The sequence below is a fragment of the Oncorhynchus tshawytscha genome, linkage group LG05, assembly GCF_018296145.1.
Source record: "Oncorhynchus tshawytscha isolate Ot180627B linkage group LG05, Otsh_v2.0, whole genome shotgun sequence".
In the NCBI taxonomy this organism is placed as follows: Eukaryota; Metazoa; Chordata; class Actinopteri; order Salmoniformes; family Salmonidae; genus Oncorhynchus; species Oncorhynchus tshawytscha.
The window spans coordinates 57561010-57679896 of NC_056433.1; the positions used below are offsets into that span (position 1 = coordinate 57561010).

The window sequence follows — 118887 nt, forward strand, 5'->3', positions numbered from 1 at the left end:
ATTGCAGTAGTCTAACCTAGAAGTAACAAACGCATGGATGAATTTTTCTGCATCAATTTTGGACAGAAAGTTTCTGATTTTTGCAATGTTACGTAGATGGAAAAAAGCTGTCCTTGAAACAGTCTTTATATGTTTGTCAAAAGAGAGATCAGGGTCCAGAGTAACGCCGAGGTCCTTCACAGTTTTATTTGAGACGACTGTACAACCATTAAGATTAATTGTCAGATTCAACAGAAGATCTCTTTGTTTCTTGGGATTGTCGTGTCTTTGGCTATGCCGGATTAAGTGATATGACATGCTATTCTATAAAATAATTTCTCCGTAATTAATATTACCTGATTGAGCTTATCATGTAAATGTAATTAAGTAGAGAGTCGGGCACCACAAAATAATATTTATAGAGCTGTTATCTTCCGAATAAACTCTTATAGACCTAGTAATATTTTACATCAATGGCAGTCAACATTAATCGTCACGTTAATTCAGTCTCATCTGAAAGTTGTAAATTCTTAGTTATCTGCACAAACCCTGGCTAACAAGTTGAATCAGCAATACAAAATTGGGTTTAATTATTTATTTACTAAATACCTAACTAATCACACAGAATTACACATACACATATTTAAATCATAACTTGATTACAAATTACGTCATAAAGGAAAACATCCCTAGCAGGCGGAACAGATATGACAGCTGGTTACACAAAAGAAAAGGGCTGGGTTTGAGTGAAAGAGCGGGAAGACTGAGGAACAAAGGCGAAGCTGTGCTATCATAAATACAGTATCTTATGTATTCTAAATTACCAAATTACCATTTGGAAAAGGAAATTGCAATAAATATTTACTCTGAGCTGCGCTTCGGTAGGTTGGTGGTAGATGGATGGCTGTTGCCCAACCCGAGTCCTTTGTCCCTTGAAGAATGTCTCTGGTGGTCAATTGGATACGTTGTCGTAACGTTGTTGTGTGGTAGACGGGATACTCTGTCTGTTCCTTCCTAACCCTCGTTTGCATCTGCTGTTGCTAACTCAACGGCTAGGTGGTATCACTTCTGTAGTGAATAAGAGTTCAAAGTTCATACCATTCGCAACCAAAGCTCACGCTGATGTTGGCTTTGTTCTGTAGTTATTATCTCAACCATTCTGACATAGGACCGTCGTCCTCACATCATCGGAAAGGGAGGTTATATTGTCGTCAAGGGCTTAAATAGGAAGGGAGAGGAGGGCGTGTTTGAAAAGTTTTATAGCCCATGTCCCTTCACAGGGGTGGGCCACTGATTGAGTAGAGCCCTATCTTATGAAAACCCAAATCTCACATGTGACCCTTCCCATTGGAGGTCATGCCAAATAGAGAGCTGGGGAGAAACACCAGGAGAGGAAATCAACAGATTGTTCACCTAGTCAGCTCGGAGTTTCGAACCACCGACCTTGGACTACTGGCCCGGCTACCTGACACCCTTTTTTTTCTTGGCTAATATTATTTAGTGTCTGTTATGTAATTGAACGTGGTATTGGCAGCAGTGACAGCTGCTTTGGCAGAGTCTAAAAGCTGCCCAATGTAATCTGAAACACACAAAAATAGTGTGTGTGAATAACATATGTTCATGTTGTGGCACAGAGTGTGTAAACTGCAGATGTTATTCTCATCCGTTCCATGTTATCATTAAAACACCAGCATAATCTTTCATATTGTGTCCACAAACTTCTTTGAATCTGTAACTGCAAGAGCATCTTTTCTCATCATGTCTCTTTTCTTCTTTATCTGACTAACACATTGCTTGTGGGTGTCAAATTTGGCTGAGATCTGCGTGTAAAAAGTTTGTGGATAAGTGGAATATACACTGAGTATACAAAACATATACTCAGTGTATACTTCCATGGCATAGACTGACCAGGTGAATCCAGGGGAAAGCTATGATCCCTTATTGATGTCACTTGTTAAATCCACCTTAATCAGTGTACAGATGAAGTCGGAAGTTTACAAACACTTAGGTTGGAGTCATTAAAACCACTTTTTCAACCACTCCACAAATTTCTTGATGACAAACTATAGTTTTGGCAAGTCGGTTAGGACATCTACTTTGTGCATGACACGAGTCATTTTTCCAACAATTGTTTACAAACAGATTACTTCACTTATAATTCACTGTATCACAAATCCAGTGGGTCAGAAGTTTACATACACTACGTTGACTGTGCCTTTAAACAGCTTGGAAAATTCAAAAAAATGATGTCATGGCTTTAGAAGCTTCTGATAGACAAATTGACATCATTTGAGTCAATTGGAGGTGTACCTGTGGATGTATTTCAAGGCCTACCTTCAAACTCTTTGCTTGACATCATGGGAAATCAAAATAAATAAACACCATGGGACCACGCAGCCGTCATACCGCTGAGGAAGGAGACGCGTTCTGTCTTTTAGACATGAACGTACTTTGGTGCGAAAAGTGCAAATCAATCCCAGAACAACAGCAAAGGACCTTGTGAAGATGCTGGAGGAAACAGGTACAAAATTATCTATTTCCACAGTAAAACGAGTCCTATATCGACATAACCTGAAAGGCCGCTCAGCAAGGAAGAAACCACGGCTCCAAAACCGCCCTAAAAAAGCCAGACTACGGTTTGCAACTGCACATAGGGACAAAGATCGTACTTTTTCGAGAATTTTCCTCTGGTCTGATGAAACAAAAATAGAACTGTTTGACCATAATGACCATTGTTATGTTTGGAGGAAAACAGGGGAGGCTTGCAAGCCAAAGAACACCACCCAAACGTGAAGCACGAGGGTGGCAGCATCATGTTGTGGGTGTGCTTTGCTACAGAAGGGACGGGTGCACTTCACAAAATAGATGGCATCATGAGGAGGAAAATTAAGTGGATATATTGAAGCAACATCTCCAGACATCAGTCAGGAAGTTAAAGCTTGGTCGCAAATTGGTCTTCCAAATGGACAATGACCCCAAGCAGACTTCCAAAGTTGTGGCAAAATGGTTTCAGGACAACAAAGTCAAGGTATTGGAGTGGCCATCGCAAAGCCCTGACCTCAATCCAATTGAATATTTCTGGGCAGAACTGAAAATGTTTTTGCGAGCAAGGAGGCCTACAAACCTGACTCAGTTACACCAGCTCTGTCAGGAGGAATGGGCTAAAATTCACCCAACTTATTGTGGGAAGCTTGTGGAAGGCTACCTGAAGTGTTTGACCCAAGTTAAACAATTTATAGGCAATGCTACCAAATACAATTGAGTGTTTGTAAACTTCTGACCCACCGGTAATGTGATGAAAGAAATGAAAGCTGAAATAAATCAATCATTCTCTACTATTATTCTGACATTTCACAATCTTAAAATAAATGATCCTAACTGGCCTAAGACCTGGAATATTTACTAGGATTAAATGTCAGGAATTGTGAAAAACGGAGTTTAATGTATTTGGCTAAGATGTTTGTAAACTTCTGACATCAACTGTAGATGAAGGGGAGGATACAGGTTAAAGAAGGATTTTTAAGCCTTGAGACAATTGAGACATGGCTTGTGTATATGTGTGCCATTCAGAGGGTGAATGGGCAAGACAACATATTTAAGTGCCTTTGAATGGGGTATGGTAGTAGGTGTCAGGCGCACTGGTTTGAATGTCTAAAGAACTGGAAAGCTGCTGGGCTTTTCAATCTCAACAGTTTCCCTTGTGTGCATCAGGAATGGTCCGCCATCCAAAGGACATCCAGCCAACTTGACACAACTGAGGGAAGCATTGAAGTCAACATAGGTCAGCAACCCTGTGGAATGCTTGCGACACCTTGTAGAGTCCATTCCCCAACTAATTGAGGCTGTTCTGAGGACAAAAGGGGGGAGGGGTGCAACTCAATATTAAAGGACTCTTCCTAATGTTTGGTGTACTCAGTGTATGATAAAATATCAGAATCAGAAGGAAATATCAGACAGAGACACTGGAATGTGTTTTATTGAGTGGCATACAATATACTGTAGTGTGAATTGGCCTCAATCCCTCCATTAACAGGTTCAAAGTGCAAAGCTTTTTTCAACATCATAAAGCAAAGGATTTGCCCCATATCATTTAGCAGGTTGGCATTCATTGTCATGAATCTTGCCCTGGATGAAGTTCTGCCGAGTGGTCACTAGCTGGCACAGCCACAAAGTCTAAAATCTGATTTTAAACCTAATCCTTTTTAACCTTAACCACACTGCTAACCCTAATGCCTAACCCTAAAATAAGAGCAAAAAGCACATTTTTGTTCTCATGAATTTTTACAATATAGCTCATTTTGACTTTGCAACTGGCCCATCTAAGGATACATTGCTCAGTTCTGCCTCCATGATAAGACTCATGACAATAAATGTCAACCTGGAAGGATTGAGAATGGGTCAATAACATCATACATTTTGGTGCAATTTTTGTTTCTAATGTAGCTTTAGTGTCGTTAAAAAGCAAGAATTAGGATGATTACTACAACTTTAAGGTCCTTCTCGGCATTCATGGCCTCTGTCTGTAAGCTTCTTGCATTATACTTTAGCTCCTCGGACCTGTTGGTCAGACCTTTCTCCTCCACATCCTGAAATATATCAAAGTTAAGAGATATGTGAAATAATTTTGCATGGTATGTTAACTATTTTCCATGTCATTGTGGATTTCAGTTCATGGTGGCTGTAGCATCCGGACCAGAATAATCACCTTCAGAGCTTTTTCGGCTGCCTCTTTGGATATGTTGGCCGCAATCTCTGCCTCTTCAATGGCTTTTATTATTCTGCTGTAGGCTCTCACGCTTTCAGCAGCATGCTGAAGGTCAGAGATGTTGGTGGCATTGTGTACTGCCCTGCAATAACAAGGAATACAACGCTCACAGTGGTCCAACGCTGGAATACAACGCGGAATACAACGGAATACAACGCTCACAATTATCAAAGCACAAGGCGAGATTCAGATGCAGACAAAGGAGGCAGATGGTTGGATTCGTACAATGTTTATTAATCCCAAAAGGGGTAGGCAAGAGAATGTTTGTGTACAGGAAAAAGGTCAAAACCAGTTCAGAGTCCAATAGGTACCGAAGGGCAGGCAGATTCAAGGTCTTGGCAGGCAGGATGATCAGGCAGGCGGGAAAGTAGTCCAGAGTAAGGCAGTGGTCAAAACCGGGAGGACTATCAAAAGAGAATAGAAAAGGAGTACAGGGAAAAACACACTGGTTGACTTGACTAAACATACAAGACGAACTGGCATAGAGAGACAGAAAACACAGGGATAAATACACTGGGGAAAATAAGCGACACCTGGAGGGGGTGGAGACAATCCCAGGTGACAGGTGAAACAGATCAGGGCGTGACAGTCCATACAGTCCACACAAAGGTCCCGACATAGGAAACATCTGTGGGGTATGAAGAAGTAGGCCCCCACCTAAGAACAACCTAACCCCCTCTTTGTCTACCTACATTTGTAGTTCCATTGCCAGTCTGTTTAGCTCCTCGTCATGCTCCTCTGCCATGACAACGATGCCCTCTTGCTTTGCTTTAGCGATATCATTCAGTGTCTCAGTGAGATTGGGCTTGGCTCCCTCTAACCCTATTACAGGGGCTGAGTCACTGACGTGATCTTCCTGTCTGGGTTGGCGCCCCCCCCTTGGGTTGTGCCGTGGCGGAGATATTTGTGGGCTACACTCAGCCTTGTCTCAGGATGGTAAGTTGGTGGTTGAAGGTATCCCTCTAGTGGTGTGGGGGCTGTGCTTTGGCAAAGTGGGTGGGGTTATATCCTGCCTGTTTGGCCCTGTTTGGGGGTATTGTTGGATGGGGCCACAGTGTCTCCCAACCCCTCCTGTCTCCGCCTCCAGTATTTATGCTGCAGTAGTTTATGTGTCGGGGGGGCTAGGGTCAGTCTGTTATATCTGGAGTATTTCTCCTGTCTTATCCGGTGTCCTGTGTGAATTTAAGTATGCTCTCTCTAATTCTCTCTCTCTCTCTCTCTTTCTTTCTTTCTTTCTTTCTTTCTTTCTCTCTCAGAGGACCTGAGCCCTAGGACCATGCCTCAGGACTACCTGGCCTGAGGCATGGTCCCCAGTCCACCTGGCTGTGCTAATGCTCCAGTTTCAACTGTTCTGCCTGTGGCTATGGAATCCTGACCTGTTCACCGAACGTGCTACCTGTCCCAGACCTGCTGTTTTCAACTCTCTAGAGACAGCAGGAGCGGTAGAGATACTCTGCATGATCGGCTATGAAAAGCCAACTGACATTTACTCCTGAGGTGCTGACCTGTTGCACCCTCGAAATCCACTGTGATTATTATTATTTGACCCAGCTGGTCATCTATAAACATTTGAACATCTTGGCCATGTTCTGTTATAATCTCCACCCGGCACAGCCAGAAGAGGACTGGCCACCCCTCATAGCCTGGTTCCTCTCTAGGTTTCTTCCTAGGTTCTGGCTTTTCTAGGGAGTTTTTCCTAGCCACTGTGCTTCTACACCTGCGTTGCTTGCTGTTTGGGGTTTTAGGCTGAGTTTCTGTACAGCACTGTGATGATGTAAGAAGGGCTTTATAAATACATTTGATTTGATCTATCTTGGCTGCAAGGTGCTCGTATTCCTGAAAGATTTAAATGACATTTTTAATGCCTCCTTCATTACGAGATAAATAATAATATCCACTGGAAACAATTTGAATTCATCTGCTTCATACCTTGTTGTGCTCCTTCATAATTTCCAAAAGGTTTGTGATATTCCTCAGTTTATCTTTGGACATATTGATTGGATTGAATCACGTTTCCTCTCCAGCTCATCTTTTAATTGCTAGTAAATTATTTGGAAAAAGGAGGGACATTTTTTGTGTTGTATCTACAACATTTCATAGATGTTATTCTTCAGTATTTGACATTACCATCAGGTCTCTTAGGAAGTCAGTACTGCTGGAGTTGAGGCTCCATGTCCTGTTTACCATATCCTCTGCTTGTGCCACAGCCTCTGCCAGATTCATCAACGCAGAGCCCCACGTCATCAGGGACTCTGCCGCCTCATTGGCTACAGCCAGGTTGTCATCCAATGGATTGTCATATTGTTCCTGATGAAGTCCAATACTGAGAGGGACACGTGTATTACCCTTTGCACCTTGAGTCATATCTATCAAGAACTTGTGTCACATTGATGTATGGAATGTCTCATTCAAAAGAATGCTAAATAAAGTGCTGCCCTGTACTGTAAGTGACTTTAGTCTAATCCAAAATGCCCAGATCTCACGTTTGTGAGCCTCCTTTTGCTCCCTGGAAGCCTCCTTGTCTGGTTACTGCAGCCAAGTTCTCTCATCTCCTGCACCATGCGCTGCACCTCCTTCATCATCCTGGCCACCTCCTCCACTGCCACATTTATGTTGGTTATACTAGATTTCGCCTCCCTCAGGTGATGAAGGAGATCTGAGAGTGCAAGAAAAGAGGTGGGGATTATCATGACAATGATGTATCATTATATTATCATATTGAAATACTTTGAGTTATGGTTTACCTTCTATATGCATTAAGAGATAGAGCTTCAGGGATAAGACACCCACGACAGGTCCTCTGGGCAGCATTGCCGTAGTTACCCACTTTGTAGTGCTCACATCGATGCCCATCAGTATTGTACTGACAGTTCTGGAAAATAAAGTGTTCTCTCTGTTTATCAATGAAGCAGGCTTGTGGAATGTTGGTGGTATGGTTCATGATGTGAGAGGTAATGTAGTCTGGCATGAATGCTAATCTGTGGATATGACTGATATCCATCTGGATCAGCAGGTTTGGAAAAAGCAGTACTAAGCCATACAGTATGTTTACCTTACTGGTGAGTCAGAAATGATCTATCCTGCTGTGTGTGTTGTGCCTTGCAAAGGTATTCATCCCCCTTGGCATTTTTCCTATTTTGTTGCATTACAACCTGTAATTTAAATGGATTATTATTTGGATTTCATGTGATGAACACACACAAAATAGTCAAAATTGGTGAAGTGAAATTAAAAAAGAACTTGTTTCAAAAAATAAATTAAAAATTAAAAAACTGAAAAGTGGTGCGTACACATGTTCACCCCCTTTGCTATGAAGCCCCTAAATAAGATCTGGTGCAACCAATTACCTTCAGAAGTCACATAAGCCTACGCTAGCGGGACAACTTCCGGTGAAACTGGAGGGCGCGCAATTCAAATAAATAATCCCAAAAAATATGGATATTAAACATTTAGGTACATAAGTGTCTTATATCGGTTGAAAGCTTACATTTTTGTTAATCTAACTGCACTGTCCGATTACAGTAGCTACTACAGCGAAAACATGCCATGTGATTGTTTGAGGACGGCGCCCCATTTCGAAACATTTTTCCACAGGCACAGGTTTCATAAATTCACAAATAGCGATTAAATATTCACTGACCTTTTGAAAATCTTCCTCTGATTTGTCATCCAAATCTTTATATCCCAAAAAGTCGGCGCCATCGAGTTGGCGCCATCGATTTGAGCAATCCACTCGTTCAACATGCAGAGAAAGGAATCCGAAAATCTACCCTTAAACTTTGTTTCAACAAGTCAAAATACATTTCTGTTATTTCCTGAGATACCCTAAAATGTAATCAAACTATAATATTACTTACGGAAAGAAGTATGTTCAATAGGAAACCGATTTTAGTAGGTGCATCCTGTCTTCATGGTGCGTGCAAACACACATTTCCAAGACTGTGTCCCTGTACTAAAACTGCTATTTCTTATTCGTTTTGAAAGTTACAAGCCTGAAACCTTGAACATAGACTGCTGACACCCTGTGGAAGCCATAGGAATTGCATCCTGGTAGCTAATTTTCAGTATGGCCTTATACTTGCCATTGTAAGAGGATGGTCTCTCACAAAAAAATTAATTCCGGTTGGTTTTTCTTTGGATTTTCTCCTACCATATCTATTGTGTTATATTCTCCTATATTATTTTAACATTTATACAAACTTCAAAGTGTTTTCTTTCCAATGGTACCAATTATATGCATATCCTGGCTTCAGGTCCTGAGCAACAGGCAGTTTATTTTGGGAACGTCATTCAGGCGGAAATTGAGAAAAAACGGGCCTAGCCTTAAGAAGTTTTAAAATAAAGTCCACTTGTGTGGAATCTAAGTGTCACATGATCTCAGTATATATACACCGTTCTGAAAGGCTCCAGAGTTTGCAACACCACTAGGCAAGGAGCACCACTAAGCAAGGAGCACCACCAAGCAAGTGGCACCATGAAGACCAAGGAGCTCTCCATACAGGTCAGGTACAAAGCTGTGGTTGAAGTACAGATCTGGGTTGGGTTATAAAAAAATATCTGAAACTTTGAACATCCCAATGAGCACCATTAAATCCATTATTAAAAAATGGAAAGAATATGGCACCACAACAAACCTGCTAAGAGAGGGCCGCCCACCAAAACTCACAAACCAGGCAAGGAGGGCATTAATCAGAGGCAACAAATAGACCAAAGATAACCCTGAAGGAGCTGCAAAGCTCCACAGCGGAGATTGGAGCGTCTGTCCATAGGACCACTTTAAGCCACACGCTCTACAGAGCTGGGGGGTATGGAAAAGTGGCCAGAAAAAAGCTATTGCTTAAAGAAAAAAAGAAAAAGGCATGTGGGAGACTCCACAAACATATGGAAGAAGGTACTCTGGTCAGATGAGACTAAAATTGAGCTTTTTGGCCATCAAGGAAAATGCTATGTCTGGCACAAACCCAACACCTCTCATCACCCCAAGAACTTCATCCCCACAGTGAAGCATGGTGGTGGCAGCATCATGCTGTGGGGATGTTGTTCATCGGCAGGGACTGGGAAACTGGTCAGAATTGAAGAAATTATGGATGGCGCTTAATACAGGGAACATCTTGAGGGAAAACTGTTTTAGTCTTCCAGAGATTTGAGACTGGGACAGAGGTTCACCTTCCAGCAGGACAATGACCCTAAGCATACTGCTAAAGCAACACTTGAGTGGTTTAAGGGGAAACATTTAAATGTCTTGGAATGGCCTAGTCAAAGCCCAGACATCAATCCAATTGAGAATCTGTGGTATGACTTAAAGATTGCTGTACAAAGCGGAATCCATTCGACTTGAAGGAGCTGGAGCTGTTTTGCCTTGAAGAATGGGCAAACATCCCAGTGGCTAGATGTGCCAAGCTTATAGAGACATACCCCAAGAGACTTGCAGCTTGTAATGGCTGCAAAAGGTGGCTCTACAAAGTATTGACTTTGGAGGGTGAATAGTTATGCACGCTCAAGTTTTCTGTTTTTATGTTTCATTTCTTGTTTGTTTCACAATAGAAAAATATTTTGGTAGGCATGTTGTGTAAATCAAATGATACAAACCCCCCAAAAATCTATTTTATTCCAGGTTGTAAGGCAACAAAATAGGAAAAATGCCAAGGGGGGTGAATACCTTTTCAAGCCAATGTATGTGTGTGTGTGTGTGAAAGAGAGTGATAGAGGGATAGATTGATAGATGGAGAGAGAGAAACCCACCAGATATCTCCCTGTTTGTTCGTCACATTCATTGGACAGGCTGTTACAGTTGCAGGGTACACACTGGCCCCTAGGAGGCCTTGTCCTCTCTGTATTATCTAGGGTCACACCTCTGTATGTAGGGGAAACGTCTGATGAGTTAAGGCAGCTTTTTGAATGCAAAAGTGTTTACTCTATAAAGTTCCAATAGAAAATACAAATCAGTTTTTGGACTCATGGGTTTGTGGTTTATTTGTATGACATCAAAGTGGTATTTATTATAATCCTAAACGTCTCATCTTTCGTCTCTTCTTGATTTACAGCATTTCCCTCATTCAGACAACAACAAATGTTCAAAAGTAGCCCGATTAGTGGGAGGGATGGGGGCATCTTGTTGTGCTCATGTTGATAACAGCTGTCAGTGACTACCCAGACAGTGTTGTGAAGTGGAGAAACTGAGCTCTGATTTTATGTATAGCATGTTTAAATGTAGGTGTTTATACAGGATGACAGGGGCTGTGAGTGGAAAGCAAGGACTATCAGGACTATAGTCCTACGTGTTTTTGGCCCGTCCTGAACTTTACGCAGCACATTATTTAATTGAAGAAAGCTTGGACAGGCGGAAAGAAAGGTAAAACACGACCCTAGTTAGAAGGACATGCACTGTTTATCTCTATTGTCCTGCTATTCAAAATAATGATTTAATGTAAATATGGACTTGCCAAGCAACCCATTTTTATGTAAGTCACTCAGACACAATTTTGTTGTGAAAATTCCAGAGGTTTCAATTCAAAACCATTGCTTGTTTGAGTTGTAAATCAAGGTGTGGTATATTGCACGACTAAATCAACACATGACCAAAGAACAATGGGGATCATTGTGACATCAATTGATGTAAAAAGGGCTTCAGAAATACATTTGATTGATTGATTTGAGGACACACCCCCTGAATATGAAAGTATCAAAAGTTCTGTCGTTTGGACCATTTGGTCCCTTTTCAAATGTTTAAGGCTAATCTGTCTTTGTTTGTGTACCCTGTGTGTAACAAATTAATACATATATTTGTGTTCAACATTTTCTTACTTAAACATCTACATGTAGTTTGTGGACATACTCCATTAATATATGCAATTAGCAGGCTTTTTGAAATTGGTGGACTAAATGTTTTGCATGTCTACAGTGAAAATTAAACTCAGACAGAAGCCCCTGACAACTATTAACAAATCAGTTACTCAACAACCTTAAACACAAGATCTGTAATCTAGTACAGAAATACCTGGGTGATGGCTCCAGCTGACTGGCTGTTGAATGAGGGGTCACAGTACTTCCTTGGGAGCCAGAGATCCTTACTGCTCTGGTGGCTCTGTGCCAGATAGTTATACCCACAGTTTGGATGTCTCTGTGGTCCTCTCTGGCCCTTTGTGTAGGGGCCAAATAAAGCACACCGCAACACTAATCCTCATACTCCTCCAATCCAGGAAAAACTCCCTTGCGTCATTTTCATACGTCTGCAAGACAGCAAATCTACCTCCCGCACTGTAGAGGAGCTCGGCTGTGGGAACTATGATGAGTAAATAACTAGGAGCTCCACCCCCTGTAAAACTAGGGCCAAATAGAATGCCTGTATACAAATTGACTGGTATACCTACAGGAAGACTGAGCATATCAGTATGCTTAGTTTGGAGGTTGTTGAGGCTTAAAGATCACCTGGGTACCACTTGCTTTTTCTCAGAGGTGTTTGTGGAGCAGTAAGTTGGCATGGCATAGATAGTATTTGTACTATGTACCACAGGTCACGTTTCACAGTTGTGAAACTATGTAAGGTGTACCCCTATGAACCAGGTGAATTAAATAACAATATAATAGAAGGAAATAGAATACAAACCAAAGTATAGCGTTGCTTACACACTGATTATGTTCCCAATCCTACGTCCCCTTGTTTGACATTCTTGCAGATTGAAAGGGATTTTTCAAGAGGCCTCCCTGTGCAAGGAAATAGCTTCAAAGCAATCGGATACCTTGATGCACAGTATCTAGTGCTATACCCAGTCCTGTATTTAACATTATATACAAAACATCCAATACTAACATCAATATTCTAGACGAACCTGCCACAGTCGGCCGAAATAGAAAAACAATTGCAGTCAAATGTCAATTCAATTGAGGTTTATTCTCCATCACAATGCAATACAGCCATAGCATTACTCAGAGTGGTACAGTATAAAAGACAGAATACCTGGCACCATCACCCCCACAAATAAACCAAATCAATACTTTTTATTAACCTCTGAACACCTATCTACCAAGATGATGTGTTCTGTCTCTGATACTTTATCAACTATATGGTTCTTAAAATAGGGTAGAGCGCATAGCTTGCGATACCACAAGTGTTACTGCCATTCCGGATCATTCGCATGTAGCCACCCTCTCCCTATCCAGTACTCCAACTGGGAAGAAAAGGAAAACAGGCACAGATTTATATAAAAAAAATCCCCTTAATATACAGTACCAGTCAAAGGTTTGGACACACCTACTCATTCCAGGGTTTTTCTTTATTTGTACTATTTTCTCCATTGTAGAATAATAGTGAAGTCATCAAAACTATGTAATAACACATATGGAATCATGTGGTATCCAAAAAAAGTGTTAAACAAATCAAAATATATTTTATATTTGAGATTCTTTAAAGTAGCCACCTTTTGCCTTGATGACAGTTTTGCACACTCTTGGCATTCTCTCCAGCTTCTTCATGAGGTAGTCACCTGGAATGCATTTCAATTAACCTTTCTAGCGCTAGGGGAACACCTCAACAACATTCAGCTGAAAAGGCATCGGCGAAATTCAAAAATATTTTCTAGAAATATGTACAGTGGGGCAAAAAAGTATTTAGTCAGCCACCAATTGTGCAAGTTATCCCACTTAAAAAGATGAGAGAGGCCTGTAATTTTCATCATAGGTACACTTCAACTATGACAGACAAAATGAGGGAAAAAAATCCAGAAAATCACATTGTAGGATTTTTTTATGAATTTATTTGCAAATTATGGTGGAAAACAAGTATTTGGTCAAAAACAAAAGTTTGCCTCAATACTTTGTTATATACCCTTTGTTGGCAATGACAGAGGTCAAACGTTTTCTGTAAGTCTTCACAAGGTTTTCACACACTGTTGCTGGTATTTTGGCCCATTCCTCCATGCAGATCTCCTCTACAGCAGTGATGTTTTGGGGCTGTTGCTGGGCAACACGGACTTTCAACTCCCTCCAAAGATTTTCTATGGGGTTGAGATCTGGAGACTGGCTAGGCCACTCCAGGACCTTGAAATGCTTCTTACGAAGCCACTCCTTCGTTGCCCGGGCGGTGTGTTTGGGATCATTGTCATGCTGAAAGACCCAGCCACGTTTCATCTTCGATGCCCTTGCTGATGGAAGGAGGTTTTCACTCAAAATCTCACGATACATGGCCCCATTCATTTTTTCCTTTACACGGATCAGTCGTCCTGGTCCCTTTGCAGAAAAACAGCCCCAAAGCATGATGTTTCCACGCCCATGCTTCACAGTAGGTATGGTGTTCTTTGGATGCAACTCAGCATACTTTGTCCTCCAAACACGACGAGTTGAGTTTTTACCAAAAAGTTATATTTTGGTTTCATCTGACCATATGACATTCTCCCAATCTTCTTCTGGATCATCCAAATGCTCTCTAGCAAACTTCAGACGGGCCTGGACATGTACTGGCTTAAGCAGGGGGACACGTCTGGCACTGCAGTCCCTGGCGGCGTAGTGTGTTACTGATGGTAGGCTTTGTTACTTTGGTCCCAGCTCTCTGCAGGTCATTCACTAGGTCCCCCCGTGTGGTTCTGGGATTTTTGCTCACCGTTCTTGTGATCATTTTGACCCCACAGGGTGAGATCTTGCGTGGAGCCCCAGATCGAGGGAGATTATCAGTGGTCTTGTATGTCTTCCATTTCCTAATAATTGCTCCCACAGTTGATTTCTTCAAACCAAGCTGCTTACCTATTGCAGATTCAGTCTTCCCAGCCTGGTGCAGGTCTACAATTTTGTTTCTGGTGTCCTTTGACAGCTCTTTGGTCTTGGCCATAGTGGAGTTTGGAGTGTGACTGTTTGAGGTTGTGGACAGGTGTCATTTATACTGATAACAAGTTCAAACAGGTGCCATTAATACAGGTAATGAGTGTAGGACAGAGGAGCCTCTTAAAGAAGAAGTCTGTGACAGCCAGAAATCTTGCTTGTTTATAGGTGACCAAATACGTATTTTCCACCATAATAATTTGCAAAACACTGCCATTTTTCCAGCCAAAGATAGGAGTCACAAAAAGCATAAATATAGATTAAATTAATCACTAACCTTTGATGATCTTCATCAGATGACACTCATAGGACATCATGTTACACAATATATGTATGTTTTGTTCGATAATGTGCAAATTTATTTCCAGAAATCTCTGTTTACATTGGCGCCTTACGTGCAGTAATGTTTTGATTCCAAAACATCCAGTGATTTTGCAGAAATACTAATAATAAACATTGATAAAGATATTAATGTTATTCACAGAATTAAAGATAGACTTCTCCTTAATGCAAGCGCTGTGTCAGATTTTAAAAAAAACTTTACGGAAAAAGCATAATCTGAGAATGGCGCTCAGAACCCAAAACAGCCAGAGGAATAGCCTCCATTTTGGAATCAACAAAGTTAGAAACAACACCATAAATATTCACTTACGTTTGATGATCTTCATCAGAAGGCACTCCTATGAATCCCAGTTTGACAATAAATGACTGATTTGTTCCAAAAAGTTCCATCATTTATGTCCACTCCAGTAATCCATCTTCATGAAGCGCGAGCATTTCATCCAGACAAACTCGAAAAGTCCCGTGAGAGTCCTTTAGAAACATGTCAAAGATGTATGGAATCAATCGTTAGGATGTTTTTTAAAAACCTCTTGAAACTAGGGGGCACTATTTTCATTTTTGGAAAAATAACGTTCCCAAAGTAAACAGGCTCTTTTGTCAGGACAAGATTCTAGAATATGCATATAATTGACAGCTTAGGATAGAAAACACTCTAAAGTTTCCAAAACTGTAAAAATATTGTCTGTGAGTATAACAGAACTGATATTGCAGGCGAAAGCCTGAGAAAAATCCAATCAGGAAGGGACTCTTATTTAGAAAGCTCTGCGTTCCTATGCGTCCCTATTGAGCAGTGAATGAGATATCAACCAGATTTCTTTTTCTATGGCTTCCCTAATGTGTCTAGTGTCACAATACATAGTTTCAGGCTTTTATTTTGAAAAATGAGCCTGAACGACAACATTGCGTCAGTGGTCAGCTGGAGGCTCTCAGAGTGTTTTGTGTGTAAAAGACAAATGCGGCCATTGTTTCTCTCTTTCCTACTAAGAAGCCAGCTGTCCCGGTTGATATATTATCGAATAGATATTTGAAAAACACCTTGAGGATTGATAATAAAAAATGTTTGCCATGTTTCTGTCGATATTATGGATCTAATTTGGAATATTTTTTGGCGTTGTCGTGACTGCAGTTTCCGGTGGATTTCTCAACCAAACATGAAGTACAAACGGAGGTGTTTCAGCTATAAAAATAATCTTTATGGGACAAAATGAACATTTGCTGTCTAACTGGGAGTCTCGTGAGTGAAAACATCCGAAGCTCATCAAAGGTAAACGATTTAATTTGATTGCTTTTTTGATTTTCGTGACCAAGCTTAAGGCATAATGCTATGCTAGGCTATCGATAAACTTACACAAATGCTTGTCTTGCTTTGGCTGTAAAGCATAATTTCAAAATCTGAGATGACAGGGTGATTAACAAAAGGCTAAGCTGTGTTTCAATATATTTCACTTGTGATTTCATGAATATTAATATTTTCTAGTAATATTTTTTGTCCGTTGCGTTATGCTAATTAGTGTCAGTTGATGACAATTCCCCCGGATCCGGGAGAGGGAGTTCCAAGGGTTAACATAAAACATCAATAATGTTTCAACCGGAGAATTCCTTTGTCTTCAGAAAGGCACCGGAACGAGATGTAACTCTGAGAGCCCCTCCTTTATAGTAGAATCCTCATTCAAATTGACATCTAGGGGAAGCCCTAGGAAGTGCAACCTCATCCATATCTCAATGTGTACTCGGTAGGCCAAGCTTTGAAAAACTACAAACCTCAGATGTCCCACTTCCTGGTTGGATTTTTCTCAGGTTTTCGCCTGCCATATGAGTTCTGTTATACTCACAGTCATCATTCAAACAGTTTTAGAAACAGTTTTCTATTCAATACTACTAATAATATGCATATATTAGCATCTGGGACAGAGTAGGAGGTAGTTCACTCTGGGCACGCTATTCATCCAAAAGTGAAAATGCTGCCCCATATCCCAAAAAGGTTTTAACAGGTGTGCCTTGTTAAAAGTTCATCTGTGGAATTGTTTTCCTTTTTAATGCGTTTGAGACAATCTGTTGTGTTGTGACAAGGTAGGGGTGGTATACAGAAGATAGCTCTATTTGGTAAAAGACCAAGTCCATATTATGGCAAGAACAGCTCAAATAAGCAAAGAGAAACGACAGTCCATGAAGGTCAGTCAGACCCAGAGTTACCTCTGCTGCAGAGGATAAGTTCATTACAGTTAACTGCACCTCAGAAATTGCAGCCCAAATAAATACTTCACAGAGTTCAAGTAACCGACACATCTCAACATCAACTGTTCAGAGGAGACTGCGTGAATTAGGCCTTCGTGGTCGAATTGCTGCAAAGAAACCACTACTAAAGGACAACAATAATAAGAAGGGACTTGCTTGGGCCAAGAAACATGAGCAATGGACATTAGACCAGTGGAAATATGTCCTTTGGTCTGATGAATCCAACTTTGAGATTTTCTTTTCAAACCACCGCGTCTTTGTGAGATGCAGAGTAGGGGAACGGATTATCAACACATGTGGTTCCCACCGTGAAGCATGGAGGAAGAGATGTGATGATGCTTTGCTGATGACACTGTCTGTGATTTATTTAGAATTCAAGGCACACTTAACCAGCATGGATAGCACAGCATTCTGCAGCGATATATTCCATCCCATCTGGTTTGCGCTTAGTGGGACTATCATTTGTTTTTCAACAAGACAATTACCCCAAACACACCTCCAGGCTGTGTAAGGGCTATTTGACCAAGAAAGAGAGTGATGGAGTGCTGCATCAGATTACCTGGCCTCCACAATCACCCGACCTCAACCCATGGTTTGGGATGGTTTGATCACAGAGTGAAGGAAAAGCAGCCAACAAGTGCTCAGCATATGTGGGAACTCCTTCAAGACTGTTGGAAAAGCATTCCTCATGAAGTTGGTTGAGAGAATGCCAAGAGTGTGCAAAGCTGTCATCAAGGCAAAGGGGTGGCTACTTTGAAGGATCTCAAATATAAAATATATTTTTGGTTACTACATGATTCCATATGTGTTATTTCATAGTTTTGATGTCTTCACTATTATTCTACAATGTAGAAAATTATAAAAATAAAGAAAACCCTTGAATGAGTAGGTGTGTCCAAACTTTTGACTGGTACTGTACATGAAAAAGTAACCCCATTATGATATTTTGTTAGAATGTAAACCATGTTACTCCCACCTGTGATTCACCCACCTGTTTTGATGATCCAATAGTCTTGTCCCTCTTCAGAGCCATAGCCAACCAGCAGCACTGCATGACTGAGGTTGTTGGGGTTACAGCTTGGCTCCTCATATATTCCTGTTTGACCAATAATAGCACTGGTTACAATGAGGCAAGCTCAGATAGGGAAAATGCATTTTTTTAATGGAATCAAAAAACGTTTACCTGGACTATCAAAGTTAATATTATGTACAGGAACAAAAAAAACACTACCTTTAGTTGTCAAGCTTCAAGGTATGAAGACCAACCTGAACTGTAGAACATGAAGCTTGGGTGATCTGCATCCACAGCGATGGTGATTGGGCCAATGGTTGCCACAGCATCCGTCAGGGCCTGCTCATCTCCAGTGGGTATGAACCTCTAATCAGTAATCCTGGCAACTGACTGACTGCTTTCATAGAAACAGGGCTGGGAATTGGGAATCCTAGAAATACAGAAAGGTGTCTCACCCCTTGTACTTCTTAAATCATATGTTTCTATTAACATGATGTAACGTTGGTCTACACGGACAGGGATGTCCCCAGTCAGACTCTTACCACTGATGTGTAGGGGTAGGTGTCTGTGGACTGAAGCCCATTCTGAAGCACATAATCATAGGCATTAGCCATGCAGGTTCCACTGCAGCCATTGGTGCCATAGCGCTTGGAGCAGTCCACCAGGTTTTGCTCACTCAAGGACACCAGCTGACCTGTCCTCTTGAACATTTGTCCTTCAATGGCCCCCGTAGTGCTAAACGCCCAGCAGGAGCCACAGTCACCCTGTGAGGAGAAATCAACAGAACTCAAACTTCCTAGTTTGCACTGACATTCTACTTCCAGAAGTTTTTAAAGAAAAGCCTCACCTGGTCTTTCACCTCAGTGACATAGCCCATGGCTCTGTAGTCAACGGTAACAGCCTCTAACTTCCGAGCACTGGCACGGAGCTTTCGAGCTGATGCATTCTTCCCTTTTTTCTTTATTTTGCTAAGAGAAACTTATGATAGGACAGGGAGTACTTCTCAAGGTCTCCCTAATCTCAGGGGAATGGAACTGTCGGCTGGGTAGTGATACACAGTGGTGAGAACTCTGGAGAAGGATACAACTGACTTACTGTTTGTGTGTATGAATGTGCGTAGGATACCTACTGTTTGTGTGGAAGTATGTGCGTAAGTAGGGAGCAAGTATAAAATGGATGTCTTTGTATAATGGACTTCAGAGTGCTCTCGTGAATAAACATTTTGACTATTGTAAGCTGGGAACTCTTGTATGTTTCATTCAACCAGAACCTTACAAACTCTGTGTTGCAGACTGAGTAGATTAATTGAAGTTTATGAACATTGATAACGAAATTCTCATAACAACATCCTTGTCCCTCTGATAAAACTGTTATTATTCTCCTCAATCACCCTCATGTTCTCCTCCCAAATGGCCTTCCTCTCAATGTCATCCGCTTCAGAATGAACAAACAAATAGTTGATTATTGTGAAGGTGTGTGTCTGGGAGGGAGAGAATTAATTATTGAAGGTTTACAATGCGTCTTCATGTAGGCCTATATGAAGTTGAGTAGCCTTATCCAACAGTAACTATTGAGGCGTGTTTGTGAATGCAGGCTGTGTCTATGAGTACGTGTATAAAATAACATATAACCTTCTTGTCGTACGACACACCGTTGCTCCTCTTCCATGTTTGCCACTCTGATGGCCCCTGCACCTCCTCATCCGAGTCTGACACCACGTGGAGAGGATCAGACAGCAGTATAGAGAGCAGCACAGCTCTCCCCATGAGGCTGGCCCATTGAACTGGAGGGATGAATGATCAGAGTATAGTATTTCACCAAATGTGTTCTGTCGTAAATTACTTTACTGCAATTTATACCATTCTGGAGAGAGAATTCTATGGACACACTATAAATGCTCTGAGATTTTGAATATAATGTTATAAAATCAATGCAATCAAGTTAGACTAAATTAATGTCAATAACCTGGCACCACCTGCTGGAAAGTTGGGCTGTCTTGTGTTCATGTTCTGAGACTAATTCCACACTCTGACCGTAACCGGTCATCACCACCTCTTTCATTGCCTGTGATGAAGGGTGTGCTCCCCACGGGCCTGTATGAATCCCCATCACCTACACACAAGAGGGACATGCCAACAGGGGAGAAAACAACCCTTATTAGACAATCCCAGGTCACAGAGTGTAAACACAGTAAGTCACTATTCAAAGTAGCCTACATCAGAGTTTTTTGACACTCCTCACAACAATAGCTTAGCGGTGGCAAGAAAATATGCTGGTCTACTCGAAATACAGCCCATCTCTAAAAACCTGCCAATTACCTACAATTAAACAGATACAACAACACTTCACGGCACAACGTGAACTGTGAAGAGAGACACACACAAACACACACGCAAACATACTCTAACACACACTTTACACACATTGGAGTATTGCACATTGTAATTGTTTTTATCCTGTTTGGACACCAGGAATGATAGCTGCTGCCTTGGTAGCAGGCGAGCAGCTAATGGGGATCCTAATAAATACTAAAACATTATGCACCCTGATATTTTGGTGTCAGGCTGTGCTTTTGTGTAGGCCCAGGCACCCATTGCATCATTGAAGCTTGTGCTTATCTCCTGAATGACTAGCGTAGCCTGTGAAAACAGTCATGTTTCTTCTCCCAAAGTTCGTCACAAACTAATACCTTTGAAACAGTTGTGGCAGCAAAAGCTTCTTAACATGCAGGCATGCAGGGTAGCATGGGTCACAGTACAGACACTATTGTAAGATCCGAGTACAGGTGTATGGCTGAGGACTGGATGGAGTCAAATAAGTTTATTCAACGCAATGAATGGATTAGCCATTAAGAACGCAGATAGATAATTAGTTAGGTAAATAATTAAGTAAACACATTTTTTTCCTCAAACACAGATTCTGCTTGTAAATGCCTTATGTTGTATATTTATTTAACTAGGCAAATCAGTTAAGAAAAATATATTATTTTGAATGACGACCTAGGAACAGTGCCTTGTTCAGGGGCAGAACAACAGATTTTTACCTTGTTGGCTCGGGGATTCGATCTTGCAACCTTTCGGTTACTAGCAACACATCTGCCACGCTGATCCTCAACACTGGAGCTCCCCAGGGGTGCGTGCTCAGTCCCCTCCTGTACTCCCTGTTCACCCACGACTGCATGGCCAGGCACGACTCCAACACCATCATTAAGTTTGCAGACGACACAACAGTGGTAGGCCTGATCATCGACAACGACGAGAGGGAGGAGCCTATAGGGAGGAGGTCAGAGACCTGGCCGGGTGGTGTCAGAATAACAACCTATCCCTCAACGTAACCAAGACTAAGGAGATGATTGTGGACTACAGGAAAAGGAGGACCAAGCACGCCCCCATTCTCATTGACGTTCCTTCGTGTCCACATCACCAACAAACTAGAATGGTCCAAACACACCAAGATAGTCATGAAGAGGGCACGACAAAGCCTATCCCCCCTCAGGAAACTAAAAAGATTTGACATGGGTCCTGAGATCCTCAAAAAGTTCTACAGCTGCAACATCGAGAGCATCCTGACTGGTTGCATCACTGCCTGGTACGGCAATTGCTCGGCCTCTGACCACAAGGCACTACAGAGGGTAGTGCGTACGGCCCAGTACATCACTGGGGCTAAGTTGCCTGCCATCCAGGACCTCTACACCAGGCGGTGTCAGAGAAAGGCCCTAAAAATTGTCAAAGACCCCAGCCACCCCAACCATAGACTGTTCTCTCTACTACCGCATGGCAAGTGGTACCGGAGTGCCAAGTCTAGGACAAAAAGGCTTCTCAACAGTTTTTACACCCAAGCCACAAGACTCCTGAACAGATAATCAAATGGCTACCCGGACTATTTGCATTGTGTGCCTCCCCAACCCCTCTTTTTAGCTGCTGCTACTTTCGGTTTATCTTATATGCACAGTCACTTTAACTATACATTCATGTACATACTACCTCAATTGGGCCGACCAACCAGTGCTCCCGCACATTGGCTAACCGGGCTATCTGCATTGTGTACCACCAACCACCCATCCGCCAACCCCTCATTTACGCTACTACTACTCTCTGATCATCATATATGTATAGTCACTTTAACCATATCTACATGTACAAACTACCTCAATCAGCCTGAATAACCGGTGTCTGTATGTAGCCTCGCTACCTTTATAGCCTGTCTTTTTCTGTTGTTTTATTTCTTTACCTACCTATTGTTCACATAATACCTTTTTTTGCACTATTGGTTAGAGCCTGTAAGTAAGCATTTCACTGTAATACCTGTTGTATTCGGCGCACGTGACAAATAAACTTTGATTTCATTTAGTCCAACACTCTAACCACTAGGCTACCTGCCGCCCATTATAGCCTATATTAAATAATTAGTCAGGAAAATAATCCTACACTAACGTTACCTTGAATAGAACAAAACCTTGTGTCATATATAAAACAATAGCCTATGTTGCCTCAGTGTAAGCCAACTACTATCTTGGTGTTAATGTATATGACTACTACCCACAAAATGAAATTGTAGCAGAATCAAACTCGATGAATTTGTTTAAACAAACGACTTCAATGAATTAATTCAGTGAGCAGACAGAGCGCCAAACGGAATTGATTCAGTGAGCAGACAGAACGCCACACAGAATTGATTCAGTGAGCAGACAGAGCGCCACACGGAATTGAGTCAGTGAGCAGACAGAGCGCCACACGGAATTGATTCAGTGAGCAGACAGAACGCCACACGGAATTGATTCAGTGAGCAGACAGAGAGCCACACGGAATTGATTCAGTGAGCAGACAGAGCGCCACACGGAATTGAGTCAGTGAGCAGACAGAGCGCCACACGGAATTGAGTCAGTGAGCAGACAGCGCGCCAGTCTGTGTGGCTGGAGCGGCACTGCAGAGAATATACACAGACTGCGTGTTGTTTTTCCTTCCGCGCGCCAACACCCCTGGAGAAGCCACAACAAATAGACCAAACAAATACGTTTTAGACAGTTATTATAGTAATATAAGGGCATCGCAATTTTTTGCATACGCAAGAAAGATGAGTCACGAATGAGGTCTTCAGGATGTCGTTCAAGGTAATCTCCACATTTTCCTGATGTTCTGCATAGGCTACTCTAACCAAGCTTGAAATGAAAAGAGAGTAGCATAATCAACTCACTACGAATGTTAACTTTCTTTGCGGCCATCGCTCATAATGTGTGTTATGAATAGGTCTATGATGAAGAGTATGCGAGTGTAACCTGCAGGCGGCTTGCGCGCAATAATGATGTATTTATGGAAATTAGATCTGCTGCTTGACCTTCAGTCAGAGTCCTGCCCTTTTGACCTGGCTAAGATTAGGTTGTCATGTCACTAGAGTAGAGTGACAGGTGTTGAGGTAGTTGATCATCATCTGGCCATGAGCAGCCTACCATTGCAGACCATGCCCCACCCACATGCAGTATTTGGAAATATCCACCAAAAATGAGTAAATCCCAATTTCTATTAACTTTGACACTTTGAACTGTTTGGCCCCATTGAATTACAGTCAAACTTACTGTTTCCATAAAGAGGTCTCATTATTGCAGTAGAGTATTCCATACTTATCTTTCAAACCATTTAACTGGACTTGGTCATGATTTGATTGACACATGATCAAATGTATTATTTTGTCTTGTCTGTGTTAGGTTTACACAGATTTATTTGGACCAATGTTGGTGGGTGGGAGCTAGACTGTTAGAGACCACACAACCAGACCAGAGACCATACAACCACACCATACACAATGCAAGAGCATAATCAATGTGTGTGCATGTGCAAAGAGCCTCTGTCCATATTGATTCATATTGATTGTGAACAGGAATTGCCTGACTGCAACTCATTTGAAATGGTTATGTCTATAACCACCATTGTCTGATCAATACTAAACAAATTGCATGCCAAATTTGGAATTCTGAGATGATACTGTAGATCTGTTACCTTTTATTCTGATTACAGGTCTGTTTTCTGACACCAATGTCTAGTCGATGTTGTATCATGTGCGTTTGTCCTGCAGAAGGAGACTCCCCTTGCTAATGCCGTGTTTTGGGCAGCTCGTAAGGGGAACTTGGCCCTGCTTCAATTACTGCTCAACAGTGGTCGTGTGGATGCCGACTGCAGAGACAGTGTACGGACACTGCATGCCCTGGCGGCTCAGCTGCACGCTTTACCCATAAACCACCTGTGGTAGGAGAGAAAGAGAGAGCTACAACCCTTCTGTCTGTCTCTGTGTGTGTGTGGATGTATACATGTCTTAATAATGTGTTGTAAGTCCACTTATGTGCTTGCTGTTTTCATGTGTGTCACATCTAATTGTTTATTGTTGCGTGGTATCTGAAATATAATGCTTTGTCGAGTCTCTGCTGACAAGTTCAACTATGTTTCACTAGCGATTATGGCATGTGAATGATTGGAAAGAGCATCAGGCAAGGAGTGTTATTTATGGAGGGGTGTGTGTGTAATTAGATTGTCTTTAGGAGAACCAAAACACTTGCAAAACTTTTTAAAAAACATGTGCACCATGTTTCTTTCCTGTGCAGTTTTAATGACGTGTAAACAAGGATCTGACTGGACTTAAGGACTGAGGTGTTGATTGATTGTGATGCCTCGATCTCTTTCCAGTTTGGCACCACAGCCCTGATGGTGGCGTCCTACAGCGGCCACTATGACTGTGCCAGGGAGCTGATCATGCAGGGAACTGACATTAACCTGCAGAGAGAGGTACGGTAGATGACCACTTTAGTACACTTTGCTGTCGATATAAGACTTACCTCGGTTTTAGTGTTGCTCGTTGATAAACTGCAACCTTCCACTTTTCCATAGAGTACACAGTTCGGTGGTTGAAACGGTCGGTGCATTATTGATGTTGCCTTGAGACTAATGTGGTCAAAGTAGAAATCAATAAGCAGTAAAGATGTTTTGAATCATTGAGAAAATGTGAACAGGTATGTCCGTTTAAGATCTTTCTGACATTGAATGCATGTTTCTACCCTCAGACAGGCTCCACTGCCCTCTTCTTCGCTTCCCAGCAGGGACACAATGAAGTAGTGAAGCTGCTCTTTGAATTTGGTGGCTCAACTGAATTCCAGACAAAGGTATGCTGTGTCACCTACTTGGAGACAGAGAGTGAGAGAGAGAGAGAGAGAGAGATTACAGTGAGAGAGAGTCAGAGGACATCAGGGGGAGACGGACAGAATATACTGACAGCAGGGATCCAGAGTGTTTGATGCCTGCTGTGTTAAGTCATATTCCATGGGCCAGTCACTCCAGGATATGTGGCTAATCTGTATTCTCATGGTTTGGCAGGACGGTGGCACAGCCCTCTCTGCAGCCTGCCAGTACGGCCACTCTAAGGTGGTGGACACTCTGCTGAAGAACGGCGCCAATGTCCATGATCAGCTGCATGTGAGCATCCCTAACACCTCTCACACACTGTTCTTTTCCACCACTCCTTTTCCCTGCAGAACCCCACTGACAGTGTCCACTGCTGTAGTCCACAAAACAAAATCACACACACTCATGTTACCGCTGAGTCAGACATGAGATCCATTTTGTTTTATGCACTGTTAGGGCTGGGTGATATGGTCAAAATATCACATTACAATATTTTCAAAATGGTTGATGGTATTTGAGGTTACATTTAGCTAGCTAACAATAAGAAATAATAAAATATAAGAATACAAACATAGAGGTAAATGGCAGTAGAATATAAACATTTTAGCATAAGTATAATACAGGAAGGCACAATTTATAGTCATACATTGTAATACGGGGCATTCGGAAAGTATTCAGACCCCTTGACTTTTTCTACATGTTGTTACTCTACAGCCTAATGGATTAAATTAAATGTTTTCCTCATCAATCTACACACAATACCCCACAATGACAGAGAAAACAGATTTTTCTAAATGTATAAAAAATAAAACACAGAAATACCTTATTTACACAAGTATTGAGATACAGTGGGGCAAAAAAGTATTTAGTCAGCCACCAATTGTGCAAGTTATCCCAATTAAAAAGATGAGGCCTGTAATTTTCATCATAGGTACACTTTAATGAATTTATTTGCAAATTATGGTGGAAAATAAGTATTTGGTCAATAACAAAAGTTTATCTCAATACTTTGTTATATACCCTTTGTTGGCAATGACAGAGGTCAAACGTTTTCTGTAAGTCTTCACAAGGTTTTCACACACTGTTGCTGGTATTTTGGCCCATTCCTCCATGCAGATCTCCTCTACAGCAGTGATGTTTTGGGGCTGTTGCTGGGCAACACGGACTTTCAACTCCCTCCAAAGATTTTCTATGGGGTTGAGATCTGGAGACTGGCTAGGTCACTCCAGGACCTTGAAATGCTTCTTACGAAGCCACTCCTTCGTCGCCCAGGCGGTGTGTTTGGGATCATTGTCATGCTGAAAGACCCAGCCACGTTTCATCTTCCATGCCCTTGCTGATGGAAGGAGGTTTTCACTCAAAATCTCACGATACATGGCCCCATTCATTCTTTCCTTTACACGGATCAGTCGTCCTGGTCCCTTTGCAGAAAAAGCCCCAAAGCATGATGTTTCCACCCCCATGCTTCACAGTAGGTATGGTGTTCTTTGGATGCAACTCAGCATTCTTTGTCCTCCAAACACGACGAGTTGAGTTTTTACCAAAAAGTTATATTTTGGTTTCATCTGACATTCTCCCAATCTTCTTCTGGATCATCCAAATGCTCTCTAGCAAACTTCAGACTGGCCTGGACATGTACTGGCTTAAGCAGGGGACACGTCTGGCACTGCAGGATTTGAGTCCCTGGCGGCATAGTGTGTTACTGATGGTAGGCTTTGTTACTTTGGTCCCAGCTCTCTGCAGGTCATTCACTAGGTCCCCCCGTGTGGTTCTGGGATTTTTGCTCACCGTTCTTGTGATCATTTTGACCCCATGGGGTGAGATCCTGCGTGGAGCCCCAGATCGAGGGAGATTATCAGTGGTCTTGTATGTCTTCCATTTCCTAATAATTGCTCCCACAGTTGATTTCTTCAAACCAAGCTGCTTACCTATTGCAGATTCAGTCTTCCCAGCCTGGTGCAGGTCTACAATTTTGTTTCTGGTGTCCTTTGACAGCTCTTTGGTCTTGGCCATAGTGGAGTTTGGAGTGTGACTGTTTGAGGTTGTGGACAGGTGTCTTTTATACTGATAACAAGTTCAAACAGGTGCCATTAATATAGGTAACGAGTGGAGGACAGAGGAGCCTCTTAAAAGTAGAAGTTACAGGTCTGTGAGAGCCAGAAATCTTGCTTGTTTGTTATTGACCAAATACTTATTTTCCACCATAATTTGCAAATAAATTCAAAAAAAATCCTACAATGTGATTTTCTGGATTTTTCTCTCTCATTTTGTCTGTCATAGTTGAAGTGTACCTATGATGAAAATTACAGGCCTCTCATCTTTTTAAGTGGGAGTACTTGCACAATTGGTGGCTGACTAAATACTTTTTTGCCCCACTGTAAGTATGAGACTACAAATTGAGCTCAGGTGCATCCTGTTTCCATTGATCCTCCTTGAGATTTCTACAACTTGATTGGAGTCCACCTGTGGTAAATTCAATTGATTGGACATGATTTAGAAAGGCACACACCAGCCTATATAAGGTTCCACAGTTGACAGTGCCTGTTAAAGCAAAAACCAAGCCATGAGGTCGAGGGAATTGTCCGTAGAGCTCTGAGACAGGATTGTGTCGAGGTGCTGTCCTGGGGAAGGGTACAAAAAAACAATATGCAGCATTGAAGGTCCCCAAGAACACATTGGCCTCCATTATTCTTAAACGTAAGATGTGTGGAACCACCAAGACTCTTCCTAGAGCTGGCCGACAGGCTACACTGAGCAATTGGGGGAGAAGGGACTTGGTCAGGGAGGTGACCAAGAACCCAATGCTTACTCTTACAGAGCTCCAGAGTTCCTCTGTGGAGATGGGAGAACCTTCCAGAAGGACAACCATCTCTGCAGCACTCCACCAATCAGGCCTTTATGGTAGAGTGGCCAGACAGAAGACAATCCTCAGTAAAAGGCACAACCCGCTTGGAGTTTGCCAAAAGGCACCTAAACAAGATTCTCTGGTCTGATAAAAACAAGATTAAACTCTTTGGCCTGAATGCAAAGCAGCCCATCTGGAGGAAACCTGCTACCATCCCTATGGTGAAGCATGCTGGTGGCAGCATCATGCTGTTGGGATGTTTTTCAGGGCAGGGACTGGGAGACTAGTCAAGATCGAGAGAAAGATGAGCGGAGCAAAGTAGGTCCTCAGACTGGGGCGAAGGTTCCACTTCCAACAGGACTACCCTAAGCACACAGTCAAGACAACGCAGGAGTGGCTTCTGGACATGTCTTTGAATGGCCCAGACAGATTCTGGACTTGAACCCGATCGAACATCTCTGGAGAGACCTGAAAATAACTCTGCAGTGACGCTCCCCATCCAATCTGACAGAGCTTGAGAGGATCTGCAGAGAAGAATGGGGAAAAACTCCCCAAATACAGGTGTGCCAAGCTTGTAGCATCATACCCAAGAAGACTTGAGGCTGTAATCGCTGCCAGAGGTGCTTCAACAAAGTACTGAGTAAAGGGTCTGAATACTTATGTAAATGTGATATTTACGTTTTTTTATTGATGAGGAAAAACACTATTTAATCAATTTTAGAATAAAGCTGTAATGTAACAAAATGTGGAAAAAGTCAAGGGATCTGAATACTTTCCGAAAGCACTGTAGGGTCTGTTACTATTCATAGGACAAGCCATACAGTGCATCGCTTTGTCATTTACTTTTCTGATGTGACTTGTTTCTAATATCATGTTTTAGGATGGTGCCACTCCACTCTTCCTTGCTTCCCAGGAGGGTCATGTGACTGTCATACGTCAACTTCTGTCATCTGGAGCCAAAGTTAACCACCCTAGGGAAGTGAGGCCACACTCCCATACAATAATAGAGGACCTCAATAGAGGGACTGACATCGTCATCTCTCGTCTCACCCTCTTCCTCCTTTTATTTTTATCTCCATGTAACTTTCCCCCTTCTGTTTCTCCTCACTCCACTCCCTACCGTACCCCCCCCTCTCCAGGATGGCACAGTCCCCCTGTGGATGGCAGCCCAGATGGGACACAGTGAAGTAGTGAAGGTTTTACTTCTGCGTGGTGCAGATCGGGATGCTGACAGAAAAGTATGTAGTCCTTTAGCAACCCAGTCGGTGCCCAGTGGGTTGACAAAGACAAGATCATATTCCTCCATGTGGTTGCTTTATCTTTCAAATCCTCTTTCAGGGTTTACTCGTGGAAAAACCATTAAAAAAATACATTAATATATATATATATATTAAATCAATTCATTTATTTAAATGACTTTCTTTGTGTAAGTTTTTAAATGTTAATGTATCATGTTTCTTTTGATCTCATTGAAGGACGGGTCAACTGCACTATTCAAGGCAGCTTTCAAAGGACACAACGCTGTCATTGAGGAGCTCCTCAAGTTCTCCCCTTCATTGGGCCTTCTCAAGGTAGGATAGATATCAAGATAAAGCTTGCGCTTTGGCATCTCCTGACTTGCCATGAGTAGTTTTTACTCAGAAGTATAATGTGAGACATTGTATTGTAAAACATTTGCAGTGTTTTAGTGATAAGAAACCGCTGTTAGTTACAAGTGTCTTAACTGTTTAATTTTTCCAGAATGGTTCCACAGCCCTCCACGCTGCTGTCATGGGTGACAATCATAAAAGTGTAAACCTTCTGCTGGGGGCCAACGCAGACCCCACACTACCCAACAAGGTACATCACTGTAGTGTGAGCTAGGGATAAGAAGGAAAGCAGAAGAGGATGCATTTCAGGTTGATCATTTTTTCATGACTGGTTATGTTTTCTTTGCAGGACAATGAACTGCCAGCAGATCTTACAAAGAGCAATCGCATCCTGAGGGCTCTGCGACCGCACATCTTAAATGGAAGTAGTTGATAAAACCCTAGTTGTCCATGGTTAGACCATGACCACAAACCTTAGACTATGGTTGTTTTATGGAGAGAAATGCACTGAGGGCTCCGAACTACAGAGAACAAACCAACAGGATTCAGTCACACAACAATAATATTAATATGGTGCTTGTTTTCAATTGCAGCTTCAGACAATGTTATTTGGAGTAACCATAACTGGATATAGCTAAAAGGATGGTTATATATGTAGCCTACTACAAAAATACATCCGTTTGTGGCAATAGTTATTTTGCCATGTGTGCCCTTAACTTTGAGGTGTTGTTATAACTTTGCTGTATAGTTTCTGTTTATAAAACGTTTTATCCCTGGTGCTGTAATATTTCTAAATATTTAGCCTTTCTTTCTTCCATATTAATAAATGTAAACTGTAAATGTGTTAAATAAAATAGGAATGTGAAATAACTGTCATATTTTGTCCTGTGACTCATTCAATAACATGTGATGTTTTGGGTCAGCCTTTGGAATCAGTTCAATTGCCCTGGGGGGTACGAACAAAGGATCCGATTCGGGAAAGCTGTATTCCTGGTCGTAATGCTGGTGAGTTACTGCCGCTCTGATATCCAAAAGTTATTCTCAGCTGTATGTAATAAAACAAAATATTTTCTGGCCTAATAATGTAAGAAATAACACCCCCAAAAAACGAGGGCCTAGGGGCTAGAAGCACGGCTGCCCTCTGTGCCATTTTCTTCTGGTGCCAGGAAAATAGCCTCTTACTCAACGTCAACAAAACAAAGGAGATGATAGTGGACTTCAGGAAACTGCAAAGGGAGCGTCCTCCTATCCACATTGAAGAGATCGCAGCGGAGAAGGTGGACAGCTTCAAGTTCCTTGGCGTACACATCACTGACAAACTGAAATGGTCCACCCATACAAACAGTGTGGTGAAGAAGGAGCAACAACGCCACTTCAACCTCAGGAGGCTGAAGAAATTTGGCTTGTCACCTATAACCCTCAAACTTTTACAGATGCACAACTGTACCGCCCGCAATCGCAGGGCTCTCCAGGGGTTTGGTGCAGTCTGCCCAACGCATCACCGGGGGCAAACTACCTGCCCTCCAGGACACCTGCAGCACCCGATGCCACCGGAAGGCCAAAAAGATCAATAACAACAACCACCCGAGCCACTGCCTATTCACCCCGCTATCATCCAGAAGTCGAGGTCTGTACAGATGCATCACAGCTGGGACCGAGAGACTGAAAAACATCTATCGCAAGACCATCAGACTGTTAAATAGCCATCACTAGCACATTAGAGGCTGCTGCCTATATACAGACTTGAAATCACTGGCCACTTTAATAAATAGAACACTAGTCACTTTAATAATGTTTACATATTTTGCATTACCCATCTCATTTGTACATACTGTATTATATTCTACTGTATCTTAGTCTATGCTGCTCTGACAGTGCATATTCTTAATTCCTTTACTTTGATTTGTGTGTATTGTTAGATATTACTGCACGGTTGAAGCTAAAAACACAAGAATTTCGCTACACCCGCAATGACATTGCTAAACATGTGTGATTCAAAACATGTTTTGATTTACTGTACTCACCAAGAAACAGAATCCTTGCAAATCTGTCTGATCTTTGTAACCTTATTTCTAGCATATACAATGCACATACATGTTTATGGTTTGTTAATCAGAATTTCAAAGTACAGATAAAAATAGGCTGTGAAATTGACCGCATGAAATTGACAGTAAAGGGTCAGAAAAAGCTTTACTCGTCTCCTTTCTGTTGCTGTCACGTGTACATCCATAGGCGGAAGTGACACTCGACATCTTGATGCGGAAGAGATTCCGAACAATTGAAGATTTCACCAAAATGATAACAAAACACTAACCAGAGCTAATAACGTCGTGTTGTAGCTAATTGTACGTTGATCTATTGAGACTAGAGTAAAGTTTTATTTTGGCAATTGTACGTATCCAGCAACCATGGCTAATAACAATTTACAGGTGAGTGAGTGTCCAGCCAGGGACAACAACAAACGAAATTAGCCAGCAAGCTAGGCTTGCTAGCTAACACTGTATTCAAGTCTACTGTTGTTTCAGATGGCGTTAATCCTTAGATTTGTCTAGTAAATATGACTATTGACGCTGGTGCGTGTGTATGTGAGAAATGTTTCATTATTTACTCATTTCATTTTGACATACCTTTCTAAAATAAACTTCACCAAATGACAGTGATGATATCTGGCAGAACAAGATGTCATGCTAATGCCCTTCCCTCTTTTGTTATGGCTCTTCTATAACATTGCCCATGCATTGTGTTACAGAAAGCCATAGATCTTGCAAGCAAGGCTGCAGAGGAGGACAAAGCTAAAAACTATGAGGAAGCTCTCCGGTTGTACCAGCATTCTATTCAGTACTTCCTTCATGTTGTGAAGTGTGAGTTGTCTTGTAAACAGCAAGTGGAACTTAGATATGTCTTAATTTGAGAAATACAATGCAAACACAGAACATCCACATACATTGTTATTCTATTCACTTTAATTTGGTAATATACACTCACATGACAGTTTATTAGGTACACCCATCTAGTATTGGGTCGGACCCCCCTTTGCCTTCAGAACAGCATGAATTCTTTGGGTAATTCTACAAGGTGTTGGAAATGTTCCACAAGAATGTTGATCCATGCTGACACGACGGCATCATGCAGTTGCTGCAGATTGGACTTTGCGTCACCATGGACCAACATCCCTGTGGAACATTTCCGACACCTTGTAGAATTCCCCGAATAATTCAGGCTGTTCTGGAGGCAAAGGGGTGTCCGACTCGGTCTAGATGGGTACATTCATGCTGCGAGCAGCCCATTCCATCTAATCTCAAAGATGCTCTATTGGGTTGACGTCTGGGGACTGTGCAGGCCACTCAAGTAAACTGAACGTGATGTCATGTTTCAAGCAGTGTTTTTCCACTACTCAATTGTCGTGTTGGTGATCATGTGCCCACTGGATACGCTTCTTCTTGTTTTTAGCTGGTAGGAGTGGAACCCTCTGTGGTGGTCTGCTGCAATGGCCCATCCGTGACAAAGATTGACGAGTTGTGCGTTCCGAGATGCCACCAGAGACTGCACACCACTTTTGCACTGTGCTGTTATTTGTCTGTTTGTGGCCCTCCTGTTAGGTTGCACAATTCTTGCCATTCTCCTTCAACCTCTCTCATCAACAAGCTGTTTTAGCCCACAGGACTGCCACTGGATGTTTTCTGTTTGTCGCACTATTCTCGGTTAACCCGCACTGTCGTGCGTGAAAAGCCCAGCAGGGCAGTCGTTTCTGAAATGCTGGGTCCGGCACGCCTAACACCGATGATCATACACCGATAACACCACGCTGAAAGTTCCTTAGATCACTAGTTTTGCCCATTCTTTTTATTTTAATTTTATCCCCTTTTCTCCCCGATTTCGTGGTATCCAATTGTTAGTAGTTATTATCTTGTCTCACCGCTACAACTCCCGTACGGGCTCGGGAGAGACGAAGGTCGAAAGCCATGCGTCCTCCGAAACACAATCCAACCAAGCCGCACTGCTTATTAACACAACGCGCATCCAACCCGGAAGCCAGCCGCACCAATGTGTCGGAGGAAGCACCGTGCACCTGGCGACCTGGTTAGTGTGCACTGCGCACGGCCCGCCACAGGAGTCGCTAGTGCGTGATGAGATAAGGATATCCCTACCGGCCAAACCCTCCCTAACCCGGACGATTGTGCGTCGCCCCACGGACCTCCCGGTCGCGGCCAGCTGTGACAGAGCCTGGGCGCGAACCCAGAGTCTCTGGTGGCACAGCTAGCACTGCGCCACCCGGGAGGCCCAGTTTTGCCCATTCTAACATTCAATCAAACTAACTGAATGCCTCAATGCGTGTCTGCCTGCTTTATATAGAAAGCCACGACAATCACTGTCTGTAGGAGCAAACCATTTTTGTGAATGGGGTGGTGAACCTAATAAACTGGCCGGTGAGTGTATGTGTTCACCTTTGATCTTAAAGTTTGGAATGAACTTGGAATGACCACAGGAGGACCTCTGGGTAAACATATATAATTTCTTAAAGAAACTGTTTTAAAAGTTGTTTCACTTTCACATTAAATGCCCGATGTGTGAGGTGACTTGGGGCATAATGTGATGTGACAACCTGTGGTCCATTTCCTTTTCCTATAGATGAGGCCCAGGGAGACAAGGCCAAGCAAAGCATCAGGGCAAAGTGTGCAGAGTACCTGGACCGAGCAGAGAAGCTGAAGGAATACCTTAAGAAGAAGGAGAAGGCTCCTCCAGCCAAGCCTGTCAAAGAGTCTGGGTCTGATGACAAAGGGTGAATAGGGCTGTGGTGGTCATGAAATTATGTCAGCCGGTTATTGTCGTGCAAAAGTCTGCCGGTCTCACGGTAATTGGCCGTTAATTAACATAGGATTAGCATTTCCAGGCCTCCATGCATACAAGTCACAGATGTGTGCTTTTGTAACATCTAGTTAAAAATATACAATAAATCCATGATTTATTTTAGTCAGGTTTAAAGAAACAATATGATATGAAGTAAATGTATTTCAGAAGAACATAATATGAGTTGGTCTACTGGCCTACAATGTAATCTTGTCTTTACTAATATGTAAAACTAGTTTTGATTTAGAATGGCACATTTTCAAATGGGCAGAAAAAGGGAAAAAAGACATGGCGAACATAGTCCGCACGCTTTCCCAACGGTTCGTTTTGTAGGCTACTTTGGTTTTATAATGGAGCATGTGCTTGATATGAGCAGCTGGGAAATAAGAGAACACTTATTTCACTCCACGCATCAACCCCTGTTTGAAGTATGTGGACACCTGCTTGTCGAACATCTCCAAAATCATGGGCATTCATTTGCTACTATAACAGCCTCTACTCTTCTGGGAAGGGTTTCTACTAGATGTTGGAAAGTTGCTGCGGAGACTTGCTTCCATTCAGCCAGATCGGGCACTAATGTTGGGTGATTAGGCCTGGCGCGCAGTCGGCGTACCAATTCATCCCAAAGGTTTTCGATGGGGTTGAGGTCGGCTCTGCAGGCCAGTCAAGTTCTTCCACACTGATTTTGACAAACCATCTGTATGGACCTCGCTTTGTGCACGGAGGCATTGTCATGCTGAAACAGGAAAGGGCCTTCCCCAAACTGTTGCCACAAAGTTGGAAGCACAGAATCATCTAGAATGTCATTGTATACTGTAGCATTAAGATTTCCCTCAACTGGAACCTAGGGACCTAGCCCGAACCATGAAAAACAACCCCAGACCATTATTCCTCCTACACCAAACTTTAAAGTTGGCACTAAGTATTGGGGCAGGTAGTGTTCTCTTGGCGTCCGCCAAACCCAGATTCATCTGTCGGACTGCCAGATGGTGAAGCGTGATTCATCACTCCAGAGAATGCGTTTCCACTGCTCCAGAGTCCAATGGCGGCGAGCTTTACACCACTCCAGCCGACGCTTGGCATTGCGCATGGTGGTCATAGGCTTGTGTGTGGCCATGGAAGCCAATTTCATGAAGCTCCTGACGAACAGTTATTGTGCTGATGTTTTTTTCCCCAGAGGCAGTTTGGAACTCGGTAGTGAGTGTTGCAACCGAGGACATGCGATTTTACGCGTTAAACGCACTCGGCGTTCCCATTGTATGAGCTTGTGTGGCCTACCACTTCGCGGCTGAGGCGTTGTTGGTCTTAGACGTTTCCACTTCACAATAACAGCACTTACAGTTGAGCGGGGCAGCTCTAGCAGGGCAGAAATTGACAAATTAGCTTGTTGGAAAGGTGGCATCCTATGACGGTGCCACGTTGAAAGTCAATGAGCTCTTCAGTAAGGCCATTCTACTGCCAATGTTTGTCTATGGAGATTGCATGGCGGTGTGCTCGATTTGATATACCTATCAGCAACGGGTGTGGTCCAAATAGCCAAATCCACTAATGTTGTATATACGGTGTAGTTAGCAAGTTGAGTACTACCAAAAAATGTGCAGAGTCATAAAAGGAGATTTACTGCGGTCATGACTCATGATTGCCAATGTGGCGGTACTATGGTCACCACAACAGCCCTAAGTGAGCATAATGAATCCTGAGATGCGTTATAATCCTCACCAATCCTTCATTTGGTTCTGATTCTTTAGTCTTTTGGACTGTTTATATAATTTTTGTGTGGCCTCCTTATCAGTACAGTGAGGTCAAAATGACTTTTCTTTTTCTTTTGCAGGAATGAGAGTGATGAAGGTGAAGGTGACCCAGAGAAAAAGAAGTTCCAAAATCAACTCTCGGGTGAGTTTTAGCATCAGCTATTTCCCTTTTCAGCATTTTTTGTGAGGCTCATACAAGCTTTGATGTTGCCTTTTGACACTGAATCTGCATTTGATTTGTATGAAAAAAATGTACATACGTCATACTACATTTCAACCACTTCTATCTATCTACTATATGTCATACAGGTGCCATCGTCATGGAAAAGCCAAACATCAAGTGGAGTGACGTAGCTGGGCTTGAGGGTGCAAAAGAGGCCCTTAAAGAAGCTGTCATCTTGCCCATCAAATTTCCTCACCTCTTCACAGGTATGGATTATGTAATTCAATCAACACATAACATTCTAGATAATAACGCATGTATTGTGACTTGCAGCAATGCATCTGAAGAGTAAATAGTTTTAGTCTTGGATAGTATTAACTATAGAAGTCATGTAATTAAAGAATACATGAGTATGTTTGTCTTTGGTGTCCAGGAAAGCGGACTCCATGGAGAGGGATCTTGCTCTTTGGCCCTCCTGGTACAGGAAAGTCTTACCTGGCCAAGGCTGTGGCCACAGAAGCCAACAACTCCACCTTCTTCTCTATCTCCTCATCTGACCTGGTGTCAAAGTGGCTGGGGGAAAGTGAAAAGTGAGTGATGGGGCAAAGAGGATGGGCTATGCAATCAAATCAAAATAGTATTTGAAGGATTGCTCATACATACCCATCTCTATCCTCCTCTTCATTCTTCTCCCACACCATCCATTGGTCTCCTATTTACTTGCCGCCACTCTTTCTGTCATCAGGTTGGTGAAGAATCTATTTAGCCTAGCCAGGGAGAACAAGCCCTCCATCATCTTCATCGATGAGATAGACTCTCTGTGTGGCTCCAGGAGTGAGAACGAGAGTGAAGCAGCCCGCCGCATCAAGACTGAGTTCCTGGTCCAGATGCAGGGTGAGAGTTTACGCAAAGCTTGGCCTCAGATCCTGTTTACCTTGTACCTTGAGTATTGACACAACTGCTTCGTCCACTGTGTTGTTTAGCACTGAACCTTTTTCTTTCTAAGGTATCACCAAAACAACTAAACTACACATTTCTTGGCTTTCCATTTGACTGGACCAGCTGTCTATTTTAAAGCGTTTTCTCTCTCTTCTCCCAGGTGTTGGAAATGACAATGATGGAGTCCTGGTTCTAGGAGCCACAAACATCCCCTGGACATTGGACTCTGCTATTAGGAGAAGGTCTGTGTATATTTATCTTTTGATGATCTCAAGTCCTTTATCTTATTGTAAAGATGTATTATTCCTTGGATATTTACCCATTGACTCTTATTAGACAGATTGTTAAAGATTAGAAACTAAAGAATGAGATTCCCTCCTGTCACTTGCTGCATCACCATATGTCCTTCCCGTATCAGATATCACAGCTGTCAGGTTTCTGTGCCTTAGGTTTGAGAAGCGGATCTACATCCCTCTGCCTGAGGAGCACGCCCGCTCCTTCATGTTCAAGCTACATCTAGGCTCCACCCCCAGTGAGCTCATTGAATCAGACTATGTGACCCTTGGTAAGAAGACAGAAGGCTACTCTGGAGCTGACATCAGCGTCATCGTGAGGGACGCCCTCATGCAGCCAGTCAGGAAAGTGCAGTCGGCCACTCACTTCAAACGGGTAAGTGACATTCAACAGAGGCGGGGCTCAACTAGGTGCAGCAAATCTTAATTGATTTAATTTTCAGCATCTAATAGTTTTGAAGGAAGCATTGAATGCTCTGTCAATGAAAAGTCAGTAATCACAAATCCAGTTCCGTCCATGTCTTCTCCTGCATACACCCAGGTCCAAGGATCGTCATGGAACCATCCCAACCTCGTGGTAGACGACCTCCTGACCCCATGCTCACCAGGAGATCCAGACGCCATAGAGATGACCTGGATGGATGTTAATGGGGAGAAACTCATGGAGCCTGTTGTTTGCATGGTGAGAAGAACCCCAAAAACATATATTTTTTTAAATATGAGGGAACAAGTATGTGATGCTAACTGATTGGACTGGGATGATATCTGTATCACGATTCTCGTTAGTATCGTGGCAAAGAAACAAAACATGAAGCGGATGTAACTTTTTGGGGGGAAAACAGCCCTAATGTTGGGAACAAACATCATTATGTTGCCATCCAGAGTCACATTTTAGTTATGTTCCAAGCTATATCACACTATATTTTACATACAGCAGGTTTTTAATATCCAAACAAAGATTGTTTGATCTGCTTCGCATTTTAATTTTTGCAAAAATATTGAGATTCTGGTATCGTCCCAGCCCTACTAATTGACCTTTGTGATGTGCTGTTTACAGGCTGATATGCTGAGGTCACTGCACAACACCAAGCCAACTGTGAACGAGCAGGACTTGGATAAACTCAAGAAGTTCACAGAGGACTTTGGTCAGGAAGGCTAACACTCAACCAGATAATGCAAACCCAACTTTCCTTTTTTTTGTCCTTTTCCTCCACTGGTTCTCAGGCTTGTATTTACTACTCTACTTTCTCTCCAAGTTACAAAGGGGTTTCATGTATGTTGATTTGTTTGCTTATTCTGCGAATACATACCCATAGTACATTACTTGTTTCTTTTTTTTTACGAAGCCAGATAAGGTTGACTGTTTAAGATGGTGATGGTCTCAAAGAAAATGGATTCAAGCAATGTATTCATAGTTTATGCTTTAAAACACTAAAGTGTCTGTTTTTGCCTTGATGGCATCAAACTAACAATGCATGTCATGGTGCATTACAGCAACTCCTCCAAAAGGCCTTTACTCCTTGAAGTACATCTATGACTTGGCAAGATATATGAGGATTGCAGGTTTTGTTGTACTGTATGGTGTTAGGACCTAGTTAGTTTACTTAACTAGGACCTTAACTAGGACTAGGACCTAGTTAAACTTGAACTTTAACTAGGACCTAGTTAAGTTTTTATTTATTTATTCATGTTGTATCCAAGAAGGGCTAAGTCTGTAACGTTCACTCTGTGTTGGTGGAGTAGCACTCATTGAAGCGGACCATATCATGATTAAATATCAGCAACTTTAATTTGATTTCAACTTCCTTTCATTGTCTTTTTTTGTACAATATTCATATTATTTTGCTGTAGCAAGTAAAAGTACTTTGGGATGGGTGGGTGGGGCTATGTTATAATGAAATAAAACCCAATGATTGATCTGAATGATGAATCAGTAATTGAGTGTGCAATAATGTTTGGTCATTTTTTTAACCTGTACCCCTTCAATTGTACTTCATACATTTTTGCCCACTTCAAATGTTTTGTACAAGTTGTGCCTTGAAAGAGAATCAATGTATATCCTCTCTCACTTACTACTAAAGCCGATGAAAGACACCCTATGAAAGAGACACATATTCAGACAGTTACTTACTTATGATTGTATACAGTTCTTTCTATAACCTCTGACTTAAAAACACAAAAAATGCTATAAATCTCAATGTACAGTATAGTCCATCATTCTCATTTGAGCTGTTCACAAATATTGTCTGGTCATTGGTATGAGATTAGTGTAGCGTTGAACAATGCTGAGAAGGGAGGGATTTTTCTTCATAAAAGAAGAATGGTCATTATGTTTTCTTTTGAAAATACTGTTAACATCTATGGCTGTGGGGTTTCCTAGAAATATATATTCAGGTTTTTTTTCTGGGATGTTCAAGAGGTATCCAGTTGTGTTCTAATCTTGGTGTATATGTAAATAAAAATATTACCTGTATCGAAATTACTGATGTTTGATTTTACTTTACACATCTTTGGATGGTTGTATATTTCAATACACTACCATTGAAAAGTTTAGGGTCACTTTTCAATTTTCTTGTTTTTGAAAGAAAAGCACTTTTTTTTGTCCATAAAAAATAACATCAAATTGATCAGAAATACAGTGTAGACATTAATGTTGTAAATGACTATTGTAGCTGGAAACGGCGGATTTTTTAAATGGAATACCTACATAGGTGTACAGAGGCCCATTGTCAGCAACCATCACTCCTGTGTTCCAATGGCACGTTGTGTTAGCTAATCCAAGTTTATCATTTTAAAAGGCTAATTGATCATTAGAAAACCCTTTTGCAATTATGTTAGCACAGCTGAAAACTGTTGTCTGATTAAAGAAGCAATAAAACTGGCCTTTAGACTAGTTGAGTATCTGGAGCATCAGCATTTGTGGGTTCAATTACAGGCTCAAAATGGCCAGAAACAAAGAACTTTCTTCTGAAACTCATCAGTCTATTCATGTTCTGAGAAATTAAGGCTATTCCATGCAAGAAATTGAAGATCTCGTACAACTCTGTGTACTACTCCCTTCACAGAACAGTGCAAACTGGCTCTAACCAGAATAGAAAGAGGAGTCGGAGGCCCCGATGCACAACTGAGCAAGAGGACAAGTACATTAGTGTCAAGTTTGAGAAACAGACACCTCACAAGTCTTCAACTGGCAGCTTCATTAAATAGTACCTGCAAAACACCAACGTCAACAGTGAAGAGGCAACTCCGGGATGCTGGCCTTCTAATCACCAAAATGAAAGCTAGACAGTCAGAGAGCATTGAAAATGTGAAAATTATAGCAAGATGACTATTTATTTGCACATTTTGATGGCAAAGAAATACATCACTTTTCAATGCGTACCTCCGGATGTCATTGGAGACAATGTGTCCCACCCTGATTTGACACCCCTGATATAGCGTGTCATTCACAAAACACTGGGATGTGACCACAATGCATAAGAGAGTAATATTCTGATATTAACAGTGGTGCGAAATACCAGGGAACGGTGTTGAGACAAGCGGTTTGTCCAGAGACCCAACATACAAGGCACTGTCATGCCAAAATGTCTAAATAATCTATGGAATGTGTGTATGAAGTAGTCTCCATTTCATACTAACTGGCACTGTTATTCATTTGCTTTGGACTATGTTAAGAGCATATCATGGTTAAAAGTGATTCCTTTTTCAAACACCATGTGACATCAAGCGGCTCCCCTTGAGCCAAGGTGAAACTCAGACGTTGCTAGGATTCACAAATAGTTTCCATAGTGAATTCATGTGGATTTAATAATTTAATAAGTAAATTGTTAAAATGTCATACAATTGCTAAAGAGCAATAAACACTGCATTAATTCTGCATAACAAAATGTTTTCCATTTGAAATGTAAGGTATAATGGTTTTGTGATTACATGAAAGCAGTTTGCCCCATAAAGCTCTACTTCATTTGATATCAAATAAATATAATCTGTTATCAATTATTGTATACAACGGTCATGTCTAAAAGGGAAACACAATCTAGTATTCCAAATGTCTGTACAAGGTGGTGTAAGAGTTAAATAAGACTTTGAAATTGAATATAAAATGTGAAAAACCAGTGGCTGATGTGTTCAGCGACAAATAGAGGCCACTCACATGTTAACTAATTAACATATCCAGTTCAACAAAGAGCACATAATGTAATGACTCAATAAATATTCATAAATATCATTAACATGAAAAATAGACACATATTTAAAAATGATTTTAGGAGTGGCGTAAAGTCAAAACAATTTAAATGTCAAGGAGTATCATTCAGTTCTCTGTTGTAGCAGCTTTAAATGTAAGATTAGCCTGGATGTTTGTGCATACTCTAGTTTACACATGCATCTCCTCCTCACCTCTCACATGAGATAAAACAAAAGACATGGTTCAACAGCTGACAATGAAGTAATAGGAAAACCAAGCAATAATCCTAGAGCATAAATCATAGATTCCCTTCCAAAAATATCCAATATCCTTCCATGTTCAAGGAATGACAATAACCAAATAAAGGCAAGTGAAATCTCAAATGCAAATTAGATGAAAAATGAGTGAAAAGCCTCAAAAGGACATTGGATTTAAGACAGATGTGTAAAGTGAAGAATCAGGATTTTACAAGCTCAGGAATGTTCCAATAAAAAAACTCTAGTCCCACTCTACTATACGAGGCATCAGTTAGAAGAATTTACATTTGCGAGACCTGAAAAGGATAAAAATATGTTTAAATATATCAAAACCTTTTCTTCAGATGTGCATAAAATATCACATAATTTGTGTTTCTTCAAACAAAAAAAGGCAAGCTGCAAAATAGCTACTGTGCCTAATAGAAAGCACTACGGCGTTAATATACATTAAAAGCTTTGGTAAGGGCACAAAAGGAGTAATTTACTGGCACATCACAATCAAGCCTCATAGGTGAACTTAGCCCAACCATCACATACATGTAACTCCTCCATCTCTGTCACATGGCTACAGAAATGCAGCTGCAGTGCTGCAAAAATGTGGGAATGGTGCGTGTCAGTTAGGGATAGGTATCGTTGTAAACTGTTCCAATGAAGACACTAGAAGACAAACAGAGACCCAATAGCCAATCCAGTCACAGCTCCAGCGAGCATACTGAGAGCCACGTCTCCTCCATCATCACGTTGACGCTCGTGAACAATAACCTGGTCCATTCCTTGTGGATCTCTCATAGGATATGCTCCTACAAACCATGGTGGGAAATATGAACTCCGGTTAGAATGGTGAAAACTTCTATATTGCTAAAATAGTAATTGAATGATTACATCCATTAAAAGAATGAAGAAACATTTAAATCAATGTAATTATCAATGTAACCTTGCAGACTTAAAAGTGGGCATTCACCCAGTGCGTACCTTGGTACTGATAGGGGTATACAACCGCATTAGGCTGCCCATCTGCTGAATAAATGATCTGTGTGCCATGAGGAGGAGCTGGGGCATAGCCTCCATAAGTGTCCGGGACATAAACCTATTGGAAAGGCAGAAATTACCTGTCACTATGGGAGAGTACCACCACCACCACCGTAACTAGAGAGCATTTATCCTAAAGCACAATATATAACAAACACCATGTTATATAGATGTATTATAAACTAAGGATTTACAATGGTTTCACTAAATCAATGTAAGTACACTGAACATTTTTTTTTAAACACAACAAGTGTTTGTCCTGTTTCATGAGCAGAAATAAAAGAACCCAGAAATTTTCGAAATGCACAAAATGATTATTTTGCTCAAATTGAGCAGAAATGTGTTTACATCCCCGTTAGTGAGCATTTTTCCTTTGCCAAGATAACCTGACAGGTGTAGCATATTAAGAGGCTGATTAAACAGCATGGTCATTACACAGGTGTACCTTGTGCTGGGGACAAAAGGCCACTAAAATGTGCAGTTGAGTCACACAACACAATGCAACAGATGTCTGAAGTTGAGGGAGCGTGCAATTGGCATGCTGACTGCAGGAATGTCCACCAGAGTATTTAATGTTAATTTTTCTAGCAATGTCGATTTAGAAAATTTGGCAAAACGTCCAACAACCCCAGACCATGTGTAACCACACAACCCCAGGACCTCCACATCCGGCTTCTTCACCTGCGGGATCATCGGAGACCAGTCCCCCAGACAGTTGATGAAACTGTGGGTTGCACAACCGAAGAATTCCTGCACAAACTAGCAGAAACCATCTCAGGAAAGCTCATCTGCGTGATTGTCGTCCTCACCAAGGTCTTGACCTGACTGCGGTTTGGCGTCGTAACCGATTTTAGTGGGAAAATGCTCACCGTCAATGGCCACTGGCACGCTGGAGAAGTGTGCTCTTCATGGATTTACCCCGGTTTCAACTGTACTGGGCAGATGGCAGATAGCATCTATGGCGTCATATGGGCGAGCGGTTTGCTGATGTGAACAGAGAGCCCCATGGTGGCGGTGGGGTTATGGTATGGGCAGGCATAAGCTACAGATAAACACCACAATTTAATTTCATCGATGGCCATTTTAATGCACAGAGATACCGTGAAGAGATCCTGAGGCCCATTGTCGTGACTTTCATCTGCCGTCATCAACGCATGTTTCAGCATAATGCATGGCCCCATGTCGCAAGGATCTGTATACAATTTCTGGAAGCTGAAAATGCCCTAGTTCTTCCATGGCCTATATACATTCACCAGACATGTCATCCATTGAGCATATTTAGGATGCTCTGGATCAACATGTACGACAGCGTGTTTCAGTTCCCGCCAATATCCAGGAACTTTGCACAGCCATTAAGAGGAGTAGGACAGCATTCCAGAGGCCAATCAACAGCCTGATCAACTTTATGCTAAGGAGATGTGTCACGCTGAATGAGGCATTATGGTGATCCCACGAGATACTGACTGATTTTCTGATCCACACCCCTACATTTTAAAGGTATCTGTGACCAACAGATGCATATCTGTATTCCCAGTCATGTGAAATCTATAGATCAGGGCCTAATGAATGTATTTCAATTGACAGATTTCCTTATATGAACTGTAACTCAGTAAAATATTTGACATTGTTGCATGTTGCGTTCATATTTGTTCAGTGTAAATGTCAAGACAGAATTCATAGTGAAATTGCACAAGACACTGTGCTACACTGACTGCTCAAAGTATGTTCACAAATGTAAAGGATAGGCAGCAGGCTCACATGTACTTATTCAGAATACAGAGGAGAGGCAGAAGCAACAATCTTCTGCGCAAAGTCAATCTGAGGATGAGCGACCACCTAAAATATAGATAATCTCTATGGAATGTTTTGCATGTGAATAAAAAAAATATACTAATCTATTAACTAATCTAACACGGTCAATAAGAAGACTGGGATATGAAGGCTGAGGGTCTTGGCAGATCAGTAGAAACTCACAGAGCTGACTCTGGCATCCTGGAGAGCCATGGTCCATGCACTGAAACAACAATGGGAAAACAAGAATTGACATGACTTATCAGCAGGCTATCCAATATAGACACAACTAACCACAGTAATATTGATTACAATGGGAGAGCTGTCTTACAAAACATCATCTGCACTGTCTCCGCAAATGCTGATGACCCGTCCGTCTCTGCAGACTATCTGGAGCAGGGCATTTTGACTCCTGCCCTCTGGTGGGTTCAGATCTATTGACAATGAAAATGTGAATGGAACAGGTGATTGATGGGTTGGTGCAGATAAACTATCCTAGGTCTAATTGAGAGGATAGGATAGAAAAGTATAACAGATGTAGTCAAGTACCTTGACATGCAGTTGCACTGCGAATGTTAATGCTGTCCACTCTCATGTGGATCCCATCCTCCATATCTCGCCGGTGCTGGTCATCAAAGAATACCAGCCACCCATCAGACCACAGGTCAAACCAGTTTCTCTTCCACCGCCGCAGAATAGTGCCTGCATCAATTGTATTAAAATATTGTAGCACTTAGTGCAAACACAGGTCTAAGCCCCAAAGTCAAAGAGCAATGAGGTCATCGTGATATGGAAAAACTCCATGAGGAAATTCAGTGAAGTATCAGGAAGAAACATTCAACTATAGAAATCAAACTTATTCTTGACCACACCTAGTACCTGTTACATTGGTAGTTGGAAACATGACCAGCATAATGCATGGCTAACAGGTTTCTGACATTTGTGTGCTGTACAGCTCCACTTACTCTGCCGATGAAGGAAGCCACTTTTCACAATCGACATCCTTAGGTCACTCTGAAAATAGAATACATAGAAAAAAATGCTTACTGCATATAGCGAAATCCATTTAGCTAAATTGGCCTTCCTAAACCATCACTGATCCCTATCTAGTTAGCTACTGTAGCTGATTTAATCAATAAATCGACTGGTCCTTAATTAGAATGATGGGAATTGTAGTTTATATCAGTTCTATATCTACGATTATAAACTGGGTGGGTCGAGCCTTGAATACTGATTGGCTGACAGCCGTGGTATATCAAACCGGAAACCACAGGTATGACAAAACATGTATTTGTACTGCTCTAATTAATGTTGGTAACCAGTTTATAATAGCAATAAGGCACCTCGGGGATTTGTGGTATATCGCCAATATAGCACAGCTAAGAGCTGTTCTTATGCACGACGCAACGCGGAGTATATACCACATCCCCTTGTGCCTTATTGCTTAATCACAACACCCACCGCATACACCAGAGAGGAAGTTTACTATATTTATCTGAACTCATTGTTGACAGTGTCGGGTATGCTAACTAGCGAAGTTAGTACTGTCTGTAACGTTACCTAGCTAGCGGACCTATTTACGTTGGCATTTGACCCTTTGGTCATTAAAACTATAACGTTACTTTGAAGTTTGTGCTGACAATATTTCTGGAGATTATAATATGACTAACGTAAACTCACTCACTTTTGTACATCGACTTGGTCCGTACAATTGACCTTATTTTAGCGCCCAAAAAAAGTAATACTTCCAGATCAACTGTAATGTCAATACCGATGTAAAGCACAATTTCTCCCCTTTCCAACAGAATTCATGCCGAGACCTCCACGCTGCCCGTTTCTGCATGATTGAAGAAGGCAATGAGCTCCTTCGGGTCTTTTTAAAAATGGCGGGTGTGGAAGCGAAACTAATGCGTGGTTGAGAGGAGAGGAGATGTGTGGGGAAACGCCTTTTTTTCACTCGACCTGTCCAACTTATCACCTTATCGCCTCTACAATGTAAATAAAACAATATAAAGAGTTTATATAATGTGTCATTACATACCTATTTGAAGGTTTGTGTCGAATTTGAATCGGGTTTTTAGGGCGGTGCTAAAGTGATCTTAGAAGTAAACAGCGGCTTTGAGAGTGACGGTCGCTTACAGTGATGACGCAAAAAATCACTAGGTATCCCCCTTATACTGTCCATTTCTCTTTTTAAACGATGAGAGAAGTGCTACACCTGGTGGAGAGCGATTGTAAGACAGAAATAGTTGCTTTATGCGTGCTGTACGTTACGGCATGACACGTCACGATGTAACGGAGGGTCAGTTTTTTCAACTTTTCTCCAATACTATAGAGCCATTACCATGACGAATCAACGCTTAAATAAAAACGTTGTACACACCCCAGATTTTTAAGTCAACACAGTCCCATTAGTTTTCTTTGCAGCCTCGTTTGAATGTCGCAGTTGCGCACATTTGTACGGAATGGGGTGAGTTTGTTACACATTCCATACTTCTATCTAAAATACTAACTGTGGAACGCTGTTTTCAAAGCCCTGAGACGACAAACCTAGCTAACTGCCTCGTTTTGAATGTCATAATCAATATCATTCTTCTTCTGTGGTTTTTATATGGTGGTTGCATAATCAATAAATTGACCGGTCCTTAATTAGAATGATGGGAATTGTAGTTTTAAAAAGCGTGGCAGTGGGAGAAGATGGAACGAGATGGGTTTTGGCCGACATTGTGCAAATGTTCTCATCGATTAAATATTTGATTTCTGTTCCCAAAACTAAAATATGTTATGAACAGAGTGGACTGTAAGGTTTGTAGACTATACCAGTTTGCGAAAGTAAAAAAATATTGTGTTGTGTAGAATGAGCGCAAGGGCGAATTGAGTTATTGCACACGCAGAGTAGAGGCGTTCTTTAACAAAAATATGCAAATAATGCTAGACCGCGCCAATAGAATCTCGCTAGCTCGTGCTTGGCTCTTGCACACTATGATTAATTTGCTCCTGGCCAGTGTGCCAGTGGAAACGCCAAGCGGATGCTTCACATTTATACATTCGGTGAAATATCTGTCTCATTGTTCTTTCGAACTGTGGTAAAGAGCTGTCACGACGTGCTGATGATCTGTCTCCCTCATTCACCTGACTCAGCCAATGCTGGACTAAATTGCCTCCTGCAGTGTTCTTAACGCTCACCCCACTACTCACTCGGCATCAGCATGCCACAGTGAAATATTTGTATATTTTTACAGAGAAATGCCATGGCGGGCGCAGGTGCAACAATGTTTTCAAAGTAGCCCAATTTCGGGAAAACCGCGGACATGGCAACCCTAGCTGCATTATTTAAACGCAAACACATTAGCTAGCACAAGACAAACAAACTGATTTAACATCTCGTGTAACTTTGACGACCACCATATGTGATCAAACCAGACATGTATACATTTTTAAGTCGAAAACATTTTTTTTCAATATTTACAAAATGTACTCCTCACGGCGTTCTGAGCTTGTGAAAAGCAAAATTACTTTTATCTAAGACAAATAGTCATATTAGTAGTTATTCGTAATGTTACAATAATAATATGGGTATGATCTTTACTGTTTGAAGCTTATTAAAATGTGAAGGAGCCACACCTTAAAGTTATCCAATCAGAAGAACATATTCAAACCTGTATTTTAAGCCAATGAAAATTGAGTACGTCATGAATTAGAAACGTATCTAGCGTTCGGCTAAGCTAGTTGGCAAAAAAATAAGTTTACTAGCTTGTCCTGTAAAATACAATTGAAAAGATGGCGACGGCAATATACCTGGAACATTACCTCGACAGTGAGTATCTAGCTAACTTAATGTGAACAGTTGTGTTAATTGGCTACATTTCCAATCGTGTTTGTTTTTCAGTCTCGAACTTCTAAACTAACGTTAGATAGCTTGGCGAGCTAGCAAGCAAGACACATGTTGTGTCGTTAGCGAGATTACAAATTCTCGGCATTACTAACTAGTTAGTTAATTTACTGTTATTGTTAGTTTTCTAGTAACTATATTATTGAAGTTGTACGTTCAATTCAGTTTATAGCATTTAATCTATCTTTAGATAACTAATGTTAGCTAGCGCACTGAGGTCTATTTTTCCGCTGTCTTGGTTTATTTTGTAGCAGTAAACCAGTAACAGATTATGTTCTGGCTAGTTACTAAACGGCAACCTGTACATTAATATGTGGTGCATGCCAGTATCATAAAATGTGGTTGATAGTACTAGTTCGTTTGCTATAGCCACGTTCCGAATAATGATTGACAATTTCCCTGAACAGGGAGCACTTTCCGCAATGTAACTTTGGCAAGTTGGCGGGGAAGGGGAGCGGCGCAACCTCGTTTTCTACGGCGAGTCAGGTGTACACAGGGCGGAATGTTTGATTTCAAAGTGCGTCACGAGCACAAAGTATTAAAAAAATTCCAGTTCCACATCCCCCAAAATAATCGTATTTATAAAAATGTTTAATTAACAAATCCATACAAAAAGTACATCGGAAACGTGTGTGTGTGTGTGTGTGTGTGTGTGTGTGTGTGTGTGTGTAATATTAATGGACGTTTGGGCTAGGGGGTACAATATCACATTACACAAGGACCTTAAGGGGAATATACACATGAATAATTCTAACTTTTTTTGTTGACAATGTTTAAGTGTCTTAAAATATAGTTACATTTGTTTTTAAGGTCATTTTTTTTTTTGTAAATTTGAAATATAAAATTTTGGTCTAAAGAATAATGAAATTAATTACATAAAATTGTTTCAACTTATTTCTATCATAAGTAAAGAATCAACGCAGCATATCTCTCCATAATAGTGTAACATCTTCATAAATGTGTTCAATTATAAATCTACTGATGTCTTGCCACAGATCCATTTACATGAATACAATGTCAAACAAGATGTGGCACTGTTTCTGGGTGGTCATTACAAAAGTTAGGATTTTTTAAATATTTTTTTTTTACATCTTAATATAGTGGTTGGCAAGAATTTTTATGAATAATTTTAATGTGTGGCAACATCTAAACTTTTTCCCAACAGACATTATCAGTAAAACCAATCCAATAATGTATAGATACAACATCCTGTTGCCACAAGGCTCATATAGCTCTATTGTTGTTGAATGGACTAAAAGAAAAACAAATTTTTCCTACTAATGAGTCAATCGGGTTAATTGTAGGTATGTTGTGAGGGTCTTTACACGTTCCAGAATAATAAAGCAACTCCTGAGGGAATGGCTTCTAAAACAATTGCAAAATCTTTAGGTGTTACAGGGATCTTGTAAAGTGATACAAATTCCTTAGAATTAAGTAAAAGACCCTCTTCATTAACAAGTTGACTCACCAATAGGATATTTCGGAACCAATATTCTTATAACAAAGAAGTATTTTTATACCGTATGTCCCGACTATTCCATATATAATATCTGTGGAGAAAAATTATGCTGATAAATTAAGGACTATGACAAGAGAACCTGATGAAAAGCAGAGTTTCACTGGAACTTTGTCAATATTATTATTGCAAACCAACATGAAGGCCACCAAAAGTAGAGAAGACATGATGAGGAGTAAAGTTCCACATAGAAGGGGGTCTTCTTAGGAATGGTTTTATCCAATTGATCTTAAAATTATTCTTTAAAATTCAGCCCACCATACACAAGTGTTCCATTATATCATTTTTTCCCCTAATGTAATGGGTACGGTTTCTCCACAGACCAAATGCTTTTCAACTTTCTATCTCTTTGCTTATTTTACCGTAAAGATATAAAGATAGAGCGGCATATGTTAGTCTAGACCTTCAGCCTGGGTTATTAGGACTCTTCCTTTTAATGACAAGTCCCTATGTAGCCATTAATTTAGCTTCTAGTTTTTTTTTTTTTATATGAGGGTTACAATGTAGTAAGCCTCTAGACTTCTGATCCTTAGTTATGCCTAAATATGTAAGTTCTTCTTTCACTGGAATACCATAATATGAGGCTGTCACACAATCTTTGACAGCCATGAGTTCACATGTATTAATGTTAAGATAAAATCCTTTTCCAAAGCATCTGGTCTATATCACATTTACCGATATGGGAATCTAACTAGCGTCTTTCAGGAAAAATTGTAGTATCGTCAGCCAGCTGGCTTATAATAATTTGTTTACCATCTATGGAAATGCCTTGTACAGGACTATTATTTAAAGACTTTGTAAGAAGTTGGGTGCTTAATAAAAATAAATACAGTGAGATAGAGAGCGAAATAAGGTGAGGTTGTCCTAACTCAAATCTAGGTGAGGTGTCATGTTTCAGTTTGATAGAGCTGTTACCATTTGTATAGAGTCTTAATAGCCTTACAGAAAAAATCCCCAAAGCCACATTTCTTAAGGGAGTGGAAGATGATATGAAGCTATCCTCTACCGGAAAACAAGATTATTTTGGGCGTCATGAGTTACTACAGTCATCATAATTATGGCTAAACCCTGGCTATTTCTCTTCTGATTTTAAAATGAACCGTAACCACACTTTTAACATGCCTAATCCTAACCTTAAATAAAGACTAATGCTTTCATTCATTGTTCATAGCCAATTATTATTTTTTTGTGTGTGTGTCTGTGGTTACTAGTGACAACCTTGTTTTCCATGGGGGAAAACATTTAGGTTGAAGTTATTTTGCTAGTACAGCTGTTGTGATCCAGCTACCTGGCTAACATTATCCATTTTGGTTGTGGCCACCTGTTATCTAGTATCGTCAGACTGCAGTGTAGTCATTGTAGAAAAGTGAACATGAACCATGAGCTGTCAGCTATGTGTTACCATCAAGTCCTATCTTGTTCTGAGGATGAGATATTGTAGTTACTGATGACTGCGTTTAACAATCATGATGTATTCCTCTAGGTATTGAGAATCTGCCCTGTGAACTACAGAGGAACTTTTCACTGATGCGGGACCTGGACAATAGAACTGAAGGTACAAAACATGAGATTGACATCAGTTAAGCTACACAAAAAATACATTACAAATTGTATTAGTTTTGATCACCTGATTTACTACATGGTTTCATGCCCATCACTATTATATTGTTCAGCATAATTCCTTTTCCAGTATTTAAATTGTCCTGCAAATGTGTAGAGAAAAAAGGAGAGATCGACAAGCTGGCAGAGGAGTACATCTCAAGTGTAAGGAACTTGGCTACGGAACAGAGGGTTGTGCACCTGCAGAAGATCCAGAGTGCTTACTGCAAGTGCAAAGAGTTCAGCGATGACAAAGTGCAGCTTGCCATGCAGACATATGAAATGGTCAGTGCTCAAACACTGTCATGAGTACATAAAGATGTCAATACTTTCACTATTGGTTGTATAGTGCGCCAAACCTGTCATTTGAGTACAAACTAGTGTCATACTGTCACTATTTATTGGTTTTGCATTATCTATTGACCAAAGTAATTGTTTGCATGTCATAGGTAGACAAGCATATCCGCAGGCTGGATGCAGACCTGGCCCGATTTGAGAATGAGCTGAAAGAGAAGCTGGAAGTGAGTGGCTATGACAGTCCAGAAGGAAGAGGGTTAAAGAGTAAGCAGGGAGCCTGTCGGTGGGAAAGCACATTTACAGCACATTTACAACATGTGCACATGGAAGTTAGTTACATCTGTGAATATCTGCTTCAGAGGGTGAAGGTCGGGGACTGAGGGAGAAGCGTGGACCCAAGGGGAGAGGCAGGAAATCATCGGATGAGGATTCTCCCAGGAAGAAAAAGCTTAAAAACAGGTATAGAAAAGATTGTATAAACAAAATACTATCTATGTGTCTGCCTGGTTTTTACTCTAACTCAATGTCATTTTATCCATTAATATCTGTAGCCCAGAATTGAGTGACGCTCTCCTGCCAATGCAACCGTCAGATGTTTTGGACATGCCAGTTGATCCAAATGAGCCAACATACTGCTTGTGCCATCAAGTGTCATATGGAGAGATGATTGGATGTGATAACCCTGATGTAAGTTTTTATTGGTTGTCTTTTTATTCCAAAGAATGCTTTGAAATTAGTGGCATTTTTAGGTAGATCCAAGAAGTGAATTGAAAGATTACTGTCTTCTTACCAATGTTTTCACTTATTCAAACAGTGCCCAATTGAGTGGTTTCACTTTGCTTGTGTTGATCTTGCTACAAAGCCAAAGGGAAAATGGTAGGTGAATCTTTTACAAAGTTGGTGATTACACGCATTACTTTTTTGTACATCTTGTATTTAGTCTATTCTCTTTCAGGTTTTGTCCACGATGCACCCAGGATAAGAAGAAAAAATGATCTATTTCTTAAGTACTTTTCTATAAATGTGTTTTTTTTGTCTGTAGTAAAATAGTGTAATATATTTACAAAAATATTTCCCTTTCTATTATGGCTGTGCATAAATATGATGGTCTAAATACAAAGCTTTTATTCAAAGTACTTGAAATTTGTAAAGGTTTTAGTATTTGACAAACACATTTAACTGCTGTTGATAATACATTTTCTCCATGGTTTAGTTATTTAAAAAACAATCTGTCCAAGTGTTATGATCTCATTTGTGCCTGCATTTTAGTTGCCTAGCTACCTCTTGGGTTCAAGCACACACATGCAGAAAATATGTATACAACAATCTTGAATCCTGCCAAAAGATCTTAAACCAAGCAAACAAAAATGTTCACTCCGTCCATTTTTGGACTAATAAGCTATCTGGTAAAAGGTGTACTATATTTTTATATCGACTGTCAAAAGCAGTTGCCCGCTCTTGAATGTATGATGGTGATAATGGTCAGACATTTAGGAAGCTACTGGGATTTCTTTGCCAACATAACCAGCAAGCATTAAAGCACTTTGAATTAAAATCAACTGCTCACCACTAATTATTAACAATGCCTAGATACAAAAGGAAAAAAACTCTGGGGAATGGTGTTCCAAAGATATCTTATTCAAACTGCTATAAAGTATGAAAGACCAGCAGTAGCTAGGTTTCCATCTAATTTGCGACTGATTTTCATGCATATAATCTGAATACGAACTGCATTTCCATCAAACTTCCGATGGTTGTCACAAAAACTGTTGTGATAATGGTCTATAGACAGTTCGGACAGGGTAGGTTATATGATGAGGTATAGAAAAAAGCCAGATCACTTTTAGTTGATAATAAGCAGCCAAGCATCATTCAAATTATAGCCTTTGACATTTAGTGGAAATTTGCATGAAGCTCATCACCATATGCTCTTATCCAGTGACTTACAGGAGCCATTGGGGTTAAGTGCCTTGCTCAAGGGCACATCAACAGATTTTTCACCTTTTTTGGATTCTGGGATTCTTTTGTGGTTACTGGCCATTACTGGCCCAATGCTCTTAACCGCTAGGCTACCTGCCGTCTACTTAACCACCATAACTTATTTCACAAACTTCATAACTTATGACGAACTTTAACTTAACTGCCGATAAACTCTGCATGCTTTTTCACTTCGTGTTAGTAGAACAACAACATATCATTCATTGCATGACTTCAAGTTTACTGCGGTTTTTATATGGCAATATTTGCGTGTAAAAACATTATCACTGCAATCGTGTCAATGTCCCACTTTGTCTTGCGTATTTTGTTTTGGCGACATTGGGAAATGTACCGTTTCCATGAGGCCTGCCGTGAGTAAAAAAAAAAGTCAGGTAATTAATCTGCATGAAATGGTTGGATAGAAACCTGGTTATTTGAAGAAATTGAACATAAATGATTCTGAGCTATTATCCACTGTAAAAAACCACTGCTATTGCTTTTGAATATTTTGTTGACCTAAAATTAAATGTAGAGATTCAGATGATATTTGATAGTTGTATGTGCTACTTTTTATTCAAACCTTACACAATACTATTGTACTTGATATAGGCTACAATGTTGACAACGACATGTAACAAGAATATTACTTTCCAAAGATTGTTACTTTAGATAATTGTTCGGGATTCTTAGGGGTTTAGCATAAACTTGTCTGATATATTCACAGTTAACTAATCTTGTACAAGTATAATGCTGTTGAAACAGAGGGTCAAGGAGACAAAGTACTTGTATTTTGTAAATGTAAGTTTCATATCAATAAAGATGTACAACTACTCAATATTTCAATAGCATCTGTAAGGATATTAGTTTAAATGTTTATTTTTATCCATGTCCAGTTGGATATGGTTGTTGTTGATGGCTTAATTGAGCAAAAGGGCCAGAATAACAACTGCCCTGTGCAAAGGAATGAGTATTATTCAATCACTAAAGATCAGGTAGGGTGCTTTGTTGACAAACCGAAACACTCCCAGTCTGATCTGTGTTCTTTTAAAACCCATCATCAGACTCCTCTTCATCCCAGCTGCATGGTTCCCGAGCAACCTCCCCTTTAAATTCCACCTCCAGGTCATAGACAAAGTCAGGGTCATCTTTCCGCCTTCGGTTGCGCTCAAAGACTTTGTCCATTTGGGCCTTCTTGCGTGCAAGCTCCTCATCATCCAGCTTGTTGAGGTCCTCCTCAGGGTCCAGGCGGAGGGAGGCTAGAGTGTGCTCCAGGCTGTGGCCCTGCATGTGATCCCGCAGCACTATATGAAGCCTCTCCAGTTGCCCCAATGAAACACTCTCCAGGTATGCCCTATGCCGAATATGGTGCTTCATTCTCTCCGCAGCCATGCAGCAATCTGTGGGTGAAATAGAATAAGATTACCTCATGTTTTAAGTATCTATATGGGTAAAACACCTTTTAGTGGTGGTCACCAACCATAAATCCTCAAGAAGAGTGCAGGTGTTCCTCTTGTGTTTCTGTGCTGGGCTTGTAATGAAACCTGTACTCTGCAGCTCTCAAATACTAGTTGGGAAAGTATTTTCTATGATCTATTTGCCTTGTGGGTTGTCCATCTAGAATTTCAGTTGTTGCATTGGACAAGTTAATAAGTATAGCAATGTGTTGCCATATGTATTGATCTGACACTAAAATAATTCGGGAGATCACTATGCCATCTGAAAGCTCTCCATAACAAGGGTGACCAGGGTAGCGTTTCCCAAACGTGGTCCTGGTTATTGCCCTAGTACTACATAACTGATTAAAATAATCAACTAACGTTAATCATTAAGCTTTTTATTATTTGAATCGGCTGTGTAGTGCAAGGGCAAAAAACAAACACCCCTTGGGGTCCCCAGGTCCGAGTTTGGAAAATGCTGGACTAGGGGATGCTCATCCTTTCTGTGATCAGCAGTGTACTATGTAGTTTTCCTACCTGAACAGTTCGTGAAGTTCCTCACAGGTATGATTCTTTTGCGGATCTTGTTTGTATCCTTAACATTACTTTCATAAATTAAAACGATTGATGGTGGGCTGAATTGAACACCGCATCGTTTAGCCACAAAAGGCATTGTTGAGTATTTTATTTTACTTATACGAACGTTTTATGTAGATTTATCAAAGTACCTCGCAAGGTAATTAGCTCGCAAACATGTTTGACATGCATACTATCTTGAGTTTTTTGAAAATAAACAAAATACTGAAAGGCAGGCACGCAAAAAAAAAAATCAAACGAATCGACCCAGCTAGTTTCTCAAACCTCGTCCAAATCTTGGCCTACACTCCAATTGCCTGTGCGCTATGGGGTGAAGATGGATTCTACTTTTGTTCACAGCAGGTCAAAAAAAATGTCTTCACCGTTAAGATTTTCTATGAAGTTATCGTAATTAATTTGAATGTGAGAATAATATATATTTGTCTGTCTTCATAATGAACCGCATATTGGAATGGGTCCTTAATTTCAGTTTGTTTCCGTAAACACATGACGTAGCTGGCTGACATTTCTAGCATCGCCCAGGGTTTTCGGAAGACAATATATTCATGTTTGTATTTTTCAGCACATGTACTGTTTACTTGGTTCTTTTTGGATCAACGCAAGCAGGTAAATGATAACACATCAAAGAAAGTCATTTGGAATAAATCCGACAATGTTCATTGAGGGCGATTGAAGGGTGATGGCTAGTAACGTTATGTATTTAACGTAACGTTAGCTTGCGCCACTTCGATAAAGTGCTTTTTCGTAGCAGGTAATTTAGCTAGGATAGCATTTCGCTAACCTTGACCTCAGTATCCTAACCTGCTACAAAAAAGTAAAGGTATCGAAGTGACCTGCAAATTGTTTACCAGCTAGTTAACGTTACACATCAAATGTGTCATGCCATTCGTTCAGCCAGTCTTTTTCACAGGTAGCTATGCACAGTAGCTAATCTTCAATGTATGAAGTTAGGTGCAAACAGCAGAGCCACACTGGATTGACAAATTGTCAACCAACAATGTCCACACAGACAGTCACTGACCCTATGCTTTTAGATGGCTGCTAGTTTTTCATGTGATGTACAAAGCCTCTGACCCTTTTTTTGCAGACGAGAACAGCTGTGGTTTGTCCATGACATGGCTGGAGACTGTATCAGTAACGATGGATGTCAGCAAAAATGGTTTTCACAGGTAACTAACTGTAAGATGACCATCTGGCGAATAGACATCTGCAAGGTTACCAAGAGCATAGCTAATAAATGCAATTGAAAGATGTTGACATCTGATTTTGACTCCTAATCTTTGGTTACTCTGGGGCCATACTTGCGAACATTAGAAAGAGTTCCATTTAAACAGTGTCTGATGCACATAGACTGAGAAAATCAAAATTGTCAACATTGTAACTGGTTCCATTGGATAATCTGGCACACGTTAGACCTATGCAAACCATAGCCATGGGAAGTAGAGGTGCTGAGGGTGCTGTAGCACCCCCTGAAATTTAATTTAAAATATTAATTTAAAAATATATTTGATTTTTTTCCCCTCAGAGGTAGTGCACTGGTTCTTCACTAGTCTTGTATAATTTCTGTGTTTCGCCCACCAAGCGAGGAATTTTTGTATGGAGGTCAATGAGTGTTGAATTAAAAATATTAAAAAAGGAAGTTTCCTAATGCTTATTAAGTTGTTAGGAGTGTACTGATAAGTAGGACACGTGACATCCCGGCAACTTTGAGGAAAAAACACTTTATATTGCCGTTGTCTCTGCAAATTCATGGCACAAGGCTAGTAGCATAGCATCTCCATCGAAGACAGGCGGTTGACATCAACAACCCTCATTGAATATTCAAAAAATATTACAATAATCAGATGTATCCACCAATCCAAAGACAGGATAGGCGGTAGATATTAGAGGTCGACCGATGATTTTTCAATGCCGATACCGATTTATTGGAGGACCAAAAAAGCCGATACCGATTTAATTGGACAATTTTTATTTTATTTGTAATATGACAATTACAACAATACTGAATGAACACTTTTACCTTAATATAATACATCAATAAAATCAATTTAGCCTCAAGTAAATAATGCAAAAACAGTGTTGAAGAAAGTAAAACTGCAATATGTGCTATGTAAGAAAGCTAATGTTTCAGTTGCTGAGAACATATGAAATCTGGTGGTTCCTTTTAACATGAGTCTTCAATATTCCCAGGTAAGAAGTTAAGTTGTAGTAATATGACTATTTCCCTCTACCATTTGTATTTCATTAACCTTTGACTATTGGATGTTCTTATAGGCACTTTAGTATTGCCAGTGTAACCGTATAGTTTCCGTCCCTCTAGTTAGCACATGCTAACTAGCTAGCCATTTCACTTCGGTTACACCAGCCTTATCTCGGGAGTTGATAGGCTTGAAGTCAAACAGCGCAATGCTTGATGCACAACGAAGTGCTGCTGGCAAAACGCACGAAAGTGCTGTTTGAATGAATGTTTACGCGCCTGCTTCTGCCTACCACCGCTCAGTCAGATACTTGTATGCTCAGTCAGATTATATGCAACGCAGGACACGCTAGATAATATCTAGTAATACCATCAGCCATGTGTAGTTAACTAGTGATTATGATTGATTGTTTATAAGATAAGTTTAATGCTAGCTAGCAACTTACCTTGGCTTACTGCATTCGCGTAACAGGCAGACTCCTTGTGGAGTGCAACTAGAGAGAAGCAGGTCGTTATTGCGTTGGACTAGTTAACTGTACGGTTGCAAGATTGGATCCCCCAGACTGACAATGAAAATCTGTCGTTCTGCCCCTGAACAAGGCAGTTATCCCACCGTTCCTAGGCCGTCATTGAAAGTAAGAATCTGTTCCCTAGTTAAATAAAGAAATGTAAAAAATATAAAAAAATCTGCGCCCAAAAATACAGATTTCCAATTGTTATGAAAACTTGAAATCAGCCCTAATTAAACAGCCATTACGATTAATCGGTCGACCTCTACTAGATATATAGCCCACCGTACCGCTTTGTTGACAACGACTCCCATTTTTAGGGCGGAAAGACCTGTATCTTGCCAGTATATCCATAATCTTTGGCTGACCTCACCAGGAAATTATCACTGTCATCTGGATCAAGTAATGCATCAGCCAATTAAATATTAACGTAGATGGACTTGAACAAACACTTTTCATAAGAGCATTATCATCCTACAGATTCCAGTAACAGTGTTTCATTATTTTAAAGAAGTTTATTGTGAGTCCGGACTCGAACCCACAGACTTGAACCCACGCAGGCGAGTTCCACACTAAAGGAAAGTTTATCATTCTACAGTACACCTGCCAATCAATGCATTCTATTGCACGCTCTATGCCTAATTAAAGGACCCATCCCCAGAGGAAGATGCTGCCACTATTTTGATGTCATTTCCTGTTCTAGAGAGGAAATGCATGTTTAGGTTCCACCTCCTGAAGACCACTTATACATATTCACGAATTCCGTCTGGAGTTGATAAACATCAACAAATGGGGCACTGACAGCTGTCAGTGTAGCTAGCTAGCATGATATCCTTATCTAGCTAACTAATGTTATCTGTTGCTGTTTATTTTACGACGATGTATTCAAAAAATTAGCCAGCTGGTTCTGGATTTGTCGTCTTCCATAATTGCGGCCTCAAATCCGCAATAGAAATAGTTAAGGGGTGCAAACTAATGTTATTCTATTTTAATTTGCTCAGGTGGCCAAGTGGACACAAGGCTTTTTGGCTCATCTCTGTTGCTGAGAGAAATGACTTTGCAGCTGTTTTTGATTAATTAATAAAGGGGTGGCAGGTAGCCTAGGGGTTAAGCATTGGGTTAGTAACAAAGGTTGCTGGTTTGAATCCCTTGAGCAAGGCACTTAACCCTAATTGTTCATGTGAGTCGCTCTGGATAAGAGCGTCTGCTAAATGACTAAAATGTAAACAATGCCATGCTGATGGGTGTTAACATTCAAATAAAACCTAGCCATGAAACTAAATAGGAAAATACATCACATTCACACAGATTTGCATGAAGTGGGCAGTTCGAATATGTTACATCATCCCATATATATCATACTTTGACTAAAATTATGACTTGTTGACTTTAAATCATAGTGCAACATCAATCGTGGGTAAGCTCTGATAGCTCAAATAAGTAATTGTAATGGTGTGGGCATTTTTAATAAGGTGATTACACAAGACCATTCAGTGCTTTCAGGGTGTGTTTACAACTGTAAATAATATACAAAATGTAGCAATTCAACAGCAAATGCTGTTTAGCCTGCACATCTTTTAGATTTGCAGATATCACAGGTGCAGCAAAATGCTTGTTTCTAGCTCCAACTGTGCAGTAATACCTAGCAATAAAATACACACAATCTGGGAAAACATTTAAAATAAGTCTTATAGGATGAACCATGACTAGAATACAGTATATACATATAACGTGGTTGAAACAGTATGTCAAGATTATTAAAGTGACCCGTGTTCAATGTACATAGAGCAGCAGTCTCTAAGGTGCAGGGTAGAGTACCGGCTAGTGATGATTGTTTAACAGTCTGATGGCCTGGAGATAGAAGCTGTCTCTTAGTCCCAGCTTTGATGCCCCTTCTAGATGGTAGTGGGCTGAACAGGCTGTGGTTGAAGTCCTTGATGATATTCTTGGCCTTCCTGTGACACCGTGGCGTGTAGATGTCCTGAAGGGCTGGCAGTGTGCCCCTGGTGAGATGCGTTGGGCTGACCGCACCACCCTCTGGAGAGCCCTGCGCTTGTGGATGGTGCAAAGCCCGACAAGATGCTTTCAATGGTGCATCTGTAGAAGTTTGTGGCTTGGCCCCTAAGACTCTCACATTTCTTTAGCCTCCTGAGGTTGAAGAGGCACTGTTGTGCCTTCACCACGCTGTCTGTGTGAAGGGACCAAACTTGATGATTGAGTTGGCGACGTGCGTGGCCACACAGTCATGGGTGAACAGGGAGTACAGGAGGGGGCTGAGCACGCACCCCCAGTGGAGGTCCCCGTGTTGAGGATCAGGGTGGCGGAGGTGTTGCTGCCTATCTTCCCGACTTGGGGTCAACCCAAGCACAAATGATTTCCATTTTTCAAATGGTTAATTCCTTAGGATCTTTTTTTCACTGTGCTCATCTCTCTGTTCTGTGCAACTGCACTGAACAAAAATATAAATGCAATATGCGACAATTTCAAAGATTTTTACTGAGCTACAGAAATCAATTCATTAGGCCCTAATCTATGGATTTCACATGACTGGGAATGGCGATATGCATCTGTTGGTCATAGATACCTAAAAAAGTAGGGGCGTGAATCAGAAAACCAGTTAATATCTAAAATGACAACCATTTGCCTCATACAGGGTGACCTCTCCTTAGCATATAGCTGAGCAGGCTGTTGATTGGCCTGTGGAATGGTGTCCCACTCCATTAATTCATCTGTGAAGAGCAGACTTTTCCAGCGTGCCAGTGGCCATCGACGGTGAGCGTTTGCCCACTGAAGTCTGTTGCGAAGCCAAACTGCAGTCAGGTCAAGACCCTGGTGAGGACAACAATCACGCAGTTGAGACGGTGTCTGACAACTTGTATTTTTCTTCTCTCAAATAAAAACCTGGCCCTGAGGGGGATTCAAACTCAAGGCTGTCGTACCTTGCTGACTCTGGGCTTACCGTCTTAGTGGATCACACCACTAATTTAAGCCTTATTCACACTGGCAGTTTGACTCATCCTATTTTGGATTTGACTCCTATGTGATTCTACATTTAGATTTTTTTCTGCATTCTGAACAGCCAAAAAGCACATGGAATCGGATATTTCAAACCACCATTGATTCCTGGCCATGCGACATGTCTGAACGGTCAAATCTGATTTATTTGGCATACTGTTATTTTGACAAAAACATGTGGTAGCTAACTAGCTTGTTAGTTGTTTACAAAAAAATGGTGAACGTACTAGAAAGTTTAATTAACAGCTAGCTAGTTGACTGCTGTGGTTAGCTGAAAAGGACGTGTTTTAAAAGTTGGATCTTATTCTTTGAGGCTTTAAGTGTTCATACACTGATTTTGAACACTCAAAGCAACTGGGAAACGTCAATGGCAGGCATGATCACCTTAGAAATTATGTAGCAACTAGCAAGCTAAGTGATAGGAGGCACAAGCACCACCACCAATCAGCCTCCACCACTGCTCACACACCCATCCTTACTAGGACTGCTAGCGTAGTCATGTCTGCAAATGACAACCAATCTGATTTGGTCACTTGCAACTTGCTGTTTGGACAGTCAGTAATCCAAAACGTACACAGTATTTGAGCATTTAAGGTCTGCAGTGTGAACAAGACTTTAGTCATAGCAGTAAGGGTAAATTACTGGTATTTGACAAGCCCATGAGTGTACGAATATAAACTTACATGTTGTATAATCAAATCTTATTTGTCCCATGCGCCGACTACAACAGTGAAATATTTACAACCCCATAACTGCATTGTTGGTAAAGATGAGTCAAGAAAATATTTACAAAATAAACTAAAGTAAAACGAGTAACACAATAACGAGGCTATATACAGGGGGTACCGGTACCGAGTCAATGTGCGGGGGTACAGGTTAGTCGAGGTAATTGAGGTAAGATGTACATGTAGGTAGGGGTAAAGTGACTATGCATAGATAACAGTGAGTAGCAGCAGTATAAAAAAAATATAAAAAATAAGGGGGGGTGGTTTCAATGTAAATAGTCCGGGTAGCCATTTCATTCATTGTTTAGTAGTCTTATGGCTTGGGGGTAGAAGTTGTCAAGGAGCCTTTTGGACCTGGACTTGGAGCTCTGGTAACGCCTGCCGTGCGGTAGCAGAGAGAAGTCCGTTATTGGTGGCTGGTGTCTTTGAGAATTTCTTTGGGCCTTCCTCTGACACCGCATAGTATGGAGATCCTGGATGGCAGGAAGCGTTTGGACTATGTTAGATTTGTTGGTGCTGTGGACACCAAGGAACTTGAAGTTCTCAACCCGCTTACTACAGCCCCCTCGATGAGATTAGGGGTGTGCTCGGCCCTCCTTTTCCTGTAGTCCACGATCAGCTCCTTTGTCTTGCTCATGTTGAGGGAGAGGTTGTTGTCCTGACACACACTGCCAGGTCTCTGACCACCTCCCTGTAGGCTGTCTCATCGCTGTCGGTGATCAGGCCTACTACCGTTGTGTAGTCAGCAAATGTAATAATGGTGTTGGAGTCATGCTAGGCCACGCAGTTGTGGGTGAACAGGGAGTACAGGAGGGGACTAAGCATGCACCCCTGTGTGGCACATGTTTTGAGGATCAGTGTGGCAGATGTTGTTGCCTACCTTTACCACCTGGGGGCGGCCCGTCAGGGATCCAGGTGCAGAGTGAGGTGTTTAGTCCCAGGGTCCTTAGCTTAGTGATGAGCTTTGTGGGCACTATGGTGTTAAATGCTGAGATGTAGTCAATTAACAGCATTCTCACATAGGTGTTCCTTTTGTCCAGGTGGGAAAGGGCAGTGTGGAATGCGATTAAGATTGCGTCATCTGTGTATCTGTTGGGGCGGTATGCAAATTGGTGTAGGGTTTCCAGGATGATGGTGCTGTGAGCCATTACCAGCCTTTCAAAGCACTTCATGGCTATAGATGTGAGTGTTACGGGACAGTAGTCATTTAGGCAGGTTACCTTGGTGTTCTTGGACATGGACTATGGTGGTCTATTTGAAACATGTAGGTGTTAGACTCAGTCAGGGAGAGGTTGAAAATATCAATGAAGACACTTGCCAGTTGGTCCGCGCATACTTTGAGTACACGTCCTGGTAATCCAGCAGGCACCTCAGCCTTTTGAATGTTGACCTGTTGAAAGGTTTTACTCTCATCGGCTATGGAGAGAGTGATCAGTCATCAGGAACAGCCGGTGCTGTCATGCATGCTTCAGTGTTGCTTGCCTCGACGTGAGCATGAAAGGCATTTAGCCCGTCTGCTAGGCTTGCATCACTGGGCAGCTCGCTGCTGGGTTTCTGATTCTTCCTAAATCTGTATTGCTGTGAAAGCACACGTCTGATTCTTCCTAAATCTGTATTGCTGTGAAAGCACACGTGTGTGAAATAGATAGGCAGAAGCCTGGGATTTTGTAATGTATTCAAAAATGTTGTCTGTTAGTACTAATAGCTTGTAGTCTATTTAAGGATGCATCAATGCAATATTGTCACACAACATTTTGACACAGACCAATGGAACAAAAGTAAACCAGAATTTGTAGGTTTAAAATATCTCACTGGTTACCAAGGTTGACCTATTTTAAGAAATGCCATTGGTTGGTGGATATAAAGTGTAAAATATTTGATAACTGATTATTCTGCATCAGCCTATCTGGTGAGGTTAGCATAGGGCTAACATTGGGTGACGCACATTTGAGAAGCTGTTTACTTTTTAACTGTTTCTAATGTTAGGTTGTATGGTCCCTCTGTTTTTAGAGACCTGGTCACCACAGTTGACTTCGGTCCTGGTTTTCCAGATGGCCTCGAGACTCTGCTGGTTCACAGACTACCCAGTGGGATCTATATTGATCAATATCAACTTGCATCTCTGAAAGAGGACACTGGTTTACAGGTAGAAAATGACAATGACCGTAGCATTATACAACCACAGTACAGAAAAGTACAGGATCAAATTATTATACCCAACTCCATCTGCCAATTCTGAGATCTATGTTAGGCCAAACCTAATACATGCTATGCTAAGTAACACAATTGATGATCTTTTTCTGTTAGGTGCTTTTGGGTTCAGCGGTTGACTTGGAGGCTCCAGCACACACATCTGAGGAATTCCTTGTTCTTGTGTATCCTGCTCTGGACCAAGGAATTCTCAAAGCAACACTCCCTATCCATGGCCGTTATCACAAGCCCTCTCTTGCAGGGAAGAGATTTGAACTTGTTGAAATTAAACTTCCAAAGCTAATACTCAGGACAGATACATGTGAGTCATCGTGTTTATATCTTTTACGCATAACCATACTTCCCAATTTCCTTCAGGGAGATTATGCTGTGTCTGTAAATAACATTAACCTTTGGTTATTGGAAGTGGACCAACTTATTTTATGGCAAATATGCTTGTTTTTACCATTATAACTAGTTTTTATTTTGTTTTAAGGTACACAGCTCATTTCCTTCCCTCCTTACAAAATTGTGGACGCACCCTGCACTGTCCACAACTTAAGCATATGCCAATGGCTTGAGATCCAACATCTACAGGTAAATCAGCCAATGACATTGTCGCATACACTACATGACCAAAAGTATGTGGACAACTGCTTGTCGAACATCTCATTCCAAAATCATGGGCATTAATATGGAGTTGGTCCCCCCCGTTGCTGCTATAACAGCCTCCACTCTTCTGGGAAGGCTTTCCACTAGATATTGGAACATTGATGCGGGGACTTGCTTTCATTCAGCCACAAGAGCATTAGAGGTTTTGCACTGATGTTCGACTGTGAGCCAGGCCTTATCACCTGTGTTCCAATTCATCCCAAAGGTGTTCGATGGGGTTTGAGGTCAGGGCTCTGTGCAGGCCAGTCAAGTTCTTCCACACTGATCTCGACAAACCATTTCTGGATGGACCTCGCTTTGTGCATGGGGGCATTGTCATACTGAAACCGGAAAGGGCCTTCATCAAACTGTTGCCACAAAGTCGGAAGCACAGAATCGTCTTGAATGACATTGTATGCTGTAGCGGTAATATTTCCCTTCACTGGAACTAAGGGGCCTAGACCGAACCATGAAAAACCGCCGCAGACCATTATTCCTGCTCCACCAAACTTTACAGTTGGCATTATGGATTTGGGTAGGTAGAATTTTCCTGTAATCTGCCAAACCTCAATTAGTTTGTCCAGACAGCCAGCTGGTCAAGCGTGATTCATCACTGCAGAGAACGCGTTTCCACTGCCCCAGAGTCCAATGGCGGCGAGCTTTACACCAATCCACCATTTGCTTGGCATTGCACATGGTGACATTAGGCTTGTGTGCCGCCATGGAAACCCTTTTCATTATTGTGCTGACATTGCTTCCAGAGGCATTGTTACTCTGTAATAATTGTTGCAACCGAGGACACACTATTTTTACGGCTCACAGAACGTTGGTCCGTTCTGTGAGCTTGTGTGGCCTACCACTTCGTGGCTGAACCGTTGTTGCTCCTAGACGTTGCCACACAACAATAACAACACTTACAGTTCACCGGGGCAGCTCTGGCAGGGCAGAAATTTGACGAACTGACTTGTTGAAAAATTGGCATCCTATGACGGTGCCACGCTGAAAATGACTGAGCTCCCTCAGTAAGGCCACTACTGCCAATGTTTTCCTATGGAGATTGCATGGCTGTGTGCACGATTTTATACACCAGTCAGCAACGGCAAATAGCCGAATCCACTAATTTTAAGGGCTGTCCGCATACATTTGTGTGTGTGTGTTTTGGTAACACTAAATGATGTTTGGAGTCCACTTTTTTTTTTTACTAGGTAAGTCAGTTAAGAACAAATTCTTATTTACAATAACGGCCTACCCCGGCCAAACCCGGACGCCGCTGGGCCAATTGTGCGCCACCCTATGGGACTCCCAATCACGGCCGGATGTGATGCAATGTAGTGTTGAATGTATCATTACTATCATACTTAGTAACTAACTTGTTTATTTTCAATAACGATGTTTCAAAACGTACCAACTGTGAATATGAAAATGACTTGAATCCACTTATCCAAATGTTTATTTATTTTTAGGAGCAGGATCCTGTGAGTTTGGAGATACCACTTGGTGATGGGTCTCTGGTGGAGCCTGTGTGTGCTGGAACTCTGCTTGTCACACTGCTGTGCTGTGTCATCCTTTCAAGAAGTATCTGGATGCATGGTGTTTTTTTAGACAATGCTATACTGATTTAATAATGTACTGTACAGTAAGAAATCCCCAGGGATTAATTTGCAACTAGACTATTTAGCTTTTTTCCCAATGACTTTTTAAAACATTAAATAATTGGCACACTGCTTCCATATGTTTTTGTGTCATCAAAGAACCGTTGATTGGATCCTTGAAAGTAATGTACTATACATTGACTCTGCTATATGGTACTGTAGGCCTATAGACATGTAGAGTTGAACAACCTCAACCAAAATGCTGTTTGAACCTGGGTACCTTCACTAAAACTGTACTGCAGACAAGTTCTAATTTTTATCACCAGGAAAGTACACACAGAAACAAATAAATTACCAGACGGATCTTATCAATATGCAGTTGGTACCGTTTAATATAGTTGTAACACCCGTCGCTGGGGCGGTAGTTCCGCCTCCCCTTCACCATAGTGGAATTATTCCCGAGACGAAAAGATTGAGGAAAAAAATATGTAGGGAACTGAACTATTGAAAACACAATGGATTACGCTGTGTAATTTATGCAAGCTCTACAGTAATATCATAACTCTTGTTGTACGTATGTACAAACGTTTTCATAGCGTCTAGGGATTGGACCCAAGTTATATTCATGTTTCCTGTGGAGTCTTTCTGGTAAGTTGCGAGTCGCAGAACAACGTCATCATCAAATAACTTAGTGCTTGTCCTCGGTACCGACAATCGCTATCTAGCTAATCAATGCATTTATGTTGCTTACCAAATTAACATGTGTATTATCAAGCATGGTTCGTTATTGTCTGGCATTCGCGCAAGCTTACTAGCTAATTCACTCATGCACATTTCTGCTTTTCTAGCAATGCTAGCTAACGTTAGTTAGCTATGTGTAATTAGAGTTCTGTCTAACTGGAGAAAAAAAACTCGGGTAACTGTTGGCCTAGTTAACCTGCTTTAATTAGCTTAGTTGAATAGCTAAAATAATTAGCACTAATATAATCGTGGAATCCGCTAAATAGTTAGGCCTACAGTCACTTGCAAGACGACAGAGCATCTGATCTTTCACTGTGACTTTCTAATACACAGTTGGAAGTACTGAGGTAAAGACCGTTTCAGATTTGATATTCGCTCTTTCAAACCACTTGAGCCACAGAATCCAAATAAGTGTCTTGATGTTGGAAAAAATTGCGCACAACATTGCACAGGTCTTATTTTCAAGATTTGGACATGAATTCACTCTCCAAAGCTCATAAACGTGGAAATGTGAGCAGCATTTTGTATTCCTAGTTGAATTTGTTAGGGAGTGTAAACAAACTACTTTTTTTCTTCCCAATTTCGTGTTATCGCTGCAACTCCTGTAGGGACTCGAGAGGCAAAGGTCGAGAGCTGTGCGTCCTCCGAATCACAACCCAACCAAGTCGCACTGCTTCTTGACACAATGCCCACTTAACCCGGTAGCCAGCTGCACCAATTTGTCGGGAGGAAACGCCTCTGACTGTGTCAGCATGCCACAGGAGTCACTAGTGCACGATGGGACAAGGACATGCCTGCCAACCAAACCCGGACGACACTGGGCCGATTGTACGCCGCCCCATGGGTCTCCCGATCGTGGCCGGCTGTGACAGAGCCTGGACTCGAACCCAGAATCTCTAGGAGCACAGCTACAGCTTAGACCACTGCGCCACACATTTGAATTTCAATAACTCCATGTGACCTACTGACTTCAAGGTTCAGAATGTACACTCAGTGGGCCTACACAATGCACACCCTTTAGTTTGTCCATTCTCACATTTTTTTACATTAATTTTTCAAACTTTCTGATTTCAATAGCTCCTTGGTCATGTGACCTACTTGACTCAAACAAGGTTGAGAATGCCCACTGACTACCCTTCTATATTGAACATCTTCATCTCACATGATTTTACATACATTTTGAAAAATGTTACATTTCAATAGCTCCTTGGTCATGTGACCTACTGACCTCAAACTACTTTCAGAATGTACCACGGACTGGTGGATGGGCGCCGCGAGGCGTCCAGTGTGGTAACGTGACCGATCCCTGAGAAGCTGGTGGGAGCCCCGGGGAGAGTTTTCTTTGCAGGGCAGGGCGCCCTGGAATGGGTTCTCCCCAAGAGAGGGGCCCAAGTTCTGGAAAGCGTTGCGGTCCTGGCGGCGTCCGTTGAGCTCTCGCTGGCCCTTGAAAATCCGGAGCAGTCGCTCCGTTGCCCTTTCACCACCATTGGAAGTTTGTTGTGCAGTCTCTTGTGCAGAGAAGGGCTGCGTGCGGGGGTTGGGGGTCGAAGGCGGACAGATGGGGGTTGGGTCAGGCAGTTGGTGGCGGCAACTCTGGACGTGCGCCGGGCCCTTCTCGCGGATCTCCCCAGCTACAGTGCTCACCGGCCCTGTTCCCGCTGGGTCTCTGGCGGGTCTCCGGCGCCGAGCAGCTGATTTAGAGCGGGTCCAGACCAGGGGAATCCATCTGCTTTAATTAAAACAAAGCATCGCGAAGGCCCGAGGTGGGAGTTTGTGATTTCTGCCCAGTGCTCTGAATGTCAAAGTGAAGAAATTCAATGAAGCGCAGGTAAACTGCGGGAGGAACAATGACTCTCTTAAGGAGTGCTTAGCCTTAGTAAGGTAGATAGAGGTATCCCTATAGCAGGGCTCTTCCAATCCCTCCCTGTATGTCACCTGTTTTCTAGTGTCGCTAATGATGCAAACCAAGCGGGAGTTACCTCGGTACTAGTCCGTACGCGAAGAGAGTCCTGCAGATGGTGATGGCTGATGATTGTTAACGGAAGGCGGCAGTCAGTCCTGGACTATGGGGCTTTCGGTCAAGCATGAAAATGTAAGGGCGGTTCCACCAGACTCAATGTTTTGCTGCTGGGCTCTTGTAAACGAATCCTGACTTTGGCTTCCTGTCAATCAGAGAATGATGGCTCGAACGCATACCTGGCTTTGGCTGGGAGGGGGAGTTAAGTCCTGGGAGACGGCTGATGAAAGTGTACTACTGGCATCAATCTGATCACAGAGCGGCTGTGGTGAAACGTTTAAACACACGTCCCCTGTATACTTAGCTAGCTCTAAACCGTGAAGGTTTGAATCGAATGCTGGCTTTGGCTGGATACGCTAACGGTGGAGTACTAAATGGAGCTGGAATGTGCTTAGCGGTTATGGACACTTCCAGGTCTCAGGTCCGCCTGGGTGCGGGACTCTACACATTCTATGTGGGAGCTCTCCTCCATGCTCCTTGGAGTATGTAGTGGAGATGGCATGTGCCTTACCATTAGTTGACACTACCAAGCCTCAGGCTTGCCTCATTGCCGGACACCACACATTGTAGGTGGGGAGGTCTCTACGCTCACTAGACTCGAGGTGGAGACCAAACCCATTGGCCCGCATGGATCTGGCTCATGCCCTACGAAGTGGGGAGAGGCATCTCCAGCTTGTCTTGGGAGGGAGGCCTACATCTGATGTGGGTAGTACCATCCACGCCCTATATTTGCTGTGGACCCATACAACGGACAGGTTCTCACTGGGCACTCATCACTGAATGTCAACTTGATGAAATTCAAAAAGGAGCGTACCCACCTGTCGCGGTCGCACTCAAATCACCCAAGCATGGCTTCCGGTGACGCAACTTAGGAAATGGCTGCCTAGTTTTTCGTACTGCACATCGGTTGGGTATTTCCCCCCCCTAAATTCAAGTATTTACTCTGAGCATTATAATAACTTACGCAAAAGGGGAAAATAGGAAAAGGCCGCGGAGCTACAACAGCCCGTAACAAGACAGCAGAAGATATAATCGTCGATGAACCCGAAATGGCTAATGCTAGCGCAAATAAGATAGCAGCAGCAAAAGAGCGGGTCGTGAGGTTTTAAGGAGGATTTGCGCAAGGCGCTCACAGGCTTACGAGAGGAACTTCGGGAAGATGTAAGAAAAGAACTAAATGAGTTCAAGAAGGACATTAACCAGAAACTGGAAGAAAACAAATTAGAACTTCATAGCATATCTACAAGAATGGGGGACGCAGAACGGCACATTGGGGAAACAGACACATGGAACTCAGCAGTCAAGGAAATCATGGAGGGTCTATTCAAGGGCATACTTGAAGACGACACTGACCTGGGAATCGAGAGAGCACACCGAGCTCTGGCCTCAACCCCGCAGCAGCGCCCCCACCAAGATCCATAGTAGTACGGTTCCTAAAATTCTCAATCAAAGAGAAAGTCTTACATGCCACCTGGATAAAGCCTGTTTACTTCCAAGGCCAACGAGTGTTCTTTGATCATGACTACGCGGGAGAGATACTGAAAAGGAAATACACCCCCATTAAGAAAGCACTTAAAGAGAAGGGTTTCCGCTTCCAAACACCATACCCGGCAAAAATGCGGGTATTTCTGGAAAATGGCCCGGTTACATATGAGCATGCAGACGAGGCAGCTGAGCACCTGAAGTCAAGGGGCTTCCCAGTGGAGTACACCGCCAGGAGAAAGGTGACATCACCAGTGGAAAGACTCGAGCAAGCTCTCCCATGGATCACTGTTGACAAGCAGGGTCATGGAGAAAGAGGGAAACCCTCTTGGCGAGAGGACGTTCACATCTGAGAGAGACTCAGGCATTTCCAACGGGAAGATGTAAGACACTGAATCTGACTTAACAGAATTAATAGTTAACGCGAGCTGTTAAGACTTTGGGTTGTTACGGTTGACATTACAATAGGTAAAATATATCCCCTATTTTCCCCCAATGCTGAAGAAGGGTGAGTAGCCAAAAGCACGTGTTCTTTATGAACACACTATGTAGCGTCACGTTAATAACATATATATTAGCTAAGGATTAATGACACATTGACGGGGCGACAGAAGGGCATATCAAAGGGAGGATTCATGATATGCACGCATGACCTATATAGTTTTCACTTGTAATTAACCGATGTGTATAAGCGACGAAATAGGCGCCCTTATTATTTTTGGTTCCACCAGGTCTTGTTTGTGACTACGTCACGCATTTTCATATCTGAGCGAGGGGCCTATCCTGCGGACAGTCTCATCCCCTCAAACCCCAGAGGCAAGAGACAGTCCTCTGACATGGGAGTCCAAATACCTAAGTATTTTCCCGCTTTGGTTTACTTTATTGTTCTTGATTTTTTTGTTCATTCTTAGGTTCATGATAAGCATATATTATGTACAGGGTTTTTTATTTATGTCGATGCATCATCGGGAATTTAAGGTCAGTCTCAATGTAAACGGACTGGGGAGTGTCATCAAGAGAAGTAAGGTAATAGCAAAGATGAAACAGGAGAGAGTTGACATACTATTCTGGCAGGAAACTCACTTATCCACACCTGAACACGAGAAACTCACTTATTCACACCTGAACACGAGAAACTCACTTATCCACACCTGAACACGAGAAACTCAAGAAAATGAGATATAGGAACACTTTTTTTCCCCTTCTTACAAAATGGGTAGAAGGGGAGTTGCAATCTTGATCCCAAATTCAGTTAATTTTGAGTTTGTCAGAAATAAAAGACAAGGAGGGTAGATTTATACTTGTTAAAATGTAAACTGGATAACAAGGAAGTTACATTATTTAATGTATACGCACCCCCAGGGAGTCACATGGTCTTCTACGGGAAGGTGTTTGATTTAATTGCCACAGAAACCTCTGGCACTCTTATCTGTGGAGGGGACTTTAACACAATTCTAAACTCAAAATTGGACAGCACAAACCAAAATAGGAAAATGAGCCTAGTTGCCAAAAAGATCAATAGGATACTGCCGGATCTAGGACTGGTCGATGTATGGCGTGACACCCACAGGGCCGATAAGGAATACACTTTTTACTCAGCCCGCCACACTGAATACTCCAGGTTAGACTACTTTTTACTCAGCCCGCCACACTGAATACTCCAGGTTAGACTACTTTTTACTCAGCCCGCCACACTGAATACTCCAGGTTAGACTACTTTTTACTCAGCCCGCCACACTGAATACTCCAGGTTAGACTACTTTTTACTCAGCCCGCCACACTGAATACTCCAGGTTAGACTACTTTTTACTCAGCCCGCCACACTGAATACTCCAGGTTAGACTACTTTTTACTCAGCCCGCCACACTGAATACTCCAGGTTAGACTACTTTTTACTCAGCCCGCCACACTGAATACTCCAGGTTAGACTACTTTTTTTATGTACAGTGCAGATACACAGGCTTAAGGATTGTTGGATCGGGCAGAGCGATTTATCAGATCATAATGGTTTACCTAACTCTACCTTGATAGCAAACCAAGAAATACTACACTGCTCAAAAAAATAAAGGGAACACTAAAATAACACATCCTAGATCTGAATGAATGAAATATTCTTATTAAATACTTTTTTCTTTACATAGTTGAATGTGCGGACAACAAAATCACACAAAAAGTATCAATGGAAATCAAATTTATCAACCCATGGAGGTCTGGATTTGGAGTCACACTCAAAATTAAAGTGGAAAACCACACTACAGGCTGATCCAACTTTGATGTAATGTCCTTAAAACAAGTCAAAATGAGGCTCAGTAGTGTATGTGGCCTCCACGTGCCTGTATGACCTCCCTACAACGCCTGGGCATGCTCCTGATGAGGTGGCGGATGGTCTCCTGAGGGATCTCCTCCCAGACCTGGACTAAAGCATCCGCCAACTCCTGGACAGTCTGTGGTGCAACGTGGCGTTGGTGGATGGAGCGAGACATGATGTCCCAGATGTGCTCAATTGGATTCAGGTCTGGGGAACGGGCGGGCCAGTCCATAGCATCAATGCCTTCCTCTTGCAGGAACTGCTGACACACTCCAGCCACATGAGGTCTAGCATTGTCTTGCATTAGGAGGAACCCAGGGCCAACCGCACCAGCATATGGTCTCACAAGGGGTCTGAGGATCTCATCTCGGTACCTAATGGCAGTCAGGCTACCTCTGGCGAGCACATGGAGGACTGTGCGGCCCCCCAAAGAAATGCCACCTCACACCATGACTGACCCACCGCCAAACCGGTCATGCTGGAGGATGTTGCAGGCAGCAGAACGTTCTCCACCGTCACCAGACTATCACGTCTGTCACATGTGCTCAGTGTGAACCTGATTTCATCTGTGAAGAGCACAGGGCTCTTGGTGTTCTCTGGCAAATGCCAAACGTCTTGCACGGTGTTGGGCTGTAAGCACAACCCCCACCTGTGGACGTTGGGACCTCATACCACCCTCATGGAGTCTGTTTCTGACCGTTTGAGCAGCCACATGCACATTTGTGGCCTGCTGGAGGTCATTTTGCAGGGCTCTGGCAGTGCACCTCCTGCTCCTCCTTGCACAAAGGCGGAGGTAGCGGTCCTGCTGCTGGGTTGTTGCCCTTCTACGGCCTCCTCCACATCTCCTGATGTACTGGCCTGTCTCCTGGTAGCGCCTCCATGATATGGACACTACGCTGACAGACACAGCAAACCTTCTTGCCACAGCTCGCATTGATGTTCCATCCTGGATGAGCTGCACTACCTGAGCCACTTGTGTGGGTTGCAGACTTCGTCTCATGCTACCACTAGAGTGAAAGCACCGCCAGAATTCAAAAGTGACCAAAACATCAGCCAGGAAGCATAGGAACTGAGAAGTGGTCTGTGGTCACCACCTGCAGAACCACTCCTTTATTGGGGGTGTCTTGCTAATTGCCTATAATTTCCACCTGTTGTCTATTCCATTTGCACAACAGCATGTGAAATTTATTGTCAATCAGTGTTGATTCCAAAGTGGACAGTTTGATTTCACAGAAGTGTGATTGACTTGGAGTTACATTGTGTTGTTTAAGTGTTCCCTTTATTTTTTTGAACAGTGTATATGGAGACTTAATACAAGCATGCTGAATGATCCAGCATTCAAGGAATCAATAAAGACAGAATTGAACATCTATCTGGAGAATAATGATAATGGGGAAGTATCTCCTGCTATATTGTGGGATGCAGCTAAGGAGGTTATTAGAGGGAAGATCATAGCCACATCTCTCAAGAAAAAGATTAAAGCACAGAAACTGCTGAAATTACAGGAAACCCTAAGAAACTTAGAACGATCTCATAGTCAATACAAAGACCCTCTTATATTACGAGAGATTCAAAAGGTAAAACAGAAGATTGACCAGATTTATAGATAAGAATTAGAGAAATAACGATATTTTGAAGCAGGCTCAAAGGCAACCAAATTACTAGCATGGAGACTCAGGAAACAACAAGCACAGAATACCATTTTCAAAATAAAAGACCCCAAAACAAAAAAGATCACATGCAAATGAGATGAAATACAGAATGCATTTGAATCATATTACACATCTGTACAAGCAACCAGAGAAGGCAGATGCACAGACAATAGAGCACTTTTTGAACTCACTTGATCTCCCCTCAATTGGGACAGAGCAAAATGATAGAAATATCCACCGAAGAAATGAATAAAGCAATATCTCAACAAAAAGTCAACAAGTCTCCAGGCACTGATGGCTTCCCTTCAGAATGGTTCAAGACCTTCAGAGAACAATTAACACCTCTACTTAAGGCCTGTTTTAACTGGACTCTGAGGGAGGGGGGTCTCACACCATCATGGAGAAAGGCCATCATATCAGTAATCCCAAAAGAGGGTAAAGATAAGAATGCAGTGCATCAAAACACTGTATTCATGTCTGACCGCTAGAATGAAGATAAATGGACATTTGACACGAACGCTAAAATTAGAGCGAGGGGCAAGACAAGGCTGTAATCTATCACCCACGCTCTTCTCCTTGTACCTCAAACCATTAGCTCAGGCAATAAGACAGGGCCCAACCTTAGAGGGAATAACAATAAGAGGCAGTGAACATAAGATATGCATGTATGCTGATGACGTTCTGTTATTCCTTAAAGACTCAGGCTCAAGTGTACCTAGATTGATGGATGTTTTACAAACATTTGGAACATATTCAGGGTATGTGCTTAACGTACACAAGACCCAAGCCCAAGTATATAATTATACCCCACAGGAAGAGCTGAAGAGCAGGTATAACTTCACCTGGACCTCTTCATCCATTAAATATCTGGGAGTAAATTTACCAAAAGATACACTCAAACTTTATTGCATGAATTACGATCACATTAACAAGAAAATATATGATGACCTAGACAGGTGGAATTCACTTCCCTTAGATCTTAGTAGTAGAATTGAAACAATCAAAATGAACATCCTGCCAAGGTTACTGTATTTGTTCCAATCACTGCCCATAGAAATCCCACCTAAACAGTTTAGGGAACGGGATAAACGGATATCAAGGTTTATCTGGAACCGTAAGAGACAAAGAACTAGATATATAACATTACAGTTACCAAAAAACTGTGGGGGTATGGCCTTACCAAACCTAAAATATTATTATGTGTCAGCCCAATTGAGACCTTGGTGTGTTGGTGCAATTCAGAATACGAATCCAAATGGAAAGACATCGAGACTACTTTGACAGAGATACCCATACAGTCAGTTTTGGGAAATAAGGACATGGTAAAAGAAATATACAATAGACAAAATCGGTGGATTAATTTCTCTCTGAAGACATGGTTTAGGGTAGTTATGCAAAATAATTTAGACAGAGATCAAACTGCTGAGTTGGCCCACATACGACCCCAACTTCATCCCTGCAACTCAGGACAGCAGGTTTAAACAATGGACGCAGAAAGGCATCACATCATTCAGTACAATTATAAGGAATGGGAACCTAGATAACTTCCAGGACCTAAGTAAAAAAACATGGCTTGGTTAAACAAGATTTTTACAGATACCTACAAGTTCGACACTATTTCTTAAGGGAGATAAAAGTGACTGACCCTCGAGGACCTAGCACATACAACTTGGGGAGTAACAAAAAAACTATTTCAAATCTCTACTTGGGTATTCAATCCTCAAAGAAACATTCTACAAACTATATTAAAAAGAAATGGGAGGAGGAACTTAACATTGAAATAACTGATGAAACATGGTTGAACATATTAGAGACTCAACAAAGCTCCACCAACTCAAGGTCACGGAGAGAATTCTGTTGGAAGAATGTTATACGTTTCTTCATAACACCTAAACTGAAATCAAAACAGACTGGCTCCCTACACCCTTGTTGGAGAGAATGCGGTCTATTGAGGGCGGACCACTCTCATATCTTTTGGACTTGCCCCGCAATCGAAACTTACTGGGGAGAAATAAGATCTAACATTGGAAAAATAATGGGATTTGACATAGAACAAACATTCATTTCTTTGTACATGGGTGAAATACCTGATAACTTACACAATAGAGAAAAGCACCTCTTGAAGGTCCTATTGGCAGCCAGTAAAAAGGCTACCACTAGGAAATGGCTACAAAAAGACCCTCCCACAGTGACACAATGGATCGACATTGTAGAAGAATGATATGAGGATGAAGGGATGAAGAGCACTGCAACTGCCAGATCTTTTTTTTGTTGTTCTTATATTTGACTTTATTTGTACTTTCTTTGTGTTCCTACAATAAAAACTAGGTTGGAGTGGGGACTTAGTCTCAGAGTGGAAAAAAAAGCAGGCGGGTCACCAGGTACACAGAGCCTGTTTCAGATTACCAGGTGCACGTGGTTCCTGACAGTGGGAAAATAGATGTCTTAGTGTCCAGGAGGGGGTACTTAAGTGTGGGTGCTCCAGTTCGCCTGATGGGCAAGGTTATGGAGATGGCTGAGCCCCGGCCAGGGCACGGTGATGGGTGATGCCCAGTGAGAGGGGTGTTGAACGGGTAGGGAGAGTAGGTGTGGAGGCCTGGAGGTCTGTAGTTCCAGAGAGGAAGGTCTGTAGTTCCAGGGAGTAAGCTATACACACTCAGGCCCAGGGAGAGGGCAGGTAGGGAGTAGAGGCCTGGAGTTCAGATGGCAATGGGGGCCTGCCTGGGAGGTCAGGAAGGCCCCAGTGGGAATGCCCAAGTGAATAGGTGTGTGAGTGACACTGTCCTTCAGGGGAGCAGAACAGGCAATTACTGTAAAAACATGTGAGATGAAAAATTGACAAACTAAGGTGTGCAATTTAGAAGGGTAGTCAGTGGACATTCTGAACCTTGTTTGAGGTCAGTAGGTCACATCAAATCAAGTTGTATTTAGACCCTACAGTGAAATGCTTACTTACAAGCCCTTAACCAACACTGCAGTTTTAAGAAAATCCCTAAAAAAGTAAGAGAAAGTAATAACAAATAATTAAAGAGCAGCAGTAAATAACAAAAATGTGACCAAGGAGCTATTGAAATGAGAAGGTTTACAAAATGTATCTAAAATGCGTGAGGTGAGAATGGACAAACTACATAGTGTGCAATGTGTAGGCCCACTGAGTACGTTCTGAACCTTGTATGAGGTCAGTAGTTCACATGACCAAGGAGCTATTGAAATGTAAAATGCAAAAAATATTTATGTAAAAATCACCTGAGATGAAAAGGGACAAACAAAAGGGTCTGCCATATAGAAGGGACATTCTGAACCTTGGTTGAGGTCAGTAGGTCACATGACCAAGGAGCTATTGAAATTAGAAACATTGAAAATTAATATAAAATCGCATGAGATTAAAATGGACAAACAAAAGTTTGTGCTACATGTAAGGCTACTCAGTGGATATTCTGATAGCAGTTTGAGGGTTGTAGGTCACATGACCAGAGAGCTATTGATATTTTTTTAATTGTAAAACCTCATGAGATGCAAATTGACACAAGAGTGCAGTAGGCCCACTGAGTGTACATTATGAACCTTTTTTGAGGTGTTGGTCACATGACCAAGGCACTATTGAATTTCAAAAATTTAAATAAATACATTTTAAAATAGTGTGAGATGTAAACCAACAAAAAAAGGTGTGTGCAATGTGTGTCTATGCCACCGGGTTAGCTAGAACCAGTTTTGAAAGTTTTAGGAGTAATGGTTAAAGATCTATTGAAATTGGAAAATGTTGATTTGTCACTATGTTGACGGTCCCTAACTGCTGTTGGTGGACATAAGGAAAACTACAGGTGAATATCCGTGTAATATCCAACCTGAAACTGTCTTTACCTCTGTGTTGGATGTCGGGGTGATCTGGAATGTAGAACTAGCTAACGTTACTATGTTGCATATTTCAGAAACCTTGGCCTAATGTTAGGTAAATGCTATTGAATGTGTGGAGTGAGAGAATTTATAGGTATGCCTCTATCTTCTCTCTTTTCTAACTAGCTAATGTTACTGATCTTGAAAGTTGATTATGATGGTCTTCATACACAGTCCATTTATTGTGTTTCTCAATAGTCTGACATGGTTTCCACTCTTCATTTACTCTCTATCATCTGCACTGATCTGAGAAGATGGATAGATGTGAGAACAATAGTGGAATCGGATGTCCTCCAATTAATTGGCTTCCCCCTTGCCACTTCTCTCATAATTAGATGGAGATAGCAAAGGATACAAATGAAAGGGAGACAGTGCCACACTGGTGATGCTGCTTCTTTACTCAAGGTATTCCCTCCCTATTGTTGATCTCTACTACATCAATTATTAAACCTCTAAAAACCCACCACAGTCTGCACTGGCAGTGCTTTCCTTGGCTCTGTATCCCACACCTTTCTGATAAATGACTGATTGCATCATATCTATTCTAGACCCTACTGATCTTGTCAAGTCCCTACCTATCACCTCTGCACCACAACTTATCCAGTGTTATTGTCCCCTGCCCCCCTCCTTCCATAGACACAGAATTATCTTTAGAGTGTGAATGAGTATGCGATGATGATAATATAGGAAATATGGTCTATGCTCAAATCTCTCCATAATCTCAGTGGAATGCTGAAAACATGCCAGGGAGAAAATGACCTCTGCAGGACAGAGCTTCCTGTCTACATAAATGTGCTCATCTACTGTGTAAAGTCAGTGTCACCCACAGATATGTACTGTATAGAGACCTCTAGTGCCCAAAGCCCATTTTAACATGGGCAATACCATTTAATACTTTCACCATTTTGAAGTACTCAACTGGGTGGGAAGGATTACAATTTCATCTAGGTCACCAGGAGGGATCAGCCAACTAATTATACTTGTGAACACACATTCACTGGCAGTAAATTGTACGACTTCAAAATGGAGATGGCCTCAATGGCGCTGCCCCTGCTCTCACAGTTGCCATAATGGGACAGATACGACATTGCGATATCTACACATCTCTATGGTGTCCACAAAACTGAACTGGCCTCCAAAAGCAAAACCACCTATTATGTAATGTAATGTGCATGTGCTCTTGTTCACCTGTCATTTGTGTGGTCAAGCTGATTATGTCTCTGTTTTTCTTGCAGATATCACTCTGCGCTCTCCTTTTATTCTGATTCCCATTCCTGATCTCTCTGCACACACCTCTGTCTATTCCACACACTGTCTGTCTCTTTCTGTTACCCTTTCTGTCCTCCCCCCTCCCTGTGGCCATGTGTGATAACGGTGATCCCGAGGACAAGCCCCCTGCCCCCCCGGTCCGGATGAGCAGCACCATCTTCAGCACAGGCTCCAGCAAGGACCCACTCTCAGCCAATCACAGCTCTAAGCCCCTGCCCTCGGTTCCAGAGGAGAGGAAACCCCGCAACAAGATCATCTCCATTTTCTCAGGCGCAGAGAAAGGTCAGACGAGTCCATAGAGGTGGGGCACTGGGAGGGGCTCTAAAACGTGTGTCGGCTGTCCTTTTTTTTAACACTAGGGAACCACTGGGCCTCTTCCCCACTATCTGAGCTGTTTGCATTCAGATTTTGTAGCAACACTGACGCAGCATGTGCATCCAATCATCTTGGTCTTCTTGCCATTGTAAATGACGCAAACTTTCACTATGTACTCCAAGTAGGCCAGAGTAGACATATAAGACTGCTTGGATTCAATGGGCTGATAGAGGGTACATACCATTTTGAAATTAGATAGATCAATAGAATGGAATGGCCTGCCTTGTTCTTTATTCACAATTGGTGATTTACAAAATTTGGCATTGTTATCTTCCCCTCAGTAATCAACTCACACTTTCTCACCCATCATACTCACATTTATTTAATTTGTTGTGTGACGTCTCTGTATAGTTTAGCTTAGGTTCAGTTTCGAGGCAATTATTGGGGTGATTATCAACTGGGCACGGCACATCCAACTTCCGGGAGAAGGAGGGGATCAGGCCCTACTGTCGGAAGAGGGGCAACGGGGGACCATTCAGAAAATGACATGCCCTCCTAAAACTGGTTATAACTCCAGTTCATTTTGTGATATTAAGATTCTAGTAAAGAACAAGAAGGCCTGCAAACTGTTAAAGCTCCCAATTCACAGCTTTGTTGACAATGTTTCTATCTAACAGATCTTTTTCAAGTCAAATATTTAAAAAAACTGTGCTTACATCCCAAAATATACATATTTCACCTCACATGACCATTACGCAAATGACACATGGTGGGTGTAAAAACTATTTGTGTATCACTAATAATTTGATATCAATGAGATTGGCACATGTGGTAGTTACAAAAAAATGACCTATATTTACAAAATGACCAAGTAGGAGACCTGGAAGGCAAGACAAATCAAAGTGACATATTCATGTAAGAAATGGTCTGATGTCAAACTCTTGGTTCAGACCTTTTAGGAGACATGGTACACATGGTGAATCCAATCCAATATTATTGAGAAGATTATTAGTACCCCCCAGGAGTCTTAACATGTTCGATACCGATGTGTCTCTGAGAGCTAATGTTGTGACGAGCCTCCATGAAATGCACAGCCACAGGGTTTCTCTGGTCAAGGGTCCTGATATTACTCCTTGTTGTCAGAGATTGTTTCGTTTTTCCTACATAGCATAGACCACACACTTGATCAGGTATATCGCATTTTTTGTGGAACACGTAATGATGCCCTTAATCTTAATGACCTTGCCCGTAATAGGGTGATTGAACATTGTGCATTTGTTCGTAAAGCTACACTGGTCACATCGGCCACATCTGTAATTGCCATTCGGCACATTGTCTAGGAAAGTACTACGTGACACTGGTGGAAGATCCGATATCACCACCATTTGATTGATGTTAGAGGCGCGTTTGAAGAATACCCGCGGGGGTTGTTTAAATGTCTTTTCCAGTTGTGGATCAGTGCTCAAGATGTACCAGTGGTTTTTAATGATGTGGTTGAACTGTTTACCATGTGGGGAGTACTGAAGGAAGCACTGAACGCTTTGGTCAGGAGGGCGGGGTGGTTTGGGCGTGAGGCTGTCAACCTGGGTCATAGTTTTATAACGATCCCTTGCGTCATGCAGCCATTCCTCTGGGTAACCCCGCTGCTTGAAAAAGCTCATCCAGATAGTCGGCTTGTTTGTCATAGTCCCTCTGTGTAATACAAATCCTGCGTATGCAACTGTATTGGGGCAGCAGGTAGCCTAGTGGTTAGAGCGTTGGGCCAGGTAACCAAAAGGTTGCTGGATCAAATCCTCGAGCTGACAAAGTAAAAATCTGTCGTTCTGCCCCTGAGCAAGGCAGCTAACCCTCTGTTCCCCGGGCGCAGAAGACTTGGATGTCGATTATGGCAGCTCCACGCACCTCTCTGATTCAGAGGGGTTCGGTTAAATGCGGAAGGCACATTTAGTTGAATGCATTCAGTAGGTATACCCCTTTCCCCTATTAGCTGATGGGGAGGCACTTTTTTAGGGTGTACAGTGCATTCGGAAAGTGTTCAGACCCCTTGACCTTTTCCACATTCTGTGTTTGGACCATGATAGTCCGTTGGGAATGTGGACACCAAGGAACTTGAGGCTGTCTCACCATTGTCAGTGAGGCCTACCACTGTTGTGTCGTCGGCAAACTTAATGATGGTGTTGACTGTGTGGCCAAACACAACTCCATAGTAAGTCTAGGGTTTCCGGGATGATGGTGTTGATGTGAGCCATGACCAGTCTTTCAAAGCACTTCATGGCTACCGACTTGAGTGCTACGGGGTGGTAATCATTTAGGCAGGTTACCTTCGCTTTCTTGATCACAGAGACTTCAGTGGTTTGCTTGAAACATGTAGGTATTACAGACTTGGTCAGGGAGAGAATGTCAATCTGACACTAAATAGTGCTCCTTACGTTTTGACAGGAAAATGGTCCATTTCACACAGTTGTCAAGATAACGTCCCTGCCTCTGATCTGGCGGACTCACAAAACACAAATGCTTTGTTTGTAAATCATTTCTGAGTGTTGGAGTGTGTCCATGGCTATTCGTCAATAAAAAAATAAAATGAAAATTGATATAAGGAAGTTGAAATGATTTATACTTTTACTTTTGTTATTTAAGTACATTTTAGCAATTCTATGTACTTTTGATACTTAGGTATATTTAAAACCAAATACTTTTAGACTTTTACTCAAGTAGTATTTTACTGGGTGACTTTCACTTTTACTTGAGTTATTTTCTATTCAGGTATCTTTTACTTTTACTCAAGTATGACAATTGAGTACGTTTTCCACCACTGCCGTCTGGTACCAAAAAGGCCTGAGTGCTGCGGAGATGGTTGTCCTTCTGGAAGGTTCTCCCATATCCACAGATGAACTCTGGAGCTCTGTCAGAGTGACCATCGGGTACTTGGTCACTTCCCAGACCAAGGCCCTTCTCCCCCAATTGCTCATTTTGGCCAGGCATCTACCTCTAGGAAGAGTCTTGGTGGTGCCAAACTTCTTCCATTTAAGAATGATGGAGGCCATTGAGTACTTGGGGACCTTCAATGCTGCAGACATTTTTTGGTACCCTTCCCCAGATCTGTGCCTCAACACAATCCTGTCTCTGAGCTCTACGGTCAATTCCTTCAACCTCATGGGTTGGTTTTAGCTCTGACATGCACTGTCAAATGTGGGACCTTATATAGACAGGTGTGTGCCCTTCCAAATCATGTCCAATAAATAGAATTGACCACAGGTGGACTCCAAGTTGTAAAAATATCTCAAGGATGATCAACGTAAACAGGATGCACCTGAGCTCAGTTTCAAGTCGCAGAGCAAAGTGTCTGAATACTTATGTAAAAACAGTACTTCTAGCAAGCAGGGAACATTAAAAATACAACCTTCATCTCTGAACCGGTTTTTGAATAACAACCCCTGGGGATTTGAATACAGGTCACTGGTTGAAGCAAAGGCTGGGCTTGGAACTTTCAATATGTATTGAAATGTATTAGAAATGTACTTCTAGCCCATTGGATTCCTTCCACTATAACTCTAAGATGTTGTAATTGTAGTTTGTTGTACGGTTATAAAGATGTCCAAGTAGGTAGTAAAATCCAGGTGACATCATAAAAGGTGAAAAAAACTCCTCTTTGAAAAAGACGTGCTTGTTGCTCTGAGCTGGATCAAATCCCAAGGTCAGGTGGAGGCTTATGTCACAGAACTTTAAGACTGTCTGATGATCTGATTGATTCTTAAGGGGGATTTGTATGTGTTGCATTACATCTGATGTGGCCCTCTATCTCTGTTTTTGGCTGAGAACTGCATTTTCAACCCACTTACAAGTTCCCACAGTTGTCCTCTACAGTACACAAAACATGTACAGTAGAGGGCCTCTCTTCCCTTCCCCAGCCCTCAGCTCCCAGCCCCAGCCCCCAGTTTCCAGGGTCTCTTGGTTTACACATGTATTCCTACAGTGAAGAAGTGAGGTCTCCAGAGAAACTAGCTACTACTGTACATCCCCTGAGACATATCCAGATAAACAAACTTCACTTCCCAAAGACACATCCCAGGGGTCAGAGGTCAGGGGTTGAATTCTCTCAGAGACTGGTGGGATTTACCATGGTCTGGCCTGAGGTTAGATCAACTGTACTCTGCAGGGCAAGCACCACATAATGACGACAGCTGTCTGTCAGTCCAGCTAGCTCCTGGTCACTTACATGGCCGATGTAACGGCAGATTTCCTCCTCTTCGTCTGAAGAGGTGTAACAAGGATTGGACCAAAACGCAGCGTGGTAAGTGTCCATATCGTTCATTATAAAACATAAACTGAACACTAAGAACTACAAAACAATAAATGTGAACATGAACGAAAACCAAACCGAAACAGTCCCGTGTGGTGACAAACACAGACACGGAAACAAACACCCACAAACCAACAGTGAAACCCAGGCTACCTAAGTATGGTTCTCAATCAGGGACAACGATAAACAGCTGCCTCTGATTGAGAACCATATCAGGCCAAACATAGAAATGGAAAAACATAGAAAAACACACAGACTGCCCACCCCAACTCACGCCCTGACCATACTAAATAAAGACAAAACAAAGGAAATAAAGGTCAGAACGTGACAGCCGAACAGTGTGCCATTCAGTGTGTCTACTGTATATTCATATAAAGTGTATTGAGATGTTTAAACACAGTAAAGTTTTGTTTTGATTGGAGAAAAAAAAAAGTTATGTTTTTAATTTTGACTACATTTGCAATAATGTCTAAAAACCTGTTTTCACTTTGTCATTATGTGGTATGGTGTGTAGATTGATGAGGAACATGTTTTATTTAATCCATTTTAGAATGAGGCTGTAACGCAACAAAATGTAGAAAAAGTCAAGGGATCTGAATACTTTCTGAATGCACTGTAGGGGGGAAGCTGTCTCCACGTAAAAGGGATTTCCAGTCCGTTGGCTTCCTCTATAGGTCTGTGCTAAAGTACCCCCTTCCTCTTAATCAAAATGTCAAGAAAGATTCTAACAACTACAGTGTGTTAAATATACTTATTTAGGTAAAGTCAAGGACAGAGAGGGGCATGACTTTAAAAATGTCACAGTAATAAATAAAAAAGACATTCGTGAGCAGTCCAAATGACTGCTTTAGTGGTTCTGGTGGTAAAGGTGCATTTCCAGTAGAGGCTACATTTCATTCAGTGCATCTTAGTTCAGAACCAATCCATCTTATATTAGTTTCCATCTGTGTGCATCAGACTATCCAGAGGCAGTTGAGGTTTTTTGGTCTTTCAATCTGTCTATCCATTGTTGGATCTGATTACGTTTCAGCCCATTTATTAACAGAGAATGTAATGATGGTTTATTGATTGACTTTCAGGTGGTAGAAAGAAAGACCGGGACAAAGAAAGACCAGAGATCTCTCCGCCTTCAGACTTTGAACACACCATCCACGTTGGCTTTGATGCTGTCACTGGGGAGTTCACTGTGAGTAGCCACACTTTCCTCCAACTCTTCATCTCTTACTCCAGGTATACTCAAATCTCAGCCTGGATGGATGTAGTACTGCTAGTTTTCTTAGTTGATTGGACCCCCCCCCTTGTATCCTCCTCACTGATAGGGCATGCCAGAGCAATGGGCACGACTTCTCCAGACATCAAACATCACCAAGTCCGAGCAGAAGAAGAACCCACAGGCTGTTCTCGACGTGCTCAAATTCTATGACTCTACGGGCAACGGCCGCCAGAAATACCTCAGTTTCTCCTCCTCTGGTGAACTTTCATATGGATTAGACTTGACTGTTTTCTGTTTGTTACAGACTTTTTAAAGATTGCGATTTTTTTTTTCCCTTTCATTTTTAGAAAAGGATGGTTTCCCCACAGGACCCCAGTCTGTAAGTACTACATTTGTTCTAGTGATGACTTACTAGCTACCTGAATAATATGGTGCTGCGATTTCTTGTTCCTTGACCTCACTCATGGCAGCCCAGAAAATATGTGAAAGAAATATGTGTGGGCTATGTATGAAATGTGTGTTATATCTTCTATTTTGCATTAGCCGGTCAAAAATGTCATGGAACCCTCATCGACCAATATCAAGGACATTGATGATGATGATGATGATGAAGCTCCCCCACCCATTGTGGCACCACGTCCAGAATACACTAAGAGTGTGAGTCATTTTGAATGGAGCTCACAACCTCCACTTCTCTTTCGCTCTTGCTCCCTTTCGACCTTATTCTCTCATGATTATTTATTATGTGTGCCTTGTGTGTTGGCCTGCAGGTGTACACTCGCTCCGTCATTGACCCCATCCCCGCTCCAGCCACATGCCCAGATGGAGACTCGGCCTCCAAGGCTGTAGACAGACAGAAGAAGAAGGGAAAGATGTCAGACGAGGAGATCATGGACAAACTGAGTAAACAAACTATATATTTTACAAAAGCAATGTTACAGGTAGTTAATAAGATCTGTTTGTCAGGGGAAATCAGTATTGGTCTGGTCTGTATAATCATTTATTTGCCCTCAGGAACTATAGTCAGCATTGGAGATCCCAAAAAGAAGTACACGAGATATGAAAAAATTGGACAGGGGTAAGTGTACGTTTATTTGAAGGTGGTAATTGGGGTGTATTTGAGAGCAGTGTGTATGGGGCCTTATTTGTGCATGGGGAGAGTGTGTGTGACAGAGGTGTGTGTGTGTCCGAGTTATAAAAAAATATGTAAACATTGTCCACACACAGGGCTTCAGGGACAGTGTACACAGCCATTGATGTCGCCACAGGACAAGAGGTAAAGGGGAATTAAGGGTTGTCATTGGTCGACTGACCGGGGATGGATACATAGAGGAGAATAAGTGAAAGGAAGGAAATATTGAAAGAGTAGAGGAATGATGACAAGAGAGTCAGGAATGGGGAAAGAGTTTGAGAACTGTTAGCCTGGCAGCAGATGAGAAATTGCAGGATAACTAATCACTCATCCATTTTAGAGGCTCATGTTGAACGTTTCCTTCTATCTGGGTGTTTTTCACAGGTGGCCATTAAACAGATCAACCTACAGAAGCAGCCCAAGAAGGAGCTGATCATAAATGAAATTATGGTGATGAAAGAGTTAAAGAACCCGAATATTGTCAACTTCGTAGACAGGTAATAGAATGGTCAAATATATAATTAACCTTAACATCACTAACTTTAGTGTCAGTTCGATGTACCAAACCTAACCTCCTGGTGATGGTGAGACTCTAGAGGTCCTGGAACACATTGGGTGTACCATTTTTTACAATACAATATATCCTAACGACCTCTCTGGCTTTGGTGTCTGTGTGTGTTTATGTCAGTTTCCTGGTGGGAGAGGAGCTCTATGTGGTGATGGAGTACTTGGCTGGTGGCTCGCTGACTGATGTGGTGACAGAGACCTGCATGGATGAGGCTCAGATAGCTGCTGTCTGCAGAGAGGTGATCATCTCTTATACGGCACACAGCGTTAACCTTTACATATTTACCCTTTAACACTGGCTGGGTGAGAAACTTGTGTGTGTTTGTTGACTGTTTTTTCCTTCATAACCATCCCTCTGTGTCTCTCTCCCTCTCATTGGTTTCCCCATCTGAAGTGTTTACAAGCACTGGAGTTCCTTCATGCGAACCAGGTCATCCATCGTGACATCAAGAGTGACAACGTGCTACTGGGGATGGATGGCTCTGTCAAGCTCAGTGAGTCTCCCTCTACCCCCTAAACAACCCCAGGCTGGTCATGGTCTATGTAGAGTTGTAAAGGAAGTAAAAGCACTAATAGTTGGGGGTAGATATTTACCTTATTGACCGTGGTAGTGGTGCGTGAGTCAGCTGTTTGTTCACCCGCACATGCCCACAATTGCTAATAACCCATCCTTAACTGGGTTAAGTGAAAAAAAGTGACTGGTAAAGTGAAAATCTGAGGCCCGACCCTAACCCGCTAATATAGAAAATGCACTGTAGGCTACCTATAGTCAGAGACGGCAGATTGATTTTGACAAGGGGTGCAGGATTTGTTTGGCCTGATTTAGATATGTTTCTGCTTATAATATCCAACATTTTGGTAGTCAAGCTTCTCTTCTGTCATTATAGGTTGCCCTAGAAGACTAAATAAACCCTTGTACCCCAGAATGTCATAAATAATTAGAATTAAAACGCTGATGGTATTTCAACCACATAAAATCCAAGCTGATGTCATTTGGAAATTTTACACAGAAAATCTTTCCCATTTATGTATTTGTTACTGCATTTTCTCTCAGGTCCCTAAGCGTGTTTGCTCCGCAAAATAAGCAGAGATGATAGAGAGAACTTTACCGATGTTAACTAGATTGAAGCATTGATTCCATTGATCTATTACATTTTCTGTTGAGTAAGAGTTTATTTAGTCTTCTAGGGCACCATATAATGACAAAAGAGAAGCTACATGTATATAATTATTGACACTTGATTTACAAATAGCCTACCAAAATGTTGGAAAGTATAAGCAGAAACATATCTAAATCGGGCACTCAAAAAATATCCTGCACCCCCTGTCAAAAAATCCTTCTTTGAATGTAGCCTACAGCACATTTTCTATATTAGCGGGTTGGGTGCGGGCCTCAGATTTCCACTTTATCACATATAGTCGGGCAGTTGAGGATGGGTTATTAGCAATTGCAGGAGGGTGAACAAACAGCTGACACATCGAACCACTAATCTACATCCTATGAAAGAGAAGTACCATTTTGGCAAGGATAGTTAACAAATGACTATTATGCTAGTGCTGCTGTTTATTGCGCTAACATTCAGTCTCCATCTCTCTCTGAGTTGTCCCACCTCCCTTCTCTTTGTGCAGCCGATTTTGGTTTCTGCGCCCAGATCACACCAGAGCAGAGCAAGCGCAGCACCATGGTGGGCACGCCTTACTGGATGGCACCTGAAGTGGTGACCCGGAAGGCCTACGGGCCAAAGGTTGATATCTGGTCCCTGGGCATCATGGCCATTGAGATGGTTGAGGGGGAGCCTCCATACCTCAATGAGAACCCGCTAAGAGTAAGTGAACCGTAGAGTAGCACCCTTCTAAAATGAAATTTCTTTGTTTTACTGTATCATAGTGCATCAAAAGCTAGTTCCATAGTGATACAAGACTGACATGGATGTAACAGGCAGACTTTTCCAGCAGATTTGTAAGGTATCTCACAGTTCTAGTCTTCTCCTCTGCGCTCTCTCCTCTCCTCCCCAAGGCACTGTACCTGATTGCTACCAATGGCACTCCAGAGCTGCAGAACCCAGAAAAGCTGTCCCCCATCTTCAGAGACTTCCTTAATCACTGCCTAGAAATGGATGTGGAGAAGAGAGGCGGGGGAAAAGAGCTGCTGCAGGTGATGCCCCATTTTATCTATGGCTTCCCATGTGATTTGCTCTTCTACTCTTGTGTCAACCTGATTGGTTGGATGTGGCTGTATATGCCTCCATCATTACACCATCTGCATGTACTACAGTAGAGAGGAGCTCCAATGTTAACCTTACTCTCTTTTTCCTCCCTCTTTCCTGTTTGTCTAGCATCCCTTCCTGAAGCTGGCAAAGCCCCTCTCCAGTCTTACACCTCTCATCTTGGCTGCTAAGGAGGCCATGAAAGGCAACCATTAACCGAACAAATAACCATGCCTTCCCATGCTGTGCCAGATTTGAGGTTTTGTGCCAGACAATAGACTGAGTGACAACCCAACTCTATATGCTCCAGCCTGATAAGCCCTGACAAACCTCACTGTGAAGAAGATCAAAAACATCCAGAGCACAACCCATCGCTGACCATATGAACTCTTTGATTCTCACTCAAACGTTTGAAGACAAGTCAAATGAAAGTGCTTATTTTCAGATCCAGGCTTAGTTATTTTGTACAAGAAAAAAATTGGGGGCAAAATTTTTATTTAACATGGAATTAAGATATCTAGTTCTTACTTTTTGGAAGAAATATTACTGCCTTAAACAAATGCAATCATTGCCTAATGTATTGTTGATTGTGTCAAATTATTTTCCCATAATTGTTTTTTTCTTTGTAATTTTCCCAATCCAGCTTGTTAGTGTCCTCTTAGGCATTTTGATACTTGAATTTAATTTGTGTCCCCACTGTGATCACGTTAAGGGCCTCTCACTTAATGAAACTGTTATTACCACCTGGTGCCACATTTAATCTTTGGTCTTTTCTCATTTGTTATAGGACAGACATTTCAAAACATTCCCATTATTACAGTGAATATGGTGATATGGATGACGATATAGGGTTGCCTTATTTGCCAGTGCTACCATCATTTCCCTCCTGTGTCATTAGTCTCTTGGTAGTAGATGTGCACCCTTATGGGCAAATTCAATGGAAGAATGACAGGGTTTATTCTTGCTTGGGCCAACGTTCTTAGTTCTCATAAAAAAATTTTGCTTTTTTGTATATGTCAAATTCTGTACTTTTTGTTTATTTAGAACTGTAGCTTAAAAATGAGCTTTTTCATGTGTATATTGTGTACCTAACTAGACGGAAAACAGTGGATATCAGGCCGGGTACCTTTTTTATAGGCTAGAAAAGGCCATGTATATTTACTGTTTTCTTTTTTTCTATTTGGATTACTAACAATCTGACAATTGCCTGCAAATTCAAATAAATGCAGCTGTTTGTCCTTATTGTTGATTTAAGAATGATTATTTCTGTATACTATGACTCTAACTTGAATTGAGACCATCAAAGAGTGGGCTCAAGGAATGACACTCCAAGGGAGACAGGACTGACAGCTGATCTGCAGTGGCAGACCACGTGTAACAACACCTGTACAGGATCGGTACATCTGAACATCACACCTATGGGACAGGTACAGGATGACAACAACAACTTCCTTAGTTACACCAGGAATGCACAATCCCTCCATCAGTGCTCAGACTGTCCGCAATAGGCTGTGAGAAGTCTAGACTGAGGGCTTGTAGGCCTGTTGTAAGGCAGGTCCTCACCAGACATCCCCGGCAACAACGTCGCCTATGGGCACAAACCCACCGTCGCTGGACAGACAGGACTGGCAAAAAGTGCTCTTCACTGATGAGTCGCGGTTTTGTCTCACCAGGGGTGATGGTCGGATTCGCGTTTATCGTTGAAGGAATGAGTGTTACACTGAGGCCTGTACTCTGGAGCGGGATCAATTTGGAGGTGGAGGGTCCTTCATGGTCTGGGGCGGTGTGTCACATCATCATCGGACTGAGCTTGTTGTCATTGCAGGCAATCTCATCGCTGTGTGTTACAGGGTGACATCCTCCTCCCTCATGTGGTACCCTTCCTGCAGGCTCATCCTGACATGACCCTCCAGCATGACAATGCTACCAGCCATACTGTTCGTTCTGTGTGTGATTTCCTGCAAGACCGGAATATCAGTGTTCTGCCATGGCCAGCGAAGATCCCGGATCTCAATCCCATTGAGCACGTCTGGGACCTGTGGGATCGGAGGGTGAGAGCTAGAGCCATTCCCCCCAGAAATGACCGGGAACTTGCAGGTGCCTTAGTGGAAGAATGGGGTAACATCTCACAGCAAGAACTGGCAAATCTGGTGCAGTCCATGAGGAAGAGATGCACTGCAGTACTTAATGCAGCTGGTGGCCACACCATATACTGAATGTTACTTTTGATTTTGACCCCCCTTTGTTCAGGGACACATTATTCAATTTTGGTTAGTCACATGTCTGTGGAACTTGTTCAGTTTATGTCTCAGTTGTTGAATCTTGTTATGTTCATACAACTATTTACACGTTAATTTTGCTGAAAATTAATGCAGCTGACAGTGAGAGGATTTTTCTTTTTTTGCTGAGTTTATATTTACTCATAATAAGAATGTACTGACCTTACCAGGTACATACAGTTAAAGATCTACAATTTGAGAAGGAAATGAGCCATACGCTACTATTTTTCTTGCCAATGCAATATCCAAATAATCCAATCAGACGCATTGATCATATGATGTCATAGACAGTCAGATACTGGCCATAGTTGTCTTACTAACAGTTCGTCGTCGAGGATCTGTGAGTGGACATTACTCTTTAAAATACTGTATATGCATGGAAATTATTTTTTGTAATTAAGTAGAAAAAAGATTTAGATATATAATGGATTGCTGCGCCATGCGCTCTTTTCTGGAGCATTATCAAAAAAAGGCACATGCACCTTCACCAGAAATATGGATTGCCATCATTTGATCCATGGTGAGTTGGAAATACATTAAATCTATAATTGATACAAGAATGACCACTTTACACCAAGCAAAGTCCATGTAAGATTTTGAAAAGTTAGGTTTTTGAAAATGTCTATAATTGACTGGATTTGCCTGATGTTCTGAGGCCATATGCATGCTTGGCCTGAGCTAGACAGGCACATTGATTCATGACGCTCAGATAATGGTTTAGGTCATTTAGATATCAATTGATTAATAATTTATTTTAACTATACATTATATTAGTCCAAATGTGAGCCTGCAAAGCAGTCGCTCAGCCTCACATGAGCATAGAAGGCCAGGCGCACACGCTCATGTGCGCATAGAAGGCCAAAATGTGCAGACCTGATACCATTATTAGAATCTGTCTTGCATATAAAATAAAACTAGAAATAAACATTAATAATGCCTACACAGTTTCCTACACAGTTTCTCAATGCAAAGGCTGTTCTCTGCAACGAGTGTGCATGTGCGCATGTCATGGATGGGGTGCCAACAGTTTTTTGAGAAATTGGACCCCTATATTGGATTAGTCAACGAGTTAGATATCAAAGGTTGAACATTTATTATACAGTAAAGTAAATAATAAATTATAATCTGAATGTAAACCTAGCTGGCGCGCAACCTCGCCCTAGGGCACAGAAGGCCAACGTGTGCAGAGCTGATTCGAGGATTAAAATGTATTTTGCATATCAAATAATGACCGCCTACACAAACACTACACAAACGTTCCCAATGCAAACTGGACTAAAGATTGTGTAAATCTTATCGAGACTAAAACATCAGTCATTCTGTGGAGTGTGAGGAAAAACTTGGCTTCACCAATATCAAAATCAACAATCGCTTTTGACAGTGACACTGAATGGATATGAAGTTACTGGGGCTAGTCGCAAGTATCTATCTGTTGTTTTGTTTGGATTGAGCATTTTATTATTTAAATGTTGCATGATTTAGAAAGGTACTTTCTAGAGGTCGACCGATTATGATTTTTCAACGCCGATAACGCTTACTGGAGGACCAAAAAAGCCGATACCGATTAATCGGCCGATTTAAAAAAAAAATGTTATAGTGACAATTACAACAATACTGAAGTAACACTTTTTTTTTGTTTTGAATTTTGACCCCTTTTTCTCCCCAATTTCGTGGTATCCAATTGTTTTTTTAGTAGCTACTATCTTGTCTCATCGCTACAACTCCCGTACGGGCTCGGGAGAGACGAAGGTTGAAAATCATGCGTCCTCCGATACACAACCCAACCAAGCCGCACTGCTTCTTAACACAGTGCGCATCCAACCCGGAGGAAACACCGTGCACCTGGCAACCTTGGTTAGCGTGCACTGCGCCCGGCCCACCACAGGAGTCGCTGGTGCGCGATGAGACAAGGACATCCCTACCGGCCAAGCCCTCGCTAACCCGGGCGACGCTAGGCCAATTGTGCATCACCCCACGGACCTCCCGGTCACTGCCGGTTACGACAGAGCCTGGGCGCGAACCCAGTCTCTGATTGCACAGCTGGCGCTGCAGTACAACTTAATATAATACATGAATAAATTCAATTTAGCCTCAAATAAATAATGAAACATGTTCAATTTAGTTTAAATAATGCAAAAACAAAGTGTTGGAGAAGAAAGTAAAAGTGCAATATGTGCTATGTAAGAAAGCTAACGTTTAAGTTCCTTGCTCAGAACATGAGAACATATGAAAGCTGGTGGTTCCTTTTAACTTGAGTCTTCAATATTCCCAGGTAAGATGTTTTAGGTTGTAGTTATTATTGGAATTATAGGACTATTTCCCTCTATACCATTTGTATTTCATTAACCTTTGACTATTGGATGTTCTTATAGGCACTTTAGTATTGCCAGTGTAACAGTATAGCTTCCATCCCTCTCCTCCCTCCTCCCTGGGCTCAAACCAGGAACACAACGACAACAGCAACCCTCGAAGCAACGTTACCCATGCAGAGCAAGGGAAACAACCACAGGCTCAGAGAGAGTGACATTTGAAACGCTATTAGCGTGCGCTAACTAGCTAGCCATTTCACTTCGGTTACACCTTGCTTAAGCTGGATGCCACTGTAGAGGTGAAAAGAACACCACACGCTTTCTCTATTTCTCACTTTTTCAATACAATGGATAAAAAGAGGTATGCCAGGTGTACTCTCTGCCTGAAAGAGATCAATTATTGCCAAAAAAGGGTATCTATCATGCTCTGCTGGCACATTGTAGAACCGATGTCCACAGGCAGAAAGTGTTCAATGTAATAATGTGCAGTGTAGCCCAAAGATGTTGCTTTAGTTGTGTTGAACTTGATAGTAACACTTGTGTGTGAGTGAGTGGGGATTATTGAAATGTTTTACTCAGTGAACATTATTTTTGCACACATGTAGCCTTGTGCACTTGATCGATGTCTACTATAGTGGCCACTATAATAGAGCAAAAATAGAATGCCTGCTTGTTTCATTGTATTTCAACTTAAGATTTTTTTTTCTCAAGTACAATATTTAGATGTGTGTGGTCACAAGTGTTCTATTATTAAAGGTTGTCATGGCTAACTGCAATATTAGTGTATTGTTTTTTTTCTTCTTAAGACTTGTGTAATTTGCAGTGAAGTGTAGGTAACAAATACCATTGGATTGCTTCCTTTACATTTTTTTGCTGTGAGTTAGGTTCACATTAACCACTTTATTTTACACACGGAGACTGTAGATCATATTCTTTGTTGTTTAATTTGTTAAAACCTGCATTTCCCCCGAGCAGTGCAAAAAAAACGTCACCTTTTTGGGCCTTTTGCATCCATTCCTGCATGTATTCTTACCTAAAACTAGATTTTCATGTGTCAATAAGCATTGGTGGTTCAGTGGTAGAATTCTCGCCTGCCACGCGGGAGGCCCGGGTTCGATTCCCGGCCAATGCATTGACATGTTTTGCTTCGGTCACCTATGTTGTTTAAGCAATGAGGCCCGAGGAAGTGTGGTATATGGCCAATATACCACGGCTAAGGGCTGCTCTTTGGCACGATGCAATGCGGAGTGCCTGGACACAACCCTTAGCCGTGGTATATTGGCGATATATGTTCAGAAAGTATTCAAACCCCTTGACTTAATCCAAGTTTTGTTGGCAAAGTGGGTGGGGTTATATCCTTCCTGTTTGGCCCTGTCCGGGGGTGTCCTCGGATGGGGCCACAGTGTCTCCTGACCCCTCCTTTCTCAGCCTCCAGTATTTATGCTGCAGTAGTTTATGTGTCAGGGGGCTAGGGTCAGTTTGTTATATCTGGAGTACTTCTCCTGTCCTATTCGGTGTCCTGTGTGAATCTAAGTGTGCGTTCTCTAATTCTCTCCTTCTCTCCTTCTCTCTTTCTATCTCTCTCTCGGAGGACCTGAGCCCTAGGACCATGCCCCAGGACTACCTGACATGATGACTCCTTGCTGTCCCCAGTCCACCTGGCTGTGCTGCTGCTCCAGTTTCAACTGACCTGAGCCCTAGGACCATGCCCCAGGACTACCTGACATGATGACTCCTTGCTGTCCCAAGGTTCCGTTTTAGGACCACTATTGTTTTCACTATATATTTTACCTCTGGGGGATGTCATTTGAAAACATAATGTTAACATTCACTGCTATGCGGATGACACACAGCTGTACATTTCAATGAAACATGATGAAGCCCCAAAATGCCCTCGCTAGAAGCCTGTGTTTCAGACATAAGGAAGTGGATGGCTGCAAACTTTCTCGGACAAAACAGTGAGAGTTTGTTCTAGGTCCCAAGAAACAAAGAGATCTTCTGTTGAATCTGACAATTAATCTTGATGGTTGTATAGTCGTCTCAAATAAAACTGTGAAGGACCTCGGCATTACTCTGGACCCTGATCTCTCTTTTGGCGAACATATCAAGACTGTTTCAAGGACAGATTTTTTCCATCTACATAACATTGCAAAAATCAGAAACTTTCTGTCCAAAAATGATTCAGAAAAATGAATCAATGCTTTTGTTACTTCTAGGTTAAACTACTGCAATGCTCTACTTTAAAGCTACAAGGATAAAGCACTAAATAAACTTCAGTTAGTGCTAAATACGGCTGCTAGAATCCTGACTAGAACCAAAGAATGTGATCATATTACTCCAGTGCTAGCCTCCCTACACTGGCTTCCTGTCAAGGCAAGGGTGGATTTCAAGGTTTTACTGCTAACCTACAAAAGCATTACATGGGCTTGCTCCTACCTATCTTTCTGATTTGGTCCTGGCATACATATCTACACGTACTCTACGGTCACAAGACGCTGGCCTCCTAATTGTCCCTAGAATTTCTAAGCAAACAGCTGGAGGCAGGGCTTTCTCCTATAGAGCTCCATTTTTATGGAATGGTCTGCCTACCCATGTGAGAGACGCAAACTCGGTCTCAACCTTTAAGTCTTTACTGAAGACTCATCTTTTCAGTGGGTCATATTCTTGATTATAGTCTGGCCCAGGAGTGTGAAGGTGAACGGAAAGGCTCTGGAGCAACGAAACGCCCTTGCTGTCTCTGCCTGTCCGGTTCCCCTCTCTCTACTGGGATTCTCTGCCTCTAACCCTATTACAGGGGCTGAATCACTGGCTTACTGGTGCTCTTTTATGCCGTCCCTAGGAGGGGTGCGTCACTTGAAGGGGTGCGTTACTTGAGTGGGTTGAGTCACTGACGTGGCGGAGATCACAACCCCCCTTGGGTTGTGACGTGGCGGAGATCTTTGTGGGCTATACTTGGCCTTTCTAGGGAGTTTTACCTAGCCACTGTGCTTCTACACCTGCATTGCTTGCTGTTTGGGGTTTTAGGCTGGGTTTCTGTACAGCACTTTGAGATATCAGCTGATGTACAAAGGGCTATATAAATACATTTGATTTGATTTTAATTTGGTAAAAAATATATTTTTTAAATTAAACGTTCACACCTGTAATTCACACGAGTCAATATATGTTAGATTACATTATGGGGGTGCCACAGGGTTCAATTCTTGGACCGACTCTCTTCTCTGTATTCATCAATGATGTCGCTCTTGCTACTGGTGAGTCTCTGATCCACCTGTACGCAGACGACACCATTCTGTATACTTCTGGCCCTTTGGACACTGTGTTAACAACCCTCCAGGCAAGCCTCAATGCCATACAACTCTCCTTCCGTGGCCTCCAATTGCTCTTAAATACAAGTAAAACTAAATGCATGCTCTTCAACCGATCGCTGCTGTAGACTGTAAACTCTCCTTCCAGACTCGCATCAAACATCTCCAATCCAAAGTTAAATCTAGAATTGGCTTCCTATTTCACAACAAAGCATCCTTCACTCATGCTGCCAAACATACCCTTGTAAAACTGACCATCCTACCAATCCTCGATTTCAGGTGATGTCATTTACAAAATAGCCTCCAATACCCTACTCAATAAATTGGATGCAGTCTATCACAGTGCCATCTGTTTTGTCACCAAAGCCCCATATACTACCCACCACTGTGACCTGTACGCTCTCGATGGCTGGCCCTCGCTTCATACTCGTCGCCAAACCCACTGGCTCCAAGTCATCTACAAGACCCTACTAGGTAAAGTCCCCCCTTATCTCAGCTCACTGGTCACCATAGCAGCACCCACCTGAAGCATGCGCTCCAGCAGGTATATCTCTCTGGTCACCACCAAAACCAATTCTTCCTTTGGCCGCCTCTCCTTCCAGTTCTCTGCTGCCAATGACTGGAACAAACTACAAAAATCTCTGAAACTGGAAACACTTATCTCCCTCACTAGCTTTAAGCACCAGCTGTCAGAGCAGCTCACAGATTACTGCACCTGTACATAGCCCATCTATAATTTAGCCCAAACAACTACCTCTTTCCCTACTGTATTTATTTATTTTGCTCCTTTGCACCCCATTATTTATATCTCTACTTTGCACATACTTCCACTGCAAATCAACAATTCCAGTGTTTTACTTGCTATATTGTATTTACTTCGCCACCATGGCCTTTTTTTGCCTTTACCTCCCTTATCTCACCTCACTTGCTCACATTGTATATAGACTTATTTTTCTACTGTATTATTGACTGTATGTTTGTTTTACTCCATGTGTGACTCTGTGTTGTTGTATGTGTCAAATTGCTTTGCTTTATCATTTGTAAATGAGAACTTGTTCTCAACTTGCCTACCTTGTTAAATAAAAGTGGAATAAAAATAAATAAATACATTTATATATCTAAATGTTTAATCTATTACCACATATGGATGTATAGATCTAGATTTTTACCTATCACCAAGCATTGGTGGTTCAGTGGTAGAATTCTCGCCTGCCACGCGGGAGGCCCGGGTTCGATTCCCGGCCAATGCATTAAATTGTTTTGCCCATGTTATTTTGTTATTTTGGTTAATAGAAGGGTTGTTGGTTAAACAGCAAAACCGACACGTGCGTAACTGTGGGGCACAACAGACAAGTTTGGCTTAGATTGGTGACATGTAAACTATATTTTGTCTCCAATGTTTATTGAAAACAAATACATTTGCACAATGAGCACTTGTTGTCTCTCAAATATATTGTTACAGTTGTTGGTTAGCTAGCTAGTGAATTTTTGCCATATTAACATAGACGTGACATCAGTTATAATACCTCAAAACAAGACATGGTATCAAGAACAAGATAAAAACAAGCTGAAATGAGACATCTACTATTCCCTACATGACAGGTTCTTGTCATTGTTGCTAGTTATCTGACCACCCAGAATCACAACAACATACTGACTTCTGCCCCTTTGAAAGATGCGCATCATTTTCGTTACGTTGTCAGCGAATCCATGTAATTTGTTATTATCTGTTCTTCCCTCTACCACTTCTTGTAGTATGTTTATACTGTCTATACTGTTACATGAGCAAGACCTTTAACTCTCTAGGGTAGGGGGCAGCATTTGGAAATAGTTTTAGGCTTGTATTCTGAAAAATGAGGGAGTAAGAGCAGTCTGAATGACTGGTCCCTAAAGTGTCACAGAGCTTTTTCATGTGCGTGACCAAGAGATTGCCTTTCTTGTTTACCTTTTCTATTGACGATGTTATTGTCCGGTTGAAATATTATCGATTATTTAGGCTAAAAACAACCAGAGGATTGAATATATAAATCGTTTGACATGTCTCTATGAACTTTACGGATACAATTTGGATTTTTTGTCTGCCTGTTGTGAATGCGTTTGAGCCTGTGGATTACTGAAGAAAACGCGCTAACAAAGCTGAGGTTTTTGGATATAAAGAGAGACTTTATCGAACAAAAGGAACATTTATTGAATAAATGAATGTCTTCTGAGTGCAACCATATGAAGATCATCAAAGGTAAGTGATTAATTTGATCTCTATTTCTGACTTGTGTAACTCTTCTACTTGGCTGGTTACTGTTTGTAATGATTTGTCTGCTGGGCTATGTTCTCAAATAATTGTAAGTATGCTTTCGCCGTAAAGCATTTTTTAAATCTGACACCGTGGTTGGATACACAAGAAGTTCATCTTTAAACCTATGTAAAATAGTTGTATCTTTTCTGAATTTTTATAATGACTATTTCTGAATATGAATTTGGTGCTCTGCAATCTCACTGGATGTTGGCCAGGTGGGAGCGTCCCACATATCCTAGAGAGGTTAAACAGGTCAACATGAAAAAAAATGCGGGGCCAGACGGATTACCAGGACGTGTACTCAAAGCATGCGCAGACCAACTGGAAAGTGTCTTCACTGACATTTTCAACCTCTCCCTGACCCAGTCTGTAATACCTACATGTTTCAAACAAACCACCATAGTCCCTGTGCCCAAGAAAGCGAAGGTAACCTGCCTAAATTATTACCACCCCGTAAGCACTCATGTCAGTAGCCATGAAGTGCTTTGAAAGGCTGGTCATGGTTCACATCAACACCATAATTGCGGAAAACCTAGACCCACTCCAATTCGCATACCGCCCCAACAGATCCACAGATGACGCAACCTCAATCTCACTCCACACTGCCCTTTCTCACCTGGACAAAAGGAACACCTATGTGAGAATGCTTTTCATTGACTACAGCTCAGCATTCAACACCATAGTGCCCACAAAGCTCATCACTAAGCTAAGGACCCTGGGACTAATCACCTCCCTGTGGGTGGTGAATGGAAAGAGACATATGTTACCAAAACGTCAAAAAGTCATCAGGCCAGAATTTTTTCGTCCACTGTTGTCTGCGTATCTCTGTGTTGGCAAATAATTGCAGTATTTTCATCTAACCACATTGCATTTTGGAGCATAGGTTCCACCCATTTTCAAGTGATAATACGGTGATCAGTTATATAATCACCATTGTGATCTTATATGTTTTAATGGTACTGCATACCCCCGCTATTTATTTTGGACACCGTACTGGACCATATGAGCTTACTTTCACCCCTGGTTGTAACACAATATAATGGCGTGTGAATGCTTTCTGAAGGCACTGTACCTCTTTACAACGCATCACATGCGAAAATGATAATACGGTGATCAGTTATATGATCACCATTGTGATATTATATGTGTAGTCCTCGTTAGTATAGTGGTCAGTATCCCCGCCTGTCACGCGGGAGACCGGGGTTCAATTCCCCGACGGGGAGGATTTTTTTTTTTATAGTTTGAGGCTTTTTCAATGTTGATTTTGAATTAGGTTATTCCGCTTTTAGTTTAAATGCACCTTATTGCTGGAACCTGCAAAATGCAGTGCAATTTGACGCTCTGCAATGTTAAAATCTTGATTGGGGAACTATTTGCTGAGGAATGTTTCTGTTTTTCTTGATTGTTGTGCTTTATTTTTGTTTGTATTTGGATTTGGTGTATGAATTGAACGTGCAGGGCTCCCTTGCGAGAGACCCTGGTCTTAATCGTGACGTTTAAAAGTAGAAGTAGAAGCTACTGTATGCTATAGGTTAAGTTAATATGCAGTTGGTTTATTTTGAGTACTTCTGCTGAATGTGTTCAGTTTCCGTAGTGTAGTGGTTATCACGTTCGCCTAACACGCGAAAGGTCCCCGGTTCGAGACCGGGCGGAAACACATTTTCAAAAAGTAAATTGTAGTGTTCATTTATGGCAAATGTCTGAAAATAAACAAACAAATAAATACAATATTGTTTTGAACATTGTTTGGGACACTGACTCCGGACTGAACGTTATACTCAATGCATTTATCAATTGGTGTTGATAAAGATTTAGTCAAAAGTGCATTATAGTAGCTTGGAAATACAATTACATTTCTAAAGGAGGCAAAAAAAATGGTAGGAAAACTTTTTGTCATTGTGATGTCACCAGCTGGCTGGTGTGTTTACAGACATAATCAATCCTTATCCCAGTCTGCTGTTCCCACATGCTTCAAGAGGGCCACCATTGTTCCTGTTCAAAAGAAAGCTAAGGTAACTGAGCTAAATGACTACCGCCCCGTAGCACTCACTTCCGTCATCATGAAGTGCTTTGAGAAACTAGTGAAGGACCATATTACCTCCACCCTACCTGACACCCTAGACCCACTCCAATTTGCTTACCGCCCCTATAGGTCTACCCTGGGTCTCGACCCCACCCTGTGCAACTGAGTCCTGGACTTCCTGACGGGCCGCCCCCAGGTGGTGATGGGTAGGTAACAACATCTCCAATCCGCTGATCCTCAACACTGGGGCCCCACAAGGGTGCGTTCTCAGCCCTCTCCTGTACTCCCTGTTCATCCATGACTGCGTGGCCATGCACGCCTCCAACTCAATAATCAAGTTTGCAGACGACACTACAGTGGTAGGCTTGATTACCAACAACGATGAGACGGCCTACAGGGAGGAGGTGAGGGCCCTCAGAGTGTGGTGTCAGGAAAATAACCTCACACTAAATGTCAACAAAACAAAGGAGATGATCGTGGACTTCAGGAAACAGCAGAGGGAGCAGCCCCCTATCCACATCGACGGGACAGTAGTGGAGAGGGTGGAAAGTTTGAAGTTCCTCGGCGTACACATCACGGACAAACTGAAATGGTCCACCCACACAGACAGCGTGGTGAAGAAGGCGCAGCAGCGCCTCTTCAACCTCAGGAGGCTGAAGAAATTTGGCTTGTCACCAAAAACACTCACAAACTTTTACAGATGCACAATCGGGAGCATCCTGTCAGGCTGTATCATCGCCTGTTACGGCAACTGCTCCACCCACAACTGTAAGGCTCTCCAGGGGGTAGTGAGGTCTGCACAACGCTTCACCGGGGGCAAACTACCTGCCCTCCAGGACACCTACACCACCCGATGTCACAGGAAGGCCAAAAAGATAATCAAGGACAACAACCACCCGAGCCACTGCCTGTTCACCTCGCTATCATCCAGAAGGCGAGGTCAGTACAGGTGCATCAAAGCGGGGACCGAGAGACTGAAAAGCAGCTTCCATCTCAAGGCCATCAGACTGTTAAACAGCCATCACTAACATTGAGTGGCTGCTGCCAACATACTGACTCAACTCTAGCCACTTTAATAATGGAAAAATCGATGTAGTAAATGTATCACTAGCCACTTTAAACAATGCCACTTTATATAATGTTTACATACCCTACATTACTCATCTCATATGTATATACTGAACTCCATACCATCTACTGCATCTTGCCTATGCCGTTAGGCCATCACTCATAGATTTTTATGTACATATTCTTATTCATTCCTTTACACTTGTGTGTATAAGGTAGGTAGTTGTTGTGAAATTGTTAGGTTAGATTACTTGTTAGATATTACTGCATGGTCGGAACTAGAAGCACAAGCATTTCGCTACACTCACATTAACATCTGCTAACCATGTGTATGTATGGAAAATGAAATTGCTTGAATTTTAGTTATCTTTTTTACTGCATATAAAAAAGTAACACTTGATATTTCGATTTTTTTCAAGTCCATTCGCTCATTTTTCATGCCTGACATGATAACAATTGGTGTAATAGCCAACAGCTTTCTTGACATTTTAGTTTTAATTATTGTGATAAACTCATGTTTTACCAGTACGGCATACCCCCACTATTTATTTCGGGGACACCATATGAGCTTACTTTCACCCCATGGCTGTAACACAACAGCATGTAGTCAATTGGGTGTGAAGGCTTTCTGAAGGCTCTGTACCTCCGTGTATAATTACAACCCATCACATGCAAAAACGATAATTTGATTAAATGACTGTTTTGTAGAACTATTTACCTAGATTTTAGATTTTGATGTAGGAATAAGCATTGGTGGTTCAGTGGTAGAATTCTCGCCTGCCACGCGGGAGGCCCGGGTTCGATTCCCGGCCAATGCATCAACATGTTTTGCTTCGGTTACCAATGTTATTTGTAGGTTGGTTGTTTAGCAACAAAACCGACACGTGCGCAACTATGGGGCGAAACAGACAAGGTTGGCTAAGATTGTTGACATGTAAACTATACTTTGTCTACAATTGTTACGCACGCTTCTTGGAGGAGGGAACGCAACAACACCCTGCTACACACACAACTCCATGGAGTAAAAGAGGTATGTGATTGTAGGTGCGGTGGGGAAAAGGGGCTGGATGGAACCAAAGCAAAGAAAGTAGAAGTTAGAGTCCTTACCTACCAACTACTTACCTAACCTTAACGCCACCTGGCGCGCTAACCAAACTACAGGGTGTGGTCCGCCCAGTTCTTACCTAGTGTGCATAGACAGAGTACATACTACGGGTATATGTATGCCAGCATGCCTCTTGCCTAAGCACTCCCAAGGTGCCTTCCCCTTCCCCCCCTGGGAACAAATGAAACAGAATAATATAAACTTAAAGTGAACAATTTCAATAATCAAAACCACTAAGTCCTATTTGCGCACACACATACCTCAGAAGTAGCAACTACAAAATAAGTTCAACAATTCCGTCTCTGAGGAACAACCAACACAGGACATCCAAGAAGCTCTCTCCTAACAAAGGAACACTGGTTTTTATCCAGCTGCAGAAGGAGTTTGTAATTGCCAACAGCTGTATGCCCTAACATTTTCAATGTTGATTTTTAATCGATATACCTGAAACCTCACCATTACTTGGATGGACATTTGTGTTTGTTATGCGCATCAGTAATTGGTTGTCATGATCAAGAGAAAATGTAGAATATGATCATTACACATCATGATTGGCTTTAAGGAGAACAGTACACATGCATTATATACTACACAAGTTTACAACTCACTCACAGGGTTGGGTTTCCACTGAATTAGGTAAATCCGCTTTTAGTTTTAATGCACCTCATTTCTGGAACCAACTGCAAAATAAACTGCAAGTGGACGCTTTGATGCCGCTCAGGCAATTTTAAAATATTGATTGGGGAACTATTTGCTGAGGAATGTTTCTGTTTTTCTTGATTGTTGTGCTTTATTTTTGTTTGAATTAGATTTTGTGTATGAATTGTATGTGCAGGGCTCCCTTGCGAAAAATATCCTGGTCTTAATGGTGACTTCCTGTTTTTAAAAAGGTTTAAAAAATAATAATGTGTGTGTGTGTATACAGTGGGGAGAACAGGTCTTTGATACACTGCCGATTTTGCAGGTTTTCCAATTTACAAAGCATGTAGAGGTCTGTAATTTTTATCATGGGTACACTTCAACTGTGAGAGGCGGAATCTAAAACAAAAATCCAGAAAATCACATTGTATGATTTTTAAGTAATTAATTTGCATTTTATTGCATGTATTTGATACATCAGAAAAGCAGAACCTAATATTTGAAACCTTTGTTCGCAATTACAGAGATCATACGTTTCCTGTAGTTCTTGATCAGTTTGCGCACACTGCAGCAGGGATTTTGGCCCACTCTTCCATACAGACCTTCTCCAGATGGTGCATCGACTATTTCTCTCTATAACATTTGCATTTCATAAACCTTTGACTATTGGATGTTCTAATAGGCACTTTAGTATTGCCAGCCTAATCTCAGGAGTTGATAGGCTTGAAATCATAAACAGCGCTGTGGGGCACATGCAGTAAAGTTTGAATGAATGCTTACGAGCCTGCTGCCGCCTACCACCGCTCAGTCAGACCGCTCTTTCAAATCATAGACTTAATTATAATATAATAAACACAGAGATACGAGCCGTTGATCATTAATATGGTTAAATCCGGAAGCTATCATTTCGAAAACAAAACGTTTATTATTTCAGTCAAAAACGGAAACGTTCCGTATTTTATCGAATGGGCGGCAACCCTAAGTCTAAATATTGTTGTTACATTGCACAACCTTCAATGTTATGTCATTATTATGTCAAATTCGGACGAATAAGTTCGCAACGAGCCAGGTGGCCCAAACTGTTGCATATACCCTGACTCTGCGTGCAATGAACACGAGAGAAGTGACACAATTTCCCAAGTTAATATTGCCTGCTAAATATGCAGGTTTAAAATATATACTTCTGTGTATTGATTTTAAGAAAGGCATTGATATTGATGGTTAGGTACATTCGTGCAACGATTGTGCTTCTTTCACAATGTGCTTTTGTTAAATCATCCCCCGTTTGGCGAAGTAGGCTGTGATTCGATGATAAATTAACAGGCACTGCATTGATTTATGCAAAGCAGGCTAAGCTAGTTAACCTAGTAATATCATCAACCATGTGTAGTTAACTAGTGATTATGTGAAGATTGATTGTTTTTTATAAGATACATTTCATGCTAGCTAGCAACTTACCTTGGCTCCTTGCTGCACTCGTGCAACAGGTGGTCAGCCTGCCACGCAGTTTCCTCGTGGAATGCAATGTAATCGGTGTCCAAAAATGCAGATGACCGATTGTTATGAAAACTTGAAATCGGCTCTAATTAATCGGTTGACCTCTAAAAGAGACATCTGTTACACAAAACACCAAAAAGTGTAATGACATTTTGCGATTGTCATTAGGGCAGTATTTATGCGTCCAACTGTTGTCTGCTTATCTCTGTTGGCCACTCATCTCAGCCTTGGCAGAATGTCAGTGTGTTCGTCTTAACCACATCGCATTGTTGAGCATAGGTTCCACCAGTTTTCAAGTCCATTCGTTCATTTTTCATGCCTGACATGATAACAATTGGTGTAATAGCCAACAGCTTTCTTGACATTTTAGTTTTAATTATTGTGATAAACTCATGTTTTACCAGTACGGCATACCCCCACTATTTATTTCGGGGACACCATATTGGACCATATGAGCTTACTTTCACCCCATGGCTGTAACACAACAGAATGTAGTCAATTGGGTGTGAATACTTTCTGAAGGCTCTGTACCTCCGTGTATAATTACAACCCATCACATGCAAAAACGATAATTAGGGTGTTTTATTTAAACCATTGGATACACTTGCGATTAGCCCAGTCACTTTGTATCTATCTGTTGTTTTGATTGAGCATTTTATGGAGACACATTTTTTTCGAAATTGCATGATTGGAAAGCTTGCATCTCTGTAGCGCAATCTCCACGTCATGGATGTGGTGGCAACAGTTTTGTGGAGAAGTTATTTTGGCCTCCCAGGTTTAGGCCATTTCTTCGAGCTAGAGCGCCACCTGGTGGTCATACTAGTGATGTTTTTATTGATTTCTAATCTTTCTCCAGTTGTCCAATTGAGATGGAAATGATGAGTACCGTATTTCATGTATTCTTACCAAAAAGAACTGCTGCCATACATAAATGACCGTTGTATAGAACTATTTATACAACTTGATTTTTATACAAAAATAAGCATTGGTGGTTCAGTGGTAGAATTCTCGCCTGCCACGCGGGAGGCCCGGGTTCGATTCCCGGCCAATGCATTAATATGTTTTGCTTCGGTCACCCATGTTATTTTGGTTTATAGGAGAGTTGGGTGGTGAACAACAAAACTGACACGTGCGCAACTATGGGGCAAAACAGATTTTTAATAGGTTCAAAAAGTTGGTTGAAAATACACTTGCATTTACGAGCTTAGATGGTTCTCAAATTAATCAGGTCTCTGCATATAACAATTTAGGGGTATGGTTGGATGATAAACTGTCTTTTAAAATGCATTTCGACGAACTTTGTAAACGGAAAGCTTGGCTTCCTCTATAGAAACAGGACATGTTTGTCCTCTACAAATAGAAGACAAATTGTGCAAGCTACTTTTATGTCAGTTATAGATTATGGGGATATTATTTACATGCATGCTACGGCATCAACACTTAAATCGCTGGATGTTTGCGCACTTAGGTTTATTACGGGTGCTAGCTACAGAACTCACCACTGTGAGTGGCACAATATGAACATTTTAGCAGAGAGATTAAACAGTGCAACTACTCTTGCTCTTTTTGTCACATAAACTGAAATTAGGGGAACTATTTGAATTTTAGCAACCAGGAAATGGCAAAGCAATTTCTGCATAGTGCATCTTTAAATAATGATGTACCTACCTAAAAAAAATATATGTATGAAAAGGCAGCAGGACTTCCTGACTGACCAAGTCTGTCCATAATAAAGGGCTTCTTTACCTTCTTAACAGCACTATCGACAAGGCAGGTCCTACAGGCTCTAGTTTTGTCGCACCTGGCCTACTGTTCAGTCATGTGCCATAAAGAGGGAAAAGTGCAATTGGCTCAGAACAGGGCAGCACAGCTGGCCCTTGGATATACACAGAGAGCAAACATGAATAATATGCATGTCAATCTCTCCTGGTTCAAAGTGGAGGAGAGATTGACTTCATCACTACTTATATTTGTGAGAGATATTGTAAGCACTGAGCTGTCTGTTTAAACGACTAGCACACAGCTAGGATAATAACAAAATAGATGGATTGGCGTCACAAAAACAATGCGCATGCTTCATTGGGGCAGAAGTCAGTATGTTGTTGTGATTCTGGATGGCCAGATGACTAGGAACAATGACAAGAAGCTGCCATGTAAGGAATCGTAACTTGCTCGTGTCAGCTAGTTTTATATTGTTCTTAATACCATGTCTTGTTTTTAGGTGTTTTAACTGATGTCACGTCAATGTTAATGTCTCAAATTCACTAGCTAGCTAACCAACAACTGTAACAATATATTTGAGAGACAACAAGTGCTCATTATGCACATTTATTTTTGTTTTCAATAAACATTAGACACAATATTATTATTTATTATGCCGTTATTTCAACAAGGAACACAGACTGAGACCAAGATCTCTTTTACAGCTGGGCCCTGCGTATACATGTTTACACATACAATGATTAAGAAGCTAAGCAAGACAAACAAAACGATCATAGATAACACACAAAAATACAGCAGCAGAATACATTTACACACAGGTTATTCCCCTAACAGCACAAAAAGTTGCATTACCTGAAACAGTTACAAGAAATACAAAAATAAAAATCATCCAATAAATGTTTAAAATTTTTATTTTGATTTATTTCACCTTTATTTAACCAAGTAGGCTAGTTGAGAACAAGTTCTCATTTGCAACTGCGACCTGGCCAAGATAAAGCATAGCAGTGTGAGCAGACAACACAGAGTTACACATGGAATAAACAATTATCAAGTCAATAACACAGTAGAAAACAAAGGGGGGAGTCTATATACAATGTGTGCAAAAGGCATGAGGAGGTAGGCGAATAATTACAATTTTGCAGATTAACACTGGAGTGATAAATGATCAGATGGTCATGTACAGGTAGAGATATTGGTGTGCAAAAGAGCAGAAAAGTAAATAAATAAAAACAGTATGGGGATGAGGTAGGTGAAAATGGGTGGGCTATTTACCAATAGACTATGTTCAGCTGCAGCGATCGGTTAGCTGCTCAGATAGCTGATGTTTGAAGTTGGTGAGGGAGATAAAAGTCTCCAACTTCAGCGATTTTTGCAATTCGTTCCAGTCACAGGCAGCAGAGTACTGGAACGAAAGGCGGCCAAATGAGGTGTTGGCTTTAGGGATGATCAGTGAGATACACCTGCTGGAGCGCGTGCTACGGATGGGTGTTTCCATCGTGACCAGTGAACTGAGATAAGGCGGAGCTTTTGAACCCTGTGGCACCCCCATAGAGACTGCCAGAGGACCGTACAGCATGCCCTCCGATTTGACACACTGAACTCTGTCTGCAAAGTAATTGGTGAACCAGGCAAGGCAGTCATCCGAAAAACCGAGGCTACTGAGTCTGCCGATAAGAATATGGTGATTGACAGAGTCGAAAGCCTTGGCAAGGTCAATGAAGACGGCTGCACAGTACTGTCTTTTATCGATGGCGGTTATGATATCGTTTAGTACCTTGAGTGTGGCTGAGGTGCACCCGTGACCGGCTCGGAAACCAGATTGCACAGCGGAGAAGGTACGGTGGGATTCGAGATGGTCAGTGACCTGTTTGTTGACTTGGCTTTCGAAGACCTTAGATAGGCAGGGCAGGATGGATATAGGTCTGTAACAGTTTGGGTCCAGGGTGTCTCCCCCTTTGAAGAGGGGGATGACTGCGGCAGCTTTCCAATCCTTGGGGATCTCAGACGATATGAAAGAGAGGTTGAACAGGCTGGTAATAGGGGTTGCGACAATGGCGGCAGATAGTTTCAGAAATAGGGGTCCAGATTGTCAAGCCCAGCTGATTTGTACGGGTCCAGGTTTTGTAGCTCTTTCAGAACATCTGCTATCTGGATTTGGGTAAAGGAGAACCTGGAGAGGCTTGGGCGAGGAGCTGCCGGGGGTGCGGAGCTGTTGGCCGAGGTTGGAGTAGCCAGGCGGAAGGTATGGCCAGCCGTTGAGAAATGCTTATTGAAGTTTTCGATAATCATGGATTTATCGGTGGTGACCATGTTACCTAGCCTCAGTGCAGTGGGCAGCTGGGAGGAGGTGCTCTTGTTCTCCATGGACTTCACAGTGTCCCAGAACTTTTTGGAGTTGGAGCTACAGGATGCAAACTTCTGCCTGAAGAAGCTGGCCTTAGCTTTCCTGACTGACTGCGTGTATTGGTTCCGGACTTCCCTGAACAGTTGCATATCACGGGGACTATTCGATGCTATTGCAGTCCGCCACATGATGTTTTTGTGCTGGTCGAGGGCAGTCAGGTCTGGGGTGAACCAAGGACTGTATCTGTTCTTAGTTCTGCATTTTTTGAACGGAGCATGCTTATCTAAAATGGTGAGGAAGTTACTTTTAAAGAATGACCAGGCATCCTCAACTGACGGGATGAGGTCAATGTCCTTCCAGGATACCCGGGCCAGGTCAATTAGAAAGGCTTGCTCACAGAAGTGTTTTAGGGAGCGTTTGACAGTGATGAGGGGTGGTCGTTTGACTGTGGCTCCGTAGCGGATACAGGCAATGAGGCAGTGATCGCTGAGATCCTGGTTGAAGACAGCGGAGGTGTATTTGGAGGGCCAGTTGGTCAGGATGACGTCTATGAGGGTGCCCTTGTTTACAGAGTTAGGGTTGTACCTGGTGGGTTCCTTGATGATTTGTGTGAGATTGAGGGCATCTAGCTTAGATTGTAGGACTGGCGGGGTGTTAAGCATATCCCAGTTTAGGTCACCTAACAGAACAAACTCTGAGGCTAGATGGGGGCGATCAATTCACAAATGGTGTCCAGGGCACAGCTGGGAGCTGAGGGGGTCGGTAGCAGGCGGCAACAGTGAGAGACTTATTTCTGGAGAGAGTAATTTTCAAAATTAGTAGTTCGAACTGTTTGGGTATGGACCTGGAAAGTATGACATTACTTTGCAGGCTATCTCTGCAGTAGACTGCAACTCCTCCCCCTTTGGCAGTTCTATCTTGACGGAAGATGTTATAGTTGGGTATGGAAATCTCAGAATTTTTGGTGGCCTTCCTGAGCCAGGATTCAGACACAGCAAGGACATCAGGGTTAGCAGAGTGTGCTAGAGCAGTGAGTAAAACAAACTTAGGGAGGAGGCTTCTGATGTTGACATGCATGAAACCAAGGCTTTTTCGATCACAGAAGTCAACAAATGAGGGTGCCTGGGGACATGCAGGGCCTGGGTTTACCTCCACATCACCCGCGGAACAGAGAAGGAGTAGTATGAGGGTGCGGCTAAAGGCTATCAAAACTGGTCGCCTAGAGCGTTGGGGACAGAGAATAAGAGGAGCAGGTTTCTGGGCATGGTAGAATATATTCAGGGCATAATGCGCAGACAGGGGTATGGTGGGGTGCGGGTACAGCGGAGGTAAGCCCAGGCACTGGGTGATGATGAGAGAGGTTGTATCTCTGGACATGCTGGTTGTAATGGGTGAGGTCACCGCATGTGTGGGAGGTGGGACAAAGGAGTTATCAGGGGTATGAAGAGTAGAACTAGGGGCTCCATTGTGAACTAGAAAAATGATAACTAACCTGAGCAACAGTATACAAGGCATATTGACATTTGAGAGAGACATACAGCGAGGCATACAGTAATCACAGGTGTTGAATTGGGAAAGCTAGCTAAAACAGTAGGTGAGACAACAGCTAATCAGCTAGCACAACAACAGCAGGTAAAATGGCGTTGACTAGGCAACGGGGCCGACAGATAAAACATAAACAAGCAGAATGGAGTACCGTGATTAATGGACAGTCCAGAGTGCATCAGCTATGTAGCCAAGAGATCAGTGTCCAGGGGCAGCGGTGGATGGGGCAGGGAAGCTGGACTGGCGAGTGTTATCCAGGTTGAAAAAAGTTAACAATGACTAAATAGCTTGTAGCTAGTTAGCTGGTTAGCTTCTGGAGGTTCTTGAGTGTGTTCTAAAAATTAAAAATAATAGCGATTCCGTATCACATTGGGTGAGGCAGGTTTCCGGAAAGGTATAAACAGATTAAAAATCAAGAAGAGATAGAAAGTAAATATGGGTCCGGTGAGTGTTTGGGACGCGGCGATTCAGACGGTTAGCAGGCCTGTGCTAACAAGCTAACAGTTCGTAGGCCCGGGCTAAACAAGGTAGCAGTTAGCGGACCGGGGCTAGACAAGCTAGCAGTTAGCAGGCCGAATTTAGCAAGCAGGGAGATAGCGAGGGCTAGAGAGTTAGCCTTTGGGGGACGTCGCGATGGGGTGAGTCTGTTTATTCCTCTTCATGCGGTGACATCGATAGACCGGTCGTGGGCCCGGGTATTGTAGCCCAGGAGTATGCTACGGTGGTAGCACAGGTGCGCTGGCCGGGCTAGCTTCATGCTAAGTGGGTGGAAACGCTAGCCAGGAGTAATCATCCGGGGTTGCGGTTTAGCTAGATAGCTAGTTGTGAAGATCCAGCTGAAAAATGTTCCGTTTGCGGTGGGAATCCAGGGATGAATCCGGGGATGAAAAATAAATAGGTCCGTTATGCTCTGGTTAGAGTCGCGTTGTTCGAACTGGCGAGAGCTTTCCGAGCTAAAGGTTAGCTTAGCTGATGACCGGTTAGCTGAAGACCGCTAGCATAGCTGGTGGTTAGCTGGCTAGCTTCAGTTGAGGGGTTCCGGTTCCGAAGTAAATATAAATACTTTAGGAAAAATAGCTACATTGGGTGAGGCGGGTTGCAGGAGAGTATTTGGAAGCTTAGGTTTAGCAAAATGTTTTTAAAGAGATATGCGAAGAAAAATATGTAAAAAACGAAAAAGAAACGATATATACAAGGGACACGACGCGACAGGACGACTTACTGCTACGCCATCTTGGACGAATGGGCAAGGGGGACAAGTCTCAAGTTTAAGTTTAGTCTGCAGGCTATTCCATAAGCAAGGAGAGTAACAGGAAAAGGCAGCCATACCCAACTCTGTGGAAATAGCATGGGCCTCAAGTACAATCAATGCTTGAGACCTGGTTTTAGGAATTCTAATTCTAATATTGATGAGTGAGGATAAATAAGAAGGTAGTTTATTCAGAAGTGGTTTAACTAAACTTGACTAAACATACAAGATGAACTGGCACAGAGAGAAAGGAAACACAGGGATAAATACACTGGGGAAAATAAGCGACACCCGGAGGGGGCGGAGACAATCACAGGAACAGGTGAAACAGATCAGGGTGTGTCTGGGAGTCCCATAGGGTTGTGCACAATTGGCCCAGCGTCGTCCGGGTTTTGGCGGGTATAGGTCGTCATTGTAAATAAGAATTTGTTCTTAATAACTGACTTGTCTATTTAAACAAAGGTAATGAAAAAATAAAATGAAAAAATGTTAACTAGGTGATCAGTATTATAAAAACCATTGTGTTTTCTATGTGTATTCCTCGTTAGTATAGTGGTCAGTATCCCCGCCTGTCACGCGGGAGACCGGGGTTCAATTCCCCGACGGGGAGGAAAATGTTTTAGCTTTTCAATGTTGATTTGTAATCGATATACCTGAAACGTCACCATTACGTGGATGGACATTTGTGTTCGTTTAGCGCTTCAGTAATTGGCAAGACATAATGTAGAATATGATCATTAAACATCATGAGAAGAACATTATACATGCATTATATACTACACAAGCTTACAATTTACTTAAATTTGTTGTTAAAGTATAAAAAAACATGAGGTACCAAAACCACTTACAGGGTTGGGTCTCTGCTGAATTAGGTAAATCCGCTTTTAGTTTTAATGCACCTCATTGCTGGAACCAACTGCACAAGACACTGCAAGTGGACGCTCTGATGCCGCTCGGGCAATTTTAAAATATTGATTGGGGAACTATTTGCTGAGGAATGTTTCTGTTTTTCTTGATTGTTGTGCTTTATTTTTGTTTATATTTGATTTTGTGTATGAATTGTATGTGCAGGGCTCCATTGCGAAAAAGACCCTGGTCTTAACGGTGAATCCCTGTTTTTAAAAAAGGTAAACAAATAAAATATAAAATGTATATATTTTATATATATATATATATATATATATATATATATATTTTTTTATATATATATTTATATATATATATATATATATATATATAACAGTCTTCAGCATTTCTTAAAACAACCTACATTTATATGGAAATGAGACCACGCTTTATAGAAGCTACTGTAGGCTATACGCTAACTTAATGCGCAGTAGGTGTATTTGGAGTACTTCTGTCTTTCATGCTCAGTTTCCGTAGTGTAGTGGTTATCACGTTCGCCTAACACGCGAAAGGTCCCCGGTTCGAGACCGGGCGGAAACACTTTTTTAAAAACTAAAAAAACGAAGTGTTTGGCCAAAGCTTTTGTCTAAAAATAAACAAACAAATAAATACAGTATTCATGTGTTGCACATTCTTTAGGACACTGACTCCCAACACTGAACACTATACTCAATGCATTGTCAACTGGCATTGATAAAGATTTAGTCAAAAGTGCATTATAGTAGCTTGGAAATACAATTAAATTTCTAAAGGAGGCAAAAAATTGCGAGAAAAACCTTTTGTCTTCATTGTGATGTCATCAGATTGACTTGAAGATGCATTATAACGTTAGCCAGCTAGCTAAGAGTGAGGGGAGAGCACCTGATCTTTTTGCTAGGTATTCTTTTTTACAAACTTTGCTAGGGAATGTTAACATTGCCATCTGTCCACAGTAAAGTTGACAACATCGTAATGATGGCAAAGTTGTTTCCTACTAATCTTTTTGCATACTTCAGCAATGTCATTGTATTTCCAGGCCAGTGTTCATGTGTTGCACGTTGTGTCACAATATTGTTATGAAGTTTCTCTTGAGGTCTGGTGCTTGACTGAAAGTTCTACCGAAGATTGTTTAGTATGAAGATGCCTAGAAACTGCTTTTCAAATAGGCGTTCCTGGAAGTATTGGCCCATTTGGCCCTTGGGTTTAAAAACAATTACAGAAAATGCACACATCAAAAAATAAATACTAACTGCAAACAGAAAGAAAAACACGGTCATAAAAAACAAACACATTCATCAGTTAAAAGTTAATCAATCAGCTTCTGAAGTGGCATCGAGGCACCAAAACATCAAATGTAGGAACTATTTCAAGATTGTTCCACAAATAAGGTGCAAAGAAACTAAAACCTGACTTGCCTAACTCCGTAGACACCAAAGGAATTTCCAGAGCTAGCCATCCCTGAGACTGTGTGTGGTAACTCGTTTGTCTAAAGTTTAGTAATCATCTTAGGTACAGTGGGACTTTTTGTACAAGGGCTTTATAAACGAAAACATAGCAATGTATCAACCCAATGTATCAAAGTGGGCCAATCAACTTTCTGGTAGAGAATTACAGTGAAGTAGAAAAATTGTCACTCATAATAAAGCGCAGTGCGCAATGATAAACTGCATTTTACGGTAATAATGAAGTGGCAGCTGTGTTTACAGAGATGATATTGGACCGATAGTAATGTCAACTGAATAATCTGCTTTATGCTATTTAGCGAGAGGCAGGACCTATTTCTATTGAAGAAGTAGGGGTGGGCGGAATACCGGTACGAACGTGAATACCGGTATGTTGTGCCATGATATGGATTTTGCCATATCATGCATATCATGGTAAATGAATAAATGTATGAAATAAGGCGCTTTTGTTTCGTAAAAAAATCTGTCGAATGATACAGCCTAGTGGGCTTGTTCAAACGGTTTATTTTACTAAAAACATAATGCTTGCTTACTCTTCTGCGCTGAGGATTACTGAAGACAAGGAAATAACGCTATCGAGGTTGATTTGCAGGACGACGAAGGCCTGGTTCGAAAAAAAGGTGCTTCCTCTGTCCTTTGGGACTGGTTGGGCTTTAAGATATCCGAACTCGACCAACAAACAGTACTGTGTAGGTTGTGTCGACACATTGTGCTAGCCTAAGGTGGAAACCCTGCATGTGCATGAATATGAAGAATCTACCAGAATGTGTGCAACAAACCCCCGGAGCAGTGGAGCAAGTCCCAAGACATCTTCAAGCCAGACCAGCACTCAGCTATCACTCAAGGCATCATTCGTTAGTGGTACTCCATACAACAAGAAGAGCAGGACATGGAATGAGATAACGAGTGCAATTACATATCACATTGCAAAAGACATGGAACCAATTCAAACTGTGGAGAAAGATGGTTTCAGAAAGTTGATTCGAACTCTAGACCCAAGATACGAGATCCCGAGCCGTAAATACCGCAAAATATGTCGGCCAGAACTCTACACAGAATGTCGGGACAGAGTTGCCAATGAAATCCTTAATTCTTCTCTACCACTGCCGTCAAGTCGGACCACAGGGCCATATATTAGCCTCACGATTCATTACATTGACAACAACTGGTATCTGCAAAGCAAAGGCCTTCAGACCTCTTATTTCTCAGATGATCACGCTGGAGAAATAATTGCAGCCGGGCTGAGCGTGGCACTTTCATCCTGGGGCTTGAAAGAGTCGTGTCAAGTATGTAGGACTACCGACAGCGTTCGAACATGATCAACATGGCATTGAAACTGAACAAATGGACAAGACTAGCTACACATTAAGTTTCAATGTCCAAAACACACAGACCTACTGCCAAATTCTCTAAAACATTGTTGGAGGCAGGTTATGATAGAGAAATTAACATTAAATTATCTGGCAACATCTCTGGTGGACATTCCTGCAGTCAGAATGCCAATTGTATGCTCGCTCAAAACTTGAGACATCTGTGGCATTTTGTTGTGTGACAAACTTCACATTTTAGTAGCCTTTTATTGTCCCCAGCACAAGATGCTGTGTAATGATCATGCTGTTTAATCAGTTTCTTGTTATGCCACACCTGTCAGGTGGATGGATTATCTTGGTAAAGGAGAAATGCTCACTAACAGGGATGTAAACACATTTTTTTGCACAACATTTGAGAGAAATAAGCTTTTTGTGAGAATTGTGAGGATCATTTATATCAGCTCATGAAACATGAGACTTACACTTTACATGTTGTGTTTATATTTTTATTCAGTGTGACAAACAGAAATTGAATAATGTGTTCCTGAACAAAGGGGGGGGGTCAAAATCAAAAGTAAGTCAGTATCTTGTGTGGCCGCCAGCTGCATTAATAAGTACTGCAGTGCATATCCTCATGGACTGCACCAGATTTACCAGTTCTTGCTGTGAGATGTTACCCCACTCTTCCACCAAGGCATCTGCAAGCTCCCAGACATTTCTGGGAGGAATGGCCCTAGCCCTCACCCTCCGATCAAACAGGTCGCAGACGTGCTAAATGGGATTGAGATCCGGGCTCTTTGCTGGCCATGGCAGAACACTGACATTCCTGTCTTGCAGGAAATCACGCACAGTATGGCTGGTGGCATTGTCATGCTGGAGGGTCATGTCAGGATGAGCCTGCAGGAAGGGTACCACACATTTTTATTTCACCTTTATTTAACCAGGTAGGCAAGTTGAGAACAAGTTCTCATTTACAATTGCGACCTGGCCATGATAAAGCAAAGCAATTTGACACATACAACAACACAGAGTTACACATGGAGTAAAACAAACATACAGTCAATAATACAGTAGAAAAATAAGTCTATATACAATGTGAGCAAGTGAGGCGAGATAAGGGAGGTAAAGGCAAAAAAAAGCCATGGTGGCGAAGTAAATACAATATAGCAAGTAAAACACTGGAATGGAAGATTTGCAGTGGAAGAATGTGCAAAGTAGAAATAAAAATAATGGGGTGCAAAGGAGCAAAATAAATAAATACAGTAGGAGAAGAGGTAGTTGTTTGGGCTAAATTATAGATTGGCTATGTACAGGTGCAGTAATCTGCTCTGACAGCTGGTGCTTAAAGCTAGTGAGGGAGATAAGTGTTTCAAGTTTCAGAGATTTTTGTAGTTCGTTCCAGTCAATGGCAGCAATAAACATTATTCTGAGTTAATTCTATGAGGGTGTTCCATTTATTTTACAGTACAAGGGGAGGGTCATGTGAAAATATATTTTACGTTGGGAGGGGGTTGCATTTTTATTCTACACCTTGAGTTGGACAATTACTGATGCCTGG

At 41.9% G+C, this 118887-nt stretch overlaps 7 protein-coding genes, 1 long non-coding RNA gene and 8 other non-coding genes across 25 annotated transcripts; 13 read left to right on the plus strand and 3 right to left on the minus strand.

Moving 5' to 3' along the window:
* Window positions 1-12632: 12632 nt before the first annotated feature.
* LOC112250959 lies at window positions 12633-24256 on the minus strand. 2 transcript variants are annotated; one of them, XR_002953592.2, is made up of 7 exons: window positions 24137-24256; window positions 20119-20255; window positions 19775-19926; window positions 18686-18907; window positions 18398-18573; window positions 18123-18227; window positions 12633-12912 (listed from the first exon to the last, which is right to left on the minus strand). It is a non-coding gene; the product is annotated as an uncharacterized LOC112250959 (long non-coding RNA). The 2 variants fall into 2 exon arrangements; XR_002953593.2 differs by lacking the exon at window positions 12633-12912 and adding an exon at window positions 15272-15367.
* LOC112250958 (ankyrin repeat domain-containing protein 29) lies at window positions 22823-30619 on the plus strand. Of its 3 annotated transcripts, XM_024421530.2 has the most exons (10): window positions 22823-23253; window positions 24213-24323; window positions 24818-24916; window positions 25192-25290; window positions 25502-25600; window positions 29035-29133; window positions 29294-29392; window positions 29630-29725; window positions 29895-29993; window positions 30093-30619. In XM_024421530.2, the coding sequence occupies exons 1-10, from the start codon at window positions 23242-23244 to the stop codon at window positions 30174-30176; spliced, it is 897 nt and encodes a 298-aa protein (XP_024277298.1). In that variant the 5' UTR covers window positions 22823-23241; the 3' UTR covers window positions 30177-30619. The 3 variants fall into 3 exon arrangements, with proteins under 3 accessions (XP_024277298.1, XP_024277299.1, XP_024277300.1); XM_024421531.2 differs by lacking the exon at window positions 24213-24323; XM_024421532.2 differs by lacking the exon at window positions 22823-23253 and having other exon boundaries at window positions 24243-24382.
* Window positions 30620-31961: 1342 nt separating this feature from the next.
* LOC112250957 (vacuolar protein sorting-associated protein 4B) lies at window positions 31962-40219 on the plus strand. The gene is made up of 11 exons (XM_024421529.2): window positions 31962-32172; window positions 32493-32604; window positions 34373-34523; window positions 36423-36484; window positions 36652-36771; window positions 36939-37095; window positions 37251-37399; window positions 37605-37686; window positions 37894-38113; window positions 38279-38419; window positions 38795-40219. The coding sequence occupies exons 1-11, from the start codon at window positions 32152-32154 to the stop codon at window positions 38894-38896; spliced, it is 1317 nt and encodes a 438-aa protein (XP_024277297.1). The 5' UTR covers window positions 31962-32151; the 3' UTR covers window positions 38897-40219.
* Window positions 40220-41526: 1307 nt separating this feature from the next.
* On the minus strand, window positions 41527-47119 carry LOC112250954 (pleckstrin homology domain-containing family B member 2). 3 transcript variants are annotated; one of them, XM_024421524.2, is made up of 7 exons: window positions 47042-47119; window positions 45966-46014; window positions 45550-45702; window positions 45332-45434; window positions 45184-45223; window positions 43153-43267; window positions 41527-42980 (listed from the first exon to the last, which is right to left on the minus strand). In XM_024421524.2, the coding sequence occupies exons 2-7, from the start codon at window positions 46000-46002 to the stop codon at window positions 42838-42840; spliced, it is 591 nt and encodes a 196-aa protein (XP_024277292.1). In that variant the 5' UTR covers window positions 46003-46014; window positions 47042-47119; the 3' UTR covers window positions 41527-42837. The 3 variants fall into 3 exon arrangements, with proteins under 3 accessions (XP_024277292.1, XP_024277294.1, XP_024277293.1); XM_024421526.2 differs by lacking the exon at window positions 47042-47119 and adding an exon at window positions 46772-46809; XM_024421525.2 differs by lacking the exon at window positions 47042-47119 and adding an exon at window positions 46685-46742.
* Window positions 47120-47349: 230 nt separating this feature from the next.
* ing5a (inhibitor of growth family, member 5a) lies at window positions 47350-55116 on the plus strand. 2 transcript variants are annotated; one of them, XM_024421523.2, is made up of 8 exons: window positions 47350-47470; window positions 51892-51963; window positions 52126-52292; window positions 52457-52568; window positions 52664-52763; window positions 52856-52991; window positions 53119-53180; window positions 53260-55116. In XM_024421523.2, the coding sequence occupies exons 2-8, from the start codon at window positions 51936-51938 to the stop codon at window positions 53297-53299; spliced, it is 645 nt and encodes a 214-aa protein (XP_024277291.1). In that variant the 5' UTR covers window positions 47350-47470; window positions 51892-51935; the 3' UTR covers window positions 53300-55116. The 2 variants fall into 2 exon arrangements, with proteins under 2 accessions (XP_024277291.1, XP_024277290.1); XM_024421522.2 differs by lacking the exon at window positions 47350-47470 and adding an exon at window positions 48672-48817.
* Window positions 54828-56753, minus strand: cep19 (centrosomal protein 19). Its single transcript, XM_024421528.2, has 2 exons — window positions 56255-56753; window positions 54828-55678 (listed from the first exon to the last, which is right to left on the minus strand). Exons 1-2 carry the CDS (start codon window positions 56388-56390, stop codon window positions 55326-55328), a joined length of 489 nt encoding a protein of 162 aa, XP_024277296.1. The 5' UTR covers window positions 56391-56753; the 3' UTR covers window positions 54828-55325.
* pigx (phosphatidylinositol glycan anchor biosynthesis, class X) lies at window positions 56169-67325 on the plus strand. Of its 2 annotated transcripts, none has more exons than XM_024421521.2 (6): window positions 56169-56281; window positions 57402-57483; window positions 64771-64906; window positions 65068-65272; window positions 65447-65547; window positions 67065-67325. In XM_024421521.2, exons 2-6 carry the CDS (start codon window positions 57425-57427, stop codon window positions 67221-67223), a joined length of 660 nt encoding a protein of 219 aa, XP_024277289.1. In that variant the 5' UTR covers window positions 56169-56281; window positions 57402-57424; the 3' UTR covers window positions 67224-67325. The 2 variants fall into 2 exon arrangements, with proteins under 2 accessions (XP_024277289.1, XP_024277287.1); XM_024421519.1 differs by lacking the exon at window positions 56169-56281 and adding an exon at window positions 56779-56920.
* A 287-nt stretch (window positions 67326-67612) lies between these two features.
* Window positions 67613-91532, plus strand: pak2b (p21 protein (Cdc42/Rac)-activated kinase 2b). 3 transcript variants are annotated; one of them, XM_024421534.2, is made up of 16 exons: window positions 67613-67841; window positions 79623-79692; window positions 80523-80838; window positions 86251-86357; window positions 86491-86641; window positions 86732-86763; window positions 86928-87041; window positions 87155-87287; window positions 87399-87462; window positions 87612-87660; window positions 87901-88013; window positions 88205-88322; window positions 88478-88577; window positions 89713-89909; window positions 90101-90238; window positions 90420-91532. In XM_024421534.2, exons 3-16 carry the CDS (start codon window positions 80649-80651, stop codon window positions 90504-90506), a joined length of 1593 nt encoding a protein of 530 aa, XP_024277302.1. In that variant the 5' UTR covers window positions 67613-67841; window positions 79623-79692; window positions 80523-80648; the 3' UTR covers window positions 90507-91532. The 3 variants fall into 3 exon arrangements, with proteins under 3 accessions (XP_024277302.1, XP_042178079.1, XP_042178080.1); XM_042322145.1 differs by lacking the exon at window positions 79623-79692; XM_042322146.1 differs by lacking the exons at window positions 67613-67841; window positions 79623-79692 and having other exon boundaries at window positions 80713-80857.
* A 4407-nt stretch (window positions 91533-95939) lies between these two features.
* On the plus strand, window positions 95940-96010 carry trnag-gcc. Its single transcript has one exon. It is a non-coding gene; the product is annotated as a tRNA-Gly (tRNA).
* Window positions 96011-99365: 3355 nt separating this feature from the next.
* On the plus strand, window positions 99366-99436 carry trnag-gcc. The gene has a single exon. It is a non-coding gene; the product is annotated as a tRNA-Gly (tRNA).
* A 2194-nt stretch (window positions 99437-101630) lies between these two features.
* trnad-guc lies at window positions 101631-101702 on the plus strand. The gene has a single exon. It is a non-coding gene; the product is annotated as a tRNA-Asp (tRNA).
* A 361-nt stretch (window positions 101703-102063) lies between these two features.
* On the plus strand, window positions 102064-102136 carry trnav-aac. Its single transcript has one exon. It is a non-coding gene; the product is annotated as a tRNA-Val (tRNA).
* A 2181-nt stretch (window positions 102137-104317) lies between these two features.
* Window positions 104318-104388, plus strand: trnag-gcc. Its single transcript has one exon. It is a non-coding gene; the product is annotated as a tRNA-Gly (tRNA).
* Window positions 104389-107793: 3405 nt separating this feature from the next.
* Window positions 107794-107864, plus strand: trnag-gcc. The gene has a single exon. It is a non-coding gene; the product is annotated as a tRNA-Gly (tRNA).
* Window positions 107865-114209: 6345 nt separating this feature from the next.
* On the plus strand, window positions 114210-114281 carry trnad-guc. Its single transcript has one exon. It is a non-coding gene; the product is annotated as a tRNA-Asp (tRNA).
* A 763-nt stretch (window positions 114282-115044) lies between these two features.
* On the plus strand, window positions 115045-115117 carry trnav-aac. Its single transcript has one exon. It is a non-coding gene; the product is annotated as a tRNA-Val (tRNA).
* The last annotated feature ends 3770 nt before the right edge of the window (window positions 115118-118887 follow it).

Excerpts from the sequence above, each read along its gene's own strand:
- LOC112250957 (XM_024421529.2), top strand. The coding sequence starts at position 32,152 with ATGGCTAATAACAATTTACAG. Across the intron at positions 32,605-34,372 it reads CTTCCTTCATGTTGTGAAGT|ATGAGGCCCAGGGAGACAAG; the intron begins GTGAGTTGTCTT and ends CTTTTCCTATAG. Across the intron at positions 37,096-37,250 it reads TGGCTGGGGGAAAGTGAAAA|GTTGGTGAAGAATCTATTTA; the intron begins GTGAGTGATGGG and ends TTCTGTCATCAG.
- ing5a (XM_024421522.2), top strand. The coding sequence starts at position 48,781 with ATGGCGACGGCAATATACCTGGAACATTACCTCGACA. Across the intron at positions 48,818-51,891 it reads CCTGGAACATTACCTCGACA|GTATTGAGAATCTGCCCTGT; the intron begins GTGAGTATCTAG and ends GTATTCCTCTAG. Across the intron at positions 52,569-52,663 it reads AGAAGGAAGAGGGTTAAAGA|AGGGTGAAGGTCGGGGACTG; the intron begins GTAAGCAGGGAG and ends TATCTGCTTCAG.
- pigx (XM_024421519.1), top strand. The coding sequence starts at position 56,860 with ATGTTTGTATTTTTCAGCACATGTACTGTTTACTTGGTTCTTTTTGGA. Across the intron at positions 65,273-65,446 it reads AATACTCAGGACAGATACAT|GTACACAGCTCATTTCCTTC; the intron begins GTGAGTCATCGT and ends TTTTGTTTTAAG. Across the intron at positions 65,548-67,064 it reads TTGAGATCCAACATCTACAG|GAGCAGGATCCTGTGAGTTT; the intron begins GTAAATCAGCCA and ends ATTTATTTTTAG.
- cep19 (XM_024421528.2), bottom strand. The coding sequence starts at position 56,390 with ATGCCTTTTGTGGCTAAACGATGCGGTGTTCAATTCAGCCCACCATCA. Across the intron at positions 55,679-56,254 it reads GAACTTCACGAACTGTTCAG|ATTGCTGCATGGCTGCGGAG; the intron begins GTAGGAAAACTA and ends TTTCACCCACAG.
- LOC112250954 (XM_024421524.2), bottom strand. The coding sequence starts at position 46,002 with ATGTCGATTGTGAAAAGTGGCTTCCTTCATCGGCAGA. Across the intron at positions 45,435-45,549 it reads CAGTGCAACTGCATGTCAAG|ATCTGAACCCACCAGAGGGC; the intron begins GTACTTGACTAC and ends CATTGTCAATAG. Across the intron at positions 45,224-45,331 it reads GACAGTGCAGATGATGTTTT|TGCATGGACCATGGCTCTCC; the intron begins GTAAGACAGCTC and ends TTGTTGTTTCAG.
- LOC112250958 (XM_024421530.2), top strand. Across the intron at positions 25,601-29,034 it reads ATGTCCATGATCAGCTGCAT|GATGGTGCCACTCCACTCTT; the intron begins GTGAGCATCCCT and ends ATCATGTTTTAG. Across the intron at positions 29,726-29,894 it reads CTTCATTGGGCCTTCTCAAG|AATGGTTCCACAGCCCTCCA; the intron begins GTAGGATAGATA and ends TAATTTTTCCAG.
- pak2b (XM_024421534.2), top strand. The coding sequence starts at position 80,649 with ATGTGTGATAACGGTGATCCCGAGGACAAGCCCCCTGCCCCCCCGGTC. Across the intron at positions 87,463-87,611 it reads TATGAAAAAATTGGACAGGG|GGCTTCAGGGACAGTGTACA; the intron begins GTAAGTGTACGT and ends GTCCACACACAG. Across the intron at positions 90,239-90,419 it reads GGGGAAAAGAGCTGCTGCAG|CATCCCTTCCTGAAGCTGGC; the intron begins GTGATGCCCCAT and ends CTGTTTGTCTAG.